This window comes from Chrysemys picta, chromosome 15, assembly GCF_011386835.1.
Source record: "Chrysemys picta bellii isolate R12L10 chromosome 15, ASM1138683v2, whole genome shotgun sequence".
In the NCBI taxonomy this organism is placed as follows: Eukaryota; Metazoa; Chordata; order Testudines; family Emydidae; genus Chrysemys; species Chrysemys picta.
This window is the reverse complement of record NC_088805.1, coordinates 11,029,056-11,139,667: the sequence shown is the minus strand read 5'-3', so window position 1 is coordinate 11,139,667 and position 110,612 is coordinate 11,029,056. Positions and strand designations below refer to the sequence as shown.

Sequence of the window (110,612 nt, the reverse complement as noted above, 5' to 3'; positions counted from 1 at the left end):
GGCTGGGGTTGCTGGTAGGCGGTGGGAGAACCCCTCTGTGGCTAGGGGGCAGTGGGGCTTGGCATCTGGGGCAGCTCACATGTGGCGGGGCTGACCCTTGGCTGCTGGTGAGCAGCGGGGGAGTCCCTTTGCAGCTGGAGTGCAGTGGGGGCATCTCTCTGCCTTTGGGGCAGCTGGCACGTGGCGGGGTAGTCTCCCGGTGGCTGGAGCTGCCGGTGGGCGGCAGGTCGGAGCCTTGCCTGCTGGAGCGCATCAGAAAGCTCCGCAGGCACCCTGAGCGGCGGCGGGTGCTGGGGCGCAGGGCAGGAGAGCCCCGGCGGCTCAGGCAGCAGGGGCTGGGGCGCGTGGCTGGGCTCCCTGGGCCGCACAGGAAGCGGCAGCCGGGGTGCAGGGCAGCAATCCCCCGGCGGCCCGAGCAGTAGGGGTTGGGGCATGTGGCGGGGGGCCCCCAGGTTGCATTAGCAGCAGCGGCTGGGGCGCAGGGCCGGGATCCCCCGGCGGCTCGGGCAGCAGCGGGGATCCCCCGGCGGCTCGGGCAGTAGCGGCTGGGGCACGTGGCGGGGCTCCCCAGGCCGCACAGGCAGCGGGGGACAGGGCGCGGGGCAGCAATCCCCCAGCGGCTTGGGCAGCAGCGGCTGGGGCACGTGGTGGTAGCCCCCCAGTGGCATGGGCGGCGGCCAGGGTGTGGGCGGGGGCAGCCCCCCGGTGGCATGGGCGGTGGGGAAGCGGCAGCAGAGTCTCCTGGGGGGGTAGATGCTGGGGGTCAGCGGGGCAGTTACCTGGCGCCGGGAGCGACAGCTGGGCAGCGGGGGTTTTTTTTCCGGCAGCTGGGACATGTGGGGACAGACTCCTGGCGGTAGCAGCAGCTGGGCGGCAGTGGATCTCTCCGGCGGCAGGGGAGTGGGGGGGCAGACTCCCGGTAGCTGCAGCTGCTGGCGATCAGCTGGAGATTCTTCCGGCGGCTGGAGCACGGCGGGGCAGCCCCCCAGCGGCTGGAGAGGGGGGTGTATGTTCCTCCTCTTGGTGATGTCTCAGCAGGCTGGTCTCGAGATGTGGGAGCTGCTTGTGGCAGCATCTGGGGGGCAGATCCTTCCTGTTCTCGTTCTTCCCTCTGGATCTGCTGGTTCGCCATGTCCCCGAGGGCAGTGGCCGGGAGCCTGTGCAGAGCAGTCGGGCGTGCTGGGGCAGTGTCTTGGGCTGTGTTTTAGGGGCAGCAGGATGCATCTCGGGGCACCATTAGCTCTTGTGGAGTAGCAGATACAGTGGTGTAGCAGCTTATCATAAAAAAGTTGATTAAACTGATAAGAACAGATAAAATTTTATTAGAAAATGTTTAAAAACATGATACAGAGAGTATGATACAGAGAGTTTGGAACGTCAGTTATTGGTCATTGGGGGTGTTAAGGCTGCTTCCCCACTTTTGAACTTTAGGGTACAAATGTGGGGCCCTGCATGAAAACTTCTAAGCTTAACTACCAGCTTAGATCTGGTTCGCTGCCACCATCCCAAGGCTAATTCCCTTCCCTGGGTAGCCTTGAGAGTCGCTTCACCAATTCCCTGGTGAATACAGATCCAAACAAGGAAAAATCAATCAGGTTCTTAAAGCAGGCTTTTAATTAAAGAAAAAGGTAAAAATCATCTCTGTAAAATCAGGATGGAAAATAACTTTACAGGGTAATCAGACTTAAAGACCTCAGAGGACCCCCTTCTAGCCTTAGGTTCAAAGTACAGCAAACAGAGAAACACTCTAGCAAAAGATACCTTTACAAGTTGAGAAAACAAAGAGAAACTAACACGCCTTGCCTGGATGTTTACTTACAAGTTTGAAATATGAGAGACTTGTTCAGAAAGATTTGGAGAGCCTGGATTGATGTCTGGTCCCTCTTAGTCCCAAGAGCGAATAACTTCCCAAAACAAAGAGCACAAACAAAAGCCTTCCCTCCCCCCAAGATTTGAAAGTATCTTGTCCCCTTATTGGTCCTTTGGGTCAGATGCCAGCCAGGTTACCTGAGCTTCTTAACCCTTTACAGGTAAAAGGATTTTGGAGTCTCTCTGGCCAGGAGGGATTTCATAGTACTGTACACAGGAGAGCTGTTACCCTTCCCTTTATAGTTATGACAGGGGGTAACATACAGAGTATAGGGGGATGCTAGTATTTTGGTATTGGACAGCACATAACATATACAGTCTGCAATGTCCCCGATTGGGGGGTTACGGTGGGTGAGATCAAGATACAGTCAGCAAGTAGTGAGGGTACATCACTCATACAAAAAGTACAGGCACTTGTGGGTATATAATTAAGCGGGCCAGGTAATGGGCATGGGTGACCCTCGCATGATGGAGTTTGGTTCAGTTCGGTGGGCTCAGAGGATAGGCTCCAACAGAGAAAGTCTACTGGTCTCTTAGCCAAAAGGCAGAAAAGTTCTTTCACTTCAAGGTCCCAGAAGCAAAGACAAGGTTTTCATCTCAAGGCCAAAAGACCAGAAACATCAAGACACTTGATCATGGCCTTGGATACACCAAGAGACTACCTACACTTGACCAGAGCTCAGAGAGCCAGGAAGCTGTAATATGCTGCCAAACGAGACAGCCGTACCTCCGCCACAGCTTTCTACATCGCCACGAGGACTCCCAGACAGGGACCAAATGCCATCAAGGAGACTTGGACAACTAGGAAACGCTTAAGTGACAATCACTCCCCCAAATGACTCCAATGTAATAATTCAAAGCAAGAACTCCACACACAATTCTGCTTAAAGACCGAGAAATCTTTCAGTCTGGTTACTTGGGTTCCTCTCGCTGCTTTCCCTGGCTGCTGCTGTGTACTCCTACATTGCATAAACCCACCCACTTCCTGTGACGTACTCCGTCCCTGTGAACTCTCAGCAAAACAGAGACAAGAAAACGTGTGCAAGCGCTATCCCGGCTGGCCACACCGCATGGGGCTCTTCTACAGTTAGTGCGGCTCCTGGAGTTCTGCCCCCATTCTCCACCTACCAGACTGGCGGGGAGCTCAGGGGTTCGGCCCTGCGGCAGGGTAGTGGGGCTAGGGGCTTCTGCTGGAGGAGACTGGTGCCTGCCACTTTCCATGCACCGAATGCTTAGGGCAGATTGCCTAGAAAAATGCTGCAGGAAAAGCTGACAGCTCTCTCTCTCTCTCTTAGTGTTCGCTTCTCTATCCTCTGTCTCGCCCAGGACCGCTAATTAATTTTGAGGAAAATACCGCGGATACACACTGACGACAAGCTACAGAGGTGAAAGAGAGAGAATGGTAATCGTTGGGCAGGCATTGAGAGAGTGAGAAAATCTAGCCTATATTCAAGAAAAAATAACTATTCTAGGCTTTAATAGCCTACAAATCATAGATGCACATAGTTTGAAATCAGTTGCTCACCAAGTTCTCAGAATGTTTCGATTGATTGATAGATCGATAGATCTTCCTTCGCTTCTCTCAAAACCCTCTATCCTTTCGTCAGCACTCGGTGATATTTACTGTGAAGTTTCCCGAAACTGATGGAGGGAAGCCAAAACAAGAACTGCTCGACCCAAGTCCATAAGACGATCACCTGCAAACTCAGTCATGTGAAGCAGCGTGTGCACTAAAGTACACAATTGTACCTATACAGATCAAAAGAAGAAAACCCACGAACACTTAAAATGAAGAAAAACATTATATGACTGAGCGTGCTGGACCGTAAACAAGAGACGGTTGCTTTGTAAAACTCATTTGTTCTTTCTGTAGCAACTCCTGGATGATTATCCAAAATGCTTCATCATGGGAGCAGACAATGTAGGATCCAAACAGATGCAGTCGATCCGCATGTTCCTGCGTGGGAAGGCTGTTGTGCTGATGGGGAAGAATACCATAATGCGCAAGGCTATCCGTGGTCATCTGGAGAATAACGCTGCTTTGGAAAAGTGAGTAAAATACTGTGATTCCACACTCTGTTTCCTGGGATAGACTGTATGTTCCCTGAAGGAGTGAAACTGAATGGTGCTGTCTTTCCCCCAGGCTGTTGCCTCATATCCATGGGAATGTGGGCTTTGGGTTCACCAAGGAGGATCTGACTGAGATCAGGGACATGCTGTTGGCTAACAAGGTAAGGGAGGAGGACACTGTTATAGTGCGTCTACTAGGGAGGTCTTGGGGCCTGATCTGAAGGAAGGAGAGAGTGTAACACTGAACATTCTCTGTGGATGTGTGATTTTTTTTTTTAGAAGGGAGACAGATACTGACCCCACCCCATCCTGTTTCGGTTTTTACTGCTCAGGGCTCTCTAGAGTTCTGAGAACTCCTTTTTCATGGAGGTCATTGTTAATGTGGCCTTGTGGAAATGACTTTGAGATGGGAAAGCTGGTTTAATCCCTCCATAGGCAGGGTAGGAGGCAACATGATCCAGTGAATAGGGCACCAGAGAATCAGAAAAAAATGGCTTTTGTTTCCAACTCTGCCCATGACTTTGTCTGATCTTGGATAAGTCACTTAACCTTCTGTCAAGTATCAGAGGGGTAGTCGTGTTAGTCTGAATCTGTAAAAAGCAACAGAGGGTCCTGTGGCACCTTTGAGACTAACAGAAATATAGGGAGCATAAGCTTTCGTGGGTAAGAACCTCACTTCTTCAGATGCAAGTAATGGAAATCTCCAGAGGCAGAGATTACTTCCATTACTTGCATCTGAAGAAGTGAGGTTCTTACCCACAAAAGCTTATGCTCCCTATACTTCTGTTAGTCTCAAAGGTGCCACAGGACCCTCCATTGCTTTTAACCTTCTGTGTTTGTTTTCCCAATTGTACAGTAACTCCTCATTTAATGTTGTAGTTACGTTCCTGAAAAATGTGACTTTATGCAAAACGATGTTAAGTGAAGCCAATTTCCCCATAAGAATTAATATAAATGTGGGGGGGAGGGGTTAGGAGGAAATTTTTTTTCCCAGACAAAAGACATTATATACATATGCAGTATAAGTTTTAAACCATTTTAAACAGTTTAATATTGTACCCAACAATGGATGAGTGTGAAGCTTGGTTGAGGTGGTGGAGTAAGAGGGTGGGATATTTCCCAGGGAATGTCTTGCTGCTAAATGACAAACTAGCACTTGGCTGAGCCCTCAAGGGTTAACAAGCTGTTGTTAATATAGCCTCACACTCTACAAGGCAGCATGGACTGAGGCAGGAGGGAGGAAACACAATAGATGCAGGGCAGTGGCGGCAAACACTTCCCTGCAAAAACTGAACACGATGATGAACCCACGCTATCCAGCTAGAGCGCACCACTCCCTCCTCCTGACCGCACAGGCACGGCTGCACAGGTGCTGACTTTCCCAAGTGCTTGGGGGTGTGTGCATGAGTGATAAAGGGGCAACACACATCTCTAAGTACACTGGCCCCACTTCAAGTATGCTGCCCTTTTAAGAAGGAAGCATTGGCTTCCAGCAAGCTCCCCCCTTTCTGTCCCTGAGCCCTGTCCCCCTCCTCTGCTTTGTGGAGAGGGGGTATGGAGCGGGGGGGGGGGGGTGGCAGGAGCAGGGGGACATCCTGACATCAGCACCCTCTTCTCTTCCCCTCCCTCCCCCCGCAAGCAGGAAGCTCCCGAGAGCAGCTCCGAGGCAGAGGGAAGGTCAGGAGCAGCGGGGGAGCACCTGAACTGCTGCTGGGCAGCTGCTGAGTCTCGTACCTTACAGGGAATTTAGGGGAGCTGATGGGGAGATGCCAGCCCCTCCGGTTCTAATCCCCAAGAGGAGGAGCTGCTCTTCCAGGGAATCCTGCAAGCGGTGGCCAAAGCAGGCGGCTGCCAAACAACGTGATAAGGGAGCATTGCGCAACTTGAAATGAGCCTGTTCCCTAATAGATCAGCAACGTAACAATGAACATCGTTAACCAGGACAACATTAAGTGAGGACTTACTGAACGGGAAACCTGAGCCTGCTCTGACTCTATGGAGGAACAGCTCCATAAAAATGCAAAGGATAGTGTCCTGTATCCCATGTTAAGCGTCCTAGATGCAGTTTGTTAGAGGGGAGATAGAAGTAGTAGTCAGAACTATTTACGGCCACAAATACCGCCCGCACTCTCATATTAGCCGACTGTGGAAAAGTAGCAAGAACAGGGAGACGGCTTTTTCAGTGTTCCGATTTCTGCTGCTGTTACTTTCTTTCTCAAGTTAATAGAACTCCCCCTGCAGCTCTAGGAGCCCGAGAGCTGCTTCCAGCCGCCTCCCCAAACTGCACAGTCCCTTTTAAGTTGCTGCAGCTGTGACTTTTTCCTGATCCATGACCAGTTCTAACCACGTCCGTTCTTTCTGCTGATCACAATGAAAGCTGGTTCTTGAATTAGTTCAGCAGCAGCCTGACAGTCCTCATTCTGGTTAAAGCCATTAAAGGTACATCTACGCTGCACTAAACCACCTGAGCTGTCCCCTGTCAGCTGACTGGGGTTTGTGGGCCTTGGGCTATAAAATTGCAGGGTAAACGCTTGGGCCAGGACCCCAGAGCCCAGGCTTAAACTGCAGTGCAGATGTTCAGGCTCAGGCTTGATAGCCAAGCGAGCCCAAATCTGCTGACATGGTCCAGCCGCGGGTGTTTTAGTGCAGTGTAGACATACCCTAAGGGTAAGCAATGTAAACCCAGGGTTCAGACTCGGGCTCCGCTGTAATCCCCTTCCATCTACACACAGATTGCACTAACCCAAGGTCCCAGGGCCCTACAGGGCTGAAAGGTCCAAACCTGAGTCAAGCTGGGACCCAGGGTTCAAGCCCTGTTGGTTTGCTGTGTTGATGCAGCCCCACTGGACTCATGCTCTGGCAGTCTGCCAAAAGTATCCCACAATCCTATGGCTGATATTTTTGGAGGATAGTCCAGTTTTCCCACAGTGCATCATGAACAAAGGGCTAGAGTGGCCACATTTTGGGAGGGCGCTAGGACGTCTGGGATTTGGGTGGCTGGACTCAGTCCTGTGTAATGCAGTGTAGACAGTGGAGCCCCAGGTTGGCACCCAGGGTTCAGCCATTCCTAACCTGAGGTTACAAGAGCTGAAGCCCTAGATGAACAAACCCAGGATCTGTTAACCTGAGTTCTACTCATCCTGGTCTACACTGCAGTGTAGACACACCCAAACATGGATGCCCAAACCTTTCCCAACTCAAGCAGTAATGGCAGTTGCCAGGGGCATGAGGACTGCATGCAAATGGCACAAAATGGAGCAGTTTGCAGCTTCCCTTGTTTGTTAATCTCGGGGCATGGCTGGTGGGTCCCAGCAAGAGGTGCAGCCTGGCTGCGTGGATCAAGCTGACACATTGCACACTGGGACTACAACATCGGTGGACTTCACCTTCAGATTCAAGATGGGGGTAGCCACTGGTCGTATTCTGGAACTCCAGGGTTGTCATTTGTACTGTAGGCTTTGTGGAGTCCTAAAAGCTGTAACAATACCATTCTGATATGGCAGGGAGATAGATAGTGGGTGTGATTGTCGGTCACAGGACTGGCAGCCAGGAAGTGTTGATTTCTAATCCAGATTGAAAACTAACTTGTTTTGTGACATTAAAGAAATCACTTCTCTCTGTGCCTCAATTTTTCCTATCTGATAAACTGTGGTAAACTTATTTCCCTCCCAGAGTGGTTGCAAAGATTAATGTCTACAGCACTCTGAAGATGCAAAGCACTACAAGTGCTAAGTATTGGTATGAAAATGGGGAGTGGGGGTGCGGAATATCCGTAAGGGATAAGTAGTATTGGGGAAAAAAATCACACACAGTTCTACATTAAAATGACATTAAATGTCCATATTTAATGTGGTGTTATGATGGTCATTAAAAATTGTTTAAGTGGAGTATCACCCTAGAAGGTAAAGGATTGTGTAGCAGTTTATTGGGGCTTAAAGAGAGACCTTATGCCTTGCTGGTGGGTTTCTGTCACCATGTACCCTGTTGTATGCTGTTTTATCACTTAGTAGTTAAGGAGGCTAGACCAGGGGTGGACAAACTACGGCCTGCAGGCTGGATCCGGCCCCTCAGGGCTTTGGATCCAGCCTGCAGGACTGCCTCCGGTGGCGCTGCGGGCCCCACGCTGTTCTCAGAAGCGGCCGGCACCACTTCCCTGCGGCCCCCGGACCGGGGGCAGAGGGCTCTGTGCATTGCCCTTGCCTCCAGGTAGTGCCCCCCCACAGCTCCCATTGGCCGGGAATGGGGAACCGCGGCCAATGGGAGCTTCAGGAGAGGTACCTGGAGGGGTGGCAAGGGCAGCACATGCGAAGCCCTCCGTCCCCGCTCCCCGCAGCACTTCCTGGAGCAGCATGGGGCTGGGGACAGGACAGGCAGGGAGGGAGCCTGAGGTGGCCCCAGTGTGCGCTGCTGCCACCCTGGAGCCACTTTAGGTAAGCGGCGCTGGGCCAGAGCCCGAACCCCACCTGCACCCCACCCCCCAACTCCCTGCCCTAATCTCCCTGCCTGCACCTTGCACCCCACCTGCACCCCAACCCCTGCCTTGAGCCCCCTTCCGCAGTCCACATCTCTCCTGCACCTCTGCCCTGAGCCCCCTTTGCACTCCGCACCCCTCCGGCATCCCAACCCCCTTCCCAGAGCCCCCTCATACACCCTGCACCCTTCCTCTGCCCCACTATCTTGCCCTGAGCCGCTTCCTGCACACCGCACCCCCTCCCACACACGGCACTCCCTCCTGCACCCTAACCCCACCCAGATGTGGCCCTCGGCCCAAAAAGTTTGCCCATCCCTGGGCTAGACAGCAGAATGCTGGGTGGGGAATGTACTTCAGTTGCCTTCCCTTCCTCTAAACCAGCCATGCTTCACCTCTTCCTCAAGGAGGGAATTTCTTTCTTGCTTTTGTGATGTCAGTGGAAACAAATGACTTTCTTCTATGCTGGCTAATGGTTCTGCTTCTCTTCTGCATATCCCTGATCTGCAGTTTAACCCTGTGCTACGTGCAGCCATAGAAATCGTTGTTCATTGCTGCTATTGCAGAGGGAGGACACAGCTGATCAGTTGCTTTGTTGCTAATGTGCGCCAACAATGAGCACCAGCTGATACTGTGCTGAGTGCATTTATTGATTGTATTTTTAGTGTGTACGTTAAATGTCTTGGGTTACTGACAAGGTGCCTGTGGGGCTCTTGTTACAAAGCTTTCCCCAGACCCCACCATGCTTTCTGTCACCCCAAAGGGGGGTGACTCCAGTTTTACACTCCTCTTTTCCCTCTCAACCCAGTTTTCCCAACAAGCAGAAGTCTGCAGAACCATCTCCCACCATGATGAGCTCTTCATTGGGCAGCAACCTGTCAGAACTGGACCGACTGCTCCTAGAACTGAACACTGTTCAGCACAATCCCCCTAGTGGCTTCCCAACAGGTAGGAAGTGATGACCCATGTGTCAGTGCTAGGTATGTTGATGCCTGGATCTCACACCTCCCTCCATGTATAAATCTCCCTGTAACTTTCTCCCCTGCCCAGTTCAGCCTCCTTTTTGCCCTCCCCATATTGTACCTGCCTCTCTTTCCACTGTAAGTGAGGGTCTATTGACTCTGTTTCTTTTCATGTAAGATGAAGCCAGCAGGAGCCCCTCCCTGCCCAGTGGGACTGGACCTCACTGTTGTCCCAGAGAGCACTAGCTCTTTGGGGGTGAAGGCAGCACCCCCTACAAAAGAGAAGCCAAAGCGGAACGGAGGGCGTGGGATTGAGGATGTGCGTCCCAGTGTGGAGAGCCTTTTGGATGAACTGGAGAGCTCTGTGCCAAGTCCAGTGTGAGTATTGACCCAGCTACTGTTCCCTTGGGTGCCGGGGGCGTTGGGGCAGAGAGGGGTTAGTGACTCCACACAGTTTAATGACAGCAGTTAGGAGAGTGCAGTACTGGCTGGGCAGATGGCCTCCTGTTTCCTTGGTAATGAGGGGATTTGCTCTCTCCAAACTGGGGAAGGTCAAGGAGGAAGTTGAAGATTGTGGCCATGTCTGCTTCTTTTTTGGGCTCAGATTTACTGCAACTGCCATTGAGTCAGAAGCTGCTAACGTTGGAAAAACAGAGAAGTGTATAATGGGTCACTTTACCATTTGCGGATACATGTTCAAATCCAGATGGACCTGTCCTCCATGAACTTATCTCATTCTGTTTTGAACCCAGTTATGCTGACTGAAAATTGTCACCATCTGACCAAATAAACTGGGTGGGTCTCAGTCTAGTGCCTAATGGATGGTTGTTCGTATCACAAACTACCACAACTGCACTAATTGGCATCTTTGGCAGTCTCCTAGCGAGAGCAAAGGGTTGGAAGTGCCACAAAAGCTGATTTCCTGGAAGGCCTGTTGAGGCGTATTTGGGGTCCAAGTGTGGGGAATCTGGCTGTGCTGTTTTCCTTGCTGTACCTGTCCTGGGAATAAACAGAATCCCAAGAGCTGAGGCTGTCCGCCTGGGATTTTTCACCACCGCCATGTTCAAATGTAACGTGTGTGGTTTTGTTTTGTTTTTTTATCAGCCCTGCCATCACTGTGAACCAGAGTGAGGTGAGCAGCCCACAGCGGGTCACCTCCAGCCAGCAGGAGACTCGCATATCTGCTTCTTCTGCCACAAGAGAACTGGATGAGCTGATGGCATCTCTCTCGGACTTCAGGGTGCCCAACCGCAATAACTTCTGATCTTGTGTTCTCCACTCACTTGTCTGTCGTCCATTTCTACTGACCGCCTCCTCTCCTCAGATCACCCACTGCAACCGTTACTCCTTGTACCCGTCAATTCTCGGTGGCGTATTAGTGCTGTCAAAGTGCTGCTGCAGGTGTGATTGGTGTGATGAAGTCTTATATCTGGTGTGGATAATGCAGAGACTTGTAAATTAAGATCTGTCAGGGTTTGCCCTAGTGTAGCATTCAAAGGGACTAGGCTAATCTTCTGAAGTGGTGAGCAATAGATAGGATATGCTGATGCCAAGTGCAGGTCTCATAATGTCCAGAAGTCTCTTAGAAGCAGGGAGGATTTTCTGATGTAACTGCTGCTGTGTTGTCCCAAGTGCTTAGCTAGCATTCAGGGGTGTTTCTCCCCATGCCAAGCACTGGATCAAGGCAATACCTATCTCTGTCAACATCATGAGGGGAAATCCCAGCTGGTGTAGTGCCCACTTTTTTGTTCTGATACAGGAAAAACACTTCATTGAAATGATGATTAACTGCACCTATGTTGCCCAGCAACACCAATTTGTACGGTGGGGATATCTTTTGTGGGGGATAGGGAGGAGTGTGACAGTGTGTGATTCACGGTGAAGTGAAATGCTTTGTTGGCAACAGATAAGAGCTGAGTTCTTCTAAGTGTAGAGTCCATTGTTTTGGTGGGTTGTAATTTAATAAGAGGAACCCATCTATTTACTGGCAAAGACCAGCCTCTGCTGCTCTGGAGGATATCTCCTTTGTTGCCCTTGATTTTTCCCAATCAGGAAGATGGGAGATGATTTTTGAGACTTCCAGGCAGATGATTTGGGCAGTAAAGATTTCATCTCAAAGGGCAAGAAATTTCCAGAGTTGGGTTCAGGTAAAAATGACGTCTAAGCCTTTTGGGGCAGGAGGATGGGAAGTGCTGCATCAACACATCTGCTGGAACATCCGAATTTTCATACTGGATCAGACCAATGATTCAGCTATTTCACTGGCTAGTACCAGCGGGTTGAGAGGAAGGTTGAATGGGGGGAAAGAATAACCTGCCCATGAGGGAAGTTGCTTCCTCAGTTAGTGGTTACCTTATGACCTGGAGTGAGAGGGTTTGTATCCCTTACATAAGATTTTTATATAGATATCACACATGCTCACACAAACATTGGATGGTCTCATCCTTTCAGATGTATAATACTTTTTCTTACCATGCATAGCTAACCTGTGGAACTCATTGCCACATGATATCATTTATGCCACAATCTTAGCAAGATTACCAAAATATTCCATTTTATGATTTTTAATATTTTGGATTTTACTTGAATTGAATCTCTCTTCTATTATGAGTGAGGGTAAAGTAGGAGTGCCTGACTTACCCTCTTTATAACACTCATTATTTTGTGTATTTCTACCATATCCCCCTTAAGTCTTTTTTCCCCCCCTAATCCAGTAAAGTCCCCATCTTTTCAATCTGTTTTCATATGAAAGCTTCTCCAGGCCTCTGACCATTTTTGTCACCTGAATGCCCTCTGTTCCCACTGTATTTGTTTTTAGATGGGCAACCAGAGCTCAAGAAAATATTCCAGAATGGGGGAGAGGGTACCATGGATTTATGACATTAGATTTTCAGTGTTTTCATTCCTTGTGCACCCTAACATCATTTGCTTTTTTGACTGCTGCTATGGGGGGGACGGATAGCTCAGTGGTTTGAGCACTGGCCTGCTAAATCCAGGGTTGTGAGTTCAATCCTTGAGGGGGCCATTTAGGGAACTGGGGTAAAAATCTGTCTGAGGATTGGTCCTGCTTTGAGCAGGGGTTGGACTAAATGACCTCTTGAGGTCCCTTCCAACCCTGATATTCTGTGATTCTATGTATGGAGCAAAGGCTTTCATTGAGCTGCCTGTTTCTCTTAAGTGTTTACAGTTAATTTAGAAACCAGAAATGGGTGTGAGGACTTTAAATTTGGAAGGAATAATTTACATTATTTTGCATTTGTTGCAATGAATTTAATCGGCTATCCTGTGGCCCAATCACCTAGTTTTGTTAGGATCTTATGAAATTCCTCAGAGTCTTCTCTAGTCTTGACTAACTTAATCTTGCATCACCTGCAGATTTTGTCACTTGGCTGTTCACCTTTTGTTCTCACATCAATAATATATTAAACGATAACATCTCTAGTCCAGAGCATATTAACCTTCTGTATGTTGAAAATTGACAGTTTATTCAACTGTGCAGTTAGATAGAAAAGAATTCCCTCTTTGATAGCCCCAAGTCAATTATTCAAGCCAGAGACAGGTGACTTAGAAGCTGCAGGATAACCTGTTCAGCAGCCATATGTTCATGACATTGTCAATGTTTAGCAAATAAAATCTCATTGTGGCTACTGGCACTAAGCACAGGTATACACAAGCGGACTCTTGATGGCTGAGAAACGTCCTCCTGCAGCCTAAGGACGTCAGCTTTCCAGCCTTTTGTGTCTCTTCTCCAGAAGGGGCACTTGGGGTCGGGAGTCTGTAAGCCTGGGGGCTCGACTGTCTTACAGTCATTGGAAAGGCTGGGAGACTAAAGATCAGAGCACTAGTAAAAGCTGCCTGGCAGGATGGGTGGTGTTTGGCTGGGCCGTTAGTCTCCGAATACTCTTGTCCCCCTTGCTTGTTTCCTAGCTGTGTTGGTGGCTGAGCCCAGGGAGCAAACCAGAAAATTTGGACCGTGCATTTGGGTTTCCGAAGTTACCCTCGACAGCAAGGGTTAGGGACTGTTCGGTTTTGTTTTTTAAATAATTTTGGTTTCATAAATACAGTAACTCCTTGCTTAAAGTTGCAGTTGTATTCCTGAAAAATGTTACTTTAAGCAAAATGATGTTAAACGAATCCAATTTCCCCATAAGAATTAATGTAAATGAGGAGGGGTTAGGTTCTAGGGAAATTTTTTTCGCCAGACAAAAGACTGTGTACACACACACACACACACGTAACGTACGTCTTTAGGCCGATTCAGCCGATTTGGCTGAATTGGGCCCCGCGCTGCAGCTCTCCACCCCGCCCCCTCCCCTGATTTGCGGGAAGTCCGAAAAGAAGCAGGGGCAAGCCAGCAGCACAAGATAAGCTGGGGTGGGGGTGCGAGAAGGGCTCTGGGGAGGCACAGCCTGTTCCCGCAGGCCCCAGCGGCTCTGGCCCGGCCCGGTCCCCGCGGCTCGGGTCTCCCCCCGTCCCCCGCGGCACAGCGCGGCTCCTCCCATCGCGCGGCGCGAGTCTCCCCTCCCCCCCGCCTGGCAGCGCGGCTCGGGTCTCTCCCCGTCACCCCCGCGGCGCGGCTCACGTCTCTCCCCGTCCCCCCCGCGGTGCGGCACGGCTCGATTCCTGCAGCAAGCCCCGCCCCCAGGAATCGGGCCCCGCTCTTGCTAAAGCCGGCCCTGTACACACACAGTATAAGTTTTAAACAAACAATTTAATACTGTACACAGCAATGATGATGGTGAAGCTTGGTTGAGGTGTGGAGTAAGAGGGTGGGATATTTCCCAGGGAATGCCTTGCTGCTAAATGATGAACTAGCACTCGGCTAAGCCAACAAGGGTTAACACATTGTTGTTAATGTAGCCTCACACTTTTCAAGGCAGCACAAATGGAAGGAGGAGACACAATAGAGGCATGGCAGTGGCCGCAAACATTCCCTGCGGAAACTGAACGTGATGATGAACCCACGCTATCCCGCTGGACCACAGCGCACTCTCCACTTTCCAAAGGGGGGAGTGTGTGTGTGTGTGTGTGTGTGTGTGTGAGAGAGACAGACACACAAACACCATGTGTGTGAGAGACGCACGTTGCCCTTTTAAGTACGCTGACCCCATTCTAAGTATTCTGCCTTTTTAAGCAGATCAGCAAGTTGAGACAGCAGCTGCTGCCAGCAAGCTCCCTAGGTCCTCTCCCTCCCTCCCGCCCGCTCTGTGGTGGTGGGGTACAGGAGCCGGGGGAGGGGGACACCCTGACATCAGCTCCCACCCCCCTGCACACAGCAAGCAGGAGGCTCCAAGGAGCAGCTCCAAGGCAGAGGGCAGGAGCAGCACACGGCAGTGGGGGGAGGGACAGCTGAACTGCCGGCAATTGATAACCTGCTCGGCGGCTGCCGCACAGGGAACTTAGGGGAATGGGAAGCTGATGGGGGGGCTGCGTATCTGAAACTTACAGCTACTCCAGTGGTGTCGAGACTGCATAAACATCTCCATATCTATTTCTCTTTATTTCCATTATGAGCATGGCCATACTGGGTTAGATCAATGGCTCGTCTAGTCTGGTATCCTGTCTTCCTACAGTGGCTGGTGCCAAATGCTTCAGAGGGAGTGAACAGAACATGGCAATTTATTGAGTGATCCATCCACTGTCATCCAGTCCCAACTCCTAGCAGTCAGAAGTTTAGAGACATCCAGAGCATGGGGTTGCATCCCTGACCATTTTGGCTAATAGCCATTGATGGACCTATCCTCCATGAAGTTATCTAACTCTGTTTTGAACCCAGTTATGCTTTTGGCCCTCACAACATTCCCTGGCAACAAGTTCCACAGGTTGACTGTGTGTTGTGTGAAGAAGTATTTCCTTATGTGTGTGTTAAACCTGCTGACTTAATTTCATTAAGGGGTACCTGGTTCGTGTGCTATGTAAAAGGGTAAAAACACAGCTTTATTCGCTTTTTCCCCACCATTTGTGATAGTTTTCTTTTTCAAACTGAGTCGAAAGACAGGATACTGGACTAGATGGACCTTTGGTCTGACCCAGTATGGCTGTTCTTACGTTCAGAGACTGCAGAAATCCCTGAGGAGCTGAACAGGGCTTGCCTTACAGTCTCTGGGTTTTTTCTTTGCAGTTCATGGCCCAGGGGAAAGCTGGGGGCAGCTCCCCTCCGTCTGCACCCCCAAAACCTGTCAGCCAGTTGGACAGTATGTTGGGAAGCCTCCAGTCTGACCTGAACAAACTGGGAGTAGCTACCATTGCCAAAGGTGTTTGTGGAGCCTGCAAGAAACCAATTGCTGGACAGGTGAGTCTAAGGCAGCATCTTGGCTACAGCAAGGAGTAACTGGGAGCAGGGCCGGCTTTAGGCCAATTCCACCAATTCCCCCGAATCGGGCCCCGCGCTTAAGAGGGCCCCGCGCCCAGTGGCAGGGTCGCCCAGAGTGGGGGGCAAGTGGCAGAGAATCCCTTCCCTGGCTAGAGGCACCTTTTTTAATTTTTACTCACCCAGCGGCGCTCCAGGTCTTTGGCAGTGGGTCCTTCACTCGCTCCGGGTCTTTGGCGGCACTTTGGTGGCGGGTCCTTCAGTGCCACCGAAGACCCGGAGCAAGTGAAGGACCCGCCGCCAAAGACTAGGAGCGCGGCTCGGTGAGTACAAGCCCCGCGTGTATTTTTTAACGTGGTGTGTGTGGGGTTTTTTTTTTTTTTTTTAAGTCATCCCTGTCGGGGCCCCGTCGAAACTGTTCGAATTGGGCCCCGCACTTCCTAAAGCCGGCCCTGACTGGGAGGGCTGTATCATGAGGCTGAAGGGACTGGCGATGCTGAAAAAACTGAAGTACTCTATTTATCCACTGGCCAGGTACACTGTAAGCTCCTCCAGTGACCTCTACCCTGCCCTTGAGGGACTGCCCTCTCCTGAGATGATAGGTAATTCAGTTTTCATGCTACCCCAGTCCAGGGCTCACTTGAGTAGTAGAACGTGTAGTTAGTGCCAAACTCTACCTGGTGTGTTGTCACGTGAGTTGCCACAACAAAGAAGTAGAGTCGTCCCCCATAACTGCTCCATCTTCCCTACAGGTTGTCACAGCCATGGGGAAAACCTGGCACCCAGAGCACTTTGTTTGCACCCACTGCCAGGAAGAAATCGGGTCACACAACTTTTTTGAACGTGATGGTCAGCCCTACTGTGAGAAGGACTATCATAATCTCTTCTCCCCTCGCTGCTACTACTGCAACGGGCCCATCCTCGACGTGAGTCCCTGAGCCAGCGCGTGTCAGTAGGAGTCTCCCTTGGCCATGCACGGGGGAGTCTCGTGCCGTACTGTCGAGTAGAAAAGCGCACATCCATCTACCCCAATAACTCTTCTCTTGTAGTTTTGGGACCCCTATTCGTCCTTCACCCTAGAGCTGTAGGGGAAATAATTGGACCCAGTGCAGCTATCTCCCTCCATCTGCTGTAGGGTCCTGCAATGAGAGGGCAGGTTCTACTGAACTAAATTTGCCCCATTGCAACTCTACTGAACTCAGTATTAGGATCTAGCTATCTTCACTGCAGTAAGGATCTCCTGATTTTCCCCAGTGGGATACCATGGTAGGTGTTGTACTTAAAGTACTGCACAGGATCTTTTCAGGGGGAATAAGACAAAACGCCATATTTATTAGTAATACATGTATTTATTAACACTGTATCATATGCATATAATATATTACACTTACGCTCACACACACACAAACACACTCCGTCTTGTTGTTACCAATTAGTTGCTCCCCTTAACTTCACTGGCCAGGTGAGTTAGATGGGGGAGGGGGTGGAGCCAGGCTTCTGCCGATACGGATCAATGCTCCCATGTTGACAAGACGAGACCCGGGGTCCTCTGCAAGACACCTCACTTTTATAGCAGCTTTCCTCTTATGCAAATCTATACCAGATTCAAACTCTGTGTCTGTGTCCATTGGTCCTTTGTGCTGCTTTCTTTTGAGTGTTGTCCCAATGCTGCAAAGAGGGTGTTGCCAAAAGAAGATGCTTGCTTCTCCCCCCCTCCCCCCCCCCCCAGGCCCTTGGTATGTCTGCTTGTCTTTAATGAGCCCACTTGACACGTTTTATTGTTCCTGGGTCTGGCTCCCAGCCCCTCTCCAACAGTTGAGGCTGTCTGGAGGTGCTGCCTTCCATGCCTTGCTCATCCACACCTCATTCATTCAACAGGGCAATTGATTAAGAGTGCGGGGGGGGGGGAGGAGGGGGAGCTCTTGTTCTACTGCTAGCAAAAAGAAATTTTTCTTCTATCCTTAGGGGCTATAACATTATACAAGAGCAATGCAAAGTTTCTAAATGAGGCCTTGACACAAAGTCCCATGAAAACACAGGTCACACGTGGGTAGACCCATCACAAGGCCACATGAAGAGGCACAACGCAAAGTCACATGAAAATCATCAGAGATTTATCTACATAGGAGGCATTCCTGCTGAGTTTCAGAGTACTGCATGGGACTGTGTCCCCTTCTCCCCCGGGTCTAGAGGAAAGGAGTGGTGTGTCTGACCTTGTTAGGGTAAAGGGGAGTGGGGGGGATTGAATCCCCAAGGAGGGGGCTTGGCTCAGCTCTTTAAGCACAGTTGATGTTTGCTGCGCTCACTGTTTGTGGTTTCTCCCAAACAGAAAGTGGTGACAGCCCTGGACAGGACATGGCACCCAGAACACTTCTTTTGTGTGCAGTGTGGTGCTTTCTTTGGACCTGAAGTTACTATTGGTTTTTGCAGAGAGAAGCCACTCTGGTGAAGCAAGTAAGGGATGGGGGTGGAGGCAACATAAGGGGCTGTGATGGGTCCTTTCCATAGAGCAGTGGTCCCCAAACTGTGGGGCACATTTGGGGGGAGCGCAGGGCCCGGTCTAGCCCCCGTAGGGGGTGGAGAGGAAGTGCCACTCAGCCCCGCTCTGCTCCCAGCTGTGGCCCTGTCCTCTGGCGCTTGGCCTGGCTGCGGCTCTGAACCTGACAGCAGCTCCGGCTGCAACTCCATTCCCGACCCGGGCTCCAGCCACATCCTCGCCCCCCTTAGCCTGTCCGTGCCTCCCCCCCAGGAGTTACGGCCCCGCTCCCGACCGCAGCTTCGGGGAGTGGGGCGCGGACAGGGTTAAGGGGGGGCACGACATGAAAAGTGTGGGGACTACTGTCCTAGAGCAAGTGATGTAGAAAACGAGGGGTGTGCAGTTGAGAGGGACTGTGGTGTTACTTAGTGGATGGGAAGCTAACAGTGATTGCTATTTCCACATGGAGACTACAGGAGGTGTAGCATGTGCTCCTCCTATAGCAGAATAAGGGATACCTCTGGTCTGTGACTGGGGATCCCAGCCACCCTGTTTGCCCCATGGAGTCTGGCTGGATATTCCCATGAAGGAAGGTCACAAGCTGATGCTGTCTGGCTCTGTTTTTCCCTTGTGTCCTTGGCAGGGTTTCATGAGAAGGATGGCAAAGCCTATTGCCGCAAGGATTACTTCGACATGTTCGCTCCGAAGTGTGGGGGCTGCGCCCGGGCCATCCTGGAAAATTACATCTCTGCCTTGAATACCCTGTGGCACCCTGAGTGCTTTGTCTGTCGGGTAAGAGAGCCTGTGCTGCCCACTGGCACCTGACCCCTCTCCCAAGTCCCCTAGGTGGTTCCCTCGATCAGAACAAGGGGTCTGTGCCAGCACAGGACAGCCAGCCCAAGAAAATACATAGTGTGATAGTGACCACGCACCCTCTTGCTTCTCTGCCTGTTTCCATTCAGTTCTCTAGGGGCTTAATTCCCTCCCCCTGCCCCATAGCCACAGTTATGGGCTTCTGCAGCAGTTCACTGATAAGCACAGAATTTTTCCAGTGGTTTCTTAGGAATAGTGAGCTAAGCTTTCGAAGCACTCCGCCTCAGCACCCTGATTTGAGGAGCTTCCTCGTGTGCTCACTCTGGAAATGTCAACTTAACGAGACTGACCTATTTGGATCAACTTGGAAACTAATGAAATAGCTGTAAACTGAATATGCAGCTGCATAATGAACTGTAATGCTGCAGAATAAATACTTAGCACCTCTTCAAAGAGCCTTGCAAATATTTACCCATCTCCCAGGAGCAGTGTAAAGATTAATATCAGCCACGTGTTACCGAGACCGAGGCAGAAGGCGGAGTTCAAAATGGGGGTCAGAACCCATAAGTTCCTGTTTCAAATCCTGTGCTCAGACCACTAGTCTGCTTTCCTCTGCTGCACAGCAGCCCGCGTGAAAGGAGTTGGCTGAAGCTGTCCGTTTGAAACTCTCCATCACTCAGAAGGCCCCTGTGAATAGAAATTCTGGCAGTCTCTTGTGAGCAGCTGACCAGCTCCGTCCCTGCCTGGACCTGGCTTCAGGCTCTTCTGCTCAGGAGATGTTGCTGGGCATCCTTCACGCTGCTGCCTGTTAGTGGGGGCAGAAACTTTTGGGCAGATTCTGTTGTTAGTCAGGCCAATTCCCAGTGTTTGTTTTCGAATGGAGGTGGATGGCTTAGTAGTCTCAGCGTCAGGCTCCCAGGAGCCTGCTGCCTTTCAATGCTGCAGGCAACTGGAGTTCCTTGCAGTTCCCTGTGTGAGAACATGCCTGGATATGCACTTACTGTGGCTGCACCCTGCTGGATGCCTGCACGCAGGGCTCAGTTTGCATCTGCCTGTGACTAAGTAGATGTCCAACCATGCGTGCCCTTGTGGTAGTGTGTGTGTGTGTGTGTCCCTAGGGAGGAAGGATGGGCTGGACGTTCAAGTACAAAACTAGGACTCAGGACATCTGGCTTCTGTTCTTGACTTTGCTGCTGACCCGTGTGACCCTGGCCAAGTCCCTTAATGGCTCTATACCTCAGTTTCCCCACCTGTAAAATGCGGGGGAATTCCTCCTAACTTCCCATGACTGTAGTGAAGGTACAGCCCTTAATACCTGCGTGGGGCTTAGACAGTGATAACCATTATAGAGAGATGGGTGCCTCTTAAAAAATTGGTCTCTAACAGCTTCTCTTCATAGACATTAAAGACCCAGTATCGCTTTTGTAAGGGTATGGACTTGTCCCCCAGGGTCCTTGCCCAAACTTTCTCCCCCTCCACGTTTCTCCAGTGGCTGTCACCTTCTGCCTGCCACTGTATTTCAGTGGTGAAGTGACTCTTGTATGTGTATAGTTTGGGATGAGTCAAGAAGGAGGGTGCTGTCCCAGGGAATATGCATAATATCTGGCATTCTAAATGGGTAATTTAAAAAAACCCCTACTGGCCATCACCTTCTTTTTCACTGATATGAGCGTAAGCAGGACAGATACAGCTCAAGAAATGAAAACCAGCCCATTGTGACAAGGTAAAAGGTGCTCCTGATGCCCTGGAGCATAAGGAATTCTTCCCTGCCTATCACCTGGGTGAGCTGGGGTGGGTGGGCTATAAAAGCTGTTGTGGTGGCAGCTGTCTCTGTGGAAGGGGGTGTTCTCTTCCCTCCCAGCTTATTGGAAGCAGGAGAGGCTCTGGTGTTGCTTATCAAGTGTTCTCAGTAGTTTGGCTCTTGGGTTTGGATTTTCTTTGTGTTAATAAAGCCAGCCTGGAGTAAAGGGACATGAAGTATAGTTGAGGGCTTTATTTTCCCTCCCAGTTGCTGCATCTGCCCTGCTTACGCTCAGTAACCCTGTGTCTGCTGGGCACCCATCATCTTTGCAGCAGTACTTCTGCAGCCCCTTTCTGCTGGATGAAGATGATTCACCCTGCCCACTTCCTGCAGGAGGCAGCTAGGGGCATGGCAGGCGAAGGCATGGATTGTGGAGTTGCCTGTGTCCCCAGCTTGCCATATCAATCTGTTCCCTTTTGCTTCCACCTCCTGCAGGAATGTTTCACGCCGTTCATCAACGGCAGCTTCTTTGAGCACGATGGGCAGCCCTACTGTGAGGTGCATTATCACGAACGCCGCGGCTCGCTGTGTTCCGGCTGCCAGAAGCCCATCACGGGACGCTGCATCACCGCCATGGCCAAGAAATTTCACCCAGAACACTTTGTCTGTGCCTTCTGCCTCAAGCAGCTCAACAAAGGAACCTTCAAGGAACAGAATGACAAGCCCTACTGTCAGAACTGCTTCCTCAAACTCTTCTGCAAGACTCATCCTAGCTGGGAACGGAGCATCTTTCTGCCACCTCACTAGGCAGCCGAGTCTCTGAGCATTACTGTGATTTAGAAACCTTGCCGGGGGAGGGGGGAGACGGGGAAGGGGGGTGCTAAGTGCTGCTCCAGAAAGACGAGCTGGACCATTAAACTGGAAATGCCCATGCTGTGTTTCAGTGGGGAGATGCTGAGCCCCATCATTAAAGTGTTGTATGATTGTTGACAGCCGAGAGGAGCCTGAAGCGCTAGCGAGGAGATGCCTTTCTCAAGGAGAGGGCTGGATAAAGCCTTGAGTCAGCTCTCCCTGAGCCGACATGTGACACTTCCAAGCCAAACGTCCTTGGCTTTGGTGACACTTCTCTCTCGCTGGGGCAGTTAAGCGCTGTGTGACCCAAGCAGTAGCTCTGCTGCTGCACAGCAAGGGCCATGCTCTGACCTCTGCATTGCCCGGGCTGTGCACAGTCGAGTCCTGGGGCACACGGGATTTACTACGATTACAGCAGCAGCCCCAGAAGCTGTAAAGACCCTGCAGTGGAGTCTTTCCAGTTCAGTAACACTGCAGGGAATTGATGCCACTTATTTTTTAGAAAGGGGAAGTAGGGGGCTACTCTGTTTTTCTAGCTTGTGATTCTCTCCCCCTCCTGAATGGAGTGTCCCATTTTGTGCTGGACACCCCCAATTCCGCAGGAGTGGGTAGGGCAAATGCTCCTAATTCTGCTGCTCCAGGAGAGGAGGAGGAGACTGGCACCAATTAATTTTAAAAGAAAATGCAGAGAAATTTGAGGGCCCAGCCCTCCCCTCTGAGCGAATGTGGCTTATGCTGTGTGTCTGGCCTGCATTTTACTAAGGGAAGGGCCTGAAAAGCCTCTCTAGGTTTTTTTTAAAAGCAAGGACAAAGTAAAGCTATAGACTTCGTATTCCTTGTTCATCTTCCTCTCTGCTCTTTGCTAATCAGGCCGGCAGTCCCTCTTCTTTGATACTGTCCTGTTCCTTGCTCTTGTTCTACTGAGACTCTCTAGAGCAATAACCTTTGATATTGACTGTTACTGGTCTAACAAGTCCCCGAGGTCTGGTGTATCTGACCCTTGGAGTTTTGCTATGGAACTGAATACTGTATGCTTTGATAAAAACTGTGGATTTCTACACTGAGGTTTGAGTTCAGAACTAACTTTTAATCCTCTTCTACAGAAATTGGTTTTGAAGTGATTTTAAGAAAGCTACTTTTATTTCTCACACTGTGCTGTTCTAGGCAGGGTACCAGTTGTGCTGGTTACTGCATCTGTAACCTCAATGCTTGGGTCGAACAAACTATTAACATGAAGTATTTTCTTTTTATTGGGGGTTGGGAGGGCTCTGGGTTTTGCAGGGGAAGGGAATGTGACTGGTATTGTTTTCTAGCACAAGCAGGTGAGCTGTGAATAGCTCTTTTAATTATCTCAGATCACCTGGAAAGTTTATTTTGTAACCTGTAAACTGCTGTATTTGACTTACCTGCTTTCTCCAAAGCCCGACTTCCAGGGTAACAAAGTGATTCTTAATTCAGTGCCACATGCTGCAGAGATGGAGAACTCAAAGTCCACCTTCATAGTTTTATTCCTCTTCAACCATCAGAAATGAGAGCAGAGGGTTAACTCGGGAAGGGGAGTTCTCCCCTTAGGTGGGAAGGATGGTCCTGGGGCTGAAAAAAAGGGCTGGGAGTCAGGAGACCTGGAATCTGTGCTTGATTCTGCCACAGACTTGTTGTGTAACCTTAGGCCAGTCACTTAGCCACTCTGTGCCTCATCTGCAAAATGGGCAATATTCCCGCCTTGTAGGATTTTGAGGTTTAGTTCGTATTTGTCAAAGGCACTTTCATATCTTCAGAAGGAGGGTGCTGTAGAAGGACAAAGGATTGTGTTAGAAACAACCCTACAGTGTTCTACACTAATGGTGAAAGTGGTGCAGTGAGAAGAGGGTTTTAAAATATGACTCTAGAAGATTCTAGATCTTTGGTTATTAAGGCATGGCACATTGGGGTGGCTACAAAATGCTCAAAATGGAAAAGGCATAGGGAGTTCTGGGATTAACTGTGTAAGAAACAAACCCTCACTTTAACAGAGGGATCCTAGCTTACTATTTTAAATAACCTTAGCTCGATGCTTCACTACCTCCCTTGAATAAGTGGAACTGTTTTTCACTGGTTTTCCATACAAATGAGCCTCAGTCTGTGGTTGTGAAAGCAGGGTTTTGGGGAACAAGTGGTAAAACAAAAAGCTACTCCAGCTGGGCAGAGCACAGCTTTTGGGAGGTTCCCAAGGCAAGAAACTGTCTAAATGGTCATTTTGGAGTTGAAATGAGTTTTACTTAAAATTGGGATTGCTGAGCTTCCTGCTGAAACTGACACTTGTTCTGACCCCGCTGGTTGGGAGAACAGTCCTGTGTCCAGTGCACAGGACTGGGAGTGTCTCTGCCACTGCATTTTTGTGTGATACTGAGGGAGTTTATAACCTTCTGTGCCTCAGTTTCCTTATCTGTAAAATGGGGATAATACTTAACCTACCTCACTGGGGTGTTGAGGCTTAATTCATGGATATTTCTGAAGGGCTTTTGAGACCCTTGGAGGGAAGGTGCTGTAAAAGGGGAAAATCTTGTTACACTATCCCAGTGTCAGAGCAAAACCGTTTCATCCCCTTTTAATAATGGTTTAGTAGTCTCCATGACCAGTACTGCCTTAGCAAAATGTTGAGAGCTTTCCTGATCAATTGGGATTTAAACTGGTTTGGGGATGGGTCCTATGCTCATTGCTGCCTCCAAATGTTACTTTCCCTCAAGATGGCTGCTGCCAGTAGGAGGGTCAGAAATACCCATTTTAAATTTCCTAAGTTCAAGTACAGTTTAGACTGGAACATTTGAAATGCTGTACAGAGCAAACTGGGGAAAGGGATGTGTTAAGACTGCCCTGGGTGATTAGCAAGCATACTTCACAGATACTGATGGTGCTAAAGTGCAGACCAGCAAGTTGTACTACTGCACTGTTGCAGGTAGTGGGACGTGTCCCAAGGAGTGGTTTGGGAGAGGGGTTAGGCGAGAATGTGCTTTTGGAAGGCTGAGATGGGTTATTCAGGCTTAAACTGGACGCAGGAGGCAGGTGTGTACAGTACACAACCACTGAGGAGCTACAAGACTGCATGCAGAGGCCTGGCAGCTGCCCATTCAGAGGCAAGTTAAGCTCTAGATACACCCCTGTTTCTTTGAAAGGTTTTGTGTTAGGGTTACTATAATGTTGTCGTGAAAGGCCTCAGTGCTCTGTTTACAATGATCTCCTCATCTGATGAACTCTGGCAGTGCAATCAAAGACCTATCAGACAAGGTGGGTCTCAATCAAATCACGCCCCGAATAGCTTGGGGGGATTTCCCTCTGCGTCGACAGTTACTTCATTTGGTTTCCCTTGTAAACTTCTAACTCTGCCTTTTCCGTTTAAAATCCCTGTGATTATGCTAATAAAATGTTACCATTATTTTCACTTGACTTGGTTCCAGTCATTTCTAGGCTTGTGGAAATGGTTCAAAGCATCCATCGTCTGTAGCTCCTCTTGCCTTCCACGATGGAGAAACCAAAGGCCACACTGGCAAGAGCTGAGGAGGGGGGTGTTTATTAGTAGGGTTTCGGCCTTAGCCTGGACAGGGCAGAGAAGTAAAACTGAAACTGTCACTTGTGCAATAAGCAGACGTGAATCCTGACACACTCACTTCATCCTTCTCAGCACAATACGCTGGCGTTGCCACACCCTAGGGCCAATCGGCCTTTGAGGTTAGGTGGGGCCTTCCAGAGAGGAGGGAGGCTACTAGTTGTCTCCTGCTATTTGTGCTGAAGGCTGGGGCTACTAGCTAATGGGGCTGGGGGTGATTCGACCTGCACGCTTTGTCAGTCCCTGCCTGGAGCTGGTTTACATAAAGCCTCTGAACTGCGGCAAGGCATGTCCAGTACAATAGGTATTGTAGGATAAGTCCAGGGGTGTTTCTTCTGGAATATGAGCTGTGACTTTCTCTACATACTGCCCACGAAACACACAAATGGAGTTCAATAAATAATGCCCCTATTGAACACTGCCTTGACTGAGATTTCTAATGCGATGTCTGGCAAACGTTCTCTCACCCCCATCTAATCCCAGTAACAACCGGCTCCAGGCACGTCAAGACACCACACACACAGGTGCAGCATGTACAAGCTCAGTTTGAAGCTGAAGATTAAGACGAGCAGGCCCCAAGCTCTGAATATTTACCTCATGATATCCAGGAATTGAGCCCAGATGCTGCACAGGCTTCAGGAAGAACAAGAGGCTTGTGTTTGCCACGGATGAGAATTTGGTAACCAACCTATTACGAATGGTACCAAACACATTTTTAAACCCAGACGGGCTGATCTGTTGAATTGCGCTTCAGGCTTGACAAATACTGCAGGGGTGATGAGTGGAATCCCACACAGTTTGTTCTGTGTCTTCAGCATGAGCCAGGAAGGAGGGAGATGCTACATCCCCTGTGCAGCTGGGAAAGACCCCTTGCTTTTTTGGTAAGATTAGAAAGGTGTCCCTGTTTGTTTGGGCAAAAGGTCTCTTCCTTCTGCAGGGCACTGGCTGTTATAGTGGTGTCATGTCTCAAACAGTGAAACCCTTCGGTCGGAAATAGGCTTTAGTCCTTCTCTACATGAGAAAGTTGCATCAATTTTATCTTTAAAATTATTTTTTTAAACCACAATCACCCTGTCTGGAGACTTAAACCAAAATAAGATGTTCTTATCTTAAACCTTTTCCTAATTGGCTGAATGGCAACAACCACTCCCGCTTTTGCAGAGGTTTATAAATCACACCTTTAAACTGAGTTGCTTTTCTGGTGTAGATGAGCCCATCTAAACATAAAATGGTGTTAATAAAAGAGCTCCTCACAAACCAAGCCCTCCTGTCACCTCATGGACTCTTAGCCCAGCACTCAGGTGTTGGGGTGGCTGACCGGAATTTCCAGCTGCATAACTAGATCCCAAGGCTGTTCTAAATGAAAACAGCACCCCAAACCCTCTCCTCTCCTGCCCAAACTGCTCCCTGCTTGGCTGACTTCAAATCAAGCCAAAATGCAACAAACCAGTATGCGTACGGAGAGCAGCTGCTCCTCTATTGCACCGGCATCCATCTGACACTAGTTTTAGCAGAATTGATTATAATGAATGACTGAGCCAGGATCAACTCCGCCCTCCCCTGCTTTGCGCAAAAAAAAAAAAAAAAAAAAAAATCTGCCTCTTGCCAGCCACTTCCTATAAATCATAAATGTCTGCTTTGCCTCAACATGGATGTAGCAGCAGGAGCCCCTTTGGCCGTGGGTGAGTCTAGTGCCCTGACATTTTTAAAATATTGGGTTGCAGTGTAGGAATCTGGACTGCAGCGACTCAGAAATGACTAAAATTACCAGCCTGCCATGGAGCTAAGACCCATGGATATGTTAGTTCTATTCCAGGCTCTGCCACTGACTAGCTGTTTGGCCTTGAACAAGTCAGTTATGTCTCTGTGCCTCTGTCTCCCACTGTAAAGTGAAAGCGTCTCAGCGCAGGGGCTGTGGTTCCGATGCTGCTCTCACACTAACTAGGTTTACGCGTCACTGGAGTCACTCCTCATTTACACTGGTGTCACAGGAATCCGAATCAGGCTCCAGCTCTTTAGAAAGAGAAAATACACTCTGGACAATGCCAGCACAATATACAACTAGTAATAAAACGGGGATAATACCTTGCAGGCGTGTTGTGTGAGATCATTAGGGCCTAAGGTGCTTTGAAAATGTAAAGCATTTATAGTTGTGCTAAGCCTTATTATTGGAAGACCAGCCCCCGGTCTTAGATGAACTAGTCAGAGCCAGCAAATAGTTTTTCCTAGAGGGAAAAAACCATCACCAACTACTTGAAAGGCAAATTTCCACTGGGAGGGACCCTTTCACCCATGTCGCATTCATTTCTCACCAGCTTCTTTCCTGCCTGTGTAACAAATGACCTATTTGTCTCCACACAAGCAGTGTTCCCTCCCATAGTTATGGTTTCTCCTTGAGCTATAAGTGGAGTCATAAGGCCAGATTGTGACATCATAATCCCTCCTATGCCAAAAGACTATGAGGCCACAGTGACAAGAGCAGTGAACATGGGTTTTGTATCCTCAGGGGAGAACGGTGCCATTTAGTGCTGTTAGGGTGGAGTCTGGGGGCTGAGGGGGCAAGGTCTTATTCCAACTTAGTTATCTGTGATATTGGCTGGGGAAATAAACTGTGTGTGCGTGAGAAAGTGAGTATTGTGTGTGCCAGAGCAATTGCTTAGGCCTCTTGACCCCATTTGGTTCCTTACAGACTCACCCAGTAGAGGAGCCTCAAGGGTCACAGAGCTGTTGTCATGGTTCCTACAGTCTCACCAACCTCAAAACTCGCCAAGAGTTCAAAAATCATGCGAATCTCCCAAATTGGGGTTAATACATTTCATAGTACAATTTAAATATCAGGATTCAAAGATTCAGATCCATCCCTCACAGGAAGTTCTACTAGGGGCAACTTGCAGAGAATAAATACGTTGTCCCTCAGTAACTGGGAATTGAAAGTAGGTTGTCTGTGAGTAAATATGATCCACTAGAGAAGAATTTCAGTCCTATGGGCACTGTAGCTCATTTCTCCTGGCATTTCATGAGGTGGTCAAGGGACATTTATTTAGAACGCATCACCAGACATGGGCAATACCAGGAGAAATGAGCTACAGTTTCAATGAGAAGCCAAGACAGGTAAGTAGCCAAAATACTTCTTTAATTGACTGTATTTATTCAGGGACTAAATTCCTGATTACTGAGGGGTAATTTACACTCATGACATTTACTTTTCACAAGCTACTCCTAGTATAACTTTTCATAAGACCAGCAGACTGGCCATACTGGGTAAGACATAACTATTCGGTTTTATGCAAGTAGAAAGTTGGCAACCCTAGGGTGGGGCTACTCAGGGAGAACAAGGCTTTAAAAAGCCTGCTCCTAAGGACTGGTCCCCACTAAGCCCCCACTTCGGACTAAGGTACGCAAATTCAGCTACGTTAATAACGTAGCTGAATTCGAAGTACCTTAGTCCGAACTTACCGCGGGTCCAGACGCGGCAGGGAGGCTCCCCCGTCGATGCCGCGTACTCCTCTCGCCGAGCTGGAGTACCGGCGTCGACGGCGAGCACTTCAGGGATCGATCCCAGAACATCGATTGCCTGCCGCCAGACCCTCCGGTAAGTGAAGACGTACCCTTTGAGACCAGAGGAGCTAGAGAACAGGAGAGTTTTATGAGGGAATTCTCCAGGTGAAGGAGAAACAACTAGGTGACCTTTAGGGTGAGCCTATTGTCTGTAGTGTGTTTGTGGTGTGCTTACTACTTGATTGAAGTATATAGTGTGGTCTGTTTGAGGGACCTTGTGCTGAGGCTAGCAGCCTGCTATGCAAGTGGAGAGCTGCATAAGGAGGCTTTCATCCCCAAGCCCTTTACCACCCATCAACCCCTAACCAGGGGGTGAGGCTACTCAGGGAGAACAAGGCTTTAAAAAGCCCCCTCCTAAGGGATGAGAGAAGCTAAGGAACAGGAGTGGTTAATGTGAGTTTTACGAGGCCGTTAACCAGGTGAAGGAGCAACTCCGTGACCCTTGGGATGAGTTTGTTTTGTGTGGTGTAGTGTGGTTGCTGCTTGACTGAATTATACAGTGTGGTCTGATCCTTGGAGGGAACTTGTGCTGAGCCTAGTGGCCTGCCAGGCAAGCTGAGAGCTTTTTAATGAGGCTTTGGTGGCCAAGCCCTTTAGCACCCAATGACCCTTACCAGGTGGTGGGGCTCCTCAATATGATTTACCTGCACAGCTTACCTTTTAATTCTTGTTTGCCTGAATTGAGCACTGGAGTAGGGAGTCAGGTCTGGGAAGGGTGTTTGTGCAGCGGTAACACAAGGAACTGGACTGGTATTGCAAGAAACTGTAAGTACCTTATGTGTGACTGACTATGTTTGAGATAGTTATGTGAGAGCAGAAAAGAGCATTGGGGCTACCGTATAGCGCAGGGGTGAGGGTTGGATTAAGGTGGGGGCTTTCAAACCAGGGGTTGTGAGGTAATTACATGGGGGTCATGCGCTGTCAGCCTCCACCCCAAACCCCACTTTGCCTCCAGCATTGATAATGGTGTTAAATATATTGAAAAAGTGTTTTTAATTTATAAGGGGGTGGGGGCCACACTCAGAGGCTTGCTATGTGAAAGGGGTCACCAGTACAGAAGTTTGAGAATCATTGGATTAAGGCATATACTAACTAAGCTACAGGTTGGGGCCTAGCACTACGAGGAGTCTCTGAAAAAACAAACAAACCAAAAAACGGACTCCATTTCAAATATTATCAAAATCGGTTGATAAATAAAGGAGATACAGGAAAAAGAAGATTCTCTCTAAATATAGACATTTTTATTCAAATATGACAAATATATACATCTGCCTACACAAATACCCATACCCATACCCTACCTCTACCCTTCACTAATTGTTCATTATTGACAGGCAGGAGGCCAGGGCTGAGAAAAATCAAGATAATTGCACTTGTAAAATGAGTATTTCTACGCATGAGTGTGCTATCAGTCTCCTAAGGCAGCATTTTGTGGGCCAGCTGCTGCTGGTAAAATTCTGACATTGCCTTCAAAACTTATTCATAACTCCTCAAGAGTGCCTAGGCTGTCAGAATGGGAGTAGGACCATTCAACTGTGTCCCAGAAAGTCTCATCAATGTACCTCTCTGTCTCCCTTAGCTCCTCCAGTTCAGCCACTCTGGTCTCCGAAGCCCGTACATGGTCTCTGAGCGCCAGGAGCTCCTTGCACCGAATTCACACATATGCCACTAGCCCATAGGCCAGCTAATCATGCATGCTGCATTCAGTGCAATAAACTGGATAGCCCCCACTCTGGTGCTGGACTTCTGCCTGCAGTCTCTTTTTACTCCTGCCGCTCTTTTCTTTCTTGTTGTTTTATTTTTATCAGGTTTTTTTTTATTGCCTTAAGTTTAAGGAACATCAAGGAAGTTTATCTGTCTCCCCCCCACACTCCCAGCTATAATCTCCCTCAAAACTCTCCTGTTCCCTAGGTCCCCTGGTGGCTTAGGAGCCGGGTTTTAAATACTGGTTCTCCCTGAGTAGCCCCCACCCCCTGGTTAAGTGCTAAAGGACTTGGCCATCAAAGCCTCCTTAAGAAGCTCTCAGCCATGCCTAGCAGGCCCCAAGCTGAGCACAAGGTCCATCAGACAGACAGACCACACTCTAGACTTTAGTCGAACAGTAAGCAAACCACAAACACCCACTACAGAAACCAAACTGACCCCAGTTGCTCCTCCTTCACCTGGAGGAAACCCTTGTAAAACTTGGAGCTAGAGAACAGCTAATGCTCCAGAGAGTCAGCACCTATGGTCTGTAGCTGGTGTCTGGTGTGTGCTTGCTATTAACTGAAGTATACAATAAAAAAGCAGGAGTACTTGTGGCACCTTAGAGACTAAGGTGCCACAAGTACTCCTGTTCTTTTTGCGGATACAGACTAACAGGGCTGCTACTCTGAAACCAGAAGTATACAATGTTGTCTGTTACTTTAAGGGACACTGTGCTAAGCCTAGAGGCCTGCTAGGAACCTTGAGAGCTGCTTAATGAGGCTTTAATGGCCAAGCCCTTTAGCACCTATCAACCCCTAGCCAGGGGGTGGGGCTCCTCAGGGAGAACAAGGCTTCAAAAAAGCCTGTTCCGAAGTAGCCAGAGGAGCTAGAGAACAGGAGCAGCTCACCTGAGTTTTGTGAGGGGGTTCTCCAGGTGAAGCAGGAGCAAGGACATGACCCCTGGGGTGAGTGTGTCTGTAGTGCAATGTAAGCCTACGTAAGGCTGATGTGAAGTAGTGTTTATGGGACAAAGATGTTAAGACTGTGGATGTAAGAGCTTTTTTTAGCTGATGCCTTCAAACAGAATCAGGCACCTATTGAGGGCAGGCCACAGAAAGAGGGGTTTAAAACTGGGGGGGAAGGGAAGGTCCCTGGGAAGACAGAAGGGGGCTGGGACCCTAGAGCCCAGAAGGTGCTATCAGTGTAATTCCACTGATCACCTGAGGAATAAATGCCCTGTGCTAGGAGGAAGCAGGCAAACAATAGTTCCTTAGTTCTGCTGTCCTCAACACAGAACCTCCCCCCCCCCAAGCAATTGAAACCTATCACATTGGTTCTGTGAGGTTAGCCTCTGTAGAATCGGATATGGAGCAAGTTAAGGTTGTCTAAATTGATGGTGGGTAATATCTGAGCCCCTGTATCTCTCTGCCCCAAGTCTCTGGTTAACAAGGTTAAGCAGACTGTGGTCCCAAAGGCCAATATGTTGCCTGGCCAAATGGCAGTGGTTGTGGGGGTGGGTGAAAGCAGATTCCTCATACCGCTTGCTAAAATCCATGTGGTTTGGAAAGTGTTTTGACTGGGGGGGGGGAGGTAATGGAACACCTCCTATTTGATTTGCTCCTGGGTAATGGTTTTTTCCGTCTAGCTCAGGTTAAAGCATTTGCCTGCAGCAGGAGGCAATTTTATGCTGGGATCCCCTGAGGGAAAGGGTAAGGTCTTAGGAACTGCTGAGAGAATGGGAGAGAGTCTCCTTGATTCTTCTGCAGCTGGGGGAAAGCCACATGCTTCCAGGTGGGAGGGTGGTTGAGACCAACTCCTACACTGCAGCTGGAGGCCACACCACATCAGGAAGGGATGGGGGGTGTAATGCCTGCCAGGGAGAGAACTGTTCAGATTGCAGCTGAACCAGAGACAAACCTGGCTCTAGGGAACAGAGTGAAATGTCCCAGAGGAGATCCCAGAGAAGGGGCAGGGAATCTCAGAAACCACTGAGGTGGGTTAGGATTCCTGTGACTCCTAGCACAGAGAAGCAGGGTGCTTCCAAGTATGGGAGGGGCTGAGACTAGCTCCTTTCCAGCAGAAGGCAACATGCCCTCAGGGCCAGGAGTAGTCGGGGTACAGGAATGTCTCCTCACTAGTCACTTGGGGCAGGATGCCCAGGACACTAGGAGGATGGCTGGGTCAGCATCTGTTTACCCAGGCACTCAGCCTGTGACCCAGGTTTTGAGAAGGAACCGTGCAACTCTCCTCCTGGAGGGGAGCAGTGACACAGCTGACTTCTCAGGGTCAGAGAAAGGGGTGGCAGAGGGTACCCCAATCCAGGTCCCAATTTTTCAGGATGCTATTTTTGAGAAGTTTTTGGAAAGTAACTCTGTCTCTTTACATCAAGATGGAATTGAGACCAGGAAATTGCCAGGTGGTAGTCTGCCTGAATAGAAATGACCCAACTGACCAAGAAGGGGGGTGTTTTTCCCCCATGCTCGTGGAAGACAGGGAGCAGTTCTGGGAAAGCTGCTGGGAAGAAGTGCAGGGTAAACACATCTTCAAAGGGTAAACACAGCTAGCCCAGATCACAGCCCTCTAGGGGGCAGGGAAGGACTCAGTGCAGGCAGGGGGAAACACAGGGTAACCCCGAAAGGGGAGTAGGATTTCCTACATATGTACAGTTCTGGGGTTGGGAGACGGCTCCCCAAAGAGCCAGCCAATGTGCAGGATCCCCCTAGACCCTTATCTTGCCAGACCCTATCAAAATACCAGAAATAGGATGAAATTAAGAGCCCACAAATGTGAATGATTACATGGGAGAGAGTCAAAGGACACCATGGGTAATGAACAAACTAATCTCAAACTACACTAATTGAACACAGGGCATGGTATCAATACTTGTAAACACCCATATTTGGTTAAAAAAAAATTGGTATTAATGTTAAGATTTGGGGATAAGAATCTTGATACAGAAGTTAAACCTTATGAAAACGCTACTTTTCAGTTAACACCTGTAAACAGGTTTAAACCTTATCACAGCAGAGAAACCATTAGGAAAAAAAACCCTGGATTGCTGTGTGTGGATGGGGAAACTGAGGCACGCAGCCTCATGGCCTTAATGGCTGGATGCCAAGAGAACTATAACAACAAACTGCCTTCGAAATAGTTTACTGCAAGAGGGTTAGTCACTGACTAAGAGGGGAGGTGTGACGCTCTGTACCTCAGGGGAACACCCTACACACCATGCTCAGATTAGAAAATGATTGTGTGGTATCCAATGCCAAGTTTGTCATGTTGGGTGTCTCTGGAAGGCTCGTAATGCACTGAGCATGGCTGTTATGGTGATGTTACTGTAATTGTTAGAGTAGTGTTATAGGTTATAATTTCATGTCTATATTTATGAGGCTGAAAATGTATCCTCATGGCTTAAAGCAAGCCCATGCAAAAACTCTCCAAGAACAGAGAGGCAGTTCACACCTCGTCAGGGCATGGATGGGGCCTGCTATGCAAGTGAAGAGCTGCATAAGGAGGCTTTCATCCCCAAGCCCTTTACCACCCATCAATCCCTAACCAGGGGGTGGGGCTATTCAGGGAGAACAAGGCTTTACAAAGCCCCCTCCTAAGGCAGTGGTCTTCCGCAGTTTGGGTGGGGGTCCGAGTGCCTTCTTTATTTTATTTTTTTCCTTTGGCTTGGGGTGGCAAAAATGGTAGAGCCAGCTCTGCGGCGGGGCAGGGGGGTGCATGCTCAAAAATTGTGTACTGATAGGGGTGCGTGATCAAAAAAGTTTGGAGACCACTGTCCTAAGGGATGAGAGAAGCTAGGGAACAGGAGTGGCTAATGTGAGTTTTGCGAGGCAGTTAACCAGGTGCAGGAGCAACTCCTTGACCCTTGGGGTGAGTTTGTTGTGTGTGTGGTGTAGTGTGTTTGCTGCTTGACTGAATTATACAGTGTGATCTGTTCATTTGAGGGGACTTGTGCTGAGCCTAGTGGCCTGCCAGGCAAGTTGAGAGCTTTTTAATGAGGCTTTGGAGGCCAAGCCCTTTAGCACCCATCAACCCGTAGTAGGGTTTGGGGCTACTCAGGGAGAACAAGGCTTTAAAAAGCGCGCTGCTAAGGGATGAGAGATGCTAGGGTACAGGAGCTGCTAACGTGAGTTTTGTGAGGGAGTGCTCCAGGTGAAGGAAGAGCAACTATGTGACCCGTGAGCAGTGTTTCCTCTACTTTCTCACCCATGTGTGGAATGAATTTTATGTGCACCGATATGGAGGTGATATGACACATGTCATATCACTGCACATAACAAAATTCATGTGGTGGGGGTAGGGCCAAGGGGTTTGGAGTGAGGGACGGGGCTCAGGGCTGGGGCAGAGGGTTTGGGGGGTGGGGGGAGAGCTCTGGGGTGGGGCTGGGGATGAGGGGTTGGGAGTGCAGGGGGGGCTACAGCAGGGAGAGAGGACTCCCCCTGCTGTCTGCCTGCAGCAGTACCTGGGCAGCAGGGGGAGAAGCACCTCTCCCCATCACAGCAGCTCTGGGGCTGAGGCTGCAGGATATGCGCCCGGCCCCCGCAGGTCCAGGCCATGGCCTGGGCAGCGTTGTGGCCCGTGTTCCCTGAGTGCCTGTGCGGCCCTAAATGGGCTGCTCCGTGGCCATGCAGCTGTGCAGTTTACAGGAAACTTAGCCCGTGGGTGGTGTGTGTGTTTGTGGTGTGCTTACTCCTTGACTGAGGTATATAGTGTGCTCCGTTTGTTTGAGGGACCGTGTGCTGAGCCTGGCGGCCTTCTATGCAAGGCTGAGAGCATGTTGAGGAGGCTTTCATCCTCAAGCCCTTTAGGACCTGCCAAGCCTTAACCAGGGGTTGGACCTGATCATGGAGAACAAGGCTTTAAAAAGCCCACTCTTAAGTGACCAGAGGAGCTAGCAAACAGGAGAGTTTTGCAAGGGAGTTCTCCAGGTGAAGGAGGAGCGACTACGGCACCCTTTGGGTGAGTGAGTTGTCTTTAGTATAGGTGCTGACTTTTTTTTTTTGGCCGGTGGTTGCTTTTGAAGAGGGGTGTGTGTGTGTGTGTGTGTGTGTTTGGGGATGGGTGGGGGGGCTGAAGGGGCACTCTGCCAGTTTTGGGGGGAGCAGGGGTGGCTCTATGCAATTTGCCGCCCCCAAGAACGGCAGGGAGGCCGCTTTCGGCGGCATGCCTACGGGAGGTCCGCCAGTCCTGCGGCTCTGGCGTACCGACTGCCACAACTGCAGGACTGGCAGACCTCCCGCAGACTTGCCGCCCCAGGCACGCGCTTGGTGTGGCTCTGACTGGGAGCCTGTGCAGAGCAGTAGGGCGTGCTGGGGCAGTGGTCAGTGTCTTGGGGCAGTGCTGCGTTTTAGGGGCAGCAGGATGCATCTCGGGGCATCATTAGCTCTTGTAGAGTAGTAGATACAGTGTATTGGTATAGCAGCTCATCAAATAAAAAAGATTAAACTGATAAGAACACATACTAGGCATGATCTTAGCCATGAGGTTAGCCTCTGCAGACTCAGATATGGAGCATGTTAAGGCTGTCTAAACTGATGGCGGGTAATACTTGGGGCAGAGGGATTCAGGGGCCCAGATCTCTCTGGTTAAGCAGAGTGTGGTCCCAAAGGCCAGTATGTTGCCTGGCCAAATGGCAGTGGTTGTGGGGGTGGGCGAAAGCAGATTCCTCATACCACTAGCTAAAATCTATGTGGTTTGGAAAGTGTTTTGACTGGGGGCGGAGGGGAGGTAATGGAACACCTCCTATTTGACCTGCTCCTGGGTAATGATTTTTTCCATCTAGCTCAGGTTAAAGCATTTGCCTGCAGCAGGAGGCAATTTTATGCTGGGACCCCCTGAGGGAAAGGGTAAGGTCTCAGGAACTGCTGAGAGAATGGGAGAGAGTCTCCTTGATTCTTCTGCAGCTGGGGGAAAGCCACATGCTTCCAGGTGGGAGGGTGGTTGAGACCAACTCCTACACTGCAGCTGGAGGCAACACCACATCAGGAAGGGATGGGGGGTGTAATGCCTGCCAGGGAGAGAACTGTTCAGGTTGCAGGTGAACCAGAGACAAACCCAGCTCTAGGGAACAGAGTGAAATGTCCCAGAGGAGAGCCCAGAGAAGGGGCAGGGAATCTCAGAAACCAGTGAGGTGGGTTAGGATTCCTGTGACTCCTAGCACAGAGAAGCAGGGTGCTTCCAAGTATGGGAGGGGCTGAGACTAGCTTCTTTCTAGCAGAAGGCAATATGCCCTCAGGGCCAGAAGAGGTGTTGTCCATTGATTAAGGAAGCTGTCCCAGTTGTTAGCTGGCAGAGTTCTGTAGCCGAAGGAGGGGGCCCAGAGGAGGAAACTGGGGAAGAAATGGAGGGGGTGGGGCTCCTCAGGAAGAACAAGGCTTTGAAAAGCCTGCTCCTAAGAGACCAGAGGAGCTAGAGAACAGGTGAGTTTTATGAGGGAATTCTCCAGGTGAAGGAGAAACAACTAGGTGACCTTTGGGGTGAGCCAATTGTCTGTAGTGTATTTGTGGTGTGCTTACTACTTGATTGAAGTATATAGTGTGGTCTGTTTGAGGGACGTTGTGCTGAGGCTAGCAGCCTGCTATGCAAGTGGAGAGCTGCATAAGGAGGCTTTCATCCCCAAGCCCTTTACCACCCATCAACCCCAACCAGGGGGTGAGGCTACTCAGGGAGAACAAGGCTTTAAAAAGCCCTCTCCCAAGGGATGAGAGAAGCTAGGGAACAGGAGTGGATAATGTGAGTTTTACGAGGCCGTTAACCAGGTGAAGGAGCAACTCCGTGACCCTTGGGGTGAGTTTGTTGTGTGTGGTGTAGTGTGGTTGCTGCTTGACTGAATTATACAGTGTGGTCTGATCCTTGGAGGGAACTTGTGCTGAGCCTAGTGGCCTGCCAGGCAAGGTGAGAGCTTTTTAATGAGGCTTTGGTGGCCAAGCCCTTTAGCACCCAATGACCCTTACCAGGTGGTGGGGCTCCTCAATATGATTTACCTGCACAGCTTACCTCTTAATTCTTGTTTGCCTGAGTTGAGTACTGGAGTAGGGAGTCAGGTCTGGGTAGGGTGTTTGTGCAGCAGTAATGCAAGGAACTGGACTGGTATTGCAAGAAACTGTAAGTACCTTATGTGTGACTGACTGTGTTTGAGATAGTTATGTGAGAGCAGAAAAGAGCATTGGGGCTACCGTATAGCGCAGGGGTGAGGGTTGGATTAAGGCGGGGGCTCTCAAACTGGGGGTTGTGAGGTAATTACATGGGGGTCATGTGCTGTCAGCCTCCACCCCAAACTCCACTTTGCTTCCAGCATTTATAAGGGTGTTAAATATATTGAAAAAGTGTTTTTAATTTATAAGGGGGGGTGTCTCACTCAGAGGCTTGCTATGTGAAAGGGGTCACCAGTACATAAATTTGAGAATCATTGGACTAAGGCATATACTAACTAAGCTACAGGTTGGGGCCTTGCACTATGAGGAGTCTCTTAAAAAACAAACAAACAAAAAAACGGACTCCATTTCAAATATTATCAAAAGCGGTTGATAAATAAAGGAGATACAGGAAAAAGAAGATTCTCTCTAAATATAGACATTTTTATTCAAATATGACAAAAATATATACATCTGGCTACAGAAATACCCATACACATGCCCTACCTCTACCCTTCACTAATTGTTCATTATCAAGAGGCGGGAGGCCAGGGCTGAGGAAAAAAAAGATAATTGCACTTGTAAAATGAGTATTTCTATGCATGAGTGTGCTATCAGTCTCCTAAGGCAGCATTTTGTTGGCCAGTTGCTGCTGGTAAAATTCTGACCTTGCCTTCAGAACTTATTCATAACTCCTCAAGAGTGCCTAGGCTGTCAGAATGGGAGTAGGACCATTCAACTGTGTCCCAGAAAGTCGCATCAATGTACCTCTGTCTCCCTTAGCTCCTCCAGTTCAGCCACCCTGGTCTCCGAAGCCCGTGCATGGTCTCTGAGAGCCAGGAGCTCCTTGCACCGAGTTCACACACCTCACCTACCAGCTAATCCTGCATGCTGCATTCAGTGCAATAAACTGGATAGCCCCCACTCTGGTGCTGGACTTCTGCCTGCAGTCTCTTTACTTCTGCAGCTCTTTCCTTTTTTGTTGTTTTATTTTTATCACAGAGTCAGCACCTATGGTCTGTAGCTTGTGTCTGGTGTGTGCTTGTTACTTAACTGAAGTATACAGTGTTGTCCCTTTGAGGGACTCTGTGCTAAGTCTAGAGTCCTGCTAGGAACCTTGAGAGCTTCTTAAGGAGGAGGCTTTGATGGCCAAGCCCTTTAGCACCTATCAACCCCTAGCCATGGGGTGGGGCTCCTCAGGGAGAACAAGGCTTCAAAAAGCCTGTTCCTAAGCAGCCAGAGGAGCTAGAGAAGAGGAGCAGCTCACCTGAGTTCTGTGAGGGGGTTCTCCAGGTGAAGCAGGAGCAAGGACATGACCCCTGGGGTGAGTGTGTCTGTAGTGTGTGTTTGGTGCAATGTAAGCCTACGTAAGGCTGATATGAAGCAGTGTCTATGGGACAAAGATGTCAAGTCTGTGGATGAGATGGCTTGTTTTAGCTGATGCCTTCAAACAGAATCAGGTATCTATTGAGGGCAGGCCACAGAAAGAGGGGCTTAAAACTGGGGGGAAGGGAAGGTCCCTGGGAAGACAGAAGGGGGCTGGGACCCTAGAGCCCAGAAGGTGCTATCAGTGTAATTCCACTGATCACCTGAGGAATAAATGCCCTGTACTAGGAGGAAGCAGGCAAACAATAGCTCCTTAGTTCTGCTGTCCTCAACACAGGACCCCCCCCCCCCAAGCAATTGAAACCGATCACATTGGTTCTGTGAGGTTAGCCTCTGCAGAATCAGATATGGAGCATGTTAAGGCTGTCTAAATTGCTGGTGGGTAATATCTGGGCCCCTGCATCTCTCTGCCCCAAGTCTCTCTGGTTAAGCAGAGTGTGGTCCCAAAGGCCAATATGTTGCCTGGCCAAATGGCAGTGGTTGTGGGGGTGGGTGAAAGCAGATTCTTCATACCGCTTGCTAAAATCCATGTGGTTTGGAAAGTGTTTTGACTCGGGGGGGGGGGGGGAGGAATTTGACCTGCTCTTGGGTAATGATTTTTTCTGTCTAGCTCAGGTTAAAGCATTTGCCTGCAGCAGGAGACCATTTTATGCTGGGACCCCCTGTGGGAAAGGGTAAGGTCTCAGGAACTGCTGAGAGAATGGGAGAGAGTCTCCTTGATTCTTCTGCAGCTGGGGGAAAGCCACATGCTTCCAGCTGGGAGGGTGGTTGAGACCAACTCCTACACTGCAGGTGGAGGCCACACCACATCAGGAAGGGATGAGGGTGTAATGCCTGCCAGGGAGAGAACTGTTCAGGTCGCAGCTGAACCAGAGACAAACCCGGCTCTAGGGAACAGAGTGAAATGTCCCACAGAAACCACTGAGGTGGGTGAGGATTCCTGTGACTCCTAGAACAGGGAAGCGGAGTGTTTCCAAGTATGGGAGGGGCTGAGACTAGCTCCTTTCCAGCAGAAGGCAACATGCCCTCAGGGCCAGGAGGGGTGTTGTTCATTGATTAAGGAAACTATCCCAGTTGTTAGCTGGCAGAATTCTGCAGCTGAAGGAGGGGGCCCAGAGGAGGAAACTGGGGAAGGAATAGTCGGGGTACAGGAATGTCTCCTCACTAGTCACTTGGGGCAGGATGCCCAGGACACTAGGAGGATGGCTGGGTCAGCATCTCTACACCCAGGCACTCAGCCTGTGACCCAGGTTTTGAGAAGGAACTGTGCAAATTCTCCTCCTGGAGGGGAGCAGTCACACAGCTGACTTCTCAGGGACAGAGAAAGGGGTGGCAGAGGGTACCCCAATCCAGGTCCCAATTTTTCAGGATGCTATTTCTGAGAAGTTTTTGGAAAGTAACTCTGTCTCTTTACATCAAGATGCAGTTCCAACCCCTGTAACAGCAGGGGAGTTGAGACCAGGAAATTGCCAGGTGGTAGTCTGTCCGAATAGAAATGACCCAACTGACAGAGAAGGGGGGTGTTTTCCCCCAGGGTGGTGAGAGACAGGGAGCAGTTCTGGGAAAGCTGCTGGGAAGAGGTGCAGCTGATCAAAGGGTGAGCACACCTAGCCCAGAGAGCACAGCTCACAGCCCTCTAGGGGACAGGGAAGGACTCAGTGCAGGGAGGGGGAAACACAGGGTAACCCCAAAAGGGGAGTTGGATTTCCTATCCATGTACAGTCCTGGAGTTGGGAGACGGCTCCCCAAAGGGCCAGCCAATGTGCAGGATCCCCCTGGACCCTTATCTTGCCAGACCCTATCAAAATGCCAGAAATAGGATGAAATTAAGAGGCCACAAATGTGAATGATTACATGGGAGAGAGTCAAAGGACACCATGGGTAATGAACAAACTAACCTCAAATTACACTAATTGAACACAGGGCATGGTATCAACGATACTTGTAAACACCCATGTTTGATAAAAAAAAAAAATTGGTATTAATGTTAAGATTTGGGGATAAGAATTTCGACACAGAAGTTAAATCTTATGCTAATGCTACTTTTCAGTTAATACCTGTAAACAGGTTTAAACCTTATCACAGCAGAGAAACCATAAAACCCCCCTGGATTGTGTGTGTGAATGGGGAAACTGAGGCACGCAGCCTCATGGCCTTAATGGCTGGATGCTAAGAGACCTATAACAACAAACTGCGTTCGAGATAGTCAGTGACTAACCGTCTTGCAGTAAACTAAGAGGGGAGGTGTGACGCTCTGTACCTCAGGGGAACACCCTACACGCCATGTTCGGCTTTATAAAATGATTGTGTGGTATCCAATGCAAAGTTTGTCATGTTGGGTGTCTCTGGAAGGCTGGTAATGCACTGAGCATGGCTGTTATGGTGATGTTACTGTAATGGCTAGTATCCTCATGGCTTAAAGCAGGCCATGCAAAAACTCTCCAAGAACAGAAAGGCAGTTCACACCATGTCAGGGCATGGATGGGGCCTGCTATGCAAGTGGAGAGCTGCATAAGGAGGTTTTCATCCCCAAGCCCTTTATCAACCCCTAACCAGGGGGTGGGGCTATTCAGGGAGAACAAGGCTTTAAAAAGGCCCCTTCTAAGGCAGTGGTGTTCACCAGTTTGGGTGGGGGTCTGAGCATGTTTTTTGGGGGGGGACTTGGGGCAGCAAAAATGGTAGAGCCAGCTCTGCGGCGGGGCAGGGGGGTGCATGCTCAAAACTTGTGTACTGACAGGGGTGCGCGATCAAAAAAGTTTGGAGACCACTGTCCTAAGGGACAGAGAGAAGCTAGGGAACAGGAGTGGCTAATGTGAGTTTTGCGAGGCAGTTAACCAGGTGAAGGAGCAACTCTGTGAGCCTTGGGGTGAGTTTGTTGTGTGTGGTGTAGTTTGGTTGCTGCTTGACTGAATTATATAGTATGGTCTGTTTGTTTGAGGGGACTTGTGCTGAGCCTAGTGGCCTGCCAGGCAAGTTGAGAGCTTTTTAATGAGGCTTTGGAGGCCAAGCCCTTTAGCACCCATCAACCCGTAGCAGGGTTTGGGGCTACTCAGGGAGAACAAGGCTTTAAAAAGTACGCTGCTAAGGGTTGAGAGATGCTAGGGTACAGGAGCTGCTAACGTGAGTTTTGTGAGGGAGTGCTCCAGGTGAAGGAAGAGCAACTATGTGACCTGTGAGCAGTGTTCTCTCTAATTTCTCACCCATGTGTGGAATGAATTTTATGTGCACCAATATGGAGGTGATAAGACACATGTCATATCAGTGCACATAACAAAATTCATGTGGTGGGGGTAGGGACAAGGGGTTTGGAGAGGGGGAGGGGGCTCAGGGCTGGGGATGAGGGGTTTGAGGGTGCAGGGGGGGGCTACGGCAGTACCTGGGCAGCGGGGGGGAGAAACACCTCTCCACATCACAGCAGCTCTCAGGCTGAGGTGCAGGATATGCGCCTAGCCTCCGCAGATCCAGGCCATGGCCTGGGCAGCCCTGTGGCCCGTGTTCCCTGAGTGCCTGTGCGGCCCTAAATGGGCTGCTCCGTGGCCATGCAGCTGCGCAGCTTACAGAAAACATAGCCCGTGGGTGGTGTGTGTGTTGTGGTGTGCTTACTCCTTGACTGAAGTATATAGTGCGCTCCGTTTGTTTGAGGGACCGTGTGCTGAGCCTCGCGGCCTGCTATGCAAGGCTGAGAGCATGTTGAGGAGGCTTTCATCCTCAAGCCTTAACCAGGGGTTGGAGCTAATCATGGAGAACAAGGCTTTAAAAAGCCAGCTCTTAAGTGACCAGAGGAGCTAGCAAACAGGAGAGTTTTGCGAGGGAGTTCTCCAGGTGAAGTAGGAGCGAATACGGCACCCGTTGGGTAAGTTTATTGTCTTTAGCATAGGTGCTGACTTTTTTTTTTTTTTTGCTGGTGGGTGCTTTCGAAGAGGGGTGTGTTTGGGGATGGGGGTGGATGAAGGGGGCACTGCCTTTGCCAGGTTTGGGGGGAGTAGGGGCGGCTCTATGCATTTTGCCACCCCGAAGCACGGAGGGCAGGCTGCTTTCGGCGGCAGGCCTGAGGGAGGTCCACGGTCCTGTGGCTCCGGCGTACCTGCCACCGAAACCGCAGGACCGGCAGACCTCCCACAGGCAAGCCGCGGAAGGCAGCCTGCCTGCTGCCCTTGCGGTGACCAGCAGGCCGCCCCCGCCCGCAGCTTGCTGCCCTAGGCATGTGCTTTGTGTGCTGGTTCCTGGAGCCGCCCCTGGGAGGAAGGCAATTGTCAGCATTTATAGGGCACCCTTCTTTCATATTCTAATTACTGAATGTGTTGATCATTGTTATCTTTGCTATTTTAAGAGTTAAATTGTTTTGAACGACAATTACATTATTATGAATGGCAGTATAATAAAATCATTGTAATTACTTAAAAGCTGTCTTCACTAACATCCCAGTTTAAAGATATTCTATATCACTAGCTTTCTCGATGAAACTGTCAGCAATCTTCTTTACATCCAGGTCCCTTGGTATTGTTTTGATGCATGTTAAGGTCAGCTACGTTATTCCGTTGTCTGTCCAATTGATGACTGGAGATAATTTTTAAGTCTTCGGAAGCTGAAGAATGAATTCAGGATGATACAGGCATAGCGAGAAGGCTTCTTACACATTTGCAGTAGGCTGGAAACATAGTGCTTTTCGAGTACTGCAAATGACTCCAAGATCTTTCTTGATGGCTAACAGCTAAATTTAGGCACCATCGTTTTGTGTGTGTGTGTGTGTGTGTGTGTGTGTATATATATATATTATAGTTGGGATTATATTTTGCCATGTGCATTACAGTGGAGTCACATTTTATGCGGGGGTTAGGTTCTAAAGTCAGCGCGTAAGGCGAAAATCGTGTATAGTCAAAATTACCCTTAAATCCCCCATAAAGTACAGTATACTGTACAGGGTTGTGTATACACCCCAGTACAGTAATATGTATACAGTAATGTACAGTATATGAGTACATATGCAAAATAAGTTTACAGTACTGTCTTTTTAATTACAGGGGGTCATCAGGGCTAGATGCCGAGCCAGGAAACGGAGGTGACTGAGAACTTGGGTGACGGAGAGCGAGTTGTAGACGAAGTGGTTGGCTCTGGTTCAGCTTGAGAAGTTGATTGCGTAGGCTCATCTGCTGCTGGCTGTTTTTCCTTGAAAAACATGGTGATCGGCAACGGTCGCTGTTGTCTCTTGAGCTGCTCAAACATTTCTTGATACGGTCTCAAATGGTCCGTAATACGTGATTTTTGAAGCTTCGTTCCATAGAGGGATCGTATTCAGAAATTAAATCATTCAAGGGTTTTGCTGCTTGGAACTCTTCAGGAAATTTGTGAAGATTCCAACTTGCTGGCTCTTCCTGTTAGTCGTCGTCATAGTCTTCTGTAGACGATTTTATCAGTTCCTCTGACTAACAAACAGTCAATAAAAACAACAAGGAGTCTGGTGGCACCCTAAGGACTAACAGTTTTATTTGGGCATAAGCTTTCCTGGGTAAAAACCTCACTTCTTCAGAAGAGTTAATGCTTCTCTATGGCTCTCAATTAATTCTTCAATTTCTTCCTCAAGGATGTCAACGAAGCCATCAGCACCCACTTGCCTGGTCACCTGAACAATGCGTTTCACTTCTTTGTCAATGGTCGAGAAACCCTTAAAATCATTCACACATTCTTTCCATAGGTTTCGCCAACATGCTTTGACTGTTTCAGGCTTGATTGCATCCATTGCCTGTTTAATATAAGTGTTGCAATCAGCAATGTTGAAGGACTTCCAACACTCCATCACATTAAGATTGGGATCAGCATCCATAGTGCTATGTATCCATGATAACGTAAGCCTCCTGTACGTGGCCTTGAAACAGGGAATCACGCCTTGGTTGAGAGGTTGGAGGATAGAGGTGGTATTGGCCTGGGGGGGAGGAAGACGACTTCAACGTCATTACGTGCAAACCGGAGTGCCGCAGGGTGGCCAGGAGCATTGTCTACAATCAGTAACACTTTAAAGTCAAGTCCTTTCTCTTCGAGGTACCGTTTGACTTCTGGAATGAAACACTTGTGGAACCAATCCAGAAATAATACTGCCGTCACCCAAGCCTTTTTATTTGATTGCCAGAACACAAGCAGGAGATTTTTGTTCTTGCCTTTTAGGGCACGGGGATTTGCACCCGTGTAGAGCAAGCCCGGCTTTATTAAATGCCCAGCCGCATTGCCACAAAACAACACAGTCGCATGGTCTTTAGCTGCTTTGAAGCCAGGGGCTTGTCTTTCTGATTTCGAAATGTAAGTGCGGTTGGGCATTTTTTTCCAGAAGAGCCCAGTCTCGTCAGCATTAAAAACTTGTTCCGGAAGACAGCCCTTTTCTTCTTCTATGATTTTCTTTAATCGTTCGGGATAGGCTTTTGCTGCCTCTTCATTGGCAGATGCAGCTTCACCAGTAGTCTGCACATTTTTGAGGTTGAAGCGGTTCCTAAAACTGTTAAGCCAACCTTGGCTGGCTTTGAATTCCTTCTCCTCAGAAGGCTGTCCCTCTCCGGCAGGAGGTTTGAACAGCGCGTAGAAGCTAAGAGCCTTTTCTCGCAACGTGTTGCCATCAATAGGCACACGTTTAAGATTCAGGTCTTCCAGTCATAAGTTTTATACCTATTCAGTCTTCACTAAAGTCTTATCACGCACCTGGCTCATCACCTTAGCCGTTATTGGAGCACTTGATGCCACTGCTTGACGAATTTCTCTCTCGAATCTTGATGGCACGGATGCTAGATTCGTTGCGGCCATATTTACACGCCGCGTTGGAGACCGACATACCGTCTCTCAAGAAGTCCAACACAGCCAGTTTTTCCTTCAGCATTGAAACAGATTGCGGTTTCTTCGGTTGAGCACCAGATGAAGTAGTTGGCTTGCATTTAGGGGCCACATTGTACAAAAAATAAGTATCTTTAAACACTAGACTCGCACTCTGTGCAGCGAGCCGCTCACCCTATGAGAGGCACGCCGGAACTGAGACCGATTGAGGAACAGCAGATTCACGTCTCCCACCTCACGCTCACTCCGGGGCATAAAAGCTCATTGGGTGGAATCGCCTGCACTATTTACAGGTATCTTGTTCGTTTTTTTGCCGAGCGCGTATAGTTGAATTCACTTAAGTTAAATGCTCATATGATGTAACTCGCCTGTACTTGGCATTTAACATTGAATTTCATCTGCCATTTTGTTGCCAGGTCACCCAGTTTTGTGAGATCCTTTTGTAGCTCTTTGCAGTCTGCTTGGGACTTACAAAACTACTTAAGATAGTTCTCATCTGCAAATTTTGCCACCTCACTGTTTACCCCTTTTTGCAGATCACTTATGAATAGGTTGGCTAGGACTGGTCCCAGTACAAGCCCCTCAGGGACACCACTATTTACTTCTCTCCATTCTGAAAATGGACCATTTATTCCTATCTTTTACTTGAGTGCCTGGTAATGCTTTCATGATCTAGTGATCATTAATTTAATAACAAGCCTTTTTGTTATCTTAATCCCCCTGTCTCTGTTTACAAACAAACTCCCTGCCCAAAGGGCAGAAGTGGTTAGCAGCACAGAATTCATAGACTAGAATAATCGACTATCTGGGTTGGAAGGGACCTCAGGAGGTCATCTAGTCCCACCCCCTGCTCAAACTCATCACATTCCACACTCAAGCTCTGGCTCCTGGGTCCTGAGCACCCAGGGAGTCAGCACCTATGGGCTGTAGCTTGTGTCTGGTGTGTGCTTGCTGCTTGACTGAAGTATACAGTGTGGTCTGTTCCTTTGAGGGACCCTGTGCTGCGCCTAAAGGCCTGCTAGAAAAGCTGAGAGCTTCTTAAGGTGGCTGTGATGGCCAAGCCCTTTAGCACCTAATCAACCCCTAACCAGGGGGTGGGGCTCCTCAGGGAGAACAAGACTTTACAAAGCCTGCTCCTCAGCAACCAGAGGAGCTAGAGAACAGGAGCAGCTAACCCAGGGGTTTCAAACATGCGGCCCGCGGGGTTATTATCTCCGGCCCGTGAGCCCCTTGCAGCCACCGCGCCCTACCCTGGTGCACGTCTGGGCTAGAACGTGGGGGTGGGGGCAGAGCGGCTGTGTGTTGCTGTTGGTTGAGGCAGCGCCCCCAGCAGCTCCCATTGGCCGAGAATACAGTGCCTCCAGAAATGGTGCACCTCCCCTCGGAGAGCATTGTGGTTATAACAAATAGAGAAACTAATTTCTCTAGCAAGGTTGATTTGTTGTATAGTTTCTTTCAATCGGAGCCTTAAATAACCTTAAATAATTTCTCTAGCGTATTCTCTAGCTCCTCTGGTTTCTTAGGAGGGGGCATTTTAAAGCTTTATTCTCCCTGCATAGCCCCACCCCCTGGTTCAAAGGTGATGGGTGCTAAAGGGATCAAAGTTTCCTTAAGAAGCTCTCAAGCGCTAGGCTCGGCATACAGTCCCTCAAACAAACAGACCACACGGTATATACTTCAGTCTAGCAGCAAGTACACCACAAACACACACTGCAGCCACTCAGCCCAGGGGTCACGCAGTTGCTCCTCTTTCACCTGGAGAACCCCCTTGCAAAATTCTCCTGTTCTCTAGCGCTTCTGGTCACTTAGGAGTGGGCTTTTTAAAGGCTGCTAGGCTCAGCACATGGTCCCTCAAACAGACCATGCTATCAGGGGTGGCAGGCCACCCCCCCCAATCTCTGTCCCCCACCTGCCTAAGGCTCTGGGAGGGAGTTTGAGTTGGGGGAGGTGGTCTGGGGTGCAGGCCCTGGGACAAACCCACCCTGCCCAGGGGCCATAGGGAGATGCTGGCAGCCACGTGGAGCAAGCAGGCAGGAAGCCGCTCAGCTCTGCTGCGCTGCCTGTGGTCAGTGGGTGGGGGCCTAACAGTGAGGTCGTGTATAGCGTCCCCCTTGGCTGGCGATAGCTGGAAGGCCGCCGTCTTTTGTTTACGGTCCAGCACGCTCAGTCGTATAGTGGTTTTCTTCATTTTCTTAAGTGTTCGTGGGTTTTCTTCTTTTGATCTGTATAGGTACAATTGTGTACTTTAGTGCACACGCTGCTTTGCGCTTCATGCGCTATCCATGCTTCAGATGACTGAGTTTGCAGGTGATCGTCTTATGGACGTGGGTCGAGCGGATCTTGTTTTGGCTTCCCTCCATCAGTTTCAGAAAACTTCACAGTAAATATCACAGAGTCCTGATGAAAGGATAAATAGAGGGTTTTGAGAGAAGCGAAGGAAGATCTATCGATCTATCAATCAGTCAAAATATTCTGAGAATTTGGTGAGCAAGTGATTTCAAACTATGTGCATCTATGATTTGTAGGCTATTAAAGCCTAGAATAGTTATTATTTTTTCTTGAATATAGGGTAGATTTTTCTCACTCTCTCAATGCCTGCCAAACGATTACCATTATCTCTCTTTCACTTATATAGCTTGTCACTTTACGCTACAGGAAATAGTAACAGACTCCTAAAGACACAAAATATAGCCCCAGGAAAGGAAGGCATTTGGTACAACGACTCCTGGGAGGGGGGAAAAAAAAAACACAGATCCTGGTTGCCTGGCGCTAACTGCTGTGGCAAAGGTACCACTCAACAAGGCAGACAGCTCCATAAGGCAGCTGGCAAAGAAGAGGATGTACCTCCCTGGAGGGCCAGTAACGAGCTGGTGTACGTCTCGCATAGGCAGGGGGTGATCTGTCTGACGCTGCGGCGATCACTTGCGCCTTCCATCTTTCGACGTGCCTGGGTGCTATGGTGAGGAACTTTGGGGCGAGTGCTGTGCGTGACATCAGGAAGCGAATCGCCGTGGCCCCTTCCAGCCAAGATGTCGCCAGGTACCCAGGGGAGCCATATTCGGAAGAGACGACAGCATCATCACTCTGAGAGCGAGAACTATGCTGGAGAGGACCCTGGAGGATACCATCCGTGGGCAGTACATGGAAAACCTGAGATGGAAGATGATGTTTTTCATCAAAGCAGAGTAGTAACTTTGGGGAACCAAGTTGCTTCTATTTGGAATAGCGTCTCCGTGGGGGAGTTACGCTGGAATAGGCACTATGCTTATAGCTATGATGCCAGTCAGACGAGCCCCTCGACTGCACGTCCTGTGGGTCCCAACAGCCTGCTCTGCTCGGTCTGCAGAGCAGGACTTCACTTTCCTCTCTCTAGGGTTGGCTGTGGAGCTGTGGTGCCACCTGCTGGTTCCGATTTCAAAGCTTGGTGGAAAAAATAAATAACTGCAAGGGCGGGAGAAGCAACTCTCTCGCTGAGTGCCTGACAGGGGTAAATCGATCCCCACAAAAAAAGTTTAATAGCAGAGTACTGAGCAGCACTTCAGCGGTAAAGCCTGCCACAAACACTAGACAACGTACACTCCATCACAAAGCTCCTGTGAATGAGCTTAATCTTCACTCTGCAAGCACCCACCCCCATTAAGTGGCCTATCCCAAGCCACATCCTAAAAATGAGAAGTAAAGTATAATGATTTAGAATTTACTGTAGGTTTGGGGGGGGGGGTAGGAAACAGGATGGGGACCTCTGGGAGCAGAAGGACACCTCGTGCCTTCACATGATCTCACAAATTAAGATCCATGCAACATATGCTGGGTGGGGAGAAGAATATAACCAAGTCTATCTAATTCAAACTGTTGTTTAATACAAGTAGTATCACTTCATCAGATGCCTGGAGTGAAAAAGACAGCACATGAAAAGATGGGAGTTGCCTTACCAAGTTGGGGGTCAGTGCTAACGACGCAAAGGGGTGAGTATCAACAGAGGGAAAACTACTTTTTGAAGTGACCCAGCCACTCCCAGTCTTCATTCAAGCCTAATGTGATGGTGTCAAGTTTGCAAATTAATTCCAATTCTGCAGTTTGTCATTGAAGTCTTTTTTTTATGAGGGGTATTTTTGTTGAAGAATGGCCACTTTGAAGTCTGTTTGAATGTCCAGGGAGATTGAAGTGCTCTCCTACTGGTTTTTGAATGATACAATTCTTGATGTCTGATTTGTGTCCATTTATTCCTTTGCGTAGAGACTGTCCGGTTTGGCCAGTGTACATGGCAGAGGGGCATTGAAATCAAGTTTACACAAGTTAAGAAGGAAGGTACTAGACATCTGGGGTCAGGCTTGAGTTCTGAGCGATTACAGGCATCGGTTACAAGGTTCACAAGATGCATACAACTGTCAGTGAATAAGTGACCTCTGGTATGCCACTCCTAGAATATATTTATAGTCTAAGGGTACGTCTATACTTACCTCTGGGTTCGGCGGTAAGCAATCGATCTTCTGGGATCGATTTATCGCGTCTTGTCTAGACGCGATAAATCGATCCCGGAAGTGCTCGCCGTCGACACCTGTACTCCTGCTCCGTGAGAGGAGTATGCGGAGTCGACGGGGGAGCCTGCCTGCCACGTGTGGACCCGCGGTAAGTACCTTGTAGTTCGAACTAAGGTACTTCGACTTCAGCTATCTTAGTTAGAAGCGGGGGGTTAGTGTGGACCAGCCCTAAATCAGTATTGGTGTAACAAATTCAACAGATTCTATTTTTCCACCACAATAGTCTCCCCGAGGGGAGGTGCACCGTTCCTGGAGGTACTGCAATACCAGGTCGATGCGTGGAGTGGATGGAGCAAGCTCCTATTCAATCTCCCTGTTCCAAAAATCCATTTAATATATAGTCCTCAGATAGAGGGCGTATCAGATACTAAACTGAAAAGAACAGATTTAAAAGTTTATTAGATAATGATTAAAAATAGATGATACATAGAGTTTGAGAAGTCAGTTATTGGTCATTGGGGGTAACATACAGAGTATCGGAGGATGCTAGTATTTTGGTGTTGGGCAGCACACATAATATATACAGTCTGTAATGTTCCCAATGGGGGCGTAAACAGTGGGCGAGATCAAGATGCAGTCGACAAGCGGTGAGGGTCCATCATTCATACAGAAAGTACAGAGAGTCATGGGTATAATTAAGCGGGCTGGGTAATGGGGATGGGGTGACCCTCACGTGGTGGGGTTCAGTTAGGTTCGGTGTGTTCAGGGCTCAGGGGATGAGGTCCATCAGGGGGAGTTTATAGGTCTCTTCCCCCTTGCGGGTGCACAAGGTCTCCCCGGCTCACTCCCGGTATTGGCAGTGGCCGGTGATGTGCTCTGTGTAGATGTCCCGAGACCAACAAATAGTGTCCGAGAATATTAGGCGTCTCATGAGCTGCGCGTAATGACGGCCTACCCCACAGGTCCTCAGCATGCGTTCGTTACATGGGTCCCAGGCACCCAGGGCCCCAACGAGCAGAGCGTCGGTGTGCACCTCGTAGCCCTTTGTCCGCAGGGCGTCATACAGGGGGGCGTACTTTTCAAGCTTGCGGGCTCGGGCTTCACGGAAGGCTGGGGTCCTGTTCTTAAATGGAATCATTACGTCGACCAGGATGATCTTTTTTTCCAACCTCGTCCGTGATGATCATGTCCGGGCACAGTGGGCTGTCGGTGCTGGGGACGGCGGTTGACTGTGACCTCTCCCAGGCGTGGGTCGATGGCCTTAACTAGGCGGTCCTGGACAGCGTTGTGGCGCAGCTGCCGGGCTCTGGCGTGAGGCTTGCAGCTGCATAGGACATGGGGCAGGGTTTCGGCGACGTACCCGCACTTCCTGCGGCGTTTGTCCCAGTTCCCGTGGCGGACGGCTCTGTTGAGGGGGACGCAATTCAGCCGGGCACGGTGTATGAACCGCCAGTCGGCGAACTGGGTGAAGCTGCCCATGCGGAGGAAGTGGTTGCTGGAGTCCCACTTGCTGGTCACCTCGAAGGCCTTACCCTGGTCCGTTTTTTTCTTCAGGGTGTCCACGTAGACCGCATGGACAGCAGCCTTCAGGGATCTCTCCAGCACGTCTCTCTGGTTCCGGGGGTGATGATGGTGTTGTCCTCCATCCCAATCCGCGGCACCGGGACTCCCAGCTCCTGTCGTTCCTTGCGCCATACCCAGCAACATCCCAGACGCTTCCCCAGTTGGCGAGTGGCATTGCGGGCGCGGGACCACAGCAAGGCGATGACGCCCCTGTCCCGGGCGAACTCGCCGTCTACGGAGCCGCTCAGGAAGCTGGCCGCATCCCGGTCGGAGGGAGGTCTGCCCATTTGCTTCCCTATGACGGCGCGCAGGGCGGTCGTCGCGATGTTCCTCACCTTCGCGTCCGGGCACGTCAGGAGACGGAAGGCGTGCATGATGACCGCGATGTCGCACAGGTCTCCCATGCGGGGCACGTTGGCACCACCGTGCCTGTGCGCGATATATACGAGCTCATTACTGGCTCTTTGGGGCAGGGACAGCCATTTCTTGACCAGCTGCCGGATGGTGTTGTCTGCCTCGTTGAGGAGCACCTTTGGCACGGCGGATCCTCTCAGGACGAAGGCGATGCGGGGGATCAGGAAGGTGTTGATGGTGTTGATTTTCTGCCACGGCGCTAGCAGGGATGTGTCGATCTTGGCGGCATCCTGCAGGATCTCACGCATGGTGCCCTCGGGAGTCTGCCGGACGCGGAAGCCTGTCGGCGTGCCGAGGTGCTGGTACGCCTGCCCCTCCGCCAGGGGAAAGACGGACTCGCCCTGGTTGAGGAACTCCATCGTCAGTATCGAGTCCCCCTTGCTCCCGTCAATGTGGAGGGACGCGCACTTCTTGGCATTGAAGCGGAGTCCCGTCCAGTCTGCGGCTCTCCCGATGGTGTCGAGCATGCCCTGGAGCCTCTCTGGGTCATCCGCGATCAGGACCAGGTCGTCCACGTAGGCCAAGACGCTCACCCTCTCGCCATGCAGGTTGAAGCCGTCGGCGCCATCGGAGATCGCCCGCAGGAGCGGCTCCATGGCGAGGTTGAAGACGATCGGACTGAGGGGGCAACCCTGCTTCACGCCGCTGCGGATCGGTATCTCGGCGGTCTCCCCTTCTACCAGGCAGACGCTGGTGCTGCAGCCCTCGTATAGTTCCCGGATCAGGTGAAGAAAGGTCTCTCGCATCCCAAACTCCTGGAGTGTGTCAAAGATATGGTGGTGGGGGATGGACCCGAAGGTGTTGGCCAGGTCGAGCCACGCTACCGTGCAGTGCTTCTGCGTTCTCCTGGTCGTCTGGGTGACGGTCTGGAGCAGGAAGTTGTGCTCGTAGCACCCCTCTGACGGCATGAAGCCCTTCTGGGCGGGGCTGATGGCTCCCCCGGTCGTCGCCCACTCCGTGATCCTGGCTGCCAGGCAGCTGGCGTACAGTTGGTACATGGTGGAGCAGAGGGAGATGGGTCTCCAGTTGCTGGGGTCGTCTCGCTCGCCCTTCTTGTGGATCAGGACGGTCATGGCCTTCTTCCAGGAGGTGGGAGATCGGCCGAATCGCTTGCACAAGTTGAAGATACTGGAGAGCACGAGGCAGCCGGGGCTTCGCTTCTTTAGGAGGCTGTAGGGGATGCTGTCTTTTCCAGGTGCGGTGTTTTTGGTTTTGGAGAGCCTGGCCGTCACCTCTTTAGGGGTGAAGTCTGCCTCCAGATCATCTGCATCGGTAAGGCGGGGCAGGGGGCGGGGGCACTGCACTGCACGTCGTTCCTGGGCACGCCGCCGAACACTCCGAGGAAGTAGTTGTGGAGTCGCTTGGGCGGGATCGTGCAGTAGGACGGGGGCCCGTCGAGGACCTCTCTCACGGCCTTGAGGCGGTTCGTCCGGTACAGCTTCTGGATCCTTGAAGCCGTTGCCGGGTCGTAGCAGCAGCTGGCATTCCTCCTTCCAACTCCCCTAGTGTTGGTGTCGCGGTGCGGGACGGGCCGCCTGGGGGCAGGCCGGATGGTCTCCTGGTTCTCTGTCCTCCTGAAGGCACTCTCTGTGGACAGCTCGCGGGTGAGTCTGTCGATGAGCGGGTCAAATTCTGTGAAGGAGGTTACCGCTTGGAGCTCCTCGATCCAGGCGGCCTGCCAAGGTGTGGCTGGCCTAGCCGTCGGCCTCTGATCCTCGGGCTCCTCGGTGGCCGTGGGCAGTGAGTTTGTCGCGTGGTCGATGGGTTGTCTCGCTTGTGGTTCAGGGGACTTTTCGGTTGGTTTCTGGGGCATAGTCGCCCGTGGGGTAATTTGGTTGTTGGTGGAATCTGGATCTGGTCAATGAGTGCGGGGGTGATGCTAGGTCTTCCGTGTGTGGCTGTTGTCTGGGGGGTTGCTGTGGAAGCGTGCGACCTTCTGGCGGCAGGGATCGGTCTGGTGTCTTTTGAGGTCGTACTGGCCCGTCTGACGATGGGGGTCTGGTGTTGCAGTCTGGTTGTGGCGTTGACTCCTCTGACAGTGGAAGTTTGCAGAGCGATCTGGGGGGTGGACCCCGTACCCTCGGCGGGGTGGGGTTCGCCATGCAGGCTGAGGAGTCGCGTTGGCTCTTCCTGTGGTTGGTGCTCGTAGGGTGGCCTGAGGGCCGGCGTCGGTTCCTCTGGAGGCAGGATTTCGGGCGGCCACGCGTGGCGGGGCGATGACCCTTCTTGGGATGGGGTTGCGCTGGTTGGGCGTCAGGAGGACACAGACGTCTCAGCTCAGAGAGCTTCCGGGCGACCTGGGAGGATGTGACAGGTCTCCTGATGGCAGGGGCTCGGTCTACGTTTCCCGCTGCGGGAGGCGTCGTCTCGATGGTGGGGCCCTGGTCCACCAGTTCGGGGACTGGAGTGGGGTTTAGGGTAGCGGCTGGAGGGGGTGCCCTGTTTCCTTGCGGCGCAGGAGCAGCGGGCCGGGGCACAGGAGGGCAGGAGGCGGGAATCAGAGTTGTTGCTGCTGTGCGGGCTTACTTGCAGCTGGCCTGGTGCGCCTTACATCTCTTCTGGGACTCGAAGGGCAGGCTGCAGAGGGCACAGCTGAAGGCGGTGGATTTGTTGTAGCACCTCTTCAGGTGCCTGGTGACCCCTCCGAGGAGCGGCAAACAGCAGAGGCTAACAGCGGGAGTTTGCCTGGGAGTTCGCCTAGGGAGAGCTCACTGAGGCTTTCATCTGTAGGTTTCTTCGAGTAGTTCCTGCAACAGGTGAGGAAGTTCTTAAGAGGATGGTGATATGGAAGGTGAGCGATCAGCTGTTGTAACCTGCACAGGTTGTGCCATGTTTGTCTTTCTTCCACAGGACAGAAGCGACTTTGTCTGTACAAAGTGCAAGCTGGTCTCCATATTGGAAGAGAAGGTTCGAGGGCTGGAGAAACGAGTATCTACAGGTACCAATGCGGAGAGTGGACTAGATGACCCATCTGAGGGAAGGGAGCAGAAGGAGACTCCACCGATTGGAAGGCAAAAGATGCACTGTCCTAGGGATGGGGGTTCCACAACCACCACTCCTAAGAGTGCCCCTGCTGCCCCGACCGGGAAAACTGAGAGGTCTGCTGCTTGCCAGGAGCTAGGATACACGATGTGACGGAGAGACTGCCGAGACTCATCAAGCCCTCGGATCGCTACCCCTTCCTGCTTCTCCACGTGGGCACCAATGATACTGCCAAGAATGACCTTGAGCGGATCACTGCAGACTACGTTGCCCTGGGAAGAAGGATAAAGGAGTTTGAGGCGCAAGTGGTGTTCTCGTTCATCCTCCCTGTGCAAGGAAAAGACAGGGGTAGAGACCGTCGAATCGTGGAAGTCAATGAATGGCTACGCAGGTGGTGTCGAAGAGAAGGCTTTGGATTCCTCGACCATGGGATGGTGTTCCAAGAAGGAGGAGTGCTAGGCAGAGACGGGCTCCACCTAACGAAGAGAGGGAAGAGCATCTTTGCCAGCAGGCTGGCTAACCTAGTGAGGAGGGCTTTAAACTAGGTTCACCGGGGGAAGGAGACCAAAGCCCTGAGGTAAGTGGGGAAATGGGATCCTGGGAGGAAGCACAAGCAGGAGAGCGCAAGAGGGGAGGACTCCTGGCTTATGCTGAGAAAGAGGGATGATCGATGAGTTACCTTAAGTGCCTATACACAAATGCAAGAAGCCTGGGAAACAAGCAGGGAGAACTGGAAGTCCTGGCACAGTCAGGCAACTATGATGTGATTGGAATAACAGAGACTTGGTGGGATAACTCACATGACTGGAGTACTGTCATGGATGGATATAAACTGTTCAGGAAGGACAGGCAGGGCAGAAAAGGTGGGGGAGTTGCGTTGTATGTAAGAGAGCAGTATGACTGCTCAGAGCTCCGGTATGAAACTGCAGAAAAACCTGAGTTTCTGGATAAAGTTGAGAAGTGTGAGCAACAAGGGTGATGTCGTGGTTGGAGTCTGCTATAGGCCACCAGACCAGGGGGATGAGGTGGACGAGGCTTTCTTCCGGCAACTAGCAGAAGTTGCTAGATCGCAGGCCCTGGTTCTCATGGGAGACTTTAATCACCCTCATATCTGCTGGGAGAGCAATACAGCGGTGCACAGACAATCCAGGAAGTTTTTGGAACGTGTAGGGGACAATTTCCTGGTGCAAGTGCTGGGGGAACCAACTAGGGGCAGAGCTTTTCTTGACCTGCTGCTCACAAACAGGGAAGAATTAGTAGGGGAAGCAAAAGTGGATGGGAACCTGGGAGGCAGTGACCATGAGATGGTCGAGTTCAGGATCCTTACACAAGGAAGAAAGGAGAGCAGCAGAATACGGACCCTGGACTTCAGAAAAGCAGACTTTGACTCCCTCAGGGAACAGATGGGCAGGATCCCCTGGGAGAATAACATGAAGGGCAAAGGGGTCCAGGAGAGCTGGCTGTATTTTAAAGAATCCTTATTGCGGTTGCAGGAACAAACCATCCCGATGTGTAGAAAGAATAGTAAATATGGCAGGCGACCAGCTTGGCTAAACAGTGAAATCCTTGTTGATCTTAAGCGAAAAAAGAAGCTTACAAGAAGTGGAAGATTGGACAAATGACCAGGGAGGAGTATAAAAATATTGCTCAGGCATGCAGGAGTGAAATCAGGAAGGCCAAATCACACTTGGAGTTGCAGTTAGCAAGAGATGTTAAGAGTAACAAGAAGGGTTTCTTCAGGTATGTTAGCAAGAAGAAGAAAATCAAGGAAAGTGTGGGCCCCTTACTGAATGAGGGAGGCAACTTAGTGACCGAGGATGTGGAAAAAGCTAATGTACTCAATGATTTTTTTTTTTTGCCTCTGTCTTCACGAACAAGGTCAGTTCCCAGACTGCTGCACTGGGCAGCACAGTATGGGGAGAAGGTGACCAGCCCTCTGTGGAGAAAGAAGTGGTTCGGGACTATTTAGAAAAACTGGACGTGCACAAGTCCATGGGGCCGGATGCGCTGCATCCGAGGGTGCTAAAGGAGTTGGCGGGTGAGATTGCAGAGCCATTAGCCATTATTTTTGAAAACTCATGGCGATCGGGGGAGGTCCCAGATGACTGGAAAAAGGCTAATGTAGTGCCCATCTTTAAAAAAGGGAAGAAGGAGGATCCGGGGAGCTACAGGCCAGTCAGCCTCACCTCAGTCCCTGGAAAAATCATGGAGCAGGTCCTCAAGGAATCAATTATGAAACATTTAGAGGAGAGGAAAGTGATCAGGAACAATCAGCATGGATTCACGAAGGGGAAGTCGTGCCTGACTAACCTAATTGCCTTCTATGAGGAGATAACTGGCTCTGTGGATGAGGGGAAAGCAGTGGATGTGTTATTCCTTGACTTTAGCAAAGCTTTTGATACGGTCTCCCACAGTATTCTTGCCGCCAAGTTAAAGAAGTATGGGCTGGATGAATGGACTGTAAGGTGGATAGAAAGCTGGCTAGATCGTCGGGCTCAACGGGTAGTGATCAACGGCTCCATGTCTAGTTGGCAGCCGGTTTCAAGCGGAGTGCCCCAAGGGTCGGTCCTGGGGCCGGTTTTGTTTAATATCTTTATTAATGATCTGGAGGATGGTGTGGACTGCACTCTCAGCAAGTTTGCAGATGACACTAAACTAGGAGGCGTGGTAGATACACTAGAGGGTAGGGATCGGATACAGAGGACCTAGACAAATTAGAGGATTGGGCCAAAAAAAACCTGATGAGGTTCAACAAGGACAAGTGCAGAGTCCTGCACTTAGGACGGAAGAATCGCATGCACTGCTACAGACTAGGGACCGAATGGCTAGGTAGCAGTTCTGCAGAAAAGGACCTAGGGGTCACAGTGGACGAGAAGCTGGATATGAGTCAACAGTGTGCTCTTGTTGCCAAGAAGGCTAACGGCATTTTGGGCTGTATAAGTAGGGGCATTGCCAGCAGGTCGAGGAATGTGATCGTTCCCCTTTATTCGACATTGGTGAGGCCTCATCTGGAGTACTGTGTCCAGTTTTGGGCCCCACACTACAAGAAGGATGTGGAAAAATTGGAAAGAGTCCAACGGAGGGCAACAAAAATGATTAGGGGTCTGGAGCACATGACTTATGAGGAGAGGCTGAGGGAACTGGGATTGTTTAGTCTCCAGAAGAGAAGAATGAGGGGGGATTTGATAGCAGCCTTCAACTACCTGAAGGGGGGTTCCAAAGAGGATGGAGCTCGGCTGTTCTCAGTGGTGGCAGATGACAGAACAAGGAGCAATGGTCTCAAGTTGCAGTGGGGGAGGTCCAGGTTGGATATTAGGAAAAACTATTTCACTAGGAGGGTGGTGAAACACTGGAATGTGTTACCTAGGGAGGTGGTGGAGTCTCCTTCCTTGGAGGTTTTTAAGGCCCGGCTTGACAAAGCCCTGGGTGGGATGATTTAGTTGGGAATTGGTCCTGCTTTGAGCAGGGGGTTGGACTAGATGACCTCTTGAGGTCCCTTCCAACCCTGATATTCTATGGAAACGTCGGGGCGGCAAGCAGATGGGGCAGATGAGCGCACCAGCGGCAAGTGGGTATTTCAGGTAGATGTTATCGTCAGTCCCCTGTGGAGCGGGGGTCCCAGTGGTAGTAGAGGTTTCTCCAGTGAGGGTGTCCCGCTGGAGGTCGGGGGGGTCGTGTCTCAGCGGCGGGGACTGCTGGAGAGCAGGGGGTGTGCCTAGTCCCTGCTGGAGGACAGGGGAGCCGTCTTGTGACGGCTGGAGCTGCTGGGAGCAGGGGGCGTGTCCGGGGACCTTAGGAGAACAGGGGAGATGTCTCATGGCGGCTGGGGCGTAGGGCAGAGTTCCCTTGGCAGCTGGGAGGCATCGGGGGACCTTTCAGTAGTTGCAGCTGCTGTGGGGCAATGGGTGGGTCCCTCGTCAGCAGGAGCGTGGAGGGGGTCCCCGGCGGTTGCTGAAGCAGGGGAGTGATTGGGGGGTCCCCCGGTGGCTGGAGCGGCTGGTGGGCAGCGGGGGAGTCACTCAGCAGCTGCAGTGTCAGGTGAGGGGCGGGCAGGTCTCTCAGGTTTTGTAGCAGCCAGCGGGTTGGGTCGCATCAGGGAGCTCCTTGGGCACCGTGAGCGGTGGTGGCTGGAGCGCGGGGTGAGACGTCCCCGGTGGCTCGGGCAGCAGTGGCTGGGGCAGGTGGTGGGGATCCCCTGGCTGCATAGGCGTCAGCAGCGCAGAGCAGGAGATCCCCGGTGGCCAAGGCAGCCGCGACTGGGGCACATGGTGGGGCTCCCTGGGCTGCGGCAGCTGGGGAGCGGAGCAGGAGTTCCCTGGCGGCCGGAGCAACGGTGGCTGCGGCGTGCCACGGGGATCGGTAGTGGCAGCCAGGGGGCGGGGCAGGCATCCCCCGGTGGTGTGGGGGGGCTGTGGGAGAGCCCCCTTGTGTGGGTAGGTGCTGAGGCTCAGTGGGGCACTTACCTGGACTCAGGAGTAGCAGTTGAGCGACGGCTGGTCTCCCAGGCGGCTGGGACCCGAGGGGGCAGTCCCCCGGCGCGGGGAGCAGCCCCCCGGCGCGGGGAGCAGCAGCTGGGCGGCAGCAGGGTTTTCCGGCGTTAGGGGCGCAGGGGGGCAGTCTCTCAGCTACTGCAGCTGCAGGCTATCGGTCCGCGATGCTCCTGTGGTAGGCGCGGGGTGGGGCAGGCTCCCTGCTGCTGGTCATCGGCGCGAGGCTTCCCTGGCCGCAGGAGCGCAGCAGGGCAGACTCCCGGTGGCTGCAGCCGCTGGTGGTCGGCAGGAGAATGGCGGGGCGCCCCCTCTGCGGCTGGAGAGCGGGGTGGATGTTCCTCCTCTCCGTGATGTCCCGGTATGTGGGAGCTTTCTGTGGCAGCATCCCAAGGTGGGGTTCTTCCCACCCTTGCTCTTTCCTCTGCAGCTGCTGGTCCGCCGTGGCTCTGAGACCCCGAGGGTCTTTTTCGGGCAGCGGTCTGAGGAGCACTCAGGGAAGAACTGGGTGGCAACGGCTGGGAGCCTGTGACGTGCTGGGGCAGTGGCCAGCGTTTTGGGCTGTGTTTTAGGGGCAGCGGGATGCATCCCATTAGCTCTTTTTTAGAGCAGCAGATATATTGCATCAGTGTAGCAGTTTATCAAATAAAAAAAAAAATGACGAAACTGATAAGAACAGATTTAAACGTTTATTAGATAATGATTAAAAATAGATGATACATAGTTTGAAAAGTCAGTTATTGGTCATTGGGGATAACATACAGAGTAGAGGGGGATGCTAGTATTTTGGTGTTGGGCAGCACACATTATATACAGACTGCAGTGTCCCCAATGCGGGGGTAAACAGTGGGCGGGATCAAGATACAGCTGACAAGCGGTGAGGGTCCATCTCTCATACAGAAAGTACAGACAGTCATGGGTATAAGTAAGCGGGCTGGGTAATGGGGATGGGGTGACCCTCACGTGGTGGGGTTCAGTTAGGTTCGGTGGGTTCAGGGCTCTGGGAAGAGGCTAGAACATAAGGTTGGGGGTGGGGCAGAGGGGCTGTGCGTTCCTGTTGCTTGAGGCAGCGCCTCCAGCAGCTCCCATTGGCCGGGAACGGGGAACCACGGCCAATGGGAGCTGCTGGAGGCGCTGCCTGAAGCAACATTAACACACAGCCCCTCCGCCCCCCTTCCCCACGTTCCAGCCTCATCCCGGAACAGCGCGGGGCAGGGCAGGGCAGGCAGGCAGGGAGCCTTCCCTGCCCCCGGTAGGCACTGGGCCAGATCCTGCCCCCGAACCCTTCCTGCACCCTGACCCCCTGCAGCACCCCACACCTCTCCTGCACCCCCTGGGGGCAGAGTTGGGGTGGGGATTTAAGAACATAAGAAAGACCGTACCGGCTCAGACCAAAGGTCCATCTAGCCTAGTATCCTGTCTACCGACAGTGGCCAATGTCAGGTGCCCCAGAGGGAGTGAACCTAACAGGCAATGAACAAGTGATCTCTCTCCTGCCATCCATCTCCATCCTCTGACCGACAGAGGCTAGGGACACCATTCCTTACCCGTCCTGGCTAATAGCCATTAATGGACTTAACCACCATGAATTTATCCGGTTCTCTTTTAAACTCTGTTATAGTCCTAGCCTTCACAACCTTCTCAGGTAAGGAGTTCCACAAGTTGACTGTGCGCTGCGTGAAGAAGAATTTCCTTTTATTTGTTTTAAACCTGCTGCCTATTAATTTCATTTGATGACCCCTAGTTCTTGTATTATGGGAATAAGTAAATAACTTTTCCTTATCCACTTTCTCCACATCACTCATGATTTTATATACCTCTATCATATCCCCCCTTAGTCTCCTCTTTTCCAAGCTGAAGAGTCCTAGCCTCTTTAATCTCTCCTCATATGGGACCCGTTCCAAACCCTTAATCATTTTAGTTGCCCTTTTCTGAACCTTTTCTAGTGCCAGTATATCTTTTTTGAGATGAGGAGACCACATCTGTACGCAGTATTAGAGATGAGGGCGTACCATTGATTTATATAAGTGCAATAATATATTCTCAGTCTTATTCTCTATCCCCTTTTTAATGATTCCTAACATCCTGTTTGCTTTTTTGACCACTCTGCACACTGCATGGACATTTTCAGAGAACTATCCACGATGACTCCAAGATCTTTTTCCTGACTTGTTGTAGCTAAATTAGCCCCCATCATATGGTATGTATTTCTGGGAAGGGGTTGGAATGGGGGCAGGGAAGAGGCGGGGCAGGGGTGGGGCCTCATGGAAGGGGTGGAGTGGGGGTGGGGCCGAGGGCGGCAGGGGTGGGGGTGGGAGGTGTCAGTAATGCGGTCCTCGGGCCAATGTACTAATCCTCATGCGGCCCTCGTGGTCATTTGAGTTTGAGACCCCTGAGCTAACCTGAGTTTGGGAGGCAGTTCTCCAGGTGAAGGAGGAGCGACTACATGACCCTTGGGGTGAGCTTGTTGGCCGTAGCACAGGCGCTGACTCTTGTTTTTGCCAGCGAGTGCTTTTGAAGAGGTGTGTGTTTGGGGAGGGTGGAGGGGGCACTGTGCTAGTTTTGGCGGGGGGTGGAGGCTATTTTCAGAATCTTTATATACTTTTCAGATTCTAGTTACAGAATGTGTCTATCGTTGGTATCTTCACACTTTTAATGATGATTAAACTGTTATGAACTATATAACCAGGGGCTAGGGCTACTCAGGGAGAACCAAGTTTTTAAAAGCCTGCTCCTAAGCCACCAGAGGAGCTAGGGATCAGGAAAGATTTGAGGGGGATTAGAGGAGGGGGTAGATAAACTTCATTAACGTTCTTTAAACTTAAGGCAATGAAAAAAAAAAAAACCCTGATACAAACAAAACAAGAAAGGAAAGAGCTGCAGGAGTAAAAAGAGAATGCAGGCACAAATCCAGCAACAGATTGGGGGGCTATCCAGTTTCTTGCACTGAATGCAGCATGGATGATTACCTGGCTTATGGGCGGGTGGCAGACTGCTATAACATGGCAAGCCATGCAGTAAGTTGTTGGACCGTCTCTTCCTGTTGTAGCTCTGAGGGAGTTGAGTGGGATGGAGGACAGAATCCTTCAATGACTTTGACCGCCTTGTAAACAGGCTCACTGAAGACCTGTCTGCAGAAATTCCATGAGGAAAGAATGGAAATCCAGGGAACACAGCGACTTCTCACAGAACCCCTGCGTCTAGCTATAACTACAGCCGGGAAGCCGGGAGAGGAAACACCCAAGTTCTGGCAGCAGATTCCAGGATCCAGAAGCCATAATGGTCAAACTGTCCTAAGGCTATGAGGAAGATCCTCGATGGGCCCTCATCCTACTGTGCCATCCCACCCGAGAGACTCTTCTCCTACTCCATGGCTGTGTTTGACCGTGTAGTCCAGAATGATGCACAGCGTTTGGGATGCATTTTGCCCCTGCCCCAGCTCAGCCATGAAGAGGGTCTGGAAGAACACTTTACGCTACAGGAAATAGTAACAGACTGCTAAAGACACAAAATAGAGCCCCAGGAAAGGAAGGCATTTGGTACGACGACTCCTGGAAGAAACACAGATCCTGGTTGCCTGGTGCTAACTGCTGTGGCGAAGGTACCACTCAACAAGGCAGACCGCTCCATAAGGCAGCTGGCAAAGAAGGCAGCTGGCCCCGGCGGGCCAGTAATGAGCTGGTGTACATCACGCATAGGCACTGTTACCTCGAGGGGAAGAAGGTAACGCTTCAAAGGAAATACTAGAGAGATGGTAGAGGGAAGATATAACAGGGGAAGCCCCTTTTCTCAGAAGCCCCTGCAGACTCGGCTCCCTTCCGTGTCTGTCACCGGTGGATTTAGCTACCCATAAAATATAATAAAATAAAGAAAAGACAAGATAATACGGTGCAAATAAAGGTAAGTGAATTAGGGATAAAAGGTACAGAAAAACTAGGGAGAATGGGGGGGGGGAGAGAGAAATACAAGAATAACACAGTGAAACAGCAAAACCATAAATCAGTAAAATAGTGGATCAGTGACTGACTCTGAGAGCTTGAAGCTCAGGCCCATACACCCTTCCATGGGATTCTACAAAACAATAAACAATACCCCAACACGGAAACCTTTCTCCTATTGCTCTGATGCAGCAGATGTCACGTACAGGCGTGATGCCCAGGACCTACAACTCTTGGACTGATTTAGAGTCCTTGAGAAGGAACACTGGGGAGTCCAGACGACTGATGGTTCTCGTCGCGGGCGAGGAGACCCTCTGGGATGAGGGACACCAGGAGATGCAGGATATAGGAATGACGATGACAGGACTCCTCTTCCTCAAACACACTACGGGATAGATGTTGTTCTTCGATCTCGGCTCTGAAGCTCTGCGAAGACCCGACCGTGTACGAACTGTCGCTGGAATGGACAGCCCCGCGCAGGCGCTGAACAAGACCTTATAAAGCCTTTTTGGCGGGGAGAGTTCTGAGGTGATGGAACACTGAGGGTTGGACTTGGCGGGAAAAACCGGTTCTGACTGGTTTTAAGCTAGAGTCTGTGTAGTAAATAAGTCCCCTCTCAAAGATGGAGTTCAAAGTTAGAGTTCATGTATTCCATTTTGAATTTCAGTTCAAAGTCAGTGATTCATTTCAGTATTTTAAAAACATCTTATTAATAGGTAATTGAAACAGTACATTCCATCTAACAGCAGGGAGGCAGCAACATCCCTCGAAGGGGGTGATCTGGCTGACGCTGCGGCGATCCACTTGCGCCTTCCATCTTTCGATGTGCCTGGATGCTACAGTGAGGAACTTTGTGGCGAGTGCTGTGCGTGACATCATCAGGAAGCGAATCGCCATGGCCCCTTCCAGCCAAGATGTCGCCAGGTACCCAGGGGGGAGCCGTATTTGGAAGAGACGACAGCATCATCACTCTGAGAGCGAGAATTATGCTGGAGAGGACCCTGGAGGATACCATCCGTGGGCAGTACATGGAAAACCTGAGATGGAAGATGATGTTTTTCATCAAAGCAGAGTAGTAACTTTGGGGAACCAAGTTGCTTCTATCTGGAATAGCGTCTCCGTGGGGGAGTTACGCTGGAATAGCTACTATGCTTATAGCTATGATGCCAGTCAGACGAGCCCCTCGACTGCACGTCCTGTGGGTCCCAATAGCCTGCTCTGCTCGGTCTGCAGAGCAGGACTTCACTTTCCTCTCTCTAGGGTTGGCTGTGGAGCTGTGGTGCCACCTGCTGGTTCAGATTTCAAAGCTTGGTGGAAAAATTAATAACTGCAAGGGCGGGAGAAGCAACTCTCTCGCTGAGTGCCTGACGGGGGTAAATCGATCCCCACAAAAACAGAGTTTAATAGCAGAGTACTGAGCAGCACTTCAGCGGTAAAGCCTGCCATAAACACTAGATAATGTACACTCCATCACAAAGCTCCTGTGAATGAGCTTAATCTTCACTCTGCAAACACCCACCCCCATTAAGTGGCCTATCCCAAGCCACATCCTAAAAATGAGAAGTAAAATATAATGATTTAGAATTTACAGTAGGTTTTGGGAGGGGAGGGGGGGAACAGGATCGGGGACCTCTGGGAGCAGAAGGACACCTTGTGCCTTCACATGATCTCACAAATAGAGATCCATGCAACATATGCTGGGAGGGGAGAAGAATATAACCAAATCTATCTAATTCACACTGTTGTTGAATACAAGTATTATCACTTCATCACATGCCTGGAGTGAAAAAGATAGCACATGAAAAGATGGGGTTGCTTTACCAAGTTTGGGGTCAGTGCTAACGTATCAACAGAGGGAAAGGAAGTACAGGAGTACTTGTGGCACCTTAGAGACTAACAAATTTATTAGAGCATAAGCTTTCGTGGACTACAGCCCACTTCTTCGGACGCATATAGAATGGAACATATATTGAAGATATATATATATACACACACACACATACAGAGAGCATTTGGAGTGAAGTCTGTGTGTGAAGGGTTTGTTGGTTGAAGAATGGTCACTTTGAAGTCTGTTTGAGTGTCCAGGGAGATTGAAGTGCTCTCCTACTGGTTTTGAATGTTACAATTCTTGATGTCTGATTTGTGTTCATTTATTCCTTTGCGTAGAGACTGTCCAGTTTGGCCAATGTACGTGGCAGAGGGGCATTGAAATCAAGTACACAAGTTAAGAAGGAAGGTACTAGACATCTGGGGTCAGGCTTGAGTATCAGTTACAAGGTTCACAAAGTACATACACACATCAGCAAAGAAGTGATCTCTAGTATGCCACTTCTAGAATATATTCGGAGTCCAAGTCAGTATTGGTGTAACACATTCAATAGATTCTATTTTTTTCACCACAATAGTCTCCCTGAGGGGAGGTGCACCGTTCCTGGAGGTACTGCAATACCAGGTTGATGCGTGGAGTGGATGGAGCAAGCTCCTATTCCATCTCCCTGTTCCAAAAATCTATTTAATATATAGTCCTCAGATAGAGGACGTATCAGATTTAAATTTTATTAGAGAATATTTAAAAATAAAGACGGTACAAACGATTCAAGGAGTCAGGTGTCAGTCATTGGGGGGAACATACAGAGTATATGGGGATGTTGTTGTGTTGGGGTTGGCAGCTCACATAATCTATACGGACTGTAGTGTCCCCAATGGGGGGGTGGGTGGCGGGCGAGATCAAGACCTAGTTGATAATCGGTGAGGGTCAATCATCCATACATGGGGTACCAGTAGCCATGGGCACAAGTAGGTGGGTTGGGTGATGGTGATGGGGCGACTACTACACTTGATCTTAGCCAAAAGGCCGAGAAGCGATAAAAATATGCTGCAAAACGAGACAGCCCTACCTCCGCCACAGCTTTCTACGTCACCACGAGGAGCTCCGAGACAGGGACCAAATGCCATCAAGGAGACTTGGACAACTAGGAAACGCTTAAGTGACAATCACTCCCCCAAATGACTCCAATGTAATAATTCAAAGCAAGAACTCCACACACAATTCTGCTTAAAGACCGAGAAATCTTTCAGTCTGGTCACTTGGGTTCCTCTCGCTGCTTTCCCTGGCTGCTGCTGTGTACTCCTACATTGCATAAACCCACCCACTTCCTGTGACGTACTCCGTCCCTGTTAACTCTCAGCAAAACAGAGACAAGAAAACGTGTGCAAGCGCTCTCCCGGCTGGCCACACCGCATGGGGCTCTTCTACAGTTAGTGCGGCTCCTGGAGTTCTGCCCCCATTCTCCACCTACCAGACTGGCGGGGAGCTCAGGGGTTCGGCCCTGCGGCAGGGTAGTGGGGCTAGGGGCTTGTGCTGGAGGAGACTGGTGCCTGCCACTTTCCATGCACCGAATGCTTAGGGCAGATTGCCTAGAAAAATGCTGCAAGAAAAGCTGACACCTCTCTCTCTCTCTTAGTGTTCGCTTCTCTATCCTCTGTCTCGCCCAGGACCGCTAATTAATTTTGAGGAAAACACCGCGGACACACACGGACGACAAGCTACAGAGGTGAAAGAGAGAGAATGGTAATCGTTGGGCAGGCAGTGAGAGAGTGCTGGTGCCTGCAGCCGGCCCGGTTTTAAACAGCCGGGACCAGGGCAGCTGCTCCCTTTTCCCCTCACCGCCGTTGGCAGCTGGGTGCAGGGGGAGGCAAAGGGGGCAGGGATGTTAAAGGAGCCGTACGGGCAGGGCTGCCGACGGGGAAGCAAAACAGATACAAGAAAATGTGCAAGCGCTATCCGGCGTGACTAAACCTCATAGGGCTCTTCTACAGTTACAGTGCGGCTCCTGGAGCTCCCTGTTCACCCCACCACCACCACCATTCTCCACCTACCAGACTCGGGGGGGAGCTCAAGGCTTCTGCCCTGCGGCAGGGTAGTGGGGCTAGGGGCTTCTGATAGAGGAGACTGGTGCCTGCCACTTTCCATGCACCGAATGCTTAGGGCAGATTGCCTAGAAAAATGCTGCAGGAAAAGCTGCCCCCCCCCCTCTCTCTCTGTTCGCTTGTCTATCTTCTGTCTCGCCCAGGACCACTAATTAATTTCGAGGAAAACACCGCGGAGACACACACTGACAACAAGCGATGTACGTGAAAGAGAGAGAATGGTAATCCTTGGGCAGGCATTGAGAGAGTGAGAAAATCTAGCCTATATTCAAGAAAAAATAACTATTCTAGGCTTTAATAGCCTACAAATCATAGATGCGCATAGTTTGAAATCACTTGCTCATCAAGAATATTTCAATTAATTGATAGATCGATAGATCTTCCTTCGCTTCTCTCAAAACCCTCTATTTATCCTTTCGTCAGGACTCTGTGATATTTACTGATATTTACCGCTCGACCCACGTCCATAAGACGATCACCTGCAAACTCAGTCATGTGAAGCATGGATAGCGCATGAAGCGCAAAGCAGCGTGTGCACTAAAATACACAATTGTACCTATACACATCAAAAGAAGAAAACCCACGAACACTTAAGAAAACCACTATGCGACTGAGCGTGCTGGCCCTTCCAGCTATCGCCAGCCAAGGGGGACGCTATACACGACCTCACTGTTAGGCCCCCAAGCACCAGCAGCGCAGCAGAGCTGAGCGGCTTCCTGCCTGCTTGCTCCACGTGGCTGCCAGCGTCTCCCTATGGCCCCGGGGCAGGGTGGGTCTGTCCACGCGTGCTGCTCCCACCCCAAGTGCCCCTGTGGCCAGTAGTGAGGTGTGGGGGCAGTGTCTGGGGGTAGCAGCATGTGGAGCCCCCACAGCCCAGGAACCCCAGGTAAGCGCTGCGCATTGCCTGCACCCCCTCCCTCCGCACCTCCTCCCACTTCCTGTGACTTACTCAGTCACTGTTAACTCTTGCAGCAAAACAGATACAAGAAAATGTGCAAGCGCGATCCGGGGGGACTAAACCACATGGGGCTCTTCTACAGTTACAGTGCGGCTCCTGGAGCTCCCCATTCACCCCCCCCCCACCACCATTCTCCACCTACCAGACTGGGGGAGAGCTCAAGGCTTCTGCCCTGCGGCAGGGTGGTGGGGCTAGGGGCTTCTGCTGGAGGAGACTGGTGCCTGTTGAGAGAGGGCGGGCACAATTTAAGATTTAGCCCTCCCCCTTCCCCCTAAACAGCTTGAGGCCCACAGCCCCTCCCTTCAGCTCCTAGGTTTTAGCTCTGCAGGGGGAAACACCAGCAAACAGTTGGGAGCTGCAGGACCGGGCCTCTGCTTCAGTTCCTTGGAGAGAGGCAGCAGCAAACGCAGCAGCTCTCCCTGCAGCTCCCAGCTGTTTGCTGCTGCCTCTACCCAAGGCGCAGCCCCCAGCTTTCCTGCTCCAGAAGCTGCCGTGCAGGGAGGGGGCCCAGAGCCTGTGCCCAAACTCCCTCCCGGAACCTGCACCACAACCCCAGCCCAGAGCCCACACCCTGCCCCAGCCCAGAGCCTGCACCCAGCACCTGAGCTCCTTCCCTGAGCCTGCACCTAAACTCCCTCCCAGAGCCCAGTCTCTCACCTCTCCTGCACTCCAATCTCCTGCCCCAGCCCAGGGCCTGCACCCCAGACCACTTTCTCCCCTCTCCCCCCCCACTAAGCTCCCTGAGCCTTAGGAAGGTTCCGGGGGGGGGGCAGTCTCTGGGCACCACCAAAATTTCTACAAACCTGACTCCCCACACAGTGTGGTCTGTTTGTTTGCGGGACCATGTGCTGAGCCTAGAGGCATCTAGGAAAGTTGAGAGCCACAGGGAAGGGGTCCAGTGACACCATGTGACCAAGCAGGGCCAGCAAATAGCAAACTCTGGCAAAAAATCAGTGGGGGACACCCCCATGCACCCTCCTCTCATATTGCCTCTGGCTTCTGCCCAGCAGGGAGGAGGCTCTGAAGACCCGAGTCCAGGGAGGCATCTCACACGAGACTGAAGCCCTGAGCCCCAGGAGGCGCGTCCCAGCTCTCGAATGTCTGAAGATTGTTGTATGCAGCTCGGAGGGTCAGTAGGTTTGGCCCACCCCTGCCAGGGCCAGATGATGACATTCTGAGGCCCTAAGATAGGTCAAGTGTAAGAGGCCCCATTATTCTCTCAGGACATTGAATATATAGAAAACCCCTGGGGCTACCTCTGCAGGGAGGCCTGGCGCCACGAGGACGGCTCTTCGGGATCTCACAGCTAGGAGCAACATCTCCTCACCACTTCTTCAGGAGGAGGAGGAGGACGACCCGCGGAGAACCTCTACCTAGGACCCAGAAGCTGCCCTTCACCCTGCTGCTCTGGAGAAGGCTGCTACCAGAGGAGCCCCCACCACGACGACCCAGGACCAGGATGCTGACTGCTGCTCCAGAGAGGGAGGCTCCCGAAGGAAACACCTCCTCGACCCAGGACCCCGAAGCTACTGATCACCCTGCTAACCGGAGGAAGGCTGCTCCAACGGGATCGCACTCCGCAGCCCAGGATCTCGATGCTACATGCCGTCCTACCGGGCAAAGAGATGTCGTAGCCAGAAAGTCCAGCCCCACCCCAGGAGCGGCGTCACCTCCTCAAGCTTCTCTGCCAGACCGAGAGGAGCCACCCCGCGAGTCTGCAGGCACAACAGAGGGTGAGGCAGGGGAAGACGACTGCATCTAACTCTGATCCCCCCTGACGCTCCGGCTTCCCCAGAGCCACAGCACGTAAGGGAGGACCAATCGTCTGCCTGACCCTACCTGTACAGTACCGTCCCTCTGAACTTGTTTAAAATCAAATTTACACATTCGCTTTAATAATTTTAAATGTGTTATCAGTTTAATATTGGATACATCCTCTGAGGACTATATATTAAATAGATTTTTGGAACAGGCGCTTGCTCCATCCACTCCACGCATTGACCTGGTATTGCAGTACCTCCAGGAATGGTGCACCTCCCCTCGGAGAGCATTGTGGTTATAAAAAATAGAGAAACTAATTTCTATAGCAAGGTTGATTTGTTGTATAGTTTCTTTTAATCGGAGCCTTAAATAATTTCTCTAGCGTGTTCTCTAGCTCCTCTGGTTTCTTAGGAGGGGGCATTTTAAAGCTTTATTCTCCCTGCATAGCCCCACCACCTGGTTCAAAGGTGACGGGTGCTAAAAGGATCAAAGTCTCCTTAAGAAGCTCTCAAGTTGTGGAACAGAGCGCTAGGCTCGGCATACAGTCCCTCAAACAAACAGACCACACGGTATACTTCAGTCAAGCAGCAAGTACACCACAAACACACACTGCAGCCACTCAGCCCAGGGGTCACGCAGTTGCTCCTCCTTCACCTGGAGAACCCCCTTGCAAAATTCTCCTGTTCTCTAGCGCTTCTGGTCACTTGAAGGCTGCTAGGCTCAGCACATGGTCCCTCAAACAGACCATGCTCTCAGGGGTGGCAGGCCACCCCCCCAATCTCTGTCCCCCACCTGCCTAAGACTCTGGGAGGGAGTTTGAGTTGGGGGAGGTGGTCTGGGGTGCAGGCCCTGGGACAAACCCGCCCTGCCCAGGGGCCACAGGGAGATGCTGGCAGCCACGTGGAGCAAGCAGGCAGGAAGCCGCTCAGCTCTGCTGCGCTGCCTGTGGTCGGTGGGTGGGGGCCTAACAGTGAGGTCGTGTATAGCGTCCCCCTTGGCTGGCGATAGCTGGAAGGGCGCCGTCTTCTGTTTACGGTCCAGCACGCTCAGTCGTATAGTGGTTTTCTTCGTTTTCTTAAGTGTTCGTGGGTTTTCTTTTTTTGATCTGTATAAGTACAATTGTGTATTTTAGTGCACACGCTGCTTTGCGCTTCATGCGCTATCCATGCTTCACGTGACTGAGTTTGCAGGTGATCGTCTTATGGACGTGGGTCGAGCGGATCTTGTTTTGGCTTCCCTCCATCAGTTTCAGAAAACTTCACAGTAAATATCACAGAGTCCTGACGAAAGGATAAATAGGAGGTTTTGAGAGAAGCGAAGGAAGATCTATCGATCTATCAATTAATTGAAATATTCTGTGAACTTGATGAGCAAGTGATTTCAAGTGATTTCAAACTATGTGCATCTATGATTTGTAGGCTATTAAAGCCTAGAATAGTTATTTTTTCTTGAATATAGGCTAGATTTTCTCACTCTCTCAATGCCTGCCCAAGGATTACCTTTCTCTCTCTTTCACGTATATAGCTTTTGGCAGTGTTTGTGTCTGCGGTATTTTCCTCGAAATTAATTAGCGGTCCTGGGTGAGACGGAAGATAGAGAAGCGAACACTGAGAGAGAGAGGGAGGGAGAGGTCAGCTTTTCTTACAGCATTTTTCTAGGCAATCTGCCCTAAGCATTTTATGCATGGAAAGTGGCAGGCACCAGTCTCCTCTACCTTGCCGCAGGGCAGAAGCCCTGAGCTCCCCCCGCCCCCGCCCCGAGTCTGGTAGGTGGAGAATGGTGGTGGTGGGGGTGAATGGGGAGCTCCAGGAGCCGCACTGTAACTGTAAAAGAGCCACATGCGGTTTAGCCACCCCGGATAGCGCTTGCACATTTTTTGTATCTGTTTTGCTTCCCTGTCGGCAGCCCTGCTGGTACGGCCCCTTTAATGTCCCTGCCCGCTTTGCCTCCCCTGGCACCTGGCTGCCAACGGGGGTGAGATGTGGGAGTGGCAAAGGGAGCAGCTGCCCTGATCGCAGCAGTTTAAAACAGGGCTGGTTCCAGGCACCAGCACTCTCTCAATGCCTGCCCAATGATTACATTCTCTCTCTTTCACCTGTATAGCTTGTTGTCACTTTACGCTCCAGGAAATAGTAACAGACCCCTAGAGACACAAAATATAGACCTAGGAAAGGAAGGAATTTCTTACAACTCCTGGAAAAAACACAGATCCTGGTTGCCTGGTGCTAACTCCTGTGGTGAAGGTACCACTCAACAAGGCAGACAGCTCCATAAGGCAGCTGGCAAAGAAGAGGATGTACCTCCCCGGCGGGCCAGTAAGGAGCTGGTGTACGTCTCGCATAGGCAGGGAGGCAGCAACATCCCTCGAAGGGGGTGATCTGTCTGATGCTGCTGCGATCACTTGCGCCTTCCATCTTTCGATGTGCCTGGAGGCTACGGTGAGGAACTTTGTGGCGAGTGCTGTGCGTGACATCATCAGGAAGCGAATCGCCGTGGCCCCTTCCAGCCAAGATGTCGCCAGGTACCCAGGGGAGCCGTATTTGGAAGAGACCTCAGCATCATCACTCTGAGAGCGAGAACCATGCTGGAGAGGACACTGGAGGATACCATCCGTGGGCAGTACATGGAATACCTGAGATGGAAGATGTTTTTCATCAAAGCAGAGTAGTAACTTTGGGGAACCAAGTTGCTTCTATTTGGAATAGCGTCTCCGTGGGGGAGTTACGCTGGAATAGGCACTATGCTTATAGCTATGATGCCAGTCAGATAAGGGTTTGGGGTGCTGTTTTCATTGAGAACATGCTTGGGGTCTAGTTATGTAGCTGGAAATTCTGGTCAGTCACCTCAACACCTGAGTGCTGGGCTAAGAGTCCATGAGGTGACAGGAGGGCTTGTTTTGGGAGGAGCTCTTTTATTAATGCCATTGTATGTTTAGATGGGCTCATCTACACCAGAAAAGCGACTCAGTTTAAAGGTGTGATTTATAAACCTCTGCAAAAGCAGGAGTGGCTGTTTCCATTCAGTCGATTAGGAAGAGATTTAAGATAAGAACATCTTATTTTGGTTTAAGTCTCCACACAGGGTGAGTGTGGTTTAAAAAAATAATTTTAAAGATAAAATTGATGCAACTTTCTCGTGTAGAGAAGGACTAAAGCCCATTTCCGACCGAAGGGTTTCACTGTTTGAGACATGACACCACTGTAACAGCCAGTGCCCTGCAGAAGGAAGAGACCTTTTGCCCAAACAAACAGGGACACGTTTCTAATCTTACCAAAAAAGCAAGGGGTCTTTCTCAGCTGCACAGGGGATGTAGCATCTCCCTCCTTCCTGGCTCATGCTGAAGACACAGAGCGAACTGTGTGGTATTCCACTCATCGCCCCTGCAGTATTTGTCAAGCCTGAAGCTCAGTCCAACAGATCAGCCCGTCTGGGTTTAAAAATGTGTTTGGTACCATTCGTAATAGGTTGGTTACCAAATTCTTATCCGGGGCAAACACAAGCCTCTGGTTCTTCCTGAAGCCTGTGCGGCATCTGGGCTCAATCCCTGGATATCATGAGGCACTTAAGGCTCACCCAAGAGGGGGCTGGTGACTGCAGGGAAAGAGGCCTTGCATAGAGTTCTGAGGCCTGTGCCCACCTCCGAAGTTTTGTCAATGGGCCCTAGAGGGAGCTGTGAGCCTTCTCCGAAGCTGGAGTGTCAGCCAAACTCACTCGGGAAAAGGCGAAAACAGGGTGGTTCTGGAAATTAAATACAAGTGTGGCTGCCTCCTCGATCAGGTTTTGTCTCCATGTAAATACCAAGCTGCTCCACACAAGATTAAAGATTCTCACCAAGTCCAAGGTTATTTGGTTCTTGTAGATCCCCTACGTGTTTCTGCAAAAGATTCAGAGCTTGGGGCCTGTTCGTCTTAATCCTCAGCTTCAAACTGATCTTGTACATGCCGCACCTGTGCGTGTGAGGTCTTGACGTGCCTGGAGCCGGTTGTTACTGGGGTTAGATGGGGGTGAGAGAACGGTTGCCAGCCTTTGCCTCAGTCAAGGCAGTGTTCAGTAGGGGCATTATTTATTGAACTCCATTTGTGTGTTTCGTGTACAGTGTGTAGAGAAAGTCACAGCTCAGATTCCAGAAGAAACACCCCTGGACTTGTCCTACAATACCTATTGTATTGGACATGCCTTGCCGCAGTTCAGATGCTTTATGTAAACCAGCTCCAGGCAGGGACTGGCAAAGCGTGCAGGTCGAATCACCCCCAGCCCCATTAGCTAGTAGCCCCAGCCTTCAGCACAAATAGCAGGAGACACAGCTAGTAGCCTCCCTCCTCTCTGGAAGGCCCCACCTCACCTCAAAGGCCGATTGCTCCACGCCACTTACCCCACTCAGCCAGCAGCAGAGCGGGAGGCACACAAGGTCTGGTTCTCCGGCTTGGGAGATTCTGTAAATAGTCAATGACACCACCACCACCACCACGGCAGCGCGCTGCACTCCTAGGTCCTGTGTTAATGGGAAGGGAGAATTATGCTGGAAACTGGGACGCAGCAAGTCAAAAAAGGAGAAAGCGTGAGAGAAAACTACTTACTGTCATTAACCACTGAAAGTCTCTGAGGTGGTAGGTCCCCAGCTGTCAACATCACAGGTCACCATATTCCAACTGGCACTATGAACCAGCCCAGCCTGGGAAGAGAGAAGGGGACTGGGACCTCAGCTGGGAGGCCGAGAACTGAATGGAATGTGGAGACTGAACAATGCGAATTATTTTTGTCCAAACAGGCTGTTGCTGGGACTGTTAGCATGAAGGATTTTGCAACCAGCGCTATGAAACAACAGCCAAATCCTCTCTCCTTCCCACTGCATTTTTGGGAGCAAGGGAAAATGGCAGGTGCAAAAACAAGAACGGGGGAAGGTGACATTTTAGTCTTTCCCCTAAACTAGATATTTTTAAAGGAACATATTCCGTTGCCCAGAACCAGGCAAACACCAGAGGTGGGTGATTTCTGGCCCTGTGTATGTGCTAAACCAAAACAGCACTACATTCAGCTACATATTTAACATGAAAAAAAAAATATATATATATTGTGCTCATAACAGGGCCCAGTTAATGGTGCTGGGAGAAGCTTTAACTTCTTGTTAAGTGGTGAATTAAAGTTCTAAGTCAGGGACCTTAACACTGCATTCCTGTCAACTTTTGGATTTCATACATGCGCACAGCACACAGATAGCGTCAAGAGTTTAGGATTAGCCAGCTTGGGAGAATTTTAATTAGGAATTCCTGCTGTTGTACTGCCGCCTGCCAATCCCGACGCTGCTTGTGTGCTCTGGTGCTGGATCGGGGGGGATTTGAATAAATCAGTTTAGGTCTCAGCTCTATAAAGGCCACTTCATTTTCCTCACATACCCATGCTCAGATATCTGAAATCAGACCAGTTCCTCCAACTTTCCAAGCGCAAACTGGGAGTTAACTCGTCTGCAGGAAGGCTACAGATTTTTTCTTAACAGCAGCTTTCTATTGACCTCAGGTTTACTGCATTACTGTGCACAGACCAGGTTCCTGCCCAAAGCCTTGTTTTCATTTGCTTCTTGGGGATCATTCCTTGTGAAGGTCAAAGTCCCAGAGCTAAGCCCTATTTTCTTCTTGTGCTACTGCCATTGGCCTGTATAAGTCCCTTTAGACTGTGAGCTCTTTAGGGCAGGGATGACATTTTCTGTTCAGGCATGTGGGTTTTGTTTTTTTTTTAATTGTTATTACTGCAAACAGCCTATACATCTGTGGTGTTATGTGGAATAATCAGTGGTATGATTACAAGTGCTTAGCACAGAGGTGCATCAGGAAGGTTACTATGCAGTCCAGGGGGGTTAAATGTAGGTTGTGATTTCCAGATGCTGTCAGTAAGATCACCATGCAGAGGTTGAGAACGACTGGAGGGTATTAGCACTCTTCATGACCCAGTGTCCAAGCAGTTATTGCATGGCCCTAGGGTGTGGCAACGCCAGCGTATTGTGCTGAGAAGGATGAAGTGAGTGTGTCAGGATTCACGTCTGCTTATTGCACAAGTGACAGTTTCAGTTTTACATCTCTGCCCTGTCCAGGCTAAGGTCGAAACCGTACTAATAAAAATCACCCTCTTCAGCTCTTGCCAGCGTGGCCTTTGGTTTCTCCATCGTGGAAGGCAAGAGGAGCTACAGACGATTGATGCTTTGAACCATTTCCACAAGCCTAGAAATGAGTGGAACCAAGTCAAGTGAAAATAATGGTAAAATTTTATTAGCATAATCATAGGGATTTTAAATGGAAAAAGCGGAGTTAGACATTTACAAGGAAAAACAAATGAAGTAACTGTCGACCCAGAGGGAAATCCCCCCAAGCTATTCGGGGCGTGATTTGATTGAGACCCACCTTGTCTGATAGCTCTTTGATTGCACTGCCAGAGTTCATCAGATGAGGAGATCATTGTAAACAGAGCACTGAGGCCTTTCAAGACAACATTATAGTAACCCTAACACAAAACCTTTCAAAGAAACGGGTGTATCTAGAGCTTAACTTGCCTCTGAATGGGCAGCTGCCCGGCCTCTGCATGCAGTCTTGTAGCTCCTCAGTGGTTGTGTACTGTACACACCTGCCTCCTGTGTCCAGTTTAAGCCTGAATAACCCATCTCAGCCTTCCAAAAGCACATTCTCGCCTAACCCCTCTCCCCAACCACTCCTTGGGACACGTCCCACTACCTGCAACAGTGCAGTAGTACAACTTGCTGGTCTGCACTTTAGCACCATCAGTATCTGTGAAGTATGCTTGCTAATCACCCAGGGCAGTCTTAACACATCCCTTTCCCCAGTTTGCTCTGTACAGCATTTCAAATGTTCCAGTCTAAACTGTACTTGAATTTAGGAAATTTAAAATGGGTATTTCTGACCCTCCTACTGGCAGCAGCCAGCTTGAGGGAAAGTAACATTTGGAGGCAGCAATGAGCATAGGACCCATCCCCAAACCAGTTTAAATCCCAATTGATCAGGAAACCTCTCAACATTTTGCTAAGGCAGTAATGGTCATGGAGACTACTAAACCATTATTAAAAGGGGATGAAACGGTTTTGCTCTGACACTGGGATACTGTAACAAGATTTTCCCCTTTTACAGCACCTTCCCTCCAAGGGTCTCAAAACCCTTCAGAAATATCCATGAATTAAGCCTCAACACCCCAGTGAGGTAGGTTAAGTATTATCCCCATTTTACAGATAAGGAAACGGAGGCACAGAAGGTTATAAACTCGCTCAGTATCACACAGAAATGCAGTGGCAGAGACACTCTCAGTCCTGTGCACTGGACACAGGACCGTTCTCCCAACCAGCGGGGTCAGAACAAGTGTCAGTTTCAGCAGGAAGCTCAGAAATCCCAATTTTAAGTAAAACTCATTTCAACTCCAAAATGACCATTTAGACAGTTTCTTGCCTTGGGAACTTCCCAAAAGCTGTGCTCTGCCCAGCTGGAGTAGCTTTTTGTTTTACCACTTGTTCCACAAAACGCTGCTTTCACAACCACAGACAGGCTCATTTGTATGGGAAACCAGTGAAAAACAGTTCCACTTATTCAAGGGGGGTAGTGAAGCATCGAGCTAAGGTTATTTAAAATAGTAAACTAGGATCCCTCTGTTAAAGTGAGGGTTTCTTACACAGTTAATCCCAGAACTCCCTATGCCTTTTCCATTTTGAACATTTTGTAGCCACCCCAATGTGCCATGCCTTAATAACCAAAGATCTAGAATCTTCTAGAGTCATATTTTAAAACCCTCTTCTCACTGAACCACTTTCACCATTAGTGTAGAACACTGTAGGGTTGTTTCTAACACAATCCTTTGTCCTTCTACATCACCTTCCTTCTCAAGATCTGAAAGTGCCTTTGACAAATATGAACTAAACCTCAAAATCCTACAAGGCGGGAATATTGCCCCATTTGGAAACTGAAGCCCAGAATGGGTAAGTGACTGGCCTAAGGTTACACAGCAAGTCTGTGGCAGAATCAAGCACAGATTCCAGATCTCCTGACTCCCAGCCCTTTTTTTCAACCCCAGGACCATCCTTCCCACCTAAGGGGAGAACTCCCCTTCCCGAGTTAACCCTCTGCTCTCATTTCTGATGGTTGAAGAGGAATAAAACTATGAAGGTGGACTTTGGGTTCTCCATCTCTGCATCATGTGGCACTGAATTAAGACTCACTTTTTGTTACCCTGGAAGTCGGGCTTTGGAGAAAGGCAGGTAAGTCAAATACAGCAGTTTACAGGTTACAAAATAAACTTTCCAGGTGATCTGAGATAATTAAAAGAGCTATTCACAGCTCACCTGCTTGTGCTAGCAAACAATACAAGTCACATTCCCTTCCCCTGCAAAATCCAGAGCCCTCCCAACCCCCAGTAAAAAGAAAATACTTCATGTTAATAGTTTGTTCGACCCAAGCATTGAGGTTACAGATGCAGTAACCAGCACAACTGGTACCCTGCCTAGAACAGCACAGTGTGAGATATAAAAGTAGCTTTCTTAAAATCACTTCAAAACCAATTTCTGTAGAAGAGGATTAAAAGTAAATTAGTTCTGAACTCAAACCTCAGTGTAGAAATCTACAGTTTTTATCAAAGCATACAGTATTCAGTTCCATAGCAAAACTCCAAGGGTCAGATACACCAGACCTCGGGGACTTGTTAGACCAGTAACAGTCAATATCAAAGGTTATTGCTCTAGAGAGTCTCAGTAGAACGTGTTTCTCAAGAGCAAGGAACAGGACAGTATCAAAGAAGAGGGACTGCCGGCCTGATTAGCAAAGAGCAGAGAAGAAGATGAACAAGGAATACGAAGTCTATAGCTTTACTTTGTCCTTGCTTTTTAAAAAAACCTAGAGAGGCTTTTCAGGCCCTTCCCTTAGTAAAATGCAGGCCAGACACACCGCATAAGCCACATTCGCTCAGAGGGGAGGGCTGGGCCCTCAAATTTCTCTGCATTTTCTTTTAAAATTAATTGGCGCCAGTCTCCTCCTCCTCTCCGAGGAGCAGCAGAATTAGGAGCATTTGCCCTACCCACTCCTGGGGAGTTGGGGGAGTCCAGCACAAAATGGGACACTCCATTCAGGAGGGGGAGAGAATCACAAGCTAGAAAAACAGAGTAGCCCCCTACTTCCCCTTTCTAAAAAATAAGTGGCATCAATTCCCTGCAGTGTTACTGAACTGGAAAGACTCCACTGCAGGGTCTTTACAGCTTCTGGGGCTGCTGCTGTAATCGTAGTAAATCCCGTGTGCCCCAGGACTCGACCGTGCACAGCCCGGGCAATGCAGAGGTCAGAGCATGGCCCTTGCTGTGCAGTAGCAGAGCTACTGCTTGGGTCACACAGCACTTAACTGCCCCAGCGAGAGAAATGTCACCAAAGCCAAGGATGTTTGGCTTGGAAGTGTCACATGTCGGCTCAGGGAGAGCTGACTCAAGGCTTTATCCAGCCCTCTCCTTGAGAAAGGCATCTCCTCGCTAGCGCTTCAGGCTCCTCTCGGCTGTCAACAATCATACAACACTTTAATGATGGGGCTCAGCATCTCCCCACTGAAACACAGCATGGGCATTTCCAGTTTAATGGTCCATCTCGTCTTTCTGGAGCAGCACTTAGCACCCCCCTTCCCCGTCTCCCCCCTCCCCCGGCAAGGTTTCTAAATCACAGTAATGCTCAGAGAGACTCGGCTGCCTAGTGAGGTGGCAGAAAGATGCTCCGTTCCCAGCTAGGATGCGTCTAGCAGAAGAGTTTGAGGAAGCAGTTCTGACAGTAGGGCTTGTCATTCTGTTCCTTGAAGGTTCCTTTGTTGAGCTGCTTGAGGCAGAAGGCACAGACAAAGTGTTCTGGGTGAAATTTCTTGGCCATGGCGGTGATGCAGCGTCCCGTGATGGGCTTCTGGCAGCCGGAACACAGCGAGCCGCGGCGTTCGTGATAATGCACCTCACAGTAGGGCTGCCCATCGTGCTCAAAGAAGCTGCCGTTGATGAACGGCGTGAAACATTCCTGCAGGAGGTGGAAGCAAAAGGGAACAGATTGATATGGCAAGCTGGGGACACAGGCAACTCCACAATCCATGCCTTCGCCTGCCATGCCCCTAGCTGCCTCCTGCAGGAAGTGGGCAGGGTGAATCTTCATCCAGCAGAAAGGGGCTGCAGAAGTACTGCTACAAAGATGATGGGTGCCCAGCAGACACAGGGTTACTGAGCATAAGCAGGCAGATGCAGCAACTGGGAGGGAAAATAAAGCCCTCAACTATACTTCATGTCCCTTTACTCCAGGCTGGCTTTATTAACACAAAGAAAATCCAAACCCAAGAGCCAAACTACTGAGAACACTTGGTAAGCAACACCAGAGCCTCTCCTGCTTCCAGTAAGCTGGGAGGGAAGAGAACACCCCCATCCACAGAGACAGCTGCCACCACAACAGCTTTTATAGCCCACCCACCCCAGCTCACCCAGGTGATAGGCAGGGAAGAATTCCTTATGCTCCAGGGCAGCAGGAGCACCTCTTACCTTGTCACAATGGGCTGGTTTTCATTTCTTGAGCTGTATCTGTCCTGCTTACGCTCATATCAGTGAAAAAGAAGGTGACGGCCAGTAGGGTTTTTTTAAGTTACCCATTTAGAATGCCAGATATTATGCATATTCCCTGGGACAGCACCCTCCTTCTTGACTCATCCCAAACTATACACATACAAAAGTCACTTCACCACTGAAATACAGTGGCAGGCAGAAGGACCCTGGGGGACAAGTCCATACCCTTACTAAAGCGATACTGGGTCTTTAATGTCTAGGAAGAGAAGCTGTTAGAGACCAGTTTTTTAAGAGGCACCCATCTCTCTATAATGGTTATCACTGTCTAAGCCCCACGCAGGTATTAATGGCTGTACCTTCACTACAGTCATGGGAAGTTAGGAGGAATTCCCCCCCCATTTTATAGGTGGGGAAACTGAGGTATAGAGCCATTAAGGGACTTGCCCAGGGTCACACGGGTCAGCAGCAAAGTCAAGAACAGAAGCCAGATGTCCTGAGTCCTAGTTTTGTACTTGAACGTCCAGCCCATCCTTCCTCCCTAGGGACACGCACACTACCACAAGTGCACGCATGGTTGGACATCTACTTAGTCACAGGCAGATGCAAACTGAGCCCTGCGTGCAGGCATCCAGCAGGGTGCAGCCACAGTAAGTGCATATCCAGGCATGTTCTCACACAGTGAACTGCAAGGAACTCCAGTTGCCTGCAGCATTGAAAGGCAGCAAGCTCCTGGGAGCCTGACGCTGAGACTACTAAGCCATCCACCTCCATTCGAAAACAAACACTGGGAATTGGCCTGACTTTAACAACAGAAAGACAGAATCTGCCCGAAAGTTGCTGCCCCCACTAACAGGCAGCAGCGTGAAGAATGCCCAGCAACATCTCCTGAGCAGAAGAGCCTGAAGCCAGGTCCAGGCAAGGATGAAGCTGGTCAGCTGCTCACAAGAGACTGCCAGAATTTCTATTCACAGGGTGCTGAGGCGGAGTGCTTCGAAAGCTTAGCTCACTATTACTAAGAAACCACTGGAAAAATTCTGTGCTTATCAGTGAACTGCTGCAGAAGCCCATAACTGTGGCTATGGGGCAGGGGGAGGGAATTAAGCCCCTAGAGAACTGAATGGAAACAGGCAGAGAAGCAAGAGGGTGCGTGGTCACTATCACACTATGTATTTTCTTGGGCTGGCTGTCCTGTGCTGGCACAGACCCCTTGTTCTGATCGAGGGAACCACCTAGGGGACTTGGGAGAGGGGTCAGGTGCCAGTGGGCAGCACAGGCTCTCTTACCCGACAGACAAAGCACTCAGGGTGCCATAGGGTATTCAAGGCAGAGATGTAATTTTCCAGGATGGCCCGGGCGCAGCCCCCACACTTCGGAGCGAACATGTCGAAGTAATCCTTGCGGCAATAAGCTTTGCCATTCTTCTCATGAAACCCTGCCAAGGACACAAGGGAAAAACAGAGCCAGACAGCATCAGCTTGTGACCTTCCTTCATGGGAATACCCAGCCAGACTCCATGGGGCAAACAGGGTGGCTGGGATCCCCAGTCACAGACCAGAGGTATCCCTTATTCTGCTATAGGAGGAGCACATGCTACATCTCCTGTAGTCTCCATGTGGAAATAGCAATCACTGTTAGCTCCCCATCCACTAAGTAACACCACAGTCCCTCTCTACCCCCACACCCCCCGTTTTCTACATCACTTGCTCTAGGACAGTAGTCCCCACACTTTTCAGGTCGTGCCCCCCCTTATCCCTGTCCGTGCCCCACTCCCCGAAGCTGCGGTTGGGGGCGGGGCCGTGACTCCTGGGGGCAGGGCCGGCTTTAGGCCGATTCAGCCGATTCGGCTGAATTGGGCCCCGCGCCAAGAGGGCCCCGCGCTGCAGCTCTCCACCCCGCCCCCAGCTCACTTCCCCGGCCCCTCCTCCCCTCCCCTGAACGCCCCGCCCCCTCCCCTGCTTCCCGTGAATCCTGAAAAGAAGCAGGGGCGGGCCAGCAGCACAAGGTAAGCTGGGGTGGTGGTGGGGCCGTGAGAAGGGCTCCGGGGAGCCGCGGCCCCGTTCCTGCAGGCCCCAGCGGCTCTGGCCCGGCCCGAGTCGGCTCCGGATCTCCCCCCCCCCCGCGGCGCGGCTCGGGTCTCTCTTCCCCCCGCCCGTCCCCCTCCGCGGCGCGGCTCAGGTCTCTCCCCCTGCTCTCCCTCCGCGGCGCGGCTCGGGTCTCTCCCCGCCCCCCCCCGCGGCGCGGCTCGATTCCTGGGGGCGGGGCTTGCTGCAAGCCCCGCCCCCAGGAATCGGGCCCCGCTCTTCCTAAAGCCGGCCCTGCCTGGGGGAAGGCGCGGATAGGCTAAGGTGGGTGAAGATGGGGCTGGAGACCTGGCTGGGAATGGAGTTGCAGCCGGGGCTGCAGTCGGGAGCTGGGCCACGACTCCTGTGGGGAGGCTCGGACTGGCTAAGGTGGGCGAGGATGGGGCTGAAGCCCGGGCCGGGAGTGGAGTTGCAGCCGGAGCTGCGGTCGGGTTCAAAGCTGCAGCAGGCCAAGTGCCAGAGGACAGGGCCACAGCTGGGAGCAGAGCGGGGCTGAGTGGCACTTCCTCTCCACCCCCTATGGGGGTAGACTGGGCGGTGACGCTCCCCCGAAACATGCCCCACAGTTTGGGGACCACTGCTCTATGGAAAGGACCCATCACAGCCCCTTATGTTGCCTCCATCCCCACCCCTTACTTGCTTCACCAGAGTGGCTTCTCTCTGCAAAAACTAATAGTACCTTCAGGTCCAAAGAAAGCGCCACACTGCGCACAAAAGAAGTGTTCTGGGTGCCATGTCCTGTCCAGGGCTGTCACCACTTTCTGTTTGGGAGAAACCGCAAACAGTGAGCGCTCAAACGCCAGTGCTGAGTGCAGCAAACATCAACTGTGCTTAAAGAGCTGAGCCAAACCCCCTCCTTGGGGATTCAATTCCCCCCACTTCCCTTTACCCTAACAAGGTCAGACACACCACTCCTTTCCTCTAGACCCCGGGGGAGAAGAGGACACAGTCCCGTGCAGTACTCTGAAACTCAGCAGGAATGCCTCCTACCATGGTATCCCACTGGGGAAAATCAGGAGATCCTTACTGCAGTGAAGATAGCTAGATCCTAATACTCAGTTAGTAGAGTTGCAATGGGGCAAATTTAGTTCAGTAGAACCTGCCCTTTCATTTCAGGACCCTACAGCAGATGGAGGGAGATAGCTGCACTGGGTCCAATTATTTCCCCTACAGCACTAGGGTGAAGGACGAATAGAGGTCCCAAAACTACAAGAGAAGAGTTATTGGGGTAGATGGATGTGCGCTTTTCTACTCGACAGTACAGCACCAGACCCCCGCGTGCATGGCCAAGAGAGACTCCTACTGACACGCGCTGGCTCAGGGACTCACGTCGAGGATGGGCCCGTTGCAGTAGTAGCAGCGAGGGGAGAAGAGATTATGATAGTCCTTCTCACAGTAGGGCTGACCATCACGTTCAAAAAAGTTGCGTGACCCAATTTCCTCCTGGCAGTAGGTGCAAACGAAGTGCTCTGGGTGCCAGGTTTTCCCCATGGCTGTGACGACCTGTAGGGAAGATGGAGCAGTTATGGGGGACGACTCTACTTCTTTGCTGTGGCAACTCACGTGACAACACACCAGGTAGAGTTTGGCACTAACTACACGTTCTACTACTCAAGGGAGCCCTGGACTGGGGTAGCATGAAAACTGAATTACCTATCATCTCAGGAGAGGGCAGTCCCTCAAGGGCAGGGTAGAGGTCACTGGAGGAGCTTACAGCGTACCTGGCCAGTAGATAAATAGAGTACTTCAGTTTCTTCAGCATCGCCAGTCCCTTCAGCCTCATGATACAGCCCTCCCAGTTACTCCTTGCTGTAGCCAAGGCTTAGCAACAAGATGCTGCCTTAGACTCATCTGTCCAGCAATTGGTTTCTTGCAGGCTCCACAAACACCTTTGGCAATGGTAGCTACTCCCAGTTTGTTCAGGTCAGACTGGAGGCTTCCCAACATACTGTCCAACTGGCTGACAGGTTTTGGGGGTGCAGACGGAGGGGAGCTGCCCCCCAGCTTTCCCCTGGGCCATGAACTGCAAAGAAAAAACCCAGAGACTGTAAGGCAAGCACTGTACAGCTCCTCAGGGATTTCTGCAGTCTCTGAACGTAAGAACAGCCATACTGGGTCAGACCAAAGGTCCATCTAGTCCAATATCCTGTCTTTCAACAGTGGCCAATGCCAGGTGCTTCAGAGGGAATAAATAGAACAGGTAATCATCAAAAGATCCAACCCTCTGCCCACAGCTCTTCAGCTGTCCTGTATATGGACAGACCAGGACTTGCTCTGGGGAGGCTAATGTGTCTGCAGAAGCCAGTGAGAACAGGAGCAGGTACAGAGATGCACCTTTGTTACAATGAGGCTGACACAAAAGTGTGGCTTACCCAGAGACCCCAGGAGCTAGAACAGCAGAGTGTTGAGGGGTGGAGATTTGGCTCTCCTCACCCTCCCAATAAAGCAGAGATTACTGGAAAAAAATGCTTCTGGGCTGCTGGTAGAGCCTCCACGGAGATCTTCCCTTTACCTCATAGGTTCCTGGCTGGCTTACAAAGGCAGAGACATGCCCTCTGAGTGGTCCCCAAACTGTCTCCCCTTCCCTGTCTCACGCAGTTGTTGCTGTCTCTCCGGTCTCTTCTCTCCTCTCCTTCACAGTCTCCTTCTCACCCTCCCACACCTTCTTGTCTCTTCTTTTCAGGGTATTTCCCCCCTTTTCCTTCTGCATCGTTTTTCTCTCTCTTCTGTGCCCTCTTGGGTAGCTCTGACTCCACACCCCAGCTTCACCAAAGGCTGCAATGGGAGCAGCGAGGGAAGGTGGGGAGCATTCAAGGAATCACCTCTTGCTTTACCTGCAGATGTGGCAGCTCAGCAGTAGTGTGTGCGTCTGCATGGGGAGGAGGTGCCAGGCCAGCAAACACTGCACAATACACGTGAGAGATTAACCGGGGGAGTGTGGAAAGGGGATAAGAAAGGTCTTTGGAAGCCCACTTTGGGAATCACCTTAATGAATACTTAACTTTGAACCCTGTTTTCCACTGGGAGGGGGGAACAGATACATTGTCTTTAGTAATAGAACCTCAAGAGGAAGTGGGGAGAAGAGAGAGGAAGTGTGCAGGACTTTGCTCTTTGTGGTCTCTTTGGATGCACAAGCAGCCAATCACAGATCCACAAGCAAAAGGTACCACAAAGCTGCTGCTAGATTGGAGGGTCTCAGACCTCTGCGCCATGCAGCTGTCATTACAGTGACTCCAAGCACCCCAGACCAGCATGCTGTTAGTCTGGAGTAAGCCATCAGACTGCTCCGGAAGAGCCCAAATATGCACTCACACCATGCACAGGCGGCTAGCTAGAACCTGCCCACTCCTGCATTCACTCAATGCCTGCCTGGCCTGATGCAGAAAGCCTCTCAATAGGTGGCTTGGAGACAGACAGCAGATCCAATTCATCCTTCCAAACATTTTCAGCCCTTTCTGGAGTGACTGTTGAGCTTCTCACTTGCTCTCTTTCCCTGTCTTCTCCTGGCTTGCTCTTAGTAGGGCCACCTTTCCTAGGAGTTCTCTCTCTGCTCTGCCTCTTTTTAACCATATCAGGAGAGTCATCTGTCCTGCTTTCATGCTCAATTTCAGCATCCTGCTTCTGTCCTTGTTCTGCTCCAAGACCCAACTAGCCTTTAGTATCTGGGAAGACATCCCACCCGTCCACAGCCACAATAGGAGGCTCACACGCTGACGGCAAGACATGGTCATTCTCAGAATATAGCTCTGGTATAAGCTCAGATAGCTCCAGAGCCCACAGCTGATCTAAAGCTGCTTCCATTTTTCCATCCTTCTGGGAAGGAAAGGCTGAATTATCCCTGAAAATGGCCTGCTCTGCTGATTCCTTGGGTGTCTGCCCCTTCACTCGGCTGGTTATGCTAGGGCTAGATACAGGAACAGTTGTGAGCTTGGTCTCAGTTCTGTGCTCTTTCTTTTCAGTGGCTTTTGCCTCATCAAGCCCCTGACTGTGGGCCTCTGCACTAGAAGGAACAGACAGAGATTCCGTCTTGGAGGATATCATGGCCTGCGACACCTCTCTAGGAGGATTTGACTTTTGGCTCAGCCTGACTGAGCTCAAAGAAAGCACATGATCCCCAAAAAGAGCAGAAATAGCAAAGTCCTCTGGAAGTGATTGACCCATCCGAGCCACAGAGCGGAGCTGTGGAGTGGTGGCAGAATGTCCTGGAATAGCTGCAACTGCAGCGCTGCTGCCTTCTTCTTCAATATGAAGGACTTCCAAGGTGGCAGGTGGCAGCAGGGCTGGTAGGTCCCTGCTGTGGCCTGTCCCATGGGGTTTTGACTGGGGCAGCAGAACTGTACGGGAAGGAGAGTCGATTGAGTCTGGATTTGTTGGGCTGGAAAGCAGCTCCAGGGAGGGTTCAGAAATCAGTGACAGAGTGGAAACAGCCTGTAAAAACGAGACAAGAAAAGAGGAACAGAGAGGGGGGAAGATAGAGACAGAGGTGAGGAAAGGAAAAGAACAAGGCACAACATGGCAGAACAATCAAAGCCTGCAAACCACAGAGCCCTCCTGACATGAAGCCATGAAGGTAGCCGGGATGGACAAGTGGGACCTCAGAGTGTGGAATGTGAACACACAGCTGTGCCCCTTCTCAAAGGAGGGTGCTGGGAATGAGGAAAGATCATGCAGCCATTCATTGAGTACTTTTTCTTAGGCTCTTCAAAGCCGCAGTTAATTCTTTCTCCTGTAAATGGGGCTGGTGTATCTGCCTCAAGGGCCCAGCCCATTAGACCAAGACTGATAGTCACATTAGCAACTTTCTCTGAATCAGACACTTGCATTTATTTGCATAGAAATTTACATACTTTTCGAAGAAAACAATGAAGCATGTAAGCCATAATATTTGCCTCCCTGATACAGTAGCCTCGGGGCACTCACGGCAAGAGGAGCACATGACTCAGGCTCTGGCCTGCTCAAATCACAAGGCTCTTCTCTGGGTCGAATACATGATGAATCAGAGGGAAGCATTCTAGGACTTCAGAGGCTGTCCTTCGGGAGCCCTGCATTAACTCTCTTCTTCCTCACCCATCCCACTTTTCTTGCCCCTTTTATATTTGGGTGAGAGAAGTGTACATTTTGTTCCAAAATATGCTCTGAAATGGTCAGGGGCAGGTACTCTGGTTTTAGTTCTCCATTGCTTATATTTTAAAGCTGATAGATCATGGCTCTGATCCTGTCCACTATGTCAGCTCCTACGTGACAAACAGGAATTCTTTCCATTTCTTTAAGGGAGTAGAAATTAGCGTAGCTTGTTATGACAGTAGGGTTACCATATTTTCAGTGTCCAAAAAGAGGACACTGCATGGGCCCCCGGCCCCACCCCAACTCCGCTCCCTTCCCCGCCCCTTCCCGGCCCCGCCACAACTCCGCTGCTTCCTGTGAACAATTGATTCGCGGGAAGCCTGAAGCAGGCACGCAGCAGGTAAGCTGGGGCTGGGGGCCCTGGCCTGGCCCCCAGCCCTGCACCGCTGGCCCCGGCCCTGCACCGCCAGCCCCTCCCTCCTTATTTTCCTGGACATGTCCGGCTTTTTGGGATTTCCTCCCGGACGGGGATTTGAGGCCCAAAAAGCCGGACATGTCCGGGAAAAGACGGACATGTCCGGGAAAATCCGGATTTATGGTAACCCTAGTTCTGTGCAATCCCAAACCAGCCCCTGTGGCCTACTAAATCTGCCACGCACCCAATGACTCCTGATCTGGGGAATTTATCCAGGTAAAAGGATCATTTTTTAAAATGAAGTTTATAGCCCATTTCCTTACAGAGTTAGCTTATAGCCACTTTGGGGGGGGGAGGGGGAAAAGTATCATAGCTGAGATCACTTGGTTTGTCTCTGATGATAAAAGGATTTCTCATTCTCCCTCTTACAACTTGTTGTCTGTGGTGTGTGTTTGCATCTGTGGTGTGCTTGCTGCTTGAGTGAAGTATATAGTGTGCTCTGTTTGATTAAGGGATCCTGTGCTGAGGCTTGCCGTATTCAAGTGCAGAGGTGGTTAAGGAGGCTTTGATGACCAAGGTCTTTAGCATCTATCAATCCTTTAACAGGGGGTGGGCTCCTCAGGAAGAACAAGGCTTTAAAAAGCCTGCTCCTAAAAGACCAGAGGAGCTAGAGAACAGGAGAGTTTTATGAGGGAATTCTCCAGGTGAAGGAGAAACAACTAGGTGACCTTTGGGGTGAGCCTGTTGTCTCTAGTGTATTTGTGGTGTGCTTACTACTTGATTGAAGTATATAGTGTGGTCTGTTTGAGGGACCTTGTGCTGAGGCTAGCAGCCTGCTATGCAAGTGGAGAGCTGCATAAGGAGGCTTTAATCCCCAAGCCCTTTACCACCCATCAACCCCTAACCAGTGGGTGGGGCTATTCAGGGAGAACAAGGCTTTAAAAAGCCCTCTCCTAAGGGATGAGAGAAGCTAGGGAACAGGAGTGGATAATGTGAGTTTTATGAGGCCGTTAACCAGGTGAAGGAGAAACTCTGTGACCCTTGGGGTGAGTTTGTTGTGTGTGGTGTAGTGTGGTTGCTGCTTGACTGAAAGATCCTTGGAGGGAACTTGTGCTGAGCCTAGTGGCCTGCCAGGCAAGCTGAGAGCTTTTTAATGAGGCTTTGGTGGCCAAGCTCTTTAGCACCCAACAAGCCTTACCAGCTGGTGGGGCTCCTCAATATGATGTCCCTGCACAGCTTACCTCTTAATTCTTGTTTGCCTGAGTTGAGCACTGGAGTAGGGAGTCAGGTCTGGGTAGGGTGTTTGTGCAGCGGTAACACAAGGAACTGGACTGGTATTGCAAGAAACTGTAAGTACCTTATGTGTGACTGACTATGTTTGAGATAGTTATGTGAGAGCAGAAAAGAGCATTGGGGCTACCGTATAGCACAGGGGTGAGGGTTGGATTAAGGTGGGGGCTCTCAAACTGGGGGTTGTGAGGTAATTACATGGGGGTCATGCGTTGTCAGCCTCCACCCCAAACCCCACTTTGCCTCCAGCATTTATAAGGGTGTTAAATATATTAAAGTGTTTTTAATTTATAAGGGGGGGGTCGCACTCAGAGGCTTTCTATGTGAAAGGGGTCACCAGTACAGAAGTTTGAGAATCGTTGGATTAAGGCATATACTAACTAAGCTACAGGTTGGGGCCTCGCACTATGAGGAGTCTCTTAAAAAACAAACAACAACAAAAAACCTGACTCCATTTCAAATATGAAAATCGGTTGATAAATAAAGGAGATACATGAAAAAGAAGATTCTCTCTAAATATAGACACTTTTATTCAAATATGACAAATATATACATCTGATTACACAAATACCCATACCCATACCCTACCTCTACCCTTCACTAATTGTTCATTATCGACAGGCGGGAGGCCAGGGCTGAGGGGAAAAAGATAATTGCACTTGTAAAATGAGTGTTTCTACGCATGAGTGTGCTATCAGTCTCCTAAGGCAGCATTTTGTGGGCCAGCTGCTGCTGGTAAAATTCTGACCTTGCCTTCAAAACTTATTCATAACTCCAAGAGTGCCTAGGCTGTCAGAATGGGAGTAGGACCATTCAACTGTGTCCCAGAGAGTCGCATCAATGTGCCTCTGTCTCCCTTAGCTCCTCCAGTTCAGCCACCCTGGTCTCCGAAGCCTGTACATGGTCTTTGAGCACCAGGAGCTCCTTGCACCGAGTTCACACATGTCACCTACCAGCTAATCCTGCATGCTGCATTCAGTGCAATAAACTGGATAGCCCCCACTCTGGTGCTGGACTTCTGCCTGCAGTCTCTTTACTTCTGCAGCTCTTTCCTTTCTTGTTTGTTTTATTTTTATCAGGGTTTTTTTATTGCCTTAAGTTTAAGGAACATTAATGAAGTATATCTGTTCTCCCCCACCCCACATCTCTCTCAAAACTCTCCTGTTCCCTAGCTCCCCTGGTGGCTTACAAGCCAGGTTTTAAATACTGGTTCTCCCTGAGTAGCCCCCACCCCCTGGTTAAGTGCTAAAGAACTTGGCCATCAAAGCCTCCTTAAGAAGCTCTCAGCCATGCCTACCAGGCCCCAAGCTGAGCACAAGGTCCATCAGACAGACAGACCACACTCTAGACTTTAGTCGAGCAGTAAGCAAACCACAAACACCCACTACAGAAACCAAACTGACCCCAGTTGCTCCTCCTTCACCTGGAGAAACCCTTGCGAAACTCCCATTAGCAGCTCCTGTTCTCTAGCTCCTCCGCAGAGTCAGCACCTATGGTCTGTAGCTTGTGTCTGGTGTGTGCTTGCTACTTAACTGAAGTATACAGTGTTGTCTGTTCCTTTGAGGGACCCTGTGCTAAGTCTAGAGGCCTGCTAGGAACCTTGAGAGCTTCTTAAGGAGGAGGCTTTGATGGCCAAGCCCTTTAGCACCTATCAACCCCTAGCCAGGGGGTGGGGCTCCTCAGGGAGAACAAGGCTTCAAAAAGCCTGTTCCTAAGCAGCCAGAGGAGCTAGAGAACAGGAGCAGCTCACCTGAGTTCTGTGAGGGGGTTCTCCAGGTGAAGCAGGAGCAAGGACATGACCCCTGGGGTGAGTGTGTCTGTAGTGTGTGTTTGTGGTGCAATGTAAACCTACGTAAGGCTGATGTGAAGTAGTGTCTATGGGACAAAGATGTCAAGTCTGTGGATGAAAGAGCTTTTTTTAGCTGATGCCTTCAAACAGAATCAGACATCTATTGAGGGCAGGCACCAGAAAGAGGGGTTTAAAACTGGGGGGAAGGGAGGATCCCATTTCGACCCTGGGAAGAGAGAAGGGGGCTGGGACCCTAGAGCCCAGAAGGTGCTATCAGTGTAATTCCACTGATCACCTGAGGAATAAATGCCCTGTGCTAGGAGGAAGCAGGCAAACAATAGTTCCTTAGTTCTGCTGTCCTCAACACAGAACCCCCCCCCCCCCCCCAAGCAATTGAAACCTATCACATTGGTTCTGTGAGGTTAGCCTCTGCAGAATCTGATATGGAGCATGTTAAGGCTGTCTAAATTGCTGGTAGGTAATATCTGGGCCCCTGCATCTCTCTGCCCCAAGTCTCTCTGGTTAAGCAGAGTGTGGTCCAAAAGCCAGTATGTTGCCTGGCCAAATGGCAGTGGTTGTGGGGGTGGGTGAAAGCAGATTCCTCATACCACTAGCTAAAATCCATGTGGTTTGTAAAGTGTTTTGACTGGGGGGGTAATGGAACACCTCCTATTTGACCTCCTCCTGGGTCAATGATTTTTTCCGTCTAGCTCAGGTTAAAGCATTTGCCTGCAGCAGGAGGGAATTTTAGGCTGGGACCCCCTGAGGGAAAGGGTAAGGTCTTAGGAACTGCTGAGACAATGGGAGAGAGTCTCTTTGATTCTTCTGCAGCTGGGGGAAAGCCACATGCTTCCAGGTGGGAGGGTGGTTGAGACCAACTCCTACACTGCAGCTGGAGGCAACACCACATCAGGAAGGGATGGGGGGTGTAATGCCTGCCAGGGAGAGAACTGTTCAGGTTGTAGCTGAACCAGAGACAAACCCGGCTGTAGGGAACAGAGTGAAATGTCCCAGAGGAGAGCCCAGAGAAGGGGCAGGGAATCTCAGAAACCACTGAGGTGGGTGAGGATTCCTGTAACTCCTCGCACAGAGAAGCAGGGTGCTTCCAAGTATGGGAGGGGCTGAGACTAGCTCCTTTCCAGCAGAAGGCAACATGCCCTCAGGGCCAGGAGAGATGTTGTCCATTGATTAAGGAAACTGTCCCAGTTGTTAGCTGGCAGAGTTCTGCAGCTGAAGGAGGGGGCCCGAGGAGGAAACTGGGGAAGGAATAGTCGGGGTACAGGAATGTCTCCTCACTAGTCACTTGGGGCAGGATGCCCAGGACACTAGGAGGATGGCTGGGTCAGCATCTGTGTACCCAGGCACTCAGCCTGTGACCCAGGTTTTGAGAAGGAACCGTGCAACTCTCCTCCTGGAGGGGAGCAGTCACACAGCTGACTTCTGAGGGACAGAGAAAGGGGTGGCAGAGGGTACCCCAATCCAGGTCCCAATTTTTCAGGATGCTATTTCTGAGAAGTTTTTGGAAAGTAACTCTGTCTCTTTTTACATCAAGATGCAGTTCCAACCCCTGTAACAGCAGGGGAGTTGAGACCAGGAAATTGCCAGGTGGTAGTTTGTCCGAATAGAAATGACCCAACTGACAGAGAAGGGGGGTGTTTTCCCCCAGGCTGGTGAGAGACAGGGAGCAGTTCTGGGAAAGCTGCTGGGAAGAGGTGCAGCTGATCAAAGGGTGAACACTGTGACCGTGTACCCCATAAGGCTTTATGGGGGTGTGCTTATAAATGTATGTATGACATAATTGGAATATGTTTTGTGCTGCCTGTGCCATGTAACATATCTCCGTAAAGGTTATGGTCTACTATAACTATTCATCCTATTTGTACATAAATATATCATTTTCTACTTAAGGTTAAGAATATGGGCTGTATGCTTGCTTGGTTTCTAAGTAAGCTTTGGGAGGCATTTGGTCAGCTTCTTTAGGAAGGAATTCGCCAGGTTAAGTACCTGATCAGGAAACACTTGGAGAACAATGCATCTTGGAATGCTCCAATTCCCATAAGAAGTCTTCCTGGAGACATGCAAGATACCATGTGGACAATGGCTTCGGCCTGTAAAGACTGAGTCATGCAGGGACATGTGACTTGCCCAGGTGACTCCAGAACTCCATCTTGGAGCTGGACTTTGCAGAGAAGGGAGGAGGGGGTGTGTCTTCACCCATAAGAGAGAGTCTATTTAAATCCGTGGGAGACCCCTCCATTTTGTCTTCAGCTGGCTAAAGAAGGAGCCTCTCCACCCCACCCCCCCATACTTGAAGGAGACTGAAACAAAGGACAGTAACTACAGGGGTGTGAGTGATTGCTGGACCCAGGCTAAAAGGAGATTAGCCTGTAAAAGGGAGTGCTCTGGAACTGGTGAGGAAATTATCTATATTCAGTTTGATTAGGCATAGATTTGTGCATTTTATTTTATTGTACTTGGTGACTTACTTTGTTCTGTGTGTTACCACTTTGAACCACTGAAATCCTACTGTCCGTATTTAATAAAATCACTTTTTATTTAGTAATTTACTCAGAGTATGTATTAATACCTCAGGGAGCAAACAACTGTGCAGATCTTTCTATCAGTGTTATAGAGGGCGAACAATTTATGTTTGCCCTGCATAAGCTTTATGCAGGGTAGAACTGATTTATCTGGGTTTAGACCCCATTGGGAGTTGGGCATTTGAGTGCTAAAGACAAGCATGCTACTGTGAGCTGTTTTCAGGTAAACTTGCAGCTTTGGGACAAATGATTCAGACCTTGGGTCCGTCTGGAGCCAGACAGGAGTGTCTGGCTCAGCAAGACAGGGTGCTGGAGTCCTGAGCTGGCAGGAAAACAGAAGCAGGGGTAGTCTTTGCACATCGGGTGGCAGCTCCCAAGGGGGTTTCTATGATCCAACCTGTCACACACACCTAGCCCAGAGAGCACAGATCACAGCCCTCTAGGGGGCAGGGAAGGACTTGGTACAGGGAGGGGGAAACACACGGTAACCCCAAAAGGGGAGTTGGATTTCCTACCTACGTACAGTCCTGGGGTTGGGAGACGGCTCCCCAAAGGGCCAGCCAGTGTGCAGGATCCCCCTGGACCCTTATCTTGCCAGACCCTAACAAAATGCCAGAAATAGGATGAAATTAAGAGCCCACACAAAGGGAAACACTGGAGGGAAAGAGAAGGCAGCGACTGACTTCATGGGAGAGAGTCAAAGGACACCATGGGTAATGAACAAACTAACCTCAAACTACACTAATTGAACACCAGGTGTGGTATCAAAGATAATTGTAAACACCCATATTTGATTTAAAAAATTGGTATTAATGTTAAGATTTGGGGATAAGAATTTCGACACAGAAGTTAAATCTTATGATAATGCTACTTTTCAGTTAATACCTGTAAACAGGTTTAAACCTTATCACAGCAGAGAAACCATAAAAAAAACCCTGGATTGTGTGTGAGAATGGGGAAACTGAGGCACGCAGCCTCATGGCCTTAATGGCTGGATGCCAAGAGAACTATAACAGTTTACTGCAAGAGGGTTAGTCACTGACTAAGAGGGGAGGTGTGACGCTCTGTACCTCAGGGGAACAGCCTACACACCATGTTTGGCTTTATAAAATGATTGTGTGGTATCCAATGCAAAGTTTGTCATGTTGGGTGTCTCTGGAAGGCTGGTAATGCACTGAGCATGGCTGTTATGTTCATGTTACAGTAATGTGTTAGGTTATAATTTCATGTCTATAGTTATGAGACTGAAAATATATCCTCATGGCTTAAAGCAAGCCCATGAAAAAACTCTCCATCAACCCATAACCAGGGGGTGGGGCTATTCAGGGAGAACAAGCCTTTAAAAAGCCCCCTCCAAAGGCAGTGGTCTTCACCAGTTTGGGTGGGGATCCGAGCACCCTTTTTTGCTTAGGGTGGCAAAAATGGTAGAGCCAGCTCTGCAGCGCGGCAGGGGGTGCATGCTCAAAAATTGTTTACCGATAGGGGTGCATGATCGAAAAAAGTTTGGAGACCACGGTCCTAAGGGACAGAGAGAGGCTAGGGAACAGGAGTGGTTAATGTGAGTTTTGCGAGGCAGTTAACCAGGTGCAGGAGCAAATCCGTGACCCTTGGGGGGAGTTTGTTGTGTGTGGTGTAGTGTGGTTGCTGCTTGACTGAATTATATAGTGAGGTCTGGTCGTTTGAGGGGACTTGTGCTGAGCCTAGTGGCCTGCCAGGCAAGTTGAGAGCTTTTTAATGAGGCTTTGGAGGCTAAGCCCTTTAGCACCCATCAACCCGTAGCAGGGTTTGGGGCTACTCAGGGAGAACAAAGCTTTAAAAAGCGCGCTGCTAAGGGATGAGAGATGCTAGGGTACAGGAGCTGCTAACGTTAGTTTTGTGAGGGAGTGCTCCAGGTGAAGGAAGAGCAACTATGTGACCTGTGAGCAGTGTTCCCTCTAATGTCTTACCCATGTGTGGAACGAATTTTATGTGCACTGATATGGAGGTGATATGACATGTGTCATCTCAGTGCACATAACAAAATTCATGTGGTGGGGGTAGGGCCGAGGGGTTCGGAGTTGGGGAGGAGGCTCAGGGCTGGGGATGAGGGGTTTTGGAGTGCAGGGGGGGCTATGGCAGGGAGAGAGGACTCCCCCAGCTCTCTGCCTGCAGCAGTACCTGGGCAGCAGGGGGAGAAGCACCTCTCCCCATCACAGCAGCTCTGGGGCTGAGGCTGCAGGATATGCGCCCGGCCCCCGCAGGTCCAGGCCATGGCCTGGGCAGCGCTGTGGCCCGCGTTCCCTGAGTGCCTGTGCGGCCCTAAATGGGCTGCTCCGTGGCCATGCAGCTGCGCAGTTTACAGGAAACTTAGCCCGTGGGTGGTGTGTGTGTTTGTGGTGTGCTTACTCCTTGACTGAAGTATATAGTGTGCTCCGTTTGTTTGAGGGACCGTGTGCTGAGCCTGGCGGCCTTCTATGCAAGGCTGAGAGCATGTTGAGGAGGCTTTCATCCCCAAGCCCTTTAGGACCTGCCAAGCCTTAACCAGGGGTTGGAGCTAATCATAGAGAACAAGGCTTTAAAAAGCCGGCTCTTAAGTGACCAGAGGAGCTAGCTTGGTGTGCTGGTGCCTGGAGCTGCCCCTGGGGTGGGGGGGAGGAAATTGTCAGCATTTATACTGCACCCTTCTTTCATATTCTAATTACTGAATGTGTCGAGCATTGTTATCTTTGCTATTTTAAGAATTAAATTGTTTTGAATGACATAATTACATTATTATGAATGGCAGTATAATAAAATCATTGCAATTACGTAAAAGCGGTCTTCACTAACATCCCAGTTTAAAGACATTCTATATCGCTGTAGCTTTCTGGATGAAACTGTCAGCAATCTTCTTTACATCCAGGGCCCTTGGTATTGTTTTGATGCATGTTAAGGTCAGCTACGTTATTCCGTTGTCTGTCCAATTGATGACGGGAGATAATTTTTAAGTCTTCGGAAGCTGAAGAATGAATTGAGGATGATAGAGGCACAGCGAGAAGGCTTCTTACACATTTGCAGTAGGCTGGAAACATAGTGCTTCCCGAGTACTGCAAATGACCCTGAGATCTATCCTGATGGGTAACAGCTAATTTAGGCACCATCGTTGTGTGTGTGTGTGTGTATGTATGTATAGTTGGGATTATATTTTTGCCATGTGCATTACAGTGGAGTCGCATTTTACGCGGGGGTTAGGTAATAAAATCTGCGCGTAAGGCGAAAATTGTGTAGAGATAAAATTATCCTTAAATCCCCCATAAAGTACAGTATACTGTACAGGGTTGTGTATACACCCCAGTACAGTAATATGTATAATGTATACAGTAATGTACAGTCTATAATAAAGAGTACATAGGCAAAATATAATTTTACAGTACTGTATTTTTAATTACAGGGCGTCGTCAGGGCTAGATGCCGATCCAGGAAACGGAGGTGACTGAGAACTTGGGTGACGGAGAGCGAGTCCTAGACGAAGTGGTTGGCTCTGGTTCAGCTTGAGAAGTTGATTGCGTAGGCTCCTCTGCTGCTGGCTGTTTTTCCTTGAAAAACATGGTGATCGGCAACAGTCGCTGTTGTCTCTTGAGCTGCTCAAACATTTCTTGATACGGTCTCAAATGGTCCGTAATGCTACATGTGATTTTGAGGCTTCGTTCCATAGAGGGATCGTATTCAGAAATTAAATCATTCAAGTGTTTTGCTGCTTGGAACGCTTCAGCAAATTTATGAAGATTCCAACTTGCTGGCTCTTCCAGTTAGTCGTCATCATCTTAGTCTTCTGTAGATGATTTTATCAGTTCCTCTGACTAGCAAAGAGTTAATACTTCTCTATGGCTCTCAATTAATTCTTCAATTTCTTCCTCAAGAATGTCAACGAAGCCATCAGCACCCACTTGCCTGGCCACCTGAACAATGCGTTGCACTTCTTTGTCAATGGTCAGGAAACCCTTAAAATCATTCACACATTCTTTCCGGAGGGCCAGTAAGGAGCTGGTGTACATCTCGCATAGGCAGGGAGGCAGCAACATCCCTCGAAGGGGGTGATCTGTCTGACGCTGCTGCGATCACTTGCGCCTTCCATCTTTCAATGTACCTGGATGCTACGGTGAGGAACTTTGTGGCAAGCGCTGTGCGTGACATCATCAGGAAGCGAATCGCCGTGGCCCTTTCCAGCCAAGATGTCGCCAGGTACCCAGGGGAGCCGTATTTGCAAGAGACGACGGCATCATCACTCTGAGAGCGAGAACTGTGCTGGAGAGGACCCTGGAGGATACCATCCGTGGGCAGTACATGGAAAACCTGAGATGGAAGATGTTTTTCATCAAAGCAGAGTAGTAACTTTGGGGAACCAAATTGCTTCTATTTGGAATAGCGTCTCCGTGGGGGAGTTACGCTGGAATAGGCACTATGCTTATAGCTACGATGCCAGTCAGACGAGCCCCTCGACTGCACGTCCTGTGGGTCCCAACCGCCTGCTCTGCTCGGTCTGCAGAGCAGGACTTCAGTTGCCTCTCTAGGGCTGGCTGTGGAGCTGTGGTGCCACCTGCTAGTTCTGATTTCAAAGCTTGGTGGAAAAAATAAATAACTGCAAGGGCGGGAGAAGCAACCCTCTCGCTGAGTGCCTGACGGGGGGCGTAAATCGATCCCCCCCAGAACAGAGTTTAATAGCCGAGTACTGAGCAGCACTTCAGCGGTAAAGCCTGCCACAAACACTAGACAATGTACACTCCATCACAAAGCTCCTGTGAATGAGCTTAATCTTCACTCTGCAAGCACCCACCCCCATTAAGTGGCCTATCCCAAGCCACATCCTAAAAATGAGAAGTAAAGTACAAGGATTTAGAATTTACAGTATGTTTTGGGGGGGGGGGGGACAGGATGGGGGACCCCTGGGAGCAGAAGGACACCTCATGCCTTCACATGATCTCACAAATGGAGATCCATGCAACATATGCTGGGTGGGGAGAAGAATATAACCAAGTCTATCTAATTCACACTGTTGTTAATACAAGTATTTTCACTTCATCAGATGCATGGAGTGAAAAATGCAGCACATGAAAAGGTGGGAGTTGCCTTACCGAGTTGGGGGTCAGTGCTAATGTATCAACAGAGGGAAATTACTTTTGGGAGTGCCCCAGCCACTCCCAGTCTTTATTCAGGCCTAATGTGATGGTGTCAAGTTTGCAAATTAATTCCAGTTCTGCAGTTTCTCATTTAAGTCTGTTTGAAGGGTTTGTTGGTTGGTTGAAGAATGGCCACCTTGAAGTCTGTTTGAGTGTCCAGGGAGATTGAAGTGCTCTCCAACTGGTTTTTGAATGTTACAATTCTTGATGTCTGATTTGTGTCCATTTATTCCTTTGCGTAGAGACTGTCCGGTTTGGCCAGTGTACATGGCAGAGGGGCATTGAAATAAAGTTCACACAAGTTAAGAAGGAAGGTACTAGACATCTGGGGTCAGGTGGAGGTGCCCTGTTTCCTCGCAGCGCAGGAGCAGCGGGCCGGGGCATGGGAGGGCAGGGGACCAGGACCGGAACTGCTGCTGTGTGGGCTTTCTTGCAGCTGGCCTGGTGCACCTTGCACCTCTTCTGGGACTCGAAGGGCAGGCTGCAGAGGGCACAGCTGAAGGCGGTGGATTTGTTGTGGCACCTCTTCAGATGCCTGGTGACATCTCCGAGGAGATGGAAGCATCGGGGTGGCAAGCAGATGGGGCAGATGAGTGCATCTGCGGCAAGGGGGTATTTCAGGTAGATGAGGTAGTTGTCAGTCCCCTGTGGAGCGGGGGTCCCAGCGGCGGCAGAGGTTTCTCCGGCTGGTCTGCTCCCCCTGGGGGGAGTGGGGTCGGGTGGTCCAGCTAGGCAGGCATCTGGTAGAGTCCTGGGGCCCCTTGGGTTGGTGTCTGGGGCTGAGCAGCCATCTTGTGGGGTGCTGGGGCCCTTCTGGCACACGGCTGACGGTGGTGGGGGACCCTCAGTGGTAGCTGTGCCCCAGGAGCACTGGGGATGCCTCCGGGTAGCTGGAGCTCTTGAGGAGCAGTGGGGGTGTCCCGCTGAGGATCGGTGGGGGGTTGCCTCTCGGCGGGGAGGGCTGCTGGAGAGCAGGGGGTGTCTGGTGTCCGCTGGAGAACAGGGGAGACATCTCGCAGCAGCTGGGGCTGTTGGGGTGTAGGACGGAGGTCTCTTGGCAGCTGGGGTGTAGCAGGGGGAACGCTCAATAGTTGCAGCTGCTGTGGGGCGGTCGGGGGGGTATCTCGCCGATGGGAGCAGCAGGAGCGGGGGGGAAGACCCCAGCGGTTGGGGCAGTAGAAGAGTGGCTGGGGGGTCCCCCGGTGGTTGGAGCAGCTGGTGGCGGCTGGGGAGTCCCTCGTCAGCTGGAGTGTCTGGTGATCGGCAGGCAGGTCTCTCGGGTTTTGGAGTGGCTCGCCCATGGGGGGGCAGTCCCCTGGCGGCTGGGGTTGCTGGTAGGCGGTGGGAGAACCCCTCTGTGGCTGGGGTGCATTGGGGCTCGGCATCTGGGGCAGCTCACACGTGGCAGGGCTGACCCCTGGTGGCTGGGGTTGCTGGTGAGCGGCGGGCGACTCCCTCCGCGGCTGGAGTGCAGTGGGGGCATCTTTCCGCCTCTGCCCCGCCATGTGCCAGCCGCTCCAATCTCCCGGTGACTGGAGCTGCCAGCGGGTGGCAGGTCGGGGTCTTGCTGCTGGAGCGCATCGGGAAGCTCCCAAGGCATCGTGGGCGGCAGCGGCTGTGGTGCCAGGCATGGATCCTCCGGTGGCTCAAGTAGCAGCGGCTGGGGCACGTGGCGGAGATCCCCTGGCTGCATAGGCGGCAGTGGCGTGGGGCAGGAGACCCCCAGTGGCTCAGGCAGCCGCGGCTGGGGCACGTGGCGCAGCTCTCCAGGCTGCCCAGACAGCTGCAGCCAGGGCACAGGGCAGGAGACCCCCGGCGAATCAGGCAGCCGCGGCTGGGGCAGGTGGTGGGGCTCCCCGGGCAGCCAAGTGGCAGTGGCTGGGGTGCAGGACAGGGATCCCCTGGCGGCGGCTCGGGCAGCATTGGCTGGAGCACGTGGCGGGGCTCCCTAGGCTGCACAAGGAGCATGAAGTCACGCCAGCTCACTCCCAGCATTGGCGGTGGCCGGTGACGTGCTCTGTGTAAATGTCTCGAGACCATCAAATAATGTCTGAGACCATTAGGCGTCTCATGAGCGACCCACCCCACAGGTCCTCGGCACACGTTCATTACAGGGGTCCCAGGCACCCAGGGCCCCAACGATCAGAGCGTCGCTGTAAACCTCGTAGCCCTTTGCCCACAGGGTGTCAGCAAGGGGAGCGTACTTTTTGAGTTTGCGGGCTAGGGCTTTGCGGAAGGCTGGGGTCCTATTCTCAAATGGGATCGTCACGTCAACGAGGATGATCTTTTTCCAATCCTCGTCTGTGACGACGATGTCCAGGTGCAGCGGGCTGTCGGTGTCCGGGATGGCGCGGTTAACGGCGACCTCTCCCAGGCGCGGGGCGATGGCTTTCACTAGGCGGTCCTGGACGGCATTGTGGCGCAGCTGCCAGGCTCTGGCGTGGGGCTTGAAGCTGCACAGGACGTGGGGCAAGTTCTCCATGGTGTAGCCGCAGTTCCTGTAGTGCTTGTCCCGGTTCCCGTGCCGGACGGCTCCATTGAGGGGAACGCAATTCAGCCAGGTGAGGGACTGCCCGGTCAGTGGCAGCCGGGGAAAGGGGCAGGGGTCCCATAGTGGCCCGAGCGGCGGCTGCGGCGCGCCACGGATCCGCTCGGGCCAAAGCGGCCGAGGAGCGGGGCAGGAGTCCCTCAACGGCCCCGGCAGTGGCGGCCAAAGCGCGCCGCAGGGCTCTCCTGGCTGCCCAGGGGGCAGCGGCCAGGGCAGGGGTCACCCGGAGTCCCAGGCGGCGGCTGTAGCACACAGCATGGCTCCCTGGGCCGCTTGGGCAGCTGGGGAGTGGGGCAAGGGTCCCCCGGCATCCCGGGCAGCGGTGGCGGCTGCAGCACGCCGCGGGGCTCCCCGGGCTGCTCGGGTAGCGGCAGCTGGGGAGCGGGGCTGAGGTCACTCGGCGTCCCGGGTGGCAGCGGCAGTTGGAGCATGCCACCGGGGTCCCCAGTCCGCACATAGGGCAGTGGCTGGGACGCGTGGCAAGGGTCCCCCAGCGGCATGGGCGGTGGGGGGGGCTGCACGAGAGTCCCCACGTGCGGGTAGGTGCTGGGGCTCCGTGGGGCACTCTACCCGGCATCCGGAGCAGCAGCTGGGCGACGGAGGGCTTCCCAGGTGGCTGGGACCAGAGGGGGCAGTCCCCTGGCAGGAGGAGCAGCAGCTGGGCAGCGGGGTTCTCCGGCGGCAGGGGCGCGGGGGTGCCGTCTCTCAGTGGCCGCAGCTGTTGGCGAGCGGTCCGCGATAGGCGCGTGGTGTGGTAGTCTACCTGCAGCTGGCCATCGGCGCGGGGCTTCCCTGGCGGCAGGAGTACGGCAGGGCAGACTCCTGGTGGCCGCAGCTGCGGGTAGTCTGCCAGAGAGTCTACCGGCGGCAGGACCACGGTGGGGTGACCTCTCGGTGGCTGGGGAGCGGGGTGGATGTTCCTCCTCTCCGTGATGTCCCAGCAGGCTGGTCTCGGAAACGGGAGCTTCTTGCGGCAGCATCTGGGGGGTCTTTTCCACACTCTTTCCTCTGCAGCTGCTGGTTTGCTGTGGCTTGGAAACCCCAGGGGGTTTTTTCGGGGAAGCGCTCTGAGGACCTCTCTCGGCAGAATCGGTGGTAGGGGCTGGGAGCGTGTGCAAGGCGGTGGCGGGGACCCGGTGACACGCTGGAGTAGTGGCCAGCGGTTTGGGCTGTGTTTTAGGAGCAGAAGGATGCATTCCAGTAGCTCTTGTTTAGAGTAGCAGATATATTGCATCAGTGTATCATCAGTGTAGCAGTTTATCAGATAATAGAGATGATTAAACTGATAAAATCAAGAATATTTAAAAATAAAGGGCACAAAAGATTTGAAGAGTCAGTTGCCGATCATTGGGGGGAATATACAGAGTATGGGGGGGATGTTATGTTGGGGTTGGCAGTACACATAATACATACAGACTGTAATGTCTCCAATGGGGGGGTGAGCGGTGGGCGAGATGAAGACACAGTTGATAAGCGATGAGGGTCAATAATCCACACGGGGGTACAAATAGCCATAGGTACAAGTAGGTGGGTTGGGTAATGGTGATGGGGCGACCCTCACAAGGTGGGATTCAGTTAGGTTGGGTAGGGTTAGGGTCTGAGGGGATAAGGCCCGGTGTGGGGTGTTAGCGAGTCCCTTCTCCCTTGCAGGTGGGCGAGGTCTAATTGGCGGTGGCCGGTGATGTGTTCCGTGCAGATGGTCCGGGACCAAGGGATAGTGTCTGAGACCATTAGGTGTCTCGTGAGCCGTGCGTAGTGACAGCCCACCCCACAGATCCTCAGCACTCGCTCGTTGCATGGGTCCCAGGCACCCAGGGCCCCGACAAGCAGAGGGTCTGTGTACCTCGTAGCCTTTTGACTGCAGGGTGTCAGCCAGGGGGGCATATTTTTCAAGTTTGCGGGCTCGGGCTTCACGGAAGGCTGGGGTCCTGTTCTCAAACGGGATTGTTATGTTGACCAGGATGACCTTTTTTCCAACTTCGTCCGTGATGACTATGTCTGGGCGCAGCGGGCTGTCGGTGCCGGGGACGGAGCGGTTAACGGTGACTTCTCCCAGGCGCGGGTCGATGGCCTTTACCAGGCGGTCCTGGACAGCGTTGTGTCGCAGTTGCCAGGCTCTGGCGTGGGGCTTGCAACTGCATAGGACTTGGGGCAGGGTTTCAGTAACGTACCTGCACTTCTTGCAGCGCTTATCCCGGTTCCCGTGGTGGACAGCTCCATTGAGGGGGACGCAATTCAGCCGGGCTCGGTGTATGAACCGCCATTCGGCGAACCGGGTGAAGCTGCCCATGGGGATGAAGTGGTTGCTGGAGTCCCACTTACTGGTCACCTCGAAGGCCTTACCCTGGTCTGTTTTTCTTCAGGGTGTCCACGTAGAGCACGTGGACGGTGGCCTTCAGGGATCTCTCTAGCATGCCTCTGGCTCCGGGGGTGATGATGATGTTGTCCTCTGATTCGATCCGTGGCACCAGTATCCCAGCTCCCGTCGTTCCTCATTCCATACCCAGAGACAGCCCAGTCGTTTCGCCAGTCGGCGTGTGGCATTGCGGGCGCGGGACCACAGCGAGGCGATGTCGCCTCCGTCCCGGGCGAACTCGCCGTCTAAGGAGCCGCTCAGGAAGGTGGCCACATCTCGGTCAGAGGGAGGTCTGCCGCTTCGTTTCTCAACAATGGCGCGCAGGGCAGTTGTCGCGATGGTCCTCACCTTGGCATCAGGGCACGTGAGGAGGCGGCAGGCATGCGTGATGACTGTGATGTCGCACAGGTCTCCCATGCGGGGGACGTTGGCGCCACCGTGCCTGTGTGTGATGTAGATGAGCTCGTTGCTGGCTCTCTGGGGCAGGGACAGCCAGCTCTTGACCAGCTGCCGGATGGTGTTGTCCGCCCTGTTGAGAGGCACCTTTGCCACGGAGGATCCTCTCAAGACGAAGGCGATGCAGGGGATCAGGAAGGTGTTGAGGGCGTTGATTTTCTGTCCTGGGGCGAGCAGGGATGCGTCGATCTTGGTGGCATCTTGCAGGATCTCCCGGATGGTGTCCTCGGGGGTCTGCTGGACGCGGAAGCCCGTCGGCGTCCCGAGGTGCTGGTACGCCTGCCCCTCTGCTAGGGGGGTGACTGGCTCGCCCTGAATGAGGAATTCCGTCGCCAGTACCGAGTCCCTTACGCTCCCGTCAACATGGAGGGATGCGCAGTTCTTGGCGTTGAAGTGGAGTCCCACCCAGTCCGCAACTCTCCCGATGGTGTCGAGCATGCCCTGGAGCCTCTCGTGGTCGTCTGCGATCAGCACCAGGTCATCCGCGTAGGCAAAGACGTTCGCCCTCTTGCCATGCAGGTCGAAGCCGTCGGAGATCGCCTGCAGGAGTGGCTCCATGGCGAGGTTGAAGACGATCGGGCTGAAGGGGCAGCCCTGCTTCACGCCGCTGTAGATTGGTATCTCGGCGGTTTCCCCTTCCACCGAGCGGATGGTGGTGCTGCAGCCCTCATACAGCTCTCGGACGAGGCGAAGGAAGGTCTCCGGCATCCCGAACTCCCGGAGTGTGTCGAAGATGTGGTGGTGGGGAATGGACCCGAAGGCATTGGCCAGGTCGAGCCACGCTATCGTGCACTGCTTCCGCACCCGTCTGGCTGTCTGGATGACAGTTTGGAGCAGGAAGTTGTGCTCGTAGCACCCCTCCGACGGCATGAAGCCCTTCTGGGCAGGGCTGATGGCTCCTCCGGACGTCACCCACTCCGTGATCCTGGCTGCCAGGCAGCTGGCGTATAGTTTGTACGTTGTGGAGCAAAGGGAGATGGGTCTCCAGTTGCTGGGGTCGTCGCGCTCTCCTTTCTTGTGTATAAGGACGGTCATGGCCTTCTTCCAGGAGGTGGGGGTTTGGCCGAATTGCTTGCAGAGGTTGAAGATGCTGGAGAGCACAAGGCAGCCAGGGTCACGCTTTTTTAGGAGGCCGTAGGGGATGCTGTCTTTTCCGGGCGCTGTGTTCTTAGTTCTGGAGAGCCTGGCCATCACCTCTTTGGGGGTGAAGTCGGCCTCCAGGCCATCGGAGTCTGAAATGCGAGGCAGGGGGTGGAGGCACTCCGGGCGTGGCACGTCGTTCCTGGGCACGCCGCCGAACACTCCGTGGAAGTAGTTGTGGAGGCGTTCGGGCGGAATCGTGCAGTAGGACGGGGGCCCGTCGAGGACCTCTCTCACGGCCTTGAGGCGGTTAGTCCGGTATAGCTTCTGGATCCTTGAGGCCGCTGCCAGGTCGTAGCGGCGGCCAGCGTTCCTACGTCTAGCTCCCCTCGTGTTGGTGTCACGGTGAGGGGTGGGCAGTCTGGGGGCAGGCCGGGTGGTCTCCTGGTTCGGCGTTCTCCGGAAAGCGATTTCTGCGGCCAGCTCATGGGTGAGCCTGTTGACGAGCGAGTCGAATTCCGCGAAGGAGGCAGCTGTTGGGAGTTCCCCGATCCAAGTGGCCTGCCAGGGCGTGGCCAGTGTAGCTGCCGGTCGCTGGTCCTCGGGCCCCTCTGTCGGCGTGGGCGGCAGGTTGGCTGCATGGTCGACGGGATGTCCCGCTTGTGGATCGGGGGACCTTTCCTCTGGGTCCTGGGGCGTAGTTGCCGGTGGAGAGGTGTTGTTGTCAGCCGTTGGTGGGGTCCGGATCGGGTCGGTGGGGGCGTGGGTGGTGGCATGACCTCAGTGTGCGGGTATTGACCGACGGGTCGCTGTGGGAGCGTGCGACCTTCTGGCGGTGGGGATTGGCCTGGTGGCGCCTGGGGCCGTAGTGGACCATCTGGCGATGGGGGGGGGGAGGGGGGCTGGCGCTGTGGTCTGGCCGTAGTACTGGCTTCCCTGGCACTAGCAGTTTGTGGAGTGATCTGTGGGGTGGGCCCCGTAGCCTCAGTGGGTGGGGTTTGCGGTGCGGGTTGCGGGGTCGCGTCGGCTCTTCTGGTGTTTGGTGCCCGTGGGGTGGTCTGTGAGCCAGCATCGGTTCTACCGGGGGCAGAGTTTTGGGCGGCCACACGTGGTAGGGCACTGCCCCTTCGGGCGATGGGGTCGCGCTGGTTGAGCGTCGGGAGGGCACTGAGGTGTCTCAGCTCAGAGAGCTTCCAGGTGACCTGGGAAGATGTGATGGGTCTCCTGCCGGCAGGGGTTTGGTCGACGTTTCCCGTTGCGGGGGGCGACGTCTCGGTGGTGGGGCCCTGGGCCACTGACTCAGAGACTGGGGTGGGATTCGGGGTAGCGGCTGGATGGGGCACCCGGCTACCTCGTGGTGCAGGAGCAGCAGACCGGGGCATAGGATAGCGGGAGGCCGGAGCTGCCGCTATGCGGGATCTCTTGCAGCTGGCCTGGTGTGCCTTGCACCTCTTCTGGGATTCGAAGGGCAGGCTGCAGCGGGCGCAGCTGAAGGCGAGGGATTTGCCGTGGCATCTCTTCAGGTGCCTGGTGACTCCCCCGAGGAGGTGGAAATGTCGGGGCGGCAGGCGGATAAGGTAGAAGAGCGCATTAGCGGTGAGGGGGTATGCCAGGAAGATGGTGTCACCGTCAGTCCCCTGTGGGGTGGGGCTCCCAGAGGTCGGGTGGGTGACCCCAGTAGGGGCGTCCTGTTGGGGGTCAGGGGAGTCGGCTTGCGTGGGGGGAGACTGCTGGAGGGCAGGGGGAGTGTCCGGCAGCCACTGGAGGACGGGGGGGGGGCTGTCTCGTGGCGGCTGGAGCTGCTGGTGAGCAGGGGGCGTGCCCGGAGACCGCAGGAGAACGGGGGAGACATCTCGTGGCAGCTGGGGGGCAGCGCAGAGTTCCTGAGGTGACCGAGGGGTCTGGGGGGGAGTGGTCAATGGGCGCAGCTGCTGCGGGGCAGCGTGGGGGTCTCTCGTTGGCTGGGGCAACAGGAGCGTGGGGGGGTCTCCAGCTGCTGGGGCAGTAGTGGAGTGGTTGGGGGGGTCTCCCGGCGGCTGAAGCGGCTGATGGGCTGCGCGGGGATCGCTCGGCAGCTGGAGCGGCGAGTGGCAGGTGGGCGACTCACTCTGGCTCTGTGGCAGCTGGCAGGCGGCGGGCCGGGGTCTCATCTGCTGGGGCGCATTAGGGAGCTCCACGGACGTTGCGTGCATCGGTGGCTGGAGCACAGGGTGGGAAGCCCCGGGCCGCTCAGGCAGTGGCGGCCGGGGCAGGTGGTGGGGGTCCCCTGGCTGCGTAGGCGGCAGCGGCGCAGTACAGGAGACCCCCAGGGGCTCAGGCAGTGATGGCTGGGGCAGGTGGTGCGGCTCCCCATGGGGCTCAAACAGCAGCAGCTGGGGAGCAGGGCTGGGGTCGCCTGGCGTCCTGAGGGGCGGCGGCGGCTGGAGCACGCCGCGGGGCTCCCCAGACTGCTCTGGGAGAGGCAGCCGCAGGGCGGGGCACGGGTCCCCCGGTGGCCTGGGCAGTGGCAGCCGGAGCGTGCCACGTGGATATCCGGGCTGCCCGGGGGGCAGCAGCCAGTGCGCGGGGCAGGGGTCCCCCAGTGTCCCGGGTGGCGGCAGCGGACGGAGAGCGCCGCAGGGCTCCCCGGACTGCTCGGTCAGTGGCAGCCGGGGAGTGGGGCAGGGGTCCCAGAGTGACCCGAGCGGTGGCGGCGGTACGCCGCGGCTGCGCTTGGGCTGAAGCGGCCGAGGAGCGGGGCGGGGGTCACCTGGAGTCTCGGGCGGTGGCGGCGGCAGCACCACGCCGTAGGGCTCCCCGAGCACGCCGCAGGGCTCCCCGGTCCACTCAGGAAGCGGCAGCCGGGGAGCAGGGCAGGGGTCCCAAAGTGGCCCGAGCGGACCCGCGGCGCAAAGGAGCAAGGCAGGGGTCCCTCAGTGGCCCCAGCAGCAGCGGCCAAGGCGCGCCGCGGGGCTCTTCTGGCTGCCCGGGGGGCAGCGGCCAGAGCGTGGGGCGGGGGTCATCCGGAGTCCCGGGCGGCGGCGGCAGCATACCGCAGGGCTCCCCGGACTGCTCGGGAAGCGGCAGCCGGGGAGCGGGGCAGGGGTCCCACGCCAGCCTGGGCAGGGGCGGCGGCGGGCAGGGAGTGGGGCAGGGTAGGTCCTGGGGCTCCGTGGGGCACTTACCCAGCATCCAGAGCAGCAGCTGGGCAGCGGGGTTCTCTGGCGGCAGGGGCACGGGGGTGCCATCTCTCAGCGGCCGCAGCTGTAGGCGAGCGGTCCGCGATAGGCACGTGGTGTGGCAATCTCCCTGCAGCTGGCCATCTGTGCGGGGCTTCCTTGGCGGCAGGAGTACGGCAGGGCAGTCTCCTGGTGGCTGTAGCTGCAGGCGGTTGGCTGGAGAGTCTACCGGTGGCAGGACCATGGCGGGGTGACCTCTCGGTGGCTGGGGAGCGGGGTGGATGTTCCTCCTCTCCGTGATGTCCCAGCAGGCTGGTCTCGGGATGCAGGAGCTTCCTGCGGCAGCATCTGGGGGGTCTTTTCCACACTCGCTCTTTCCTCTGCAGCTGCTGGTTCGCCGTGGCTTGGAAACCCCAGGGGTCTTTTTCGGGGAAGCGCTCTGAGGACCTCTCTCAGCAGAATCGGTGGTAGGGGCTGGGAGTTTGTGCAAGGTGGTGGCGGGGACTCGCTGGAGTAGTGGCCAACGGTTTGGGCTGTGTTTTAGGAGCAGAAGGATGCATTCCAGTAGCTCTTGTTTAGAATAGCAGATACACTGATGCAATATATCATCAATGTAGCAGTTTATCAGATAATAGAGATGATTAAACTGATAAAATCAAGAATATTTAAAAATAAATGGCACAAAAGATTTGAAGAGTCAGTTGTCGATCATTGGGGGAAAATACAGAGTATGGGGGGCATGTTATGTTGGGGTTGGCAGCACACAATACATACAGACTGTCTCCAATGGGGGGGGTGAGCACTGGGTGAGATCAAGACAGTTGATAAGTGCTGAGGGTCAATCATCCACACAGGGCGTACAAACAGCCATAGGTACAAGTAGGTGGGTTGGGTAATGGTGATGGGGCGACCCTCACGAGGTGGGATTCAGTTAGGTTGGGTAGGTTCGGGATTCAGGGGAAAAAGCCCAGCAGGGGGCGGTTAATAGGTCCCTTCCCCCTTGTGGGTGGGCGAGGTCTCCCTGGCTCGCTCTCAGTATTGGCGGCGGCCGGTGAGGTTGGGTGGGTTCGGGTCTCAGGGGATAAGGCCCAGGGGAGGGTGGGGGGGGTGTTAGCGAGTCCCTTCTCCCTTGCAGGTGGGCGAGGTCTAATTGGATCACTCTTGGTATTTGGTGATGGCGGTGATGTGTTCCGTGTAGATGGCCCGGGACCAAGGGATAGTGTCTGAGACCATTAGGTGTCTCATGAGCCGTGCGTAGTGACGGCCCACTCCACAGGTCCTCAGCATTCGCTCGTTGCATGGGTCCCAGGCACCGAGGGCCACGACAAGCAGAGGGTCTGTGTGTACCTCGTAGCCCTTTGACTGCAGGGTGTCAGCCAGGGGGGCATATTTTTCGAGCTTGCGGGCTCGGGCTTCACGGAAGGCTGGGGTCCTGTTCTCAAATGGGATTGTTATGTCGACCAGGATGACCTTTTTTCCAACCTCGTCCGTGATGACTATATCTGGGCGCAGCGGGCTGTCGGTGCCGGGGACGGAGCGGTTAACAGTGACTTCCCCCAGGCGCAGGTCGATGGCTTTTACCAGGCGGTCCTGGACGGCGTTGTGTCGCAGTTGCCAGGCTCTGGCATGGGGCTTGCAACTGCATAGCACGTGGGGCAGGGTTTCAGTAACGTACCCGCACTTCCTGCAGCGCTTGACCCGGTTCCCGTGGCGGACAGCTCCATTGAGGGGGACGCAATTCAGCTGGGCACGGTGTATGAACCGCCAGTCGGCGAACCGGGTGAAGCTGCCTATGGGGAGGAAGTGGTTGCTGGAGTCCCACTTACTGGTCACCTCAAAGGCCTTACCCTGGTCTGTTTTTTTTTTCTTCAGGGTGTCCATGTAGAGCGCGTGAACAGCGGCCTT

The 110,612-nt window shown here is 51.7% G+C and overlaps 1 protein-coding gene, 1 non-coding gene and 3 pseudogenes across 2 annotated transcripts; 2 read left to right on the top strand and 3 right to left on the bottom strand.

Moving 5' to 3' along the window:
- Positions 1–8,162: 8,162 nt before the first annotated feature.
- LOC135975740 (paxillin-like) lies at positions 8,163–24,975 on the top strand (annotated as a pseudogene).
- Positions 24,976–50,503: 25,528 nt separating this feature from the next.
- On the bottom strand, positions 50,504–50,691 carry LOC135975879 (U2 spliceosomal RNA). Its single transcript, XR_010592952.1, has one exon. It is a non-coding gene; the product is annotated as a U2 spliceosomal RNA (small nuclear RNA).
- Positions 50,692–66,009: 15,318 nt separating this feature from the next.
- Positions 66,010–66,180, bottom strand: LOC112061752 (U2 spliceosomal RNA; annotated as a pseudogene).
- Positions 66,181–70,368: 4,188 nt separating this feature from the next.
- LOC135975883 (U2 spliceosomal RNA) lies at positions 70,369–70,521 on the top strand (annotated as a pseudogene).
- A 7,727-nt stretch (positions 70,522–78,248) lies between these two features.
- LOC135975738 (paxillin-like) lies at positions 78,249–84,613 on the bottom strand. Its single transcript, XM_065567841.1, has 5 exons — positions 84,598–84,613; positions 84,206–84,379; positions 83,556–83,637; positions 82,079–82,227; positions 78,249–80,265 (listed from the first exon to the last, which is right to left on the bottom strand). The coding sequence occupies exons 2-5, from the start codon at positions 84,365–84,367 to the stop codon at positions 79,999–80,001; spliced, it is 660 nt and encodes a 219-aa protein (XP_065423913.1). The 5' UTR covers positions 84,368–84,379; positions 84,598–84,613; the 3' UTR covers positions 78,249–79,998.
- Positions 84,614–110,612: the final 25,999 nt, after the last annotated feature.

Coding starts and splice junctions, on each gene's coding strand:
- LOC135975738 (XM_065567841.1), bottom strand. CDS start 84,367: ATGGGGAAAACCTGGCACCCAGAGCACTTCGTTTGCACCTACTGCCAG. Junction 82,228..83,555: donor CGCTTTCTTTGGACCTGAAG/GTACTATTAGTT, acceptor TGTCCTTGGCAG/GGTTTCATGAGAAGAATGGC. Junction 80,266..82,078: donor CTGAGTGCTTTGTCTGTCGG/GTAAGAGAGCCT, acceptor CACCTCCTGCAG/GAATGTTTCACGCCGTTCAT.